This window comes from Antechinus flavipes, chromosome 5, assembly GCF_016432865.1.
Source record: "Antechinus flavipes isolate AdamAnt ecotype Samford, QLD, Australia chromosome 5, AdamAnt_v2, whole genome shotgun sequence".
NCBI lineage: Eukaryota > Metazoa > Chordata > Mammalia > Dasyuromorphia > Dasyuridae > Antechinus > Antechinus flavipes.
In genome coordinates this window covers 130,872,303-131,016,481 of record NC_067402.1, presented here as the reverse complement: position 1 = coordinate 131,016,481, position 144,179 = coordinate 130,872,303, and the positions used below count along the sequence as shown (strand labels likewise).

The 144,179-nt window shown below is 34.0% G+C and overlaps 1 protein-coding gene across 1 annotated transcript; it reads right to left on the bottom strand.

Moving 5' to 3' along the window:
* Window positions 1–39,082: 39,082 nt before the first annotated feature.
* On the bottom strand, window positions 39,083–128,194 carry TFEC (transcription factor EC). The gene is made up of 9 exons (XM_052001402.1): window positions 128,074–128,194; window positions 79,220–79,261; window positions 78,574–78,816; window positions 73,447–73,542; window positions 58,495–58,609; window positions 57,173–57,229; window positions 49,990–50,065; window positions 41,307–41,454; window positions 39,083–40,354 (listed from the first exon to the last, which is right to left on the bottom strand). The coding sequence occupies exons 1-9, from the start codon at window positions 128,128–128,130 to the stop codon at window positions 39,974–39,976; spliced, it is 1,215 nt and encodes a 404-aa protein (XP_051857362.1). The 5' UTR covers window positions 128,131–128,194; the 3' UTR covers window positions 39,083–39,973.
* Between the last annotated feature and the right edge of the window lie 15,985 nt (window positions 128,195–144,179).

The window sequence follows — 144,179 nt, the reverse complement described above, 5'->3', positions numbered from 1 at the left end:
TAATTCTGGAGCAACATAACCTATAAAAAGATGGAATGAGACTATTTTCCAGCTGAAGAAAACAAAGAAGGACTGCAGGAAAGATCTGTCTCACTTGGATAAAAGATGAGCACAGCAGCACAGACAGTGTCCAGGCAAGCCAATGGGAGACTTTTAGCCAGAGCACAGCACAGCAACCAAACTTCTTGGTCCTGGCTCAGCAGGCTAGTAGCACAGCAAACCAGCTAGGAGGCCTCCAGCCCAAGTACAGAAAACAGGCTTGATTAGCATGCGCCACTCCAGTGCAGTGGTCAAGCCACCAATACCTGAGACTCTGGAGCAGAAAAACAGTGTCCAGACTCCTGGCTCCCAGGACAAGAAGTTTGGGACAGTGCCCCCTGTGCCATAAGAGGAAAATTCAACTTTAAAAGTCACAAAATAGACCCCAAAATGGGCAGAAAACACCAGAAACTAGCCCTGATCATAGAGAGCTACAATGGTCACAGAAACATGAAAACATAAACTAGGACAAGAATGTCAAACATGCTTACAGGGGGATATGAATTGGTCTCGGGCCCAAAAATTCTTCTTGAAAGGGCTCAAAAAGGATTTTTAACAATTAAATAAAAGGGGGAATAAAAGAAAATATGAGGAAACAAATGAGTTATGCAAGAGAGAGTCAAAAGCTTAAAAAAGGAAGGGCAAAAATTGACTGAAGAAAACAATTTTTTAAAGAATACAATTGGCCAAAAGGGAGGAAAAGTTCACTAAAGAAAACAGGTCCTTAAAATGTAGCATTGGCCAAATTGAAAAGGAGATACAAAAATTGACTGGAAAAAAATTCCTCAAAAATTAGAATTGGGCACATGGAAGTTAATAACTCTATGAGATATCAAGAGTCAGCCAAACAAAATAAAAATTAAAAAATAGAAGAAAATGTAAAATATCTCATTGGAAAAGTAACTTATTTGGAAAATAGATTGAGGAGAGATAATTTAAAAATTATTGGACTATCTGAAAGCCTTGATCACAAAAACAACTCAGCATCTTTTAAGAAATCATTAAGGAAAACTGTCCTGACATCCTTAAACCTGTGGGGAAAATAAGCCCTTGAAAGAATCTACCAATAACCTTCTAAAAGGGATGCAAAAATAAAAGGAATATTGTAACCAAATTCCAAAATAACAGGTCAAGGAGAGAAAGCAGAAAGAAACATTTCACATATCAAGGGATCGCTGTCAGGATTATATAAAATTTAGCAGTTTCAATATTAAAGGATTGGAGAACTTAGAATATGATGTTCCAGAAGGGAGAGAAGCTTGGATTACAATTAAAAATCAACTACCCAGCAAAATTGATGATAATCTTTAAGAGGAAAATATGGATATTCAATGAAATTGGTGATTGTCCAAACTTTCCTGAGAAAAAGAGCAAAGCTGAACAAAAAATTCAATCTTCCAATACAAGTCTCAAAAGTAGCATTAAAAAAAAAAGTGGGAAAGAGAAAAACTTATTTAATAAGATTAAATTCCTACACAGGAAGATGAAACATATCTCTATTAGGGCAGTTAGAAGGAGTATACATTTTATAATATGAGTATAATTTAACTTTGATGTGATGATATCAAAAAATTAAGGGGTATAAAAGGATTATACTGGAGAAGAGGAAAGGGAAAGGCAGAAAAGGATAAATTACATCCCATGAAGAAACATAAAAGACCTATAACAATACAGGAAAAGAAAGAAAAGGATGACCATTATTTGAACCTTACTCTAATCAAATTTGGCTCAAAGAGGAAATAATATCCACAATCATTTGGTTATAGAAGTGTATCTTATCCTTTAAAAAAAGTAGAAAAGGAAAGAGGAAAGGAAAGGGGGGCTGAGATGAAAAAGCAAATTGAAAGGATAGTAGTCAGAAGCAAAACACTGGTGAGAATGCAAAGGCTAAAAAGAGAGAAAAGTATAAGTGGGGGAAGATTGGTTGGAAGGAAATACACTTTTAGTAATCATAACTGTCAATGTGAATGGGATAAACTCTCTTGTAAAACAGAAAAGAATAGCAAAGTGGATTTTTAAAAAGAATCCAACAATAAGTTGTTTACAAGAAATACATTTGAAGAAGAGAGACACACTAAAGGTAAACGGTTAGAACAAAACATATTATGCTTCCACTAAAGTAATAAAAGCAAGAGTAGCAATCCTGATTTCAGACAACATAAAAACAGATCAAATTAAAAGAGATAAGGAAGGAAAATATAACTTGCTAAAAAGTATCATAGACCATGAAGTAATATTAATACTAAACATATGTTTAGTAGTATGGTTAGTGGTATAGCATCCAAATTCTTAGAGGAAAAGTTAAGTTGACTACTGGAAGAAATAGGACAGCAAAAATATACTTGTGGAGGATCTCAAGCTCCCTCATTCAGAACTATATAAATCTAACCATAAAATAAGCAAAAAATAAAGGAAGTGAGTAGAATTTTAGAAATATCAGATATGATAGATCACTAGACAAAACAGAATGGAGGTAGAAAGGAAAATACCTTTTTCTCAGTGGCACATGGCACCTATACAAAAATTGTCCATGTACAGATGCATAAAAGTCTCATAATCAAATGCAGAGAGGCAAAAATATTAAATGCATCCTTTTCAGATCATAATGCATTAAAAACTACATTCAACAAGAGCCATAAAAGATACATTAAAAATTAACTGGAAAATATTTAGTTTCAAATTCTAAAGAATAAGTATGTCAAACAAAACATAGAAACAATAAATAATTTCATTAAAGAGAACAACAAGACAATACACTAAAATTTATGAAGTTCAACCAAAGAAGTACTTAAGAAAAATTGTGTATCTCTAAATGCTTACAGGAATAAAATAGAGAAAGAGCAAATCAATGAATAAGATATGCAACTAAAAAAAACTAGAAAAAGAACAAATTAAAATTATCTAATTAAAAGCCAAGATAGAAATTCTGAAAATCAAAGGAGAGATTAATAAAACTGAAAGAAAAAACTATTGAATTAATAAATAAAATGAAGAGCTAGTTTATTTTAAAAAACAATAAAAGAGATAAACCTCTTATAATTTAATTTTTTTAAAGAAGAAAACCAAATCACCAGTATTAAAAATGAAGAGTGAATTCACCACCAGTGAAGAGTAAATTAAAGTAATAATGAGGAACAGTTTTATCCAATGGTATGCCAATAAATCAGACAATCTAAGTGAAATGAATGAGTATTTACAAAAATACAAATTTCCCAGATTAATAAAAAAGGAAACAAAATACTTAACCCTATTATAGAAAAAGAAATTGAACAACCCATAAATGAACTCCCTAAGAAAAAATCTTAGGGTCAGATGGACTTATAAAATGAATTCTCCCAAACACTTAAAGAACAATTAATTCCAATACTATATGAACTATTTTGGAAAATAGGCAAAGAACAAATCCTATCAGATTCCTGTTATGACATAGATATGGTGCTGATACCTAAATCAATAAAAAGCCAAAACAGAGAAAGAAATTATAGATCAATATCCCTAATGAAAATTCATGCAAAAATCTTAACTAAAATATTAATAAAGAAAATACAGATAATACACTATGACCAAGTGGGATTTAGACCAGGTAAGACTGGTTCAAAATATCAGGAAAACTATCAGCATAATTGATCATATCAATAACAAAACTAATAGAAACTTTTTCTCAATAGATACTAGGAAAAGATTTTAATAAAATATAACACCTATTGCTATTAAAAACACTAGAGAGCACAGGAATAAATGGTACTTTCCTTAAAATGATAATAGTGTCTACCTAAAACCATCAGCAAGCATTTTATGTAATGGGGAATAAAGTAGAAACTTTCTCAGGAAGATCAGGAATGAAACAAAGATGCCCATTATCACCACTATTATTCAATATTGTATTAAATATATTAACTTTAGCAATAAGAGAAGAAAAAGAACTTGAAATTAGAATAGGCAATGAGAAAACAAAATTACCATTCTTTGGAAATGATATGATGATATATTTAGAAAATCCTAAAGAATCAACAACAACAATAAAAAAAAAAAAACTATTTGAAATAATTAACATCTTTAGCAATGTAGCAGGATGTAAAATAAATCTCCATAAATCATTAGCATTTCTATGTTATTCACAAAGCCCAGGAGCAAGAGATTGAAAGAGAAATTCCATTTAAAATAATTTGGTATCTGCCTGCCAAGAAAAATCCAGAAACTATATGAACACAATTACAAAACACTTCACACAAATAAAATAAGATCTAACAACTGGAAATATATCATTCATGGATAGGCTAAGCCAATATAATAAAAATGACAATTCTATCTAAACTAATGTACTTATTCATTACCATACCAATCAAACTACCAAAAATTATTTTATGGAGCTAGAAAAAATAGTGACAGTAATCATCTGGAAGAACAAAAGATCAAGGATAAGAAGGGAATTAATGGGGGAAAAAGATTCTAATGTAGTGATGTCATTTTGGTCCTCTTTAAGAATAAAAATCAATAAGCAACCAATTATATACATACACATACACATATATACATCCATTTATATACATGTATTTTTTGATCAGGAGTGGTAAAACTCAGGATGATCCAAAGAGCTAAGATCAGAATTTATCTAGAAACAAGAGTTAGCTTGTTTTAGCTACTTATATTAGAGAGGAAATTGAGAAGCAATGAATGCATAGTACTGATTCTTGACATATAGGGGACAATGATAATCTCCAGCATAGTAAGGTCAAAACTGCTTCATTCTTATTTTGCTACCAGCTTTTGTTTGTTAGCTTTCTGTCAAGGAGATGTGACCCTAATATTGTATATAGCAGAACAACTAACCAGGAGTTGATGCCTTGGATAAAGAAGGTAGTAATAAAGTAGCCCCCAGCTGCCCTTGATGAATTCAAGTCATCTGGCTCAAGTAATTACCTCTCTGTTACCAAAATAAGTGGCAGATATGATCACTGAGCTTGTCAGTAATATTTGAAGGATTGAGGATCATGAGAAAGGTAACTTAGAACTGGAAAAGAGCAAATGTGGTTTCATTTTTCAGAAGTGGGAAGAAATATTATATGGAAACTATAAACTAGTGGGATTAATATCAATTCTTGGAAAAATTCTAGAATACTTCATTAAAGAGCTGGCAAATGAATATATAGAAAAGGAAAGAGTATATATAAAAGAGTATCATGGCTTTGGCAGGAATAGGTCATGTCCACCTAACCTTATTTCTGTTATGGACAGAATCTACAATCAAAGCTTACTTGGGTTCTTGGCAAGCAACTTGATAAAATATCTCAAAATAACTTTGTTGGAAATTGCAAAAATATGAACTAGAAGATAATATCCAAATTATTTTAAAAGTAGTTAAAAATGGCTCAATATCAAGAGGGTAAGAAGTCATCAATGTAACCTTCTTCCTTCCCCATAGAGTTGTTTACGACTTAATATTTTTATCAGTAACTTTATTGAAGGTATACATGATCACCAAGTTTACATATGAAACACAAAGTTTGGAGGGATAACTAATATTCTGGATGATACAATATGGAGTTAAATATAATAAGGCAAGATAAAATACAGTAAGGATAAACGTACAATCTTACTTTTGAGATCCAAAGTCAACTTTAGCAGCAAAATATGGGGGAGGCATTATTAGAAAGCAATTTGTATGAAAAAAATGGGGATTTTAATGCAAGTGCAGTTTGAGTCACAATAGTGTGATACAACAGCCAACATTGCTGATGCAGTGTCTGCCTACATTTAAAGAAAATAAAAATGAAGCTTTCTAACTCAAAACATATCTGGAATGTTAAATGGAACTCTGGGTGTCACAGGATTGGAAAACAATCAATAAACTAGAGAATATCCAGAGGAGGGAAATGGACATGATGAAGAGCCTAGGTAGTAGCAAGGATAGGAGTAGAGCTTCTTTTGTTGGATAATGTACTGGAAAGAATCCGAAACTTGCAGTTAGGAACTTGGTCCAGATCCTACTTCAGTCATTTAGTAACTATGTGACACACACAGGCAAGTCCCTTAATGAAATGCTGCTCAGTTTCTCAGTGGTAAAGTTGTACTTGGAGTCAGTAAGGACAGATCTTGTTTTACACACTTCCTTTCTGTATGTCCCTTGTTAAATTATTTCACTTCCTTCTGCAATAGTTTCCTCAGCTGTAAAATGGGAATAACAACTCCTACTTCTCAGTATTGTTTTGAGAATTTGTTAGGCTCTTTACAAACTTTAAAGCACTACATAAAACTAGCTGCCATTATGTTGCCTTGATAAGCCAATCATGTGTGTGTGACACACTTTTAAGTTGAATCAGCATTATTGTCAGAAATGATATTTGTAAAGCTCTTGGCACAATACTTGACACATAGTAGATGTTATGTAAACGTTAGCTATTATTGTTATTCTTCTGGCATTTTCCCCATTGTTTTCATAAGTCTATGCAATCAGCAAAACAATCAAGCCCTGATTTATAGTATTTGCCAATTTTCAAGCTGCAAATGATTACCCTGAAATTTTTACTATCTGCTTTCTTGAATTTGTATAAGCCGACTCCAATACACCATGGTCTGTAAGTCCTACTTCCTCACTTAAAAAAACGAGAGTACTGTATTAAATGACTTGGAAGTTCCATTCCAGATCTAAATCGATCGCGTTCTAATCCTGGTCCTCTATCTTGCTTTTCTAATTTTCTTAAACCTTATTCTTTTCCATGAATTCTAATAATCATCATTTCTTGCACACAGCACTTCATTAACTGTCTCTATATCTTTGCCTTGGCTAGATCCCAAGCCTGGAATATTATATCCTCTCATATCTACTTCTAAATTTCTTTGACTTCCTTTAACACTTTACTCAAATCTTTCATTTTTTGCAGGAAGCCTTTCTTGGTCTCCCCATCAGCTGCTAATGCTTCCCATTTTGTGTTGCTTTATTCTGCATATATCTTGTAATTACCTAGTGATTTACATGTTGTCTCCTCCACTAGATTGTAGGGAGTACAGGGACTGGTTTTTATCTTTTATCTCTTTGTATCACCACTGTTTAGTATGGTGCCTGATTTGGAGGAAGCATTTAATGAATATTTGTTGATTTATTGATTGATTTAGTTAGCACCTACTATGAGACAGATACCAAGTTAGACACTGGAGAATGCAAAGGAAAAAAATTCCTATCCTCAAAGAGTTTGCAATCTACTGAGGATAGAGAGCATATACAAAGGTAAGCAGAGAGTACCAAAAGAATTAGAAACATAGGGCAAAAATGGATGAAGCTGCCATGAAAAAGTAAAAGATGAAGTGGTCCATTAGGTCTCCTAAATGGGAAAAAAAAAAGTGTTGGCTTTCCCAGGCTAAAGCCTGGGATCCCTCCTCAGAATTTCAATTGCTTTCATATGTATGCATTTTGTACTATTAATGATAGAAGCATCTCAGATGATCTCAAAGGATATAGAAGAGACATTCAGCTCATCTAGTCCAGTGCCCGTAGAGACTTGAGGACTTGCTTAGTGACTTCCGTCAGATATTACATAGCAGAGATTGAATTTGAATTTATGTCCTGTGAATTTAAATTCAACTCTCTGTTAACTCTACCACAATACTTCTCTCCTATTTAAATAATAAGTTTCTGACCCTCGTGTACTATTATTTGTTTCCATCAAACCAAGATTTGGAAAAGATTGATAGCTTGAGTAATTAAACAAGTAACAACACTAAAGTTTGACTGCCTTAGTCTCAGAGGTTATAGGCCAGTACTTCCAGAAAAAAAGTATGTTTCTTTTATTAAGGATCCTCTTGATGGAAAGAATATTAATTAAAAATAATAATAATCAAGATGATGATGATGAGTACTTTGTATATTTAGTCCTTGGAGTTCTATGTTAAGATTATAAATGCTCTGAAGATAAAGACCATGTTATTTTCATTTTAATATATCCCACAGTAGAAACTCAATAAATATTTGTTAAATGAATTATCATTGCATTCTCAATTCCCACATTGCCACCTATTCCTCTTTTCTCTATAATCTCCTCTATTTATCTTAAATTAACAGACTTTGTCCCACAATTTTACATATCTTACATTGCCTTAAAAAAAAAAAAAAAAAAAAGGTTGAGCAGGCAAGTAAGTGTGATTCATGATAAATCCATCCCTTGCTTTAGAAGGGACCCCTAACTTAATAATAGGTACTTAATAGTTCCTCAGTGATCATCTGATTATGTGGATCTGAACATAGCATTTTCCTGTTTAAAAAACATTCAATGGTTTTCCCATTGCTTTTCAGATTTCTGGCATGTATAGTCAAAGTCCTCTACATTCTATTTCTATCCTACTTCTCCAGCTTGATCTCACACTACTTGTTCCATGTATTTACTCTACGTTCCAGACAAGTTGGAGTACTACTGGCCTGTCTGCAAATATATCCCACATTCTCTTTCCCATGGCTCTAGCACATGCCATTTCCTAGAATGGATTTCCCCAGGTCTCTCAGTCTAGTAAGATCCTATAGATACCTAAGAACTAGAGAAAAGACTTTCCTGATGAGATTCCTCCTCTCTTTGAAATCTCATAGCAATTTGTTTAATTCTTTACTCTAGTTAATATGTCATGCTTTGTGCAATACTTTTATTGTTTTCATGTTATCTTCCTTACTCAATTGCAACTTCCTTGAAAGAAAAAACTGTGTTTTATTCATATTTGTATTTTCCTCTGTCCCTCAACATAGTCCCATTGTCCTCCTCCCCATCTAATACTTTGTACATACTAGTTTTGGTTTTGGAGGCAATTATTTGGTACAATGGATGGAATGTGGAGTCTGCAGTCAGGAAGACCACAAATTCAGTTTCAGATATTTATAAGCTGCATGGTGCTGGACAATTCATTTAAAATCTCTTCCCCTTAGGTTCCTTTAATTGCAAAATAGGAATAATAATGGTATCTGGATTCCAGCATTGTTGTGAGGATCAAATGAGTTAAAAATTATAAAGCCCTATATAAATATTGGCAATGATTTATTAGTGTTTTTACTGGACTTGTGGCTAGACTGTGCTTTCATCATTATTAGACACTCCAGGTGAGTAATTTTCCTCTCCCTATGAAAATTGGTACCTTCTTTTAAATTTGTAATCTTTGAAAATTACCTAGGGATAATGAGAGTACTACTCATGTCAGCGGTGGAACTTGAACCCAGGACTTTTGATTGAGATCACCCCTCTATCTACTCTATCAGTCTATTGAATGAAAGAACATTTTATTAGACAAGAGCAGTATTTTTGGATATAAAGCCCAGGTTGTTATTGACTGTTTCCAATTGTATCCTAAGGTGATTAGTTCCATTGTGTGACAGGTAAGGATGTATTGATTCTCACAGGGATAACTAACCCTAATGTTGATTATATCCAGGGCACATAGTCTCAATGTTCTGTTTGAGTTTTATGGGATTGGAAATTTTACTCTGGGTTTTACCCTCACATACTGAAAACACCATTTGTTTTAGTGTTCCACAACGACATCACTCTTTCATTCTATAAACATGATTGCGCATTCCATTTGCAATGGAAAAATAAGCATGCAAAGGAAATGTCTTGCTCTCGTGGTTTAGTCAACTGTTTTTTATAGTTAACTCAACTTAGTACACATGCTTTTTCCAGGAATGTTTACAAAGGCATTTTCAATTTAGGAAAGTTGACATAATGAATATGACCATTCACAAGAAAATGTAGAAGCTCCTTGAAAATGTATTTTTCCTGTTTACAAAATGTATTTTATATCCCATTAAAAGTCTTTAACTTAGCTGTATTTCTACATGATGAATACTTTTGTGCTTTCAGTCCATTTAAAAAAATTCACCATCTAATAAAGCACATAGTTCTGAGGGCATAGATTAACCTATTGCAATTTCTACAAAAATTAAGACTTTTTTTTTCCCCATAGCCCAAACATGGCTATGGGAATGAGATCAGTTTCATTTTTTCTTGAGCAATAGCTATCACAATGAGGAGAAATAAGAAGGAAAGGGAAGGAAATGCAATATAAATAGGGGAGATTATAGAGAAAAGAGGAATAGGTGACAAACTAAAGTATGGTAAATAGGAACAATTTTACAACTTCCTCTCCTAAAGCAGGTCATGTTGGTTTCTAGAGCTATTTATGAGACAGGCTAAACCTGAATAGGTACTTGAAGGGCCAGAGGGCAGATCTCTGATAATGTAGGCTACTCATAATTAATCAAAAAGTAAAAGGTAGTATTTAGTCATTTCTTTAGAAGGCTCAAGTTACAACTTTCAAATTATTGACTTAAATGGTTTCCTGACTTTCCTTCCATTTCCTGGAAAATAGGCAGAGAAAGCACTGGTTTATTGTCCGTTAGCTGTTGTCAAAAAATTAAATAAATAAACCTTTCAACTATTTTTTTTGAGCATGGAATCCCCAGAATTGATCAAAAGAAATGAGCAGCAGATTTTTCTTTCTCTAGATTTTAACTTTTGATTCAACATAGACACACTTATAGAAAGAAACATGAGGTGGATTTATAATATGAAGTCCAGGATATATATTATTGTATTAAGTTGAGCCAGGCAAGTTTTCCATAGAGATTTCTAAATCAGGTTTGTATATTTGCTTTAAATAAATGCTAGAAAGGGCAAAGAGCAGGGGTGGGGGGAAGAAGCAAAACAATATGTTATCTGGGGATGTAAAAATACAATCTATTTAAAATCTGTCTTCTAGCTGACCCACAACAGAGGCAGTTCTACTACATGATTCTGATAGAAAAAACTGCTTCTTGTCATATTGCAGATATAAGGGACTTTCCCCCCATTTTTTCCTACAGTTTCTAAGATGTTTAAAATAATGGTGCATTCCCTTAGTGGCTATTTATTGATGCATTTTACACCATTTGTTAGCTATAATCTTCCATCATTTGAGTACATTGAGCCCTAATCTTCAACTCTGTCAGTCCCATTTTGCATTACAAATCATTTGTAGTTTTATAACTGTCATTTCCAAGGACATTTGGAAAAGATAGATTTATGAAAGGTTACCATGCATTCTAAGAAGGCCTAGAATTAGCATGACTTTGTAAAGGTTCTTGTAAATTGAGCAGCAGCCTTCGCTGGCAATAAGGTGTTTTCTGCTCTAGTTAGAGTATATTTATTTAAATATTAAGGCAGGGGATGACCTTTGGCCTCAAAGATCACTATGACACAGCAATAGCACAATCTATTAGCTGTCAATGGAGCATTATAGTCTTGCCTCTCTCAAGACACCTATTTGTGGACAGTGTTATAATAACCCTTCCATTAGGCATCCCCAAGGCAAATAACCTTGGCTTTAACAGAGTCAGTTTGAAATTCCTTAGAGTCACATTAAGAGACTCTGGTTTGTGTCAGTTTAGGATCAACTACTCCATGCATTAGTTTAATTCAATAAATTGTAAGGGACATTTTTATTAGAATTATTTTCTATGTGCCTACAGGTAGCAATTAAATAGCAATATGTAAAAACAATCTTTCACTTTATTTTTGGTCCTTTTTTGAAATACCATCTTTAGGAATCAGTAGATGATTGCTTGATCACTAGAGATTAAAAATGGCATTTTATTCTGTACATATGCTTTTGTTGCTAGAACATGTACTATGTGACATAGTTAAGTGGTAAATTTCACAATATACAGTGAAACAAGTCCCCTGACAATAGGAAATAAACTCTCACAAATGGAAGCAAGATAATATTCCCCAGGAAGGAGTCTCACCTATCTGTTTGAATTCAATCATGATGACAACACCCCGAGAATAATTTATACAACAACATCACTATAAATAGCAAACTTTGAAAACCATGATCAATGAAATAGCTATCTATGATTCCAAAGAATTAATGAATAAATATACAATTAACTTCTGGCAGAGAGATAATAGATTTTAGAGTGAAGGATTTTTTTTACATATGTGTATATGTGTGTTTATATATATATATGTATATATTTGTATAAATTCTATACTGTATATATACATATACATGTATGTATATATGCATGCAAATAGATGTATGTATTCCTATATTTATATATGTATGTATACATATCATATAGCCAGTAAGAGAATTTGTTTGCTTGACAATGAATTATTTGATACAAGGAGTTTTTCTTTTTAAAAAAAAAATGGGATGAAATAAGCATAAGAAGATCAGAAGATAGATTTCTGTTAGTTAAAAAACACTACAAAACAGAGAAATGAGGTCAATTTTGCTTAACTGTTTTACTTAGTTACAAAAGAGCTTTAAGAATAATTTGTAAATGTTTATAAGATAACAATAAAATAAGTCAATAATTGTTTAAAGTGAAGAAAAGCAAAAGGGTTTTTTTATTATTATTACTTTAATTCTTAAACTCCTCTTTCACTTCAACCAGAGAAGTAAATCTGGTTCTGAGCAAATGAAATGCTTAAATATTTCTTAACTCATAAATGATTACTTCTACCTCTAATTATATAGAATCATTATAGAGCTCACAATGTAGAGGGAAATCAAGGTCAAATTCTCTTTAAAATTGCCTTCAAAAATCACCAATGCTAGTCTTGGTCTTAAGAAAAAACTGGGACAGCTAATTGGTATAGTGGATAGAGCACCAGCCCTGAAATCAGGAGGACCTGAGTTCAAATGTAGTCTCAGATATTAACACTTCCTACCTGTGTAACCCTGGGCAAGTCACTTAATCCCAATTGCATCAGCAAAAAACAAAAAACAAAAATAGCCAATAAAGATTTTATTTAAATTGCAGATATTTTGCCCAAAATAATGATTTTAGTGTTACTATTCTTTTTTTGTGTTTAGGTAAATATGACCCTTCTTCTTAAAGAATAAAATAAGCACATCAGTTGTAAGGGAAGACTACAAAGTATTTGATGCTTACAAAAATTATTTTGGAAATTTAAGAGATTTCTCAAAGGTATGTTTTGCTGTTGTTCAGTTGCATCAGTTACGACCCCATTTGGGGTTTTCTTGGCAATGATACGGGAATGGTTTACTATTTTCATCTCCAAATTATTTTATAGATAAAGAAACTAAGACAAAACAGTATTAAGTGACTTTATCTACTGAACTGAACCACCTAGCTACCCTAAGAATAAGTTATATTCATAAAATTATAGTTGGAAAGTTCAATTTAGAAATTAGTTACGCTAACCTTTCTTCTTCTTTTTCTTTCTTCTTTTTTCTTCTTCTTTCTTCTTCCTTATATAGTCTACAGGGGACCAAATGATGTACTTTGAATTATTAAATAATTACTATTATTATCATCTCACATTCTTCTCACCCATAGTAATCAAAATCATAGTGAGGGTCTGTGTATTTAATATCAAAATGACCAATTAATTCAGTGAGAAAGGTTAAGAAGGTAAGGTAAGAAGGTTAAAGTCTATAATGGTTAAAATCACTTGCTTAAGGTCACACAGACAATACCTAATAGAATTGTAATTCAAACTCATTTTAAATTTACAGGTCCCATGATTCCAAGTTCAAGCTTCTTTCCACCACCTTCCACTGCCATCATTATTAACATTACTGTCATTACTATCATTCTTTGGTAAATATTAAATTCTGAGTTTGAAGTGATATTTTGAAAATAGCTGACAAAATCAATCAATAAATATGAATTGTGATAGTTTTAAAATCTGAGGACCTAAGTCTAGATCAAAGTTATATAATTAGAGGTCCTAGGCTTTTCTACTTACGACCCATGTGATTTTAGGCAAATTATTTAGCCATACTATACTGGTTTTTTTAGTCCTAAAATAAGGGGTTTGGGTTAGAAGATCTCCAAGGTCCATTTCAGATTTGAATATGTTGATTTTATTTAATGGGCATTGCTTATGTGAATGACACTGTGGTAGACCCTTAAATCTTAAATTTTCTTTTTTGTTTATACTGCCAATATAAGGGAAAATGTTAGAATACAACATCCTAAAAACCAAATAAATATATGTACTTGACCTCTCTGTGTCCTGAGGCCCTAAGGAAGATATCACAATTATTGATTTATGAGGTTTTGTAACATACCTGGTTAATTGTTAAGCAAAAAGGGTAAAATGATGACATGCATTAAAACTTCAACCCCCATAAACAACACTTAGCTGATGATTTAAAGCCAAATCATAGTTCACCATTTCTACTTGCTGCTGCGTCTTATATTGCATGCTAGACCATAGGGCAGTACATGGCACACTGCATAATATAAGATGTAATTTAAGGGGTTCTATTGATGCCATAAATCACAAATAGTCTTACTGAAGCACTTTATGAACGGCAGTAAAACACTAAGACTGGATTATATCATTAGAATTATGTACCCCATACAGTTATTATTATTTGTAATTGAGGATAAAATATTTTATATACAATACATACATATGTCTGTATATCTGTATGTGTGTATACACATACACACAGACATACACAGACACACACACAAAAAAACATGTATATGGAGAAAAATCCAATTGTTTGAATTATCTGATATTTATAGTATTTTTACAGTATTTTTTAGTCCTAAAGCAAAGATATATTTTAAGAACAAAATTAGAAAACAAGGAGAATAGCATATCTGTCATCCTGGATTAAGAACAATCACTGTGCTCCTATTATGGACCGTAATAGTTATAATATATCCTGACAGGTCATATATAATCTAAGTATTGGACATACAGGGGAATTCCATAAATGGGCAAGATTGGGTGTTTTGTTCAAATAAACTACTAAAAACCTTGGCACAGCAAAGATTGTTCCAACATTGTCCTAACACAAAGAGAAGAAAAAATTCAAAATATCAGTTAATATGTTAATTTTGTCTACATGACTCCAAAATAGATGGTTAGATTTTCTTACTGAATTAATTGATCATTTTGATATTAAGTACACAGAACCTCACTATGATTTTGATTACTATGGGTGAGAAGCATGTGAGATGATAATAATAGTAATTATTTAATAATTCCAAGTACATCATTTGGTCCCCTGTAGACTATATAATTTCATCAGCTTGTTCATTAATTGTTGTTGTTCAGTCAATTTTCAATTGTATCCAACTCTTCGTGATCCCATTTGGCTTTTCTTAGCAAAGATGCTTTAATGGTTTGCCATTTTCTTCTCCAACTCATTTTACAGATAAGAAACCTGGGGCAAACAGAATTAAGTCATTTGTCCAGGGTCACAAAGCTAATTATGTGTCTGAAACCAGATTTAAACTCCAAAGATGAGTCTTCCTGATTATAGGCTTAGTATTCTATCCACTGTGTCACCTAGCTGCCTATGACTTTAGGGAATGGGTTATATGCTATCCGTTTTCCCAATCCCCCAACCAGGTGAGGATCTACACTAATGTAAATCATTAAAGCACTTTCCATCTATCATGTACTTTTTCATTTAATTTTTATTACATTTATTTCTATATATTTCACCCATCCTAGATTATATTAATGAAATTGTGTTGTATTCATCCTCTGTAGTCTTCTTAACAAAGAGTCGGTAAGCAAGAATTCACTTATGTGCCTACCACTGTGCAAAGCAATGGGGATATGAAAAATAATTCAAAAGTAACTCATGTTCTCAAGGAGTTTATATCCAAATAGTGGAGATTACACGTAAATAAATAATTGTTACAAGATACATGCAGAGTAAAGAAAAGGCACTCTAAGATGGAAAGTCATTAGTATTCTGGGAACCTGGAAAGTAGAAGCTGGACTTTGAAGCAAATCTTTCAAAGAAGCCAGGGAAATTAAGAGGAGCGATGAGGGGCAGAGTATTACAAAAAGGAAAGATAGCCAGTGCCATAGAGAAAGGAGAGTAGAAATTAAGGAGCTGCAAGAATTTGGGCAGGGTGGCTGGATTTCTTTTTTTAATTGTTTTGTGATAATTATTCTTTCTGTTTACATGATAATAATCATTGTGAATATTTTCTTGTTCTCTTCACTTTGCATCAGTTCACATAAATCTTTTCATTTTTCTCAAGTTCATCATATTCATCATTTCTCAAAGCACAGTAATATTCTATTACATTCATATAGCATTTATTTTGCTATTTCCATATTAAAGTAGATTCCTCATCTACTTTTTTCTCTAATTATTTGCTATCACAAAAAGTATTACTAGCAATATTTTGAGTGATGTAATTTTTTTTCTTTTTATCAATGAATTCCTTGGAGGTAGTGAAATCTCTGGGTCAAAGAATATGGATGTTTTATTCACTTTATTTTCATAATTCCTAATTGCTTTCTAAAGAAGCAATAGCTCCATAAAGAATACATTAATGTTTTTACTCTCCAAAAACTTTTCCATTATTTCCTATTTCCATCTTTTGTCCTCTTCACCAGTTTGCTGAGTATGAGGTGAAGTTGGATTTGTATTTCTCTTTTAAATCATGATTTAGAGCATTCTTTCAGATGGTTCATTGTTTGCAATTCTTTTGAGACCTATTATTCATAACATTTGACCACTTTTTACATTGGGTATGTCTTTTGGTTATATTTTTCTGTAATAGCATATTTCAATTTGTTATATAATTGTTATTGGATACTTAGCTCCTATCTAAGAAATTTTATTAGATTTGCTGAAAACCTTGACACAACAAAGATTGTTCCAAAATCTATCAAACAGAAGAAAAAATTCAAAATCTTAGTTAACGTGTTAATTTTGTCTATGTGACAAAATTAATTATCAATTTCACTGAACTTATTGGTTATTTCAATACCAAATATATACAGCTTCACTGTGTCTTTGAAAAAAAAATTGATGTTATTGACTACGTATCAGGTGAGGAGAGTGAGAGATGATAATAGGAATAATTGTTTAATCATTCCTTATTATTACTAATTTTGTTGGTAGTATCATAGGTGGAAAGTATCAGAAGGAATATTTGTTCCCAAGTCCTTTGATTCCTACTTCATTGCATTCATAGACAGACAAAACTTGCCTTAGAAAACATATTAAACTTTTAGATGCTTCGTCTGCTGGAAGGATCCATCAGGAAGACATGGAAGCAAACAGAGAAGAAAAGTCACTTTGGAAAATACAATGCACTCGATCGAAGGACCCTTGCCTTTCCTCCCATTCCCATGTCATTATTTACTTTGCAGCTACAAAATGATTGATCCAGATTTAGAAATACTATTAAGTACTTCTCTTTGAAAGAAAGAAAGAAAAGGAAGGAAGGGAGGAAGGGAGAAAAGGAAAGAAGGAGGAAAATCTGCCCTAAAACAAGGCGCTTAGATGAAGTTCTGGAAAAACTGGGTGCATTTCTTACCACCTACTGTAGTGGTACTGGTTAACTGGTTTTCAATGTCACTATGAATGCATTTTGGCTGTTTGACCATTTGCCAAAACACTGACACAACTGTCTCTAAACCAACTTCAGCCCAGACCAAATAAACTTGTGTGAAAAGCAGTCGCTAAATATATACTTTTCAAGGAATAAAGCTTTTGATAAGAATCCTGATCCAGATTATTGTGGTCAATGTCTAGAAATATTTTCATTCTATTCCAGGTTTTATTTGAACTGTCTTGTTATATAGAAACTGTATATTTTTTTTGTTTGTTTTATTTTGTTTTGCTCTCCTGAAGCAGCCTATAGCTCAGGACAAGGAGATTTTTGAAGGAGGGGGGTCATTATTTGGCGAAAGGATGTTCCAGGACCTCAAGAAGGAAGTTTTCAAATACTACAATATCATTTTTTCCTGTCTGTCATTTCTAAATCCACCAAAGCTATAATATGTGGACACCATTAGGCAGGCCTGGTCTTTTTCGCCAATTGTTGCTGCTTTTCCTAGATGTCCCCAGGAGACTTACAGAGAGACTATAGGATAATTCAAGGCTTTAATTCATAGATATTCAATAACAATAAAGATTTGAAGGTATGAAAAAAGTAATTTTAAAATTAATTTAAAATTCTTAAGTTTTATACTTAAAAATGTTTAGTTCTAGAAAGTCTCCATAGAAATGAACTTATGAACTTCTTAAATTGACTTAAACTGAGCTAACTAATGGAGGTGTTGAAAATCAAGCAGAGAGCTGAAGACAAGCAGCAAGAAAGGTTTTTGGTTTTGTTTTGGTTTTGGGAGGCTTTTTGCATATCAAGCTGACATGAAATCCTAAAGCTTAGCTACTAGTTCACTTTGAGGGAAGGTGATGATTGCCTTTATTAGTATGCTGGATGAATTAGAGAAGAAGCATCCTTATTTTTTATTTTTTCTGGTTATCCGTGTAGATTAACTTTTTAATATGCTCTTCTTTATGAATCATATTGAGAAAGAAAATCAGAAAATGGAAAAAAACCACAGGAGAGAAAAAAAAAAAAGTGCGCCTACCATGTGTTGTTTTACATTCAGTTTCCTTAGTTCTTTTTCTGAAGCAGATAGTGTTTTCTATGCAAAGTTTATTGGGATTGCCTTGAATCACTGAACCACTGAGAAGAAACAAGTCTTTCACAGTTGATAATCGCACATTTTTGCTGTTATTGTTTACAATGTATTCCTGGTTGTGCTTGTTTTGCTAGGTATCATTTCATGTAAGTCTTTCCAGGCCTTTCTAAAATCAGCTTGTTCAACATTTTTTATAGAACAATAATATTTCATTACTTTCATATACTACAATTTATTCAGTCATTCCCCAATTGATGGATATCTACTCATTTTCTAATTCTTTGCTACCACAAAAAGAGCTACTACAAACATTTTTGCTCACATGGGTCCTTTTCCATCCTTTTTGATTTCCTCAGGATACAGACCCAGTAATGGCACTGTTAGGTCAAAAGGTATGCAGTTTTATAGCCCTTTGGACATAGTTCCAAATTGCTCTCCAGAATGGTTGGATCATTTCACAACTCATCCAACAATGCATTAGTGTCTTACATTCCCTCCAACATTCATCATTATCTTTTCCTGTCATCTTAGCCAAACTAAGAGACGTGAAATGGTACTTCAGAGTTGTTTTAATTTAATTTAATGGTATCCACATCTTTTAATTTAATTTAATTAAATCAGAATTAATCGATTGTTTTAGAACATTTTTTCATATAACTATAGATGTCTTTAATTTCATCATCTGAAAATTGTCTGCTAATATCCTTTCACCATTTATCAATTGGGGAATCACTTGTATTCTTCTAAATTTGTCGCAGTTCTTTATGTATTTTAGAAATTAGACCTTTATCAGAAATTCTAGCTGTAATGATTTTTTCCAGCTTTGTACTTTCTTTTAAATCTTTTTTGTCTTGGTTTTGTGACAAGAAGCATTCTAATCAAGTTTGTGAGAAACCAGGCTTACTTGAACTTCCTTCTTCACTCTGAAACTTTCTTTCTCTCATGTGGCACCTTAATGTGATTGATCAATAGCTCCAGACACCTGCATTTTATAAAAGGGCCCAGGCCAAATGTCTTCTCTTATTCAATCATTTTATATGTTCCTGATTCTCCAGATTTCTTTCTGACATGATTATCCCTTTCTCCCACTTTTTAAACCTCCTTTTCTGTGTTGTCTTCTCCTATTAGAAAGTAAGCTCCTTTCTTTTTGTTTCTATTTGGATTTTCAGGTTTTAGTACATAAGTAAGTGCTTAATACTTACTGATTTGGCTTGATTTGCTCATGGTTACACAGACAGAGATAGGATTTGAATCTTACACTTCACTTTAAAAACCAATACTGTTTACTACTCCCCAAGAACAAAAAGAATCCCATTTTCATTTGATAACTATATTGTGCCCACTTAAGTCTTCTCCTCACCAAGCTAAAAAAATATTCCAGTTCCTTCAAATGATGCTTGTATGGCATAGTTTCAAGACTTTTCATCATCCTGACCATTATCCTTTGGATGATTTCCAGCTAGTTAGTATCTTTCCTAAAATGTGGCACTGAGAATTAAACACACAGCTCCCAATGGGATTTTGTCTTTGTTTCCCCAGGATCTAAGATGTTTCACAGAGTAGCCACTTAATACAGGCTTATTGGATTGGACAAAAGAAAAGTGCTCTAGTAGCTAGGGATATGTCCCATAGTGAATATGAGGCCAGAATGGTATGCATTAGATGGACTAGAGGCCAGAGACTTATTCCTTTTTGTCCAGTGGGCCAGAGAGTGGATGAAAATTAAATGTTATTTTAATTCCATATGAGATGCATATAGAATTTGCTTAAGAAGTGATTTGTAATGTAGCCTGAGAAATTAGTTAAAATCAGATCAGAGAAAATTTAATATAAAACAACACATTCACTGCTCTAGATCAATCACAAATTTTAGTATGAAGAATTCAAAGGATGAAGTATTTGCATACAATCTTATCCATATCCTAACTCTTAAGCAGCCTTTCTAGTGTGAACAACCTTTGGAGGTGCTACAAAGTGGGTTGTTTTCACCCCTAAACAATCAATTCCATTTAAGTTTATCTGGAATCATTGAAAGGATACAGCCTCCATCAAACGATTTGTTGAAGACCTTATCTTAAAAAAGCCAAGGTCTCCCACTGCATCCAGGACTATCTCCAATTGTCTTGATCTATATTTGGCCACTGGACCCAGATGGCTCTGGAGGGGAAATTGAGGTAGGTGATTTTACACAGTCTCCCTCACTTAAATGTAATTCCTTTGCATGGCACGGCGTCACCTCCCTGATATCAGGGTCCGTCTTCGGGAAGGAAGGACAGACAACAAGAAGTTTATCTGATAAGAACAAAAACAATGTGCTCAAAGTGCCAGCAAAGGAACAAGAATTCTTTGAAACCCTGAAATCCCTGAATGAACAGGTACTTGTAATTAATCACAGGATATCAGATTTGCATGCAAGTTTCATTTTTGTAGGGAAATGGTGGAAGGAGTATCACCATCCTTCCAGTCACACTGGTCCTTAACCTCGGCATTATTCTTCACTTTTCTCTTCCTCATTCCATTTATCATTCAGTTACCAAATCTAGTTGCTTCTACCTCCATTGCTCTCCTTTATCTGTCTCTTTCTCTCTGCTCAACTTACTACCATTCTAGTTCAGAACCTCGTCATCTCTTATCTGGACTATTGCAATAGTCAGTCTCATTTCTTCCAGGCTCTGCTCTAAATAAGACATCCTCTACAGTTGATAAATGATGTTTCCTACTACCAGATTCTCTACTCAATAAGCCTCTATGTTTCCTTTTGTCTCTAAGATTAAATATAAATTGTTCTGGTTTTTAGAGATCTCTGGAACCTGGTCCCAACCAACATTGCTATTCTTATTATATAGTTCTTCCTTTTTTGAACTATATAGTCTTATCAAATTCCTTTTTTTTTAATTCCACGCACGTAGCACTCAATTTCTTGTCTTCAAGTATTTGCACCATTTGTCCTCTTTCTAGGACGTACTCCCTCCTCATGTCCTTAGAATTCCTTGTTTCCTTTAAACCCATCTAAAGCACTACCTAATACAGGAAATCCCTCCTGATTCTCCCAGCTACTGGTGCCCTTCTCTCCCCTGATAAATTACCTTTTATCTACTTTGTAAATCCTTAGGTGATATTTTCCCTGATGGAATTTAAGCACTTTGATGTTGAGGTCTATTTTGCTTGTGTGTTTATATCTCCAGGGCCTAGCTTAGTGTTTGCTTTATATGGGTGCTTAATAAACGCTTGTTAATTCATTGACTTTGACCACAGAAGCCATCTGTGACAACCCATACCTGGCCAAGATTCTGTTTATGACATACTTGGCAAATGCTCATACCACATTCGCTAGAAAATCTCCAGTGAGATCTACAAACTCCATTATACTTTTGGATACTTCTATTTCTAAGTCTTTACATTTCCAATCTAAATAAGCATCCCATTTCTTTGGATTGATCCTTTTATGCCATCCTGATCAGTCATTTGATTGTGTCCCATTGTGTTAATTTTGTCCTAAATTGTGGTTCTTAGAACTGAACATGTTAGTCCAGTTATGGTTAAACTTTGATAGCCTTTGGAACATCTCAATCACAGGACAGTTTCATATAGATTGTAAGAGTTAATAAGACTTTGAAAAATGTCTCTAAAGTTAATAGTCCTGTTATAATTTCAATTATTATGTTGTGGTTTTGTTCATTTTGAAATGTAAGTGTTATGAAATCTATATATGTTTTACTTTATTCTCAACTCAAATTATTCAAGAGTTTCCTTGTTTTCAGAGGTTCATTTGTATAGATATTCAACAAGTATTTGTTACACATCTACTATATGCCCAACCCTCTAGCTGGTGCCATATGGGAATAGAAAAGAAGAGACTACTTGTTTCCTTGAGCAACATGTAATCATGATGAGAAAATAAGATATACATAGAAAAGAAAATGACTAAGTAAAACTCAACAGAAAAATAAATGAAATTATTAACCAAAGAAGCTAAGGTGAGCCACAAGATGCAGATTAGCATACACTTAACACAGCCAAGATAAATTGCTTCTACAGTAGCTAACATTGGCTATTGACTTACTCCATAATCCACTGAAGGAACACGTGTTTAGGACATGATGCTGGTGAATTTTTTTGTAGTGGTTGGTTTCTGTGGAGGTTAAGGGAAGCAGTGTGTATATTATATCCTACAGATAGATAAAGACTAAGACTTAGAAATGAACAAGAAATGATATGGGATTTCATTTGGGTAATTTCAAAAGATTTTCAAAAACTCTATGGACAAAATCCATTTTTAATGCTGAATCTCTGTAGTCTTAGTATATAACTAGGAAGCATGAAGCAGATCCATTCCAGCAATGTTTATTAAGTATTTATAATAACAACAAAATTAACCAGCATTTTTAATAATGTAATAATATATAACAATATATGGTTAATAATACAACATAATATAGTATAGTATAATGTAATTAATATATAATATAATAATTTTAATAAGTGCTTGGCATCTTTTGAGCAGTAGGAACTAAGGGGACAAAAAAAGACAATCAAATGAGAGAGAATAAGCAAGATAAATGGGAAGTGACAGAGAAAAGACATTAGAAATAAATGGAATTGGGAAAGGATTCCCATAGAAGGTAAGATTTTACTTGGGACTTGATGGAAGCCAAGAAAGCCAGAAGCTGCAGATAAGCCAAGGACTAGGGTTTAAGGGGACTTGCTTTGAAGGTTAGAGAACAATACTGTGAGTCAAATTAATGTTTGTGGGTATTGGGTAAGAATAGTAAGCAAAACTTTGTTTCAGTAACGTGTATTAGTTGCCAAGACAATGTCCAAATGTCATTTACTGAGGGAAGACAGAAAACAACCTCAAAAACAAACTGACCAGAGAGTCTGACTTGGGGAAATCTTATAATTAGAAGCCATTAGATTCTGCCCATGGCCATAGTGGCTAAGACAGGGGAGAGAAACAAGGAAGTGATTAATATGCTTAGTAGGCCTCTGTTTCAGGAAAATAGCCTATATTGGCATTGTAGTAAAACTTCTTGAGAAGCAAACTTAAAATTTTAGACTTCTACATTTGCCTGTTTCTCTGATGAAAAGGAAATCACAATGGGAACGTCCTCTAGAATTAACAAAAGGAAGACAAAATTTATATCTTCTACTTGATACCCTTCAAATTCATGAAGATGTATATAAAGTATCTTCTTCTCTCAACTAAATATCTTCATTTTCTTCAACTGAACCTTTAAAAGTTTAGTGGGTTTTTTTCCTTCTCTTCCTTGTTAGTCTTCTACTTTCTAGCTTGCTTATACGTATCAGAATTCCTTCTGATGTCTTCATAGTTTTCATTGCTATTTTTTCTTTTAATAATGTCTCTTTTGTAAAGACCATTTTATTTCATCTGAGATCTCGAATGGATATCCTTTTCTTTGGCCTTCTCTAATGGGGAAAACAACTGGTATTTTGTGTTCAAAAAGGTGTTAGAAGGAACTAGCAGAAATACAGGCAGAATACATTTTCACAGATATACTCAGAAACTTCCCTTGCTTTCCATACTTACTGGAATTGAAATTCTCAATTCTCTTGTCATACTTGCTTCCAGCTCTTAACTGCCATGACAGACTGCCTGAATGCTAAAAACTGTAGCTGAGGGCCCTTCACTAATTGTTTATATGCACATTGGATATTTCTGCTTTTTTTGAAACTCTCCTTGAATTTAAAGACTACTTGCCACGTTGGTCATCTTCTTTTGAGTCTTAACTAGTGTATGTCTGCCACAGTCCTAATGGAAACAGAAAATTCCCTCAGCTTTTATACCAGTCAAAGTTATAGTTATGTGAGTTTTTCCTCAATCAGGTCAGCAAAATCCCAGGGTAAAAGTTCCAGAGCTGAAAGCATTAAGTCCTTCAAGGCATGTTCTGTGGTTTGAGCAGCAAGGTTGCTAATGAGATGGCCAGGGAGCAAAGTGAAGCATTACTGCAGCCCACCTAGATTTATGGCCAAGTGTTATACTTATAGTCAGGACTGCAAGGCCCAGGGCAGGTGATCTTTTCCCTCACTCTGAATTCCTATGATACACATATTCTCTATTTTACTTCATATCAGTACCTGTGTATGGAATGAATAAATGAATGAATATACATTTATTAAGCACTTCCTATATACAAAGCACTATGTACTATATAGTGTAATACAAAGGACTTACTATGTACAAGGCATATGCTATATGCCAAACACAAGGAATAAAAATAGAAAAATAAGATAGTTTCTGCTCTTTCATAGTTATCATTTTATTTTTACATGTTGCTTTGAATTGTTCTCTTTTGGACATTTTTTTTTCTTACCAAGCTATTTCTCAAAGAGGAAGATAATCTCTTCTTTAATATTTCCTTTTTTAATATTTAATTTATATTTTTATTACAATTATGTGCAATATGTTTTATTATATTATAATATAAATAATCTATATTGTATATATTAATGTTATATAATTTAATAAATTATTAATTTAATATTCCATGTAGTACTTTTCATCAGAGGAAACATAATAGATTTATATAATAATTCATACATAAAGAACTTCAGAAAACAAGGCATCTACTGTATACTTTGGGAAAAGAATATGATCAAGAAATATGTTCAGGTTCCTAATACACTCATTTCAAAATGGACCAAAACTCTTTACAACCAGAAAAATTTCACTGATCAGAAGATAGTATGGTAGAAGCCACATTCTGACTCTCCAACTGAAGAAAAGTGATTATCAATTGCCCCATTAAAGGAAACTGTAAAGTAATTGGGAGGAGGGATAGAAGGTATCTACTTGGGGCAAAGTAGGAAGTTACTCCAGACCCAGAAACTCAACTGCGTTAGAGATGAGTATGGCTGGCGTGCACACTTCCTCAAATGGAAGTTCTGAAAAGTAACTCACCAAGTAGAAGAGGCATGAAATATTAATGTAATTAAGTGTGATTTATTAAACAGATTTCAAAAATTCAATCTTGAAATAATTATAAATATTTAAATCCTAAAATGAATCTTTGGTATTATCAATTTGAGTTACTTCCAAAAGAGATTACACATTCTATGATAATAAAAATAAAATTTTTGCTTTAAAAAAAGGAATGGAAGACTTTGAGAAAAACAATATTTGGCTACAAAATCCCAAATGATTATAAAAGGCAGTATGTGGATTTTATTGATAAGCTCAAATTTTAAAGTCCTAAGGTATTTTGTCTTCAACTTACATGCATTTTTCATTGACTGTCTGCCATGCCTAAAATTCTCTCCCTCCTCATCTTTACCTCTGCATTTCTCTTACTTCTTTCAGGTCTCCTAAAATTCCATCTTCTGGAAGAAGCCATTCTCCTTAATGCTAGTGCCTTCTCTCAAAGATTATCTCTAATTTATTTTGCATGTGTCCTTTTTGTACATTGAATATTACTATTAGACTCTGAAATTTTTAATTTTTTTGCTTTTATATCCCCATTGTTTAGCAAGAACCTGGAACATAGTAGATGCTTTCATAAATGTTTGTTGATTTAACTTATTATACTAGATTTACTTGAAGAGATAAACAATCTCAGGTGCATAAATGACGGCTTTTAAAGGTTCAGCCCAAGTGTCACTTCCTTCAAAGAGGTCTTTTTCAATTCTCTCAGTTATTATTTACTCAGCCCTTTGCCCCTATACCGCATGTATTTATTTTGTACAAATTCTGTATAGACTTGTTTTCAAACATTTGTTATCATACTATTAAGATGTAAGATCCTTACAATCAGGGAATAAGTCATTTTTGTATTCATATTCCCAAAACTATCATGGTGTCTGGCACATAGTAGGCTTTTAATAAATGTTTGTTGACTGACTCATAATCACATACTTTGGGTAAACTAAACTATTTCTGAATCTATTCACTTAACTGTAGTTTCATCAGTCATTTTTGTCCAAATGTTAGTTCAGTCCTAACTTCAACTTCACTAGCAAATTCCATTGTCTTTTCTTTTGCTGAAAAGTTGGTCATGCATTCCCCTTCTTTACTCATATGGAACCTTCTGGTTCTCTGTGACCTTTCAAAGATCATAAATAATAGTTCCAGCAAAGTACGTCCAACAATTCCATCAATTTCCTGGAGTATATTTTATATGAGTCTGTGGTTTCAATGCATCAAAGGAGATATGGTCATCTCCTGTTGTCCTCTTATGATCTTGGATTTCAGTTCCTTTTTAAATACTTCTTTGCTGTCCTTTTCAGGTTTAAAATTCATTCTTTCAATCAGTGAAAAAAAAAAAAGCACATTAACAATGGACTAGTTCTCCCTTCTTGCTGTTATCCATTATCATCAATTCATCTCCCACAAGCAGAGGTCCTATTGGTTCTTAGACATCTCAGTCTTTCACACTATAATTTTAATTTTTTTCTATTATTTTACTTCATTCTCGGTTTTCTCACTAATAACCTTTTCATAGTTATCCTGAATAACTTTACTCATTACTTAATATTTCAAAGTTTTTACTATATATTGATATTTACTTTAAAGATATAGCAAGAATGGTATAGATATTTCCAGTCAATATCTCAGGAACATACTCTTCCCTATACCAACTCAATATTTAGGGAGATTAGTTCTTCCTTGTTGACCAGAATCAATCTAGAATAAAAACACTTTTATAGCTTATTCTACCTTTTAAAGGATACAATTATCATATTTAAAATAATATATTTTTTCAATCAGCAACAATCTACCTACTCTATATATTCCCATTCCAGCTTTAATCCCCCACCTATAAATGTATGTGATATAGTGTATGTGTGTGAGTCTATGTGTGTGTATATATATGTATATATAATGTATATACATGTCACTTATATTTTTGTGTATATATATATAAATTTCTTGTTATACAATTAGTCCTTCATTCTCTATCAGGAGTTGGGTAGCAAGTCCTTTGGAATGGTAGTAAATCAGAGGTTGATCAGAATTCTAAATTCTTTCAGCGCTGTTTGTCTTTATCATATTTTTATCATTGTATACATTATTCTTTATTCTGTGTACTTTATTCTTTTTCTTTAAAGCTTTTTATTTTCAACATTCACCCTTGCAAAATCTTATGTTCCAATTGTTTCCTTCCCTTCCCCCAAACTCCTCCCCTGGGTGGCAAGTAATGCAATATATGTTAAACATGTATGTACTTTATTTTGCATTATTTCATACAATCTTCTCAGGTTTCTCTGAAACCATCCCTTTCTTTATTTCTTTCAGCACAATAATATTCCATCACATTTATATACCATAACTTGTACAACCCCATTGATCAGCACTCCCTCAAAGTCCCATTCTTTGTCATCTCAAAAAGAAAATATTTTTGCACATCCTGAGTTAGTTTATTCTGCTTAGAAATAATTATTTCCTCAATTTACACCCATTTCCTCGTCTTTCTTCCACTCTTTCCCTCATGTCAAATGAGATATTTATATAAGCACTTAGCACAGCACCTAACATATAATGGGTGCTATGTAAAAGCACATTATCTTCCCCTTCTTTATTTCCAAATTGAGTGAAATATATTTCTGTATCCAATTTTGTGTTTGTTGTGTGTTTTCTCTTCTACTCTATCTTCTCCTCCTTGATTGTATAAATATTTACTTCAATAACCTGATCCTGTGAGATAATTTTCCCTAACCTTCTTTTTCTTTCTTAACCCTTTCTCCACTCCCAGGATATTTCTTCTCTGCCTCTCTTCCATTCTTATTTAATATCAAGACATGACAGATTTTCTTCTAAACCTTATCTAATTAAACTCCCTCTATGACTCCTGATGAGAAAGGCTTCAGAGGAGATGTATGTCATCTCCCCATATTTGAGAGTAAATAGTTTAGCCTTGTTTAGTCCTTTATTTATGTTTAACTGTTTATATTTCTCTTAACTTCTTTGTTTGAATTTGAACATTGATCTTTTCATCAAGATTGCATGGAAGTATTCATGCAATGGATTAAAGATCCATTCCCCCATAGAATTGTATTCAGGTTTTATTTATTTGTTTTTATTTTTTTTTAAAAAACAGAGTAGAAAAAAGAAAGACAAAAAAGGAAAATAGAACAGAATATTGTTATGTATGTATGTATGAACATCAGGGAGGATTCAAAATATATACCAATAAATTTCCAGTTCAAAAAGGATATACATAATAGTAGAAGAAATTATGTGTCCATCTTTTCCTTGCTTCTTTGTAGGTTTTTTGTTGTTGTTGTTGTTCTCTTTGATGAGCTTTTTTTACTTTATTCTTTTTTTCCCCCATTTCATCCTCCATTCTTACTCTGTATCTCATTTGTATAACATCATTACTATTTTTCTCTTTTCCTAGGTAATTTTGCTTTTTTAGAGTTGAATCATACTCAACTCTGCCCCAATTTTTCTTTTGAGCTAGCCAATTGCTGGTGTCAGTCTAAAATATATGGTATTCATTTCCACATAAAAACCATAAACAATTTGTCCATGTTAAGTTCCTTGAAACTGATCTTTGATATTGGCTCTTATATATTAAATTTTCTATTAAGGTTTGCTTGAAAGTCTCAAAAATATGCAAGTTCATTGAATGTCCATTTTTTAATTCAATATTATGAATAATTTTGCTGGATATAATATTTTTGGTCATAGACCTAGTTCTTTTGATTGCTAGTATATGTGATTCCAGGACCTGCAATCTTTTATTGGGACTATTGATAAGTTTTGTACAATTCTAATTGTAGCTCCAGCATATTTGAAGTTTTCTCATTTCTCACAAAATTTTCTCTTTGATTTGGGGACTTTGGAATTTGGAAAAAATAATCCTATGTGTTTTCCACAAGGGATTTTTTTTGAGATTTTTTTGGTGGTCAGTGAATTTATTTTTTTTCCCTACGTTTTCCTCATGTTCTATTACTTCAGGACAATTTTTTTTAGATTATTTCTTGCATTATTTTGTCAAGGTTCTTTTTTTTATATATATAACTACTTTCAGGTAGTTCAATTCTTATATTTTCTCTTTTTTCGTCTGTTCTCCAGATCTGTTGTTTTTCTTAAGATGTTTCACATTCTGGTCTTTTCCCATTCTTTATATTCTGTTTCATTATTTCTTGGTCTCTTATAGTTTCACTGGCTTCTCCTTACCCAATTCTAATTTTCAAAGAGTTATTTTCAATTTTAAGATTCTGTATCTCCTTTTCCAGCTAACTTTTTTTTTCATAATCTTGTTTTTCTTAGATAATTTTTATTTTTTTAAATTTTTCTTCAATGTCTCTTATTTGATTTTTAAATTCTTCTTTGAATTCTTCCATAAATTTTCTCTGGGTAGGAAGCAATTTAACTTACTCTTTAGGGTAGAAGCTTTTTTTCCCTTTTGTGTCCTCCTCCTCTAATGAATCCTGGTCTTCCCTATTCCCATTGTAAGTTTCTATAGTGTATTCTTTCTTCTTTTCTAGTTCATTTTTTTTTTTTTTGAGAAGTATTAGTATAAGCACCACTAATTGTAGGATAGGGGGATGATGTTTCTAGCTTCACTTTATCTCTCCCCTCTGACCTGGAACCCCAAACGAACAGCCCCCCCTTTGCTAGCAGTCAGCAGCATCCCTGTTCCATGCCTCTACACTCATCTGGTTTGCTGGTTCCTTCTCTCCTAGAGCCGCAAGTATTGCTGGGTCTGGTGTTCAGGAATGCCTAAAAGAATACCTAAAGCTGTAGGAATCAGCCAAAGTTCCCTCAGTTTCTGGGACTCAGACCTCCAACTCCTCAAGCAGTCTGGAGGTGAAAATTTTTATGGTTCTTACTGAAGCTGAGGCTCCAACCAAATCCAGCAAGCCCCTAGAATCCCCACTTGGTATTTCTGAGGAGCTAGCCAGGAGGTGTTTGCACTTCACGTGGATGAAACCCAGTCCTGGGGCTTTTCTTGGATTGTGGCCAGAGGACCCCTGTTCTGTCCCACGTTTTCATGATTTTTCACCAGTCTATATTTGTCTTAAAGCACAAATTTGTCTGCTTGCGGGGGAAATGTGGAGAATTTGAAATTTACCAATCTATTCCATCTTCTTCCCAGAATCCTCCTTATATTCAGTTTTTTCTGAATATTCACTACCATAAGCCTTCTGGAATATAGCATTACAAGTTCTTTGCTCCTCTATCATGGTGACTGCTAAGTCATGTATGATTCTGACCCAAGCTCCTTGAAACTTGAATTCTGTTTTTCTATTTGTATTTTTTTTTTCTCCTTTGACTTGGAAGCTCTAGATTTTAGTCTATCTGGATTTTAATTTCTTAGACTATTGAATGCTGTATTATTTTAAGATTGCAGAAACAGGTTGGAGAACTGTAAGCTCTCAGTGCTCCATAGGCGTTCTGGCAAAAAGTCTGACTGATATCCCTGTAGTCTGAATTCCCAACCTGGATTTGGATTTGAGCAACAGTAGAATGCTGCTGGACTCAGTCCCTCTCAGCCATCTGGGATGATCTGCTGATTCAGAGTGACAGAAGTGCAGATTCTCTTTTGGCTCAAATTCCCTAACCTGATAACATTTTTGCAGAAGTCAGATTAAGCTAGGTTCTGGTACTTAGTCTCTCCTGTGCCCTTGAAGTCTGAGCCACATAGCTGCTGCTTGGTTTTGAACTTGATCTTTTCTAGGTACACAGCTCAGGACTTTACCTACCCAGGATTGTAGTATAGGATCCTCTCTCAGACTGCCCTAGATTAGTAATCTGCAACTGGATAGGGGGTATTAAAGCTACCAGCAGCCACCAGTTCCTGCAGGTAATGGAACTGGTATTTCTTTTCACCTGAGTTTGTAGACTCTCCTTGGGTCCTCCAAAGAGTGCTTTTGGACAGATTCCTATTGCCCACAATCTATCTCCCTGTGCTTACCCAGCCTGGAAAATGACTCACTGTAACTTTTTCTAAATTTCTCCATTATGACTCAGTCCTGTGCATTTTCTAGAACTTCTCTAGAGAAATTTGGAAGGAACTATACTGTTTCTTGCTACTCTATCAATTTGATTTTACCTCAAGATGCAATTACTATTAAAAAAAAAAAAAAATTAAGAATTTTCTAGCTGATTTGCTTTTGGCAGAAAGGCAGGATAGTTTATGTTTCTCCTCATTTATTTTCTTCATTTTGTCCAGTTATTCTATAATACTTACCCAATGACAGTATTGCTTCCATTTCTCTATAATGATTACTACCAAAATGTTCCCATGTCTGGTTCTGTATTTTTCATGATTCTATTTTCTTAAGACATGATTCTACTATGCTCCACCCTTTTTATTTATTCTACTCCTTTTTAATAACATGTATCATTTCAGAACTTCTATCTTAGTCATGAATCCCATTCTACCAGTTTTAATTATATCTGTGAGATCATGTTTTCCCTTTTGTCTTTGAATTTCTAGTTCATTTTGCATGTTCTTGGACCATATTTTCTGTCAATTATTGGGTTCTCTTCTTTGTACATTATAGCTAGTCTCTATGAGACTTGCGGTAGTGAAGTTGCCAACCTATGCCTAAAGTAACCATTTTACTAGAGATATAATATTTGCTAGTTGTTATGTCCAAAAAAAAAAAATCACCTGCCCTTTCCATGATTTTTCAACTCAATAGTAAAATGGGAATAATAATATTTAGTTATTTTTCAACTCAATAGTAAAATGGGAATAATATTTAGTTATCTAACGTCAAAGGGTCAGTGTGAGGAAAATATCTTATAAAGCTTAAATCAGAAATTTTTGAATTCATTCTCTTACTGGCCCTTCATTTCTGTTAAGAATCCATAAATTCCATAAATCTAAATCCTATTTATGGATGCCATTTTCTTAACTGTATGGTCACCTCCCGTGCCTGCCGTTCTCTTCTAAAGGCCTTACCTTTGGCTCCAGAGGCAAAAAAAAAAAAAAAAACGCTACCCCTTCCAATGTCTCTAGTACAATATTATTATTTCTCTAGGATTAAACATCTCTTAAGTCATACTCAAAAAGAAAAGCAATATTTTTTATATTCATGATATTGTATATTTGCTGCTTTCTCTATAATATAGAAGAACCTAGGGATGTATCTTTTCATAAAATTATATGGAATATTTTCCAAGATATTTTTCCATAAATTTTTCTTTTAAAATGTATTGTCATCAATTCACATTTATAAACAAATGAACCCATCCTATAGTCTATGGCATTGTGTTTAGCCATCTTAACATAACTTCTTATTCCATTATAAGACTTGAATGATTCACATGCCATGTTTTCAATCTACTTTTCTAACTTTTTAATGAAACGTTAGCATTTGCTGGCACCAGATGTTTTGACATAAGGAGAAGCAATATGTAAATTTTACTCCATGCTAGGAACAATAGCCTGCAGGCACCTTTTTCTTATTACATGAATCATATACATAACCACAATGTGGTAGATCATATCAAAATCATCACCAACTGGAATACAATACTCTTGTCTTGTGGTTGCCAATTAATAAAACTGATATGTATTTAACTTGATAGGTATCAGCGATTTAGCCAATAAGCCTTATCATACTATACTACTCCAACTACTGAATAATTAGGTTATGTCCTAAAGGTGATTGATATCTTTTTTTTAAATTGCTGGTGTTCTCTAATCTCCCATTAGCTGTCAACAGGAATGATGTAAACATCATATATGCTTGTTTTTCATTTGTCAATATCACCAACTTTAATTTAAACAAAATTTTTATTGTATTGTATTGTGTATATTTTCTGACGTCTTCAATATCTTCTAACCTGAATCCAGATGTAGAATTGTTTTTTTTCTTTCTAAATAATAAGTGACTTGGAGTTAGCCTTAGCTGTTCCCAAGAATTCAGTATTAAAAAGTCACTCCTTTGTTAGGATCAAAATTCCTTGAAATAAAAATTGATTGGAAGACAGTTTTATGTTGTTTACCCAAAACCAAGACAACTAAAGTAAATATAAGAGTAAAATTCTAGATTGTGATGTTATATGATTGAATAACTATGTAAAATAAAAATGTAAAAATAGTTATTCAACCATATATATCATCACAATCTAGAAAAGACTAAAATTTCAAATTATTTTTTCTTTCAAAAGATTGTCTAATTCTGTCCCCAAAAAGTGACAAAAAAATTTTTTTCTCACAGTGACATGATTGAAGAGGGTAAGTAGTTTGACACTGGTAAGATATGACCTTGAAATAAAATAGTTATCTGCCAAAGAAATAAGAGAAAGCTTACTGAAAGAGAATACTATACTTTACAAGACACCTAGGACCAAAACATTCTGTTAGTTACTTCTGACATGGCTATACATGGAAGATAAGCATTTGGTGCAAATCCATGTACAGTCAAATCCCAACGTGTTAACCGCCTCTATCAATACAGATAGGCAACTCTCCTATATTTTATTGTCCTAGTGAATTGTCTCACACATCAAGAGGTTGAATGATTAAATGATTCACCCATAATATGACTAGTATGTGTAGGGGCAAGATGAACTCAAGTCATCTTGATAGACTGGCAAACCATCTACTCTGTCATTCTCATTCTTAAAAGGTATATATAAAATTGCCTCAAACATATCTTCTGATATTAAGAATGCCCTACAGAAAATTTTTATCTATTTCATTTTGAAATGCAGTCATTTAAGTGGCATTATTTTTGTGTATATTTTAGAATTTGCTTTTAGAAAGCATAAAATGATTTTCCATTTTCAAATCTTGTGGTACTGATTCAATACCTTGATGTTGTTCAAATGCCAAATTTTAAAATATTTTCCAAGTTAAAATTAAGTGTTCTGTTTATCCTAGATTTTGAGGGGTGGGAGAGAGTGATGTCTAAACTTGAAAAGGTTTTCTAGAATTTTGCAATATTTTAACAGCTCCAACGCCATACTTGCTAGCTTTTTGGCAACATTCTAAAAACATTTGTCATAAATTAAAGCCTTAACAGCAGGAATAAGCAGATGGCAAGCGACCCTATTAAAGAAAATATCAATTATTTTCATCAGGAAGTATTAGGTCATAATGTGTTATCATGGACTAAGTATTTATCTATTTTCAAGTGTTTTATCAGTTTAGTATTCTTTCCAAAGCCTTAGCCCATGTTTTTCTATTATCTAGTACTATGAATATAGGAAGACAAAATCAGACAAGTAATAAAAACTGTTTTTTTTTTAAAATCTATTATTTAATTGAATATATATATAACAAAACATCAGCACATTATAAAAAAGATATTTTATAAAGACTGCATTATGTAGTAAGGCAATCTATTCTTGTACATTTACTTAGAAAACAACATACTGTGATTTAAAATGAAAAATTGCAATAATTACAAAATTCTACGGTTTTTATAATAACATAAATGCTTTCCCTGATCTAACCAACTTAAGTAAATTAAAATTACAGTCACTTTATATCAGCCATTCATATGTATAGCCCTATTAAAGTCAAAGATTTTATAATGGCATTCTTATTAAGATTAAATGACTGAATTATTTTTAGTCTTTTATGCCATGAGCAACTACATTGCTGTTGATTTAGATGTTTGAATTGGCTGTAGTTTTTCAAACAATAACCACATGGAAAGCAGCAAAACAATTTGTTTCTTTTTATTGGCATACATATGCACTTCACGAATTAAATGAGAGGATATTTTGTTTATTTTTCCTTTTGTTATCATCCTTTTGGTTTTTGGTATATGACCCTTGCTTTCAAATATCTGTTTTACAACATAAAATATTTTTCTTTTAATATATAAACAAAGTCATTAAAATTCAGAATTGTTTCTTCCTGGGAACACAACCTTAGAAACACAAAAGCTTTGTACTTTTTCTTAAGGCCTGAGTCATAAATGAAGAAACTGCAGTTTTTACAAAGGATTCATCAGTAGAAAAGATACTGAAAATAATTTGGGTATATGCTATTACACATGTAAATCCCTTGCAAGAAAAAGGTGAGAGAGAAAAAAATTCCATTTATATATGTAAAGCAGTAGACAGCAGTATCTCGTTGCTAAATTGGATGGGTGCTAGAAGGAATTAGCCCACCCCACCTTGGAATGACTTTATCTGAGTTTCTGAAGTTCAATGCCTCCCTCCCTCCACCCTCACCCCACCACTTTCCTTCTGAATCTCTCAGGGAAAATGTAGTACAGCACCATTTTAAGTACAGAATTCTTTTTCTTACTTCCTGACCAGACTATTCCAGTTTCACCTTAAAATAAATCACGCAAGTATTTAAAGTATGAGGATGCACAATGACTAATGAACCATGAAGTAGTTTCTACTATTAATCATAAAGGGTACATAATTTAAAGCATAATAAATCATTCATCAGGTCATATACACTCCAAAAAAAGCTCATTATATAATGTTCTTTCTATAAACCATTGAAATCAGTATAATTTTAGGTCACCCAAATTCAAATTTTAATGTACTAGTCTTAGAAAATTAGTATATTACAGTTTTTTAAAGTACAAAATTAGTCATTATGAAGGCTTTTTTTTTTTTAACTTTTTTTTGAAGGAGGGAGGATTTCACATTGTGTCAGTCTCTGATTCTGGCTAGGTAATCCTGAAAATTGTCAAAGTTACATGTGTTTGCAATATCTATATGCTTTGTCCTGTTTAGATTACATGGGAAAAGAAATAGATTTTTCAGATGCATTTTTATCTACTTGTTTGGTATCACTACATCATCAAGTTGTTAATCCAAGAAATAATAATGCCTTTATATATGTGTGAATGGTAATCTAGTAAATTGGAACCAAAGTTTTATGGTCATTCAGTCTTGTTTGATTCTGCATGACCTCCATTTGGGGTTTTCTTGGCAAAGATACTGGAGTGGTTTGCCATTTCTTTTTCCAGCTCGTTTTATAGATGAGAAAACTGAGACAAGCAGGATTAAAGTGACTTGCCCCATCACATAGCCAGTTAGTGTCTGAACCCCAGATTTAAACTCAGATCTTCCTGACTGCACTGAACCATCTAGCTGCCCTTGCTGAATCAAAAGCACCTAAGTTCAAGTACTGTCTCTAATAAATACTAGCTGTATGTTCATGCATAAGTCCTTGAATATTTTCGCATTCTAGACATCCTTCAAAGATTACAAATTATAGAAAAAGTGGCAAGCTCTGGTAAAGGGCTTTCCCACACTAGAAATTCCCTACACAATAAAATCAAAATGGCATATATATGTCTGGGTGTGGAGTATGTATATAATTAAGAATATTATCTATTAAAAGTCTCAATTGAGCAAGAAAAAAAGGTTTTCTTATTCCCTGAAATCAATGCCTCTTAAATATATGAAATGCCTACTTTGTAGGCATTTCAACTTCAACTGTAAAAAACACAATTAATAGATATTACTGCGAATCCTAAGTATCCTGCTGACTAAAATCAGGCAAAATATGCAAAGCAAATCAAGGTGCTGATAGTCGACAGTTTAAGAGATTTCAATATTATTCTCCCATAAGTTTAAAACCCAGTGTAGGGAAAGGCAGCTTGAAAATTTGAGGTAGAAAATAGGAAGAGAAAAGCATATTTGACCTAACTCTACCCACTTCACCATTTCTTTTTGTTATTTATTCTTTGGTGTTCCTTTATCTACACAGTAGAGTTCTCCCTCCCCCACTTCAACATTCCTGCTCTCCAATCTTTCTTTCTCCTTTCTCCATTTGACTTGCCTTGACACACCCCCATTCTTCCTTGCTCCATCTTTAAAAACCCATTACCCATTTTACAATCCTTCCACAGCAATTATAATCGTGCAGCAGCCACCACTGCCCTGTAGTTATTAGTGCCATCTCCAGCTCTCTTTTGGGCATGCTCTGCTTTCAATTCTTTGTATGCAGTCCTTATTAGTAGTAGTGATTATGGGGAGAATCAGTTACTAGTACAAGTCCAACAGACTGGAGATGCCTTGAACCAGCAAAGGCAGGAGGGATGACAATGTTTTAATGTTTTAAGACCATGGAGCATGAGAGAATAAGAGATGAGAAGAGAGCAGAAAGCAGTTCCTACCTAGCAATTCATGTTACTTATTATTCTAAATTATGGATTTCCTCCTTTTCACTTGGGAATATCAAATTAATTATTGGCGGTAGGTTTTCATAGTCAAGGTAAATCAACAATAATTAAGTGCCCACTACGTAACAACATTGTATTAAATGCTTTTCATAAACTGGAAGACTGATTTTTTGTAAATAAAAATAGGATCCTGGAAATTATGTTAAAAGGATAGCTACTTACTCATTTTAATCCTTGTTATCTCATTCTAAATTGAAGATGTAGATAGGATAAATTATTCTGTCTTTGAGATTCTCAATGAAAATTAAGACCACTGAGTCTAAAACCAAGACATAAATTAAAATCAAAGTAAAAATTTTTTGCTAGGAGAACAGATTATAGAAACTAAGCTTTAAATTGCCTATGATCTCAATTACAGAAATATTCCCTTCTTAAAACCTAGACTGAATGGTATTTTATGACTGTATTTTCTAAATCAAGAATATACATTCATTCACTCACTCAATACAACAAATATGTATAAAGTACCTGTGATGAGTGATGGAATAAAATCTCTTTAGTCATTTCATAAATGTTTTAAGCTATAGTTCCTGACAATATATAGTCTAGCAATTTTTGTAATTTTCTGCTTTATCATATCTAAACTCTTCTACCTGGTTTTCAAAGCCTTCTATAATTTTTTCCATTCAACTACACAGCCTTACTTCCTAGCATATTCTTAAATGCACTCTTAATTTTAATCAGATCAGAAAAGTAATTTTCTTTCCATCTTTACCTTGCTCATATTATTCTATCTACTCTCTAAGATGTATCACACCACCATCTTCCCTAAAGCCTACATGTCATCTTCAAGGTACAAATCAAGTTCCAGCTCTTCCATGAAGTCTTGCTTAGTAGCTTTTTCCTCACTGAGCTTTCTCTCCTCTGACTTTCTGCAGCAGTTGGAATATATACTATATATTTCAGATTTAAATTATGTTTTTTCCTATGTTGGCTCATGATATGTTGATCTTATTGCCCAATCTTCCTGATGGAAGAGGCCAGGTCTCATACTTTCCTCTGTTTCTTTGTGATGAATAAGTACTAAGCATTGAGATCTTGCTAAATATTGATTAAAAAGTTGCTAATTAGTTGCTGGTTTAAATCAACTAGGTATATCCTATTAGCCTTTTTTTGGTAACTCAAGCCTTAAAATTTAAGAAATACTGAGAAGATATAAATTTGCATGAATTAATACACTAACCCAAACTCAGAAAAATTCTACAAGTTCTTTTAAAGGCAATACTATCCTCTGGGAATAGATAGAAATAAGTTGAAGTTTTAAAATCTGTTGGTTCACCCAATAATTTCATCATCATCGCCATCGATGACTACCTAGTTTATACTTAATCTTAATCAAAATCATTGATTTTAAAAGATGGATAGTGAAAAAAATGCTTGAAATCATAACTTATTGCTAGTCAAAATAAATACCTAATCATAATTTAACAGTATTTCCTAAAATCAACCACTTTTCTTTCCTGATAAAGAAAAGAAAAATGTATTTTCTTATCCTGACTATAAAGTTAGAAAAGTTAAAAAAAAAAAAAAAAAGAAAAAAGAAAATGAATGGCATCAGTTTTAGATGAGGATTTTTTGAGGCAGTCCTTTTAGAGATGATGCAATATAAGCTTACTTTGATATGAGTAGTAGAATGGGAAAATGATGTATCAAGTTCTTTGTTCTAGCCTAATACATTTATCATTAACTAAACTGTAAGGTTTTAAGAGCAAATGAAGAGAAAAATGGCTAGAAAAATTAAGGACAACTTGTTAAAGTGCTTGGAAATTTTCAGCACTGTGCTTTGGAAAATATCCAGTGTTTATTGTAGATTTAATTCTAATTATCCAGGGGCAGATGTTCCATTTTGTAATATGCCTCCATTTGGCTGTGGGTTCTCATTAGCATGTCCACCAGAGGGCAAGGGGGAGCCAATGAACCATAAATCTGTCAATCTTGTTGCTCATAAACTGATTTTTTTTTTTTTAATGTTGGAGAATGGACAAAACTGAAATCAATGACTAAGTAGAGGTTTGTAGTTTTCATTGACTGTAATTGATTCTGTCCATAAGCACTTAGTTCAGTTTCTACTTTCAAATTTCAGTGCAGGGCTAACTCCAAAGTAGAAGTCTATATTCTGTGTTTATTTTTTACATATGATTTTCACACTTCCTGGGAACCATTTCAATATTGGTTGAAAACTGCACACAGAAAGAAGTATCCATGCAAATCAGGTAACTTTAGCCAAAAATATTTCTCCAACTTAATTTTGCATCTTCAAGCAGTCTCTTCCTTAGCTGCAACACTCCTCAAAACTCAGTTTGCCATGAACAATTTACTCTCTTACAAAAATTAAGCCTCAGCAATATACCAGGCTCAGAGCAAAATTGCATAGCACCAGCAGAGAATTTCTTCCCAATGTGAAGATTGGGTTTGTTCAGTTTTTTTGGTCTGTTTGTTTCTTATAGCTCATCTTCATCATCTGTACTAAAACTACTTCTCCTACTGCTCTCTTTGGATACTGTAGGTGAAGTTGCAGATAGCAGAGGATCTGTTCCAAATGGAGATATTGAATCATCCAGTAATATATGATCCAATCTTTGTTCTTCTTTCAAGGCAGCACTAAATGATAAATCAGTAAAGTGTGACAAGGGATAAGAAAAAGCCATAGATCCATCGCAGAGGTCAGATCTTGATCCCTGAGCCAGAGTCAGTTCTTGGGAATAATCTCCTGATTTATCCTCTGTATACGTATGATGATTGGTGGTATGGGCAGCCAAATCAATTGCACTGTGTGAAGATATGATTGGCAGGCCATGTGCCTGAGCCTGTATTTCCAGTTCCTGTAGTTTGAAATGAGAATTCAATAAGTACTTTGAAAGTAAGTGTCACAATATAATGCTCCCCACAATGAGACCCTTATGATGAATAGGTTTTCATAATATGAACCATTATGTTATTAAACATTATCACTATTAAAAATTGTAATTCTGTCCCTCCCCCACCATGATAGAAACCAGTCTATTTCTAAATAAAAAAAAAAAAAAGAACCACATTCATCTCCCTTCTTCTCACCATTCCTGTTGTTCCCTAGAATTCCCTAGGAATACGAGACAGTCCATATTACCACAGAGCCTCTCAAAGGGTTATAGAAAAATCGATAACAGTCCTGGACAGTTTCACATAAAATTAGCAAGTCCTTTACCTGGCACTATGCATGCCATCTTAAAGGGAAGAAAAAAAAAACCTTGAGGGTAAGAATTATGAAAATCAATTGTACCTTGTGCCACATGTACAAGTGATGAGTGACTTAATATTGCTTGGCACAACATACCCTCAGACAAAACAAACTATAGGAATATTACAAAAAGAAAAGGATAGGGGAAAGAATTTAGTGTCTGATATCATTTTGAGAAATTAATGTGCTAATACATACACATGCACTTTGTATGTATGTATGTCTTGTGGCTGGAAATATATTGTGAATGGGATAGGTCACATATTCCTGAAATTTTGTAATTAGTTCTCCAGATGCATACATACACACATATGCACACACACACATGGATGTATATATGTATATTCTCTCTTTAAGGTCATATGATTTTGATTTTATAACCAAAAACCAATTGAAATAATCTGCTCTATGAATTTGCAAAGACATTTCAAATTGTCCTTCAGAGAGAAGGGGAAAAAAGTGAATAAGAAAAAATATAAATGAGGCCAATGAATAAAACTGATGACGGGAAAATGGTGCATAAGCTTCGCGGTTCATGGCAACATTCTTATAAAAACCTGAATTCGAAGTAGAAGCTGTCGGTTAACCAGCTCTAATTTCTTCTGCCTGTGTTCTAATTCTCGGGCTCTCTGTTGTTCTTTTTGTAGCCACTTGATGTACTCCACTGATGCTTTTAAAATAGTTCCTTTGTTCCAGCGCATATCACTGCGGAATGTAGAGATAACCTTTTCACAATTGTGCATGTCAGCAGAATTCATAAGAACTTACAAAATCTTTTACATTAATATGAAATAATGATTTACATGACTATTATTCACTCTTAGATATTATTGCTTCTGAATAGAAATTTTAATAGAATAGTTAAGAAGCCCTTATATAGTAAAATTAATCCCTGAATGAAAATAAGTGTCAAAAGAAAGTAATAAAGTGACTTTTTGTGGGAGAGCTAAATGCAATATCATGATTCTACCATTACAGTTTTTATATTTTTAGTGAAAATTGCTTTTATTATTAACTCCAAGATTAAAATCTATGTGCAGTATTTCTGCATTAATGAACTGGGAAATGTACATTACTGAGGACTTAAGCCTAAATTTTTTAAGATCATTTCAAATATACTACTCTTTTTACCTGACTTTCTAATAAGGTTGCTTTTATGCTGGTTAGGAAAAAAAAATAATAAAAAAAGGTCCGTACAAGTGCTGATCCTCATTGATTGTGGAACAGACAAACCACAGTTTAGTGATTTAGTATTATATCACTAATAAAGCAAAACTTTCTTAAATGATTTAGCAAAACTTTCCTCATGAAATGCAGCAAAATGGTTGAAAATGCTAGGTGCTTATTTGAGAGCAGATATTTTGAAAGGCTAAATGATATAAACACAATGGACATAAAACCATGGAATTCTAGAGCAACCAGGGGCCGTAGATTAGCTTAGCTTGTCCATGCCTCATCTACAGATGAGAAACCTGGGACCCAGCAAGGTTATGACTTCTCCAAGGTCAAGTACATTAATTAGTGACAGAAGTAGCATTAAAACCATGGCTTCCTGATTCCTAGACCAATTTGCTTTCCACTAAAATGCCCTGCTTCTCACTTCCTGTTAATCTTTCAGGTTTGCATGAAAGAAATGTGCATTTTATTAAAACACATATATTTTTATTACAGAAGAAATTCCAAATCTGAAAACATAGAACAGACCATAGATTTTAATTCCTGAGAACATCTATCAGTAGAGTCAATTTGCATTACTAGAAAGTAGGCATTCCTTAAGTGTCAATGTAAGCAGATCTAGAGAAAATATTTACCGGATTTCTAGCTGATTGGCAGTAGGGATTTTTTTCAATGCAGCATAAATAAATAAGACAATAAAAGAATAAAACCTGATTTCTTTCATGCCTGTTTGCTAGATTTCACTCCCAGAGACTATATATGAATCACACTGACACATCATGTATAGTCATTGGAGGTGAGAGGTCATATGTAGAATGAATGCAAATGAATGATTTGTGTATTCTGTAAAGATAATCTGTAACCAGTGGTTTTTGCACAAAGGAAAATACTTTTTAAAAAATACCAAAAGTGATGTGAAAGTCAAATGACTCCTAGGGCTCCCTTCTACACAGATGCACTGGGAATGTGTCCTCTGTCAGTCACATTATAAAGGCGTGAGGGGAAGCCACAATTTCGATTACTTCTTTTTTAGAAGCACGATTATCTCACCACATTGACACTTTTCTTCACACATTCTCAGTTGGTAGTAGAGGTGAACATCATAGTACAAAACAAAAAGAGCTCATGTCCCAGAGACCTGAGTTGGTATTTCATTCCTGCTACTTGATGCCATCTGTGTGATCATGGACAAATCATTTAACCTCCTCTGGTTTCCTTTTACTCATTAATAAAATGAACACATGGGACCAGATGGTTGTAAGGTCCTTTCCCTCTTGGAAGCTATTATCCTAATAAGGGAATAATGGCCACTTTTACCTTACATAGGTAGGACCTGTGGTTGAAAGATATAGTAGACTCCAAACCTAAAGATGTAACTATGAGCTGAGAAGCCACAAAATGATAACTATGGAACCATCTTCCTTTTCCTACATTAAAAAAAAAAAAATCTCCTTTGCTGATGCTGATGTTCCATGATTTAGATCTAAATCTTTCTTTCTAAAGATCTAAATCTAGATCTTTCAAAATGGTGGTAGGAACTTTATAACTGTGGATAAGAATTTTAGATAGTTCTTATCTTCACCTTATTAAAAGGTTAGCCCTTAGAAAATAATTTCAAAAATGCTAAGTTTTGGAATTGGGTTAATCCATGACATACCTTTTAAAAAAAAAAAAAATAGAAAAACCTATGGGATTTTTCAATTTGTTTAAGCAATCTTCACCTGTAACTTAAGAGAATTTTTAAACTATCAGTTAGTTGAAGATTGCCCTTCATTCTGGAAGAGGACATTACCATGTTGTTCAAAGTACAATGTGACCTTCTGTAGTTAATCAGACCAATATGCCCTCAGAAGACTCTCCCCCACAGGTTGAGCACAAACAGTCCATATGAACATCTAGAGTGGAGATGATTCTAAATTTGCCTATCTCGTGTTTCTTTTGAGCTACTGCAATGCTGCTAGTAGCTAGTAACCAGTGAGTGCACCTTCTATAAAACCATATCTTTTCTAAAATGATGGTTCAGGATGATCATCAGAACTAGGCATAAATAACTATCCAGGAACATTTTGAAAAATAAATATCTTCTTCCCGACCCTCTACAGAAGTTAAAATATTTTTCAAGATTTAAAAGTATGGTCTCATTCCTGCCACAGCAACTCCCATTTTTCATAAAAAGCTGAGACTAAAATCATTTATAAAGATAATCCAGGGGAAAATAAATCAATTTTATAGATCTGAACTAACCAATTTAGTAATGTACACATTATGTTGATTGTTTAGTGTCAAGAGGAAAAACCAACAAGTATACTAATGAGGATTCTTTTTTTTTTAACTTTGCCATTATTTAAATGAATTGAGAAAACAACAATTGGGGGCGGGGGGAATCCCTAATGATTGATTTTGGGTAGGATGGCTCTCATGTGATAAGTTTAGGTGGCAGAGAGATTGTCAAGCAGCTTTCTCATTAGTAAAAGTACTGCTTTGTGATATATTTTTCACTCATCTCCTATTTCTCACCTACATGCTTTTTGGCTTGTAATTCCATGTTTTCTTTCCAATGAAATATCAAAGAGATAGTCACATCATTATATGATGCCGTGCAATCACACAGTTTTGAGTCAAAAATTTCAGTTCAGATGTTGGCTCATTGGCAAGTCATAATTTTTCTGACCTTTGGTTCCCCTACCTATAAAAGTAAGATAATATGTACCCCCAAATGGCAGTACAACTTAGTGCATAGAAAACTGGTCTTACAGTTCAGAAAACCTAGATTTAATCCTCCCTCTGACACATACTGCCCTGATGACCTTCCAGAAAATCATTTTACCCATCAGTGCTCCAGGCAACTCACTCCCCTGTGGTGGTTTATTTTGTCATCTCTGACTCTTCATGACCCTATTTCAAGTTTTCTTGGCAGAGATACTGGAATGGTTTGCCAATTCCTTCTTCAGCTCACTTTACAGAGAAGAAAACTGAGGCAAACGGGATGAAGTGATTTGTCCACGGACTGAGGCCAGATTTGAACTGGTTTTTCTTGCTCAAGGCCCAGTGTTCTATCCATTGTGTTACCTGGCTGTCCACTCCACTTGAGATTGCAAACAAGGTTAGAAATTCTCCACTGAGCACTCTCTACAACAACACAATCACAGGAGGGAGTGTGTGTGTGTGTGTGTGTGTGTGTATGTGTGTGTGTGTGTAGGTAGGTATATGTGTATATTATATATTATTACATATATGTTTATATATGTATATATATTTATGCATGTGTATATGTGTGTATATTCACATACACATACACATCAATATATGTGAAGGGTGCTGGAAAAGTAGTTTGGGAAGCATGAAAGGTTTTAGATGACAGAATAGAGTTTAGACTGCTGAGTGAAATGAGCGGGACCAGAAGATCATTATATACTTCAACAACAATATTATATGATGATCAATTCTGATGGATGTGGCCATCCTCAGCAACAAGATGAACCAAATCAGTCCCAATAGAGCAGGAATGAATTGAACCCATTACACCCAGCAAAAGAACTCTGGGAGATGACTATGAACCACTACATAGAATTCCCAATCCCTCTATTTTTGTCTGCCTGCATTTTTTATTTCCTTCACAGGCTAATTGTACACTATTTCAGAGTCCGATTCTTTTTGTGCAGTAAAATAACTGTTAGGACATTTTTGCTTATAATGTATTTAATTTATATTTTAACATACTTAACATGTATTGGTCAACCTGCCATCTAGGGGAAGGGGAGGGGGGCGGGGAAGAAGGAGGGGAAAAATTGGAACAAAAGGTTTGGCAATTGTCAATGCTGTAAAATTACCCATGCATATAACTCGTAAATAAAAAGCTATAATTTAAAGAGAGAGAGAGAGAGAGAGAGAGAGAGTGAGTTTAGATTGGATTCGGTAGAGAGCAGAACACCACTGAAAGTTTTTGATCAGGGGATGAATATATTTAGAATAGTGACTAGCACATACATTGTAAGCATTTAATAAATAGTTGGATGGCAATGACCTTTTTCTCTAAGATAAAATGATTAATATGTTCAATGGTATTGCTTGCCCGACCCTATGCTTGACTGTCATAATACTTAAACTAGATATAGTGGATTGTTTGCTATGTTGAAGAAGGAAGGAGGGAGAAAATTTTGGAATATAAGGTTTCTCAGAAGGAGAATATTGGAAACTATCTTTATTTAAAAAAAAAAAAGACAAAACTAAATATAGGCAGAGGCTTGAACAAGCTAAGCAAAATTATAAAATTAGTAGGCAGTCGAATCACATACCACCATCCTAATCCCAGTTCCACTGGGGCCTAGGTTTCCTGGCCATGTACATCATGAGCTTCCTCTTTAGGATGCTGTTTCTTCCCTACCTCATTCTCTATTCCTTCTGCCTTTTCACAGTAATAAAAATAGTAGCTTGAAAATAATAAATGAATTCATACTTATTAAAAGCTAGAGGAGAAGCATTATTCCCCTCCTTTACAGTTAGATCTATCTTATTTCCCCTCCCTAATAACATGGGGAAATTTTACCACTGCCTCCAATACAACTTCAAATGAGGCTGTGAGGATCTTGTAAGATTATTATAACTGGAAGATTTTTTTTTGACCTGATAAAAGTATTACAATCTACGTCACAGGGGTATTACAGATTGCATTCTCTATAAAGTGTGCATTCAGATCTGCTATGGTGATGAGAGATATTAGGGTCTCAAGGTTATTTCTGGGCAGATTGTGATGAAGTGGAGAGGGAAGAGAACAGATATTCACCACAACCCTCACTTGGCAGCTTTCTTTTAAAATTTTTTTGATAATTTTTTAGTGATGTCTTCTGTCTCTTACCATGTTATCCTAAGTATCTTTTTACTCCCTTCCCTCTAGAAGTAACTTCCCTCTAGAGTCAAGATAGCATTTTTTAGAAAAAACTTTTTCTTCTTTAAAAAAAAAAAAAAAAAATTAGAACAAGTGATCGATATACAGAAAAAGTCTGAAAAAAATATACAATGTCAACTCCCATGGATTGGGGGTGCCATCTGACATTTCTTCATTTGATTTCTACTTGATTTTTGATCATTATGTTACTTGCATTTTGAAATTTTTTGTTGTACAGTTCTTCCCATTTACATTGTTGCAGTGCAGGGACAGTTATAGGAGGGTAGAGTGGATAAAACATGAGTTCTAGAGTCAGGAAAACCTGAGTTCACATTTAGCCTCTGACATGTTCTAGCTCTGTGACCAGAGACAGTCAGTTAATCTCTCTGTTTGCCTTAGTTTCCTCATCTGTAAAATGAAGATAATAATAGCAGCTGCATCCTGGATTTTTGTGAGGAATAAATGAAATAATACTTGTAAAGTGCTGTATAACTTTTAGCTGTATTATCATCATTATTATTGTTTTCTTGGTTTTTCATTCTGCATCAATTTATATACATCTTTCCAATCTTCTATATAATCATTACAAAGGTCATTTCTTTCCATATAGTAATATTCTATTCTATTCACACACCACAACTTGATTGGCTATTCCCCAATTGGTGGCCATCTACCTTCCAATTTTGGGTTATCACAAAAAGTGCTGTATTGCATCCTATTTTAACTAATTATTCTTTCTAGGTGCTAAGCTTTGTTGTTTTTGTGTTGCTAAAAGCCTTCAAGTGTGTTTAGCACCCTTTAAATTCAGCAGTCAGTTACTATTCGATCACTAATAAGTAGCTTACCCAAGCTCTTGGGTAACTGCTCTTCCCAGTTAGGCTTTTTATTTGCTATTTCATTATCTTTCTAAAGTAAAAGAAATATTTGAAGCTAAAATAGGTGGACACTTAAAAGTCTGAGCCTCGGTTTATATATTGTGTCTATAAGGATTTAATCAATACATTTGTATTAAACTAAAAAATAATACCTGCATATAACATGCAATAGAACTAATAAATTATTTTTCTTCAAAAATTAAGATACACACACCCAGCCATGTGATATTAACATTCTATTAAAGCATATTTCTATATATTCATATTACACAAAATGAGTTTGAACCAATATTGATAGGACCCCTCACTTTATCATATGTTAATCTACTTTCCTTTCTGTCCATCAGTTAATCTATTTTAAATTGAACCTAGTCTTCCCATCATGTAGTTTTGTATTTCTCCTACAGTTTCTGGTTTGTTTGAAAACTCAGAAGAAACAAACAAAAACAATGATAAAGTAAGAGTCAGGGACATTTAGCAACTATAAGGAATGTGACAGTGGAAAAGGGACTTGAATTAAAAGCCAATATAATTTTACAGAAATCACTTATCTTCTCTGAGACTCACTAAGACTAGATGACCCACGGTAGCTTTTCCAAATCAAAATGCTATAACCCTATTTCATATTCTATTAGTTAGCTAATATTAATTTTTATTAAAGTTTTCAATTAGTTCTAGTGGTAATGGGTTATATGCATTCTCTTTGAGTACAATTAGATTCAATAAACATTTATTAAGGACAAATCATTAGATTAGGTGTAAGGAAAAAAAATATGAAAAATTTTAACAATTCCTACACTAAAAAACTTTCATTCAAATGGATAAGGAAGGGATATAGCACATAAAGACAGATAATTACAATTTAACATGTAATTTGAAGGAAGGAAGAAGAGATCCATACAAAGTTTTTTTAATAAAAGAAGATTGAAGGAGGCAGAAGTTACTTTCAGCTATTATGATTGGGGAAGACTTAATGGAAGAGGGGACATCTAAGCAAGACCTCAAAGGAACAGTATTTCAATAGGTGAATTGATAGACCTTAAATCTGTATATGCTTTACATATTGGTAATTGTAAAATTAATCCCCTTTCTTAGTCTTATAATCTAATAGTAGTAGCATGCAGTAAACTCATTTATGTAACATCTTCAAAAGATTTGCATTGATAACTTTCCAATACTAGATATGTAAATACAATACAATCATTTGAACAGTAAAGACTTAATTCAATAAAGGCTTCTTAGATTGCTGAGAACCAAACATTCAGCTTCACTGAGGGTCTGCCTCTATAATTTCACAAGCTTTAAAACTTTCTCTCATTGTTTGACCTGTAGGAGTTAAACCTAGATAAATAATAACTTCTCATGTTTTTAGCAGCAATTTTTGTGGTAGCAAAGAATTAGAAAATGAATAGATGCCTGTCAGCTGTGGAATGGTTGAACAAGTTGTGGCATATGAAAGTAAGAGAATATTATTGTTCTATAAAACATGATGAACAAATTGATTTTTAGAAAGGCCTGGAAAGATTTACATGAACTGAGACTGAGCAAAACAAGCAGAACCAAGAATAAATTGTAAACAATAACATCAAGAATGTGTAATGCTCAACTATGAAAGACTCAGTTCTTCTCAGTGGTTCAGTGATCCAAAGCAATTCTCATAGACTTTGGACAGAGAATGCCATCTGTATCCAGAAAAAGAACTAAGGAAAATGAATGTAAATCAAGACATGCTATGTTTACTTCTTTTTTCTGTTTTTTTTTTTTTAATCTCTCCTGTGGTTTTCCCATTTGCTCTGACTTTTCCCTCCAAACATGATTCATAAAGTAATGTGTATTAAAAATAAATAATTTACTAGGAAAAATAAAATTAAAATAAATTTTAAAAAATAACTTTTCTCCCTGTTATCTCCAGATCCTTGAGACAACTAGACAATTCAGGTTATACCAAATGGCCCAACAATATTATGTGTTGATATCCAGAATCACTATCAAACAGGCTAAATCAGTCCTTATTCTGAATGGCATTTGATTTTTCCCCTCGGACCAACATGATGATTCCAGATATAGAAACTAGTTAAGACCTAGAAGGAAACAACCTACTCATTTCCTATAGACTCATAAAATAAGTCTCAATGATGACTTTGACCATTAGCAGCTGTCAACCTGGAATGGATTTTTAAAAATGTGTTTCAGTAATATCCTTATCTTTTCCTTGAACCACCTAGTTTCCTAGTCATTGGTTCTTCCATTTTTTCCCAGTATTGAAACCATAGACATTATTACAGAAATGATTGTTGAACTCACGGATCATTAGACTTTGGAATAAGAGTGCCAAGCTCCTTGATTCGGTAATTAATATTGTACCTTCTTCTTCTTTCAACTATTAGAAAAGAAACATTATTGATTATTCTCATTAAAGCACAGTGGAATCGTGACTAGATGTAAACTTTTTTGAATATCTCTGAAAACAGTAGGGAAAGATTACAATTTAGTCATAAAAAGTTATAGACATAAAGAAAAAAAATGGATGTCATTGTTCTAGAACCAGAAAGATCCTGATACTGCATTATTTTAAGATCCCCAAAGTGAATTTTTCCATTCTTTTTTGTGTACCTTGTGCAGCCTACCATCCACATTAGTTTTTTCTTTGTGTGTATATGTGAATGCGTATATATACATACAAACATATGAGAAATGTATGGTGGAGTTGAAAAGGCAGCAACACCATAAGGAATAACAACTGAGAAACAGAACTGTTTTCCAAAAAAAGTGAACAAAAAAAATGAGTCGTGATGAGAATGAGAACTAATCATTACCACTGATGTATTAACAATATTAAAAGAAAGTAAGGAAGAACCCTAAAACATGAGGCTGATTGCCCATCATGAACTTAGATGGAGAAGCAGACAGAGTTTAACAGAATGGACTATCACTTAATACGGTAGACCACCCTTCTAGATGAGCTCATAGATCTACTTGAGCATTGATTGTGTAATTTGACACACATATTGATACCAACTAGACTATAAAGTTCAAGAGAAGCAGTGGCCACTTCCAACACTTTTTTGTGGTCTTTAAAATAACTAGAAAAATGTTAGTTGCATAGTAGGGGCATGCTAAATAAATACTTGTTATTTCAAAAGTGTCACATTTTTCTAGTATTATAATGACTTTTATATAAGGTTCAACTTTAATTTATAACTTTCCAAAATATGAAAAAGCATAATATGAGCTATAATTTACTGCAAGCATTTTAAATGGACTCTAAGTTCTTCAACTAAAAATTTCTTTAGATTTTATAATCTTCTGGCTTCATAGTCTCTCATACTGACTAGTACAACACATAATAGATGCTTGATAATCACCATGTGAATAGTTAGGATTTTTCCCATATTAATTAATCCTGGCCCTGATCCTGAGAACCAAACATTCAGCTTCACTGAATCACAGATGGGCTTCTTAGAAAAGGATAATGCAAAGGATAGTGTATTGTGAAAAATATGCTAGATTTGATGACAGAGGATTTGGATTCAAATCCTGTCTCTGCTGCCTTACAAATTGGGACTCTGGGAAAGAATAACACTTTCACCATATTGGCTGTTTTTTTTTAAATTAAAAAAAAATAGGAGATTCGTACTAAATGATACTTTTCTTCTTTAAATCTATGATACTAAAAAGTAAAGAACTTAAACAGAAAAAAGAAAGATGGATCAAATTCTCCCAAGTAGATCAATAAGACATTTCAAAATAATTTTGATCTGTTTCTTGAAGACATTAGGATAACATAAATCTGTAAGAACATCAATTATCTTAGTGAGAACACTCTGCAAAGCAAATCATAGCTAAAGGATTTCACTTTTAGAAGTATCCCACCAAAATTTCTCCAAAAGCAAAACACAATGGTTTTTCTTTTTGTATTGTTTTTCTGGTGGATGCAATTAGAAGGAAGGTTAAGTATAAGTACTTAATTTTGAGAGAAGAAAAACTAGACAAACCTGAATAACAAAAGAAAATTATTTCAGTGTATCTGAACTAATAACTATTATCATATCCAAACATTCTCATACCTATATGAATAGGATATATTCATATACCCTACATATGAAATAAAGAATAATATTTAGTTCTGGATTAAAAGGGCTTTTTCTTGCATCAAAATTAGGATGGGTTTTTCTTTTCAGGTCCTTTCACATTTTATTATTTTAAATCACTATACGCAAAATGTATATTTTTGTGCTCTGTAAAATTTCAGTGTTGTTCATCAATTAGAACAAGAACTCTAGATCCCAGTGTTATTTATCCATGTGTATCTTTCAAAGTTGAATGAAAAATGTTAGAAAATATATTATAATATCAGTAATATGTGAAATGTGTATATTTTCAGCATTCAAAATCATTTATTAAATTCACTGTGTTGTAAAAATATGTCTTCTTCCAATGGATGAATAAGTACTTCACTTTAAAAAGCAAGTAAGATACTCAGAAGCACCATGACTAAAACTCTTAAGAATCAGATACCAATATGTTTTAAGTTAAATGACTCTATTTATTTTATTTACTTATATACATATAATGTATGCATATTTATGTTATATTTATATAATATTTAAACTGACAAGATAAAAGAAAGCTAGTTTTTAGCAGCCTGCCTGATTTTGTTTTAAGAGGCAAAGATAAGGGAGCCACATATCTCCCAAATTAAGGCCCCTTCTAGTGGATGAAAAGTAATCATATGGGGATGATTCAGTAACATGATCTGAGCTTTGATTTCAATTAGCTTTTAAATCAAGTTGACAACAGATGAAGACATGAGTTTTCTTTTGTTAGAGCTAAATGTAAGAAGAGCCATTTCTTAAATAGGTAAGCATAATACTTTTTGTTCATGGTTCAAGTAATACCCAGCAGTACATTCAAGAGAACAATCCAGCATTAGAGTCGCAATGTGCCTGTGGCTAATGTCTACTGGGATTTTTGCCTAGAAATAAACCGTTCTAAAAAAGGCTCCAAATATGGCAGGTGGGGCCACAATTTTCAATGTGATTTTTGAGTGAGTTGAATTTAGATAGACTGAGTCTATAAAGGAATTGAGGAGCTTCCTCTATTCTCAGTTTCTGTGAATCTGCAAATGGCTATGACAATATATAAACTTCAGAGAAGGGAGAGGGAAGATAAGACCAGAGTCAAGAGAGTTCAAATTTTAATTAAATATACTGAACTGAACCTTAAGTTGCCATTTTTTATTCTGTTTTTCAAGCTCATGACCTTCAAAGAAATAGAAAAAATTACTCTAACTTAGAAATAGCCCTAAAATTATTATACTCTTACCCATTAAATGGTTTGGGTCATTTACTAAAACAGATATTATTTTTTTAAAAATGTTTGAATAAGTCAGTGAATATTGAACACATAGTCAGCTGGCTTAATAGCAGTTTCTACTTCCTTTTTGTTTCTTCCTATTTAATGACACTGAATACTATGCTCCAGTTCAGAATGAAATAATATAGGATATCTTTCATCATAGCCTTAGTACAACAATGAAGTCAATGAAATGTATAGAGCAATCCTTAGATCCTTATGCAATTCATCTTTTCCTTTGCAATTCATCTTCTCCTCCCTTCTAACTACCAATTAGCATCATTTAGTAACTCACAATTTGTAGGGTCAACTTTTTTTTCCTCTTCTTGAGTTTCTCTCTTTTATATACTACTTACAAGTCAGACAGCTAGCATTTGACATTTGCAAATCACTTAACATTTATTCTCATTTGATAAGCTGTATGAGAGCCTATCAAATTCATCTGAGAAAAGTTATAATGTTAATAATCAGCCTACATTTCCCATATTTAGGACTTTCTAAACTTTTCATCTGTCCTACATCAGAATTTAATTTTATTTTTTTAAAGATTTTTTTGTTAATGTCTCTTGTTTTTTATACCACCATAATTTCCCCATATTCTGCTCTCTATTTAGAGAACACTCTTATGTAAAAAGTAATATGTTTTTGTATTGGTCTACCTGCCATCTAGGGGAGGAGGTGGGGGGGGGGGGGGGGGGAAGGGGAAAAGGTAGAAAAGAAGGTTTTGCAAGGGTCAGTGCTGAAAAATTACCCATGCATATGTCTTGTAAATAAAAAAAACTATAATAAAAGATAAAATAAAGAATAATATGTTTTAAAGCCTAAGAAAGTAAAAGAGGTAAACCTAGTATGACTGAGCAATATATTTTAAAAGTCTGAGACAATATGCAGTACTAATGGACCTGCAAAAAAGTAAGGTAAGGGCATTTTCTCATATGTCTTGGTTAGAGCCATGCTTATTCTATATAATTTTGCCACGTTTTTGTGTTTTGTTGTGATTGCGTATGTGATTCTTTTCGATTACATTGTTCTAGTTACTGTGTATATTGCTTTTCTGTAGGTCTTTCCATGCTTTTCTCTATGATATTAATCATTTCTTACTGAACCATAATAATATTGCATTACATTCATATATTATAATGTGTTCAGTCATTCCCCAATTGAGGGGTATCTATTTTGTTTCCAATTCTTTGGTATCATAAAAAGTGCTACTATAAATATTTTGGTATATAAAAAGACTTTCTTCTTATTAATGACTTTTTTGGAGTATAAACTCAGGAAGGGGGATGGACATTTCAGTCACTTTATTGCATAATTATACAAATTGTTTTCCAAAATGGCCGTGTTAATTCATCACTACCAGCAATATACTGGTATTCTTATTTCCCTACAACACTTCCAAATTGACTATTGCCATTTTTTATTTATCTTTTCCAATTTTCAAGATATGAGGTAAAACTCAGGATTGCTTTGATTTGCATTCCTTCTATTATTAATATTTTGCAACATTCTTTGATACAGATGTGAATAGTTTTTAATTCTCTTTAGAACAATTTGTTCATTTCATTTGACCACAGTTACAGGGAAATGACTTTTGATTATCTTTATATTTATTTACATATTCATCTAGCCCATTTCTTTTTCTTGGATTTGTTAATGTGGATCTCTATGCATTTTGGGGAACGTCTGGCTTGAACTTCCTTTTATATCTATTTTTTTATATCTTGTGATCCAGGAGGAGGTCTGCTCATAGCCCTTCTGGTCTGAGATCTGCAAGTTCCTGACCCAGGTTTCTGTCTGTGAGCAAGTCCCCAGATGGGAGATTAACTGAAGTGCAGACTCTACTTTGGTGTGAGCCTCTGTCCTACTTATTCCACTGAATAACTCAGTGCTGGGGTAAAAGCAAATGAAGTCTCTGTTTTTCTCTTGGAAACAGAACCACATAGCAGCCTTTCCTTCTGAGGCTATTCTTACGCCCATGGGCATAGCTGGGGCCCATGCATGCCATTACTCCTGTTACCCACAACTGGAGAGTTGGTGACAGCTGCCATATGGCAACCATACCCTAAGCTAGTTCCTGCCCCAGTGCTTCCCGCTCTGGTGCTCAATCATTATCCTCTTCCAGTCTCTGAAAATGGTACTGCTACTTGTTGGGAATATTCTCAGATAAACCCCCTCCTGGGTATCCTAAGATCTGTTTTTCTGACTCCCTAAGTTGTCCTGGTTTAGAAAAATAACTTATAATGATTAATTCTGTCTGGAATGGAAACAATATAGTAAGAAGCTATATTCTTTTTCCACTATGTAGAGCTATTAATTATTTATATGTTTTATATTATCTTTTATCAAAGAAATCTAACACAAAGTTCCCCCCCCCATCCCCAATATGAATAGTTTTCTTTTTATCTTAGGTGAGTTAAATTTGTGTAGTAGCTTTTCAGTTTCATATAATTAAAATTATCCATTTGTATCTTTTGTAATTGTTTCTATCCCTTACTTGATTAAGAATACATCTGTTACCCATAGCTATGAATGATCTGCTGCTCTTATAATTTTTTAAAAAATATTATGATCTTTAATGTTTTGGTCACTTATTGATTTAAGTTATATTGTTGGTTAAGCCTAATTCTGTAAGATAATTTTTATAGTTTCCCTAGCAATGTTTATGAAATGTTTCCTAAGTCTTTCCACTTTACTCAAAACTGATTCTTTTATTCAATATCATTGTTTCTGATTCTCCCTTGTCTAGTTTGTTCCATTGAACTACCTTTCTTCCTATTTTTTTAACCAATACCCAAGCTGTTTTGGATACCAACTGCTGCTTTCTTTATAATTTATAGTTTGAAGTCTAAAAGTACTGTTCCTCCTTTGTCATTAACTCTTTTCATTATTACCTTTAATGTTCTTGAACTTTTTGTTTTTCTAAACTAATTGTCATCATTTTTTCAAGTTCTATAAAATATCCTTTTGCTAATTTGATTGGTGTAGCATTAAAAGTGTAAATTTATTTTGGTAATCTTTTTTTATTGTATTGGCACTGCCCAACCATGTGCAACAAATATTGCTCCAGCTCTATGACAATTGTCCTTTATTTCTTTATGGAATGTGTTGCTGACCCCTTAGACATGTGTTCATGGGAAATGAGGTCAACATTTCCTCTGTTGAGGAAGGTTCCCAATCTACAAGCATTGCAGGGATATGTAGTCTGTGCACAGATATCACCCTCTACACAGCTCACCCCTTACTTTTTCCTCTTTTTGTTGAATTCGGTTGCTTAGACAATAAGACCTCATATCCATTTAGTCAGGCTCACTTAAGCACTTATGTACTCTGTGCACCTGTTATATGTTATGAAAGGCACAACTTCCAACACCAAATTGTCTTGTTTTCTCCATTTAAGCATTTATTACATGATACAATTGACCAATATGCATTCATCTGAACTACATTTGCAAGGATTACACTAGGCAAAGTTTTGATATCCTTACTGTTGTCAGAGGAAGGAGGAACAGAAGGAAGAGGCTCTGTACTTATTTCTTTTACAGTAAAAAACTGGGAATTTTCTTGAGATAATTTTGTTGATATATAAACCACTGAATTAGTAAACTACAACATAGTACATACACTCTTTGACCAAAGAGTGATAAAGGAAAGCAAGATTTTTCAGTTTAAAAAAAGGACTTGATATTCATTCTGAATATCACATTTAATAAAATTCAGGCATATTCTGTATAAAATTGCTACATTATTTCACAATAATTTCATTAATGTTTTAGAATATTTTGTCTACTCTTCTATTTATGATGGGTCCTTTCCTTTCTAACCCTCTTCTCATAGAAAAATAGTTGCCTTTAATATAATTTTTACTAACACTGTCTTTTTTGACACAATTATTGATATTATACAGCAGATACTTTTTTTTAAAAATTACTTTGTCCTCAATTGCATGTAAAAATAATTAACATTTTAAAAAATGAGTTTCCAAATTTCTTTCTTCTTCTCTATCCAACCTATACAGTTAACTGATATTCACTTGATATGATATGAAGTGTGTTAGAAAGGCAGCATGATATTTTAGTTACAACATATTCTTTTTTTATCAACTATTTGTTAAGAAAAAAAGTATACTCACTGAGATTGTGATTGTCCTTTTTTTGCCTCTCTTTTGCTAGAGCCCGAGTATCTGTTTCTGACAAAAAGCAATAGTATTAATATAAACCACTGAATTGGTTTGAATAACCTTACTTAATATACCTAGTAACATCAAAAGACTTTAAAATTAAGTAAAAGGATATTTATTCAGATAATACTACTAATTGTGCATTTTTCATCTAACTATTTGTAAATTTGAAACTTTTCTAGTAAGTCATAATTGTAATTCATAGAATCTCATATGGGAAGCGTAGGCCATCAGAAGATCAGTCACCAACAGGGATACTCTTTCCCCCTTGCTTTTATAGATATTATTTTATTACCTAATTTTACATAGAAATTTAGATTTCTGGATCTCTTGAGTTGAATTTTATTTGATTTTCAAGATCCTTCTCTTGAAACATTCATTATATCTTCTCTAATAAATAACACTCTCCTAGCAATTCTTTAGATAAGTATAATTTCTTTAAATTAAATAAAAAATCCTCAATACAATATTTTCACATTTTCTTTGAATGGTTTTATTGAAAGGTTTTATATAGATATATGTATATATCTATATTTATAGATAAATAGATATAATTTATTATATTAGGCAGGATTTACCTTTTTATGGCATTGAGATCCAAAGTGAGAAAAATTGGTATGCCCTAAAAAATTAATCATTTTAAATCATCAAAATAAGAAGTCAGTGTAAACATTTAATTCTAACTATTTTTTGCTCTTGGAGAGCTAGGTGAATATCAGGAAATCTGGGGAAATTTTCTTCTATGTAATATAACATAACAATAGAAGAGATGAACACTAAGTTCTATTCTAGTTCTAGAAGTTAAAAGTGATTATAACTTCAGTCTTATTCTTTCTGTTTTTGGTGTAATGGCAAAATGCAAATGAAAGCAGCTCCACTTGGAAAGTGGAACAAAATCAACTCATTTGTTCATGATATTAAATAATCATTTGGTCTAATTCACCAATTTATTGTTTTTAATCTGATATTATTCTGATATAGCATTGATGCAGTTGAAAATGAAAAAAATTTGTCAGATTATTTTATGTGACATAGTCTTGTTATGAGATTAACCAGTGTCCAAATAATCAATAATTCAGCCTGATACTAAACTGATTTTTCAGTGGAAAAACTTTGTTGTGAGAGAAAGGAAAGAACACATTGAGTTTCCCTATTTTAAATGGCTGTGTCAGTAGTGTGAACAAACACACATCACATATGGTTTCATCAAATATATTATCAACATTTGACAGTGCGATTTTTAAGAGGATATAAAAATAGCACTGCCATATTACCTGGGGTTTCCCTTTTCACAGGTAGACTTCCTGGACAGGAGGCATTAGTAAGCCCCGTATTAACTGGTGCAATCCCCTGGTCACCGTTGTACACATCCAAGATGCTTCCAGATAACTTTGTGAAGAAGAGGAGGAAGAAAAATGTTTTTAAAAATCAAAATAGATTAATGAAATCATCAACCCTACTGCTAGTTGTAAAATAGTTTTAACAAATTTTCCATTTATTAAATTTTGGTAAATCTTCATCCGATAGCAATAAAATAGAAATATTTGGAAGGATTAAAACATACCGGGGAATGGGTGCTTACTATCTAGGCTAAAAGTGAGCTCTAGTGTTTATGTAAACAGAATTCCTGAAATATTTGTAAGTATTATGAGAGTTTAGGTCTATTCCATAGCCTAGCTAAATAAAAGTAAAAACATTTAGGAATCACGGCTTAGAAGAAATTAATAGGTGCATGAAGAGAGATTGAAACTTCATTGAAAATCGAGTTAAAACTAAGGAAGACTTAAGGAGAATTTCTTTAAATACTATTATATTTAAAATATAAAAATATTTTATTTAAGTCTTTTAAATATCAAATACTTTAAATGCTAATTTAAATACTAAATAAATATTATGAAGCATCTCATAATCAAAAGGAGTATCACATATTAAAGTTAAATGAAACATCTTCGTTTATGAAAGGATTACTTTTCTTGCTTATAGTTTAGCTGCATATAAAGTCTAGGCTAACATATAATAATGTATGGGTCAAATAGAGTAAGACTGTGTTACTTAAGTTACTTCCAAAAGAATGACTCTGTGGAATGCCATTACTTATGCTCAATTTGAAATAGATACCAGGGCAATTTTAGAAAATCTGTTCATGTATTTGAACTCCTAAGAAAATTAATTTCAAAGCATGCTTAGAATCTGCTCTGATTATCACTGAAAAAAAAAGAAAAGGCTGTATTTTATATAAAGGATCTGAAAGTTAACAAGATTTCCATCTTAAATAGCTAGATTTCATTTTAGTTAGAGGACCGAGAACTGGACAAATAGTAAGCTTTCCACATTCCACTAGATATGGCCTCTTTCTTTGATTCATCTATCCCCTCCAGCTATCAGTCCATATCCCTTCTACCTTTCATTCCTAAAATTCAAGAAAGAGCCATCTCTTTCCAATTCCTAATTTGTAGCAGTACCACCATTATTGATTTGTGTTGAATCTGAACTCTGTTTTCATCTCTCTGTTCTCTCAAAGGTTAGCAGTGGTCTTTTAATTGCTAGATCCCATAGCTTTTTCCAAAATTCATCTTTCAGTTTTCTGTGTTGTTAAACAAGCCCTGCCTCCTAAATCTGCAAGAGAAGTGGAAGATTGCAGATTTAGATTTAGATTTAGATTGCAAATTCAAATTCTACTCCCTTCAGCTTGTCTCATAAATCTCTAACTTCCAAGATGATGCTCAAGTATCACTTTTAGCTTAAGTTTCCCCACCAGAACTAGTATCCTTCCTGCCTAACCGACAATCTTGCCAGTATTAAGGAGCCTACCTCACACCATTTCCATAGCATATTTTCTCCCCTCTGGCCATCACATTTACCATGTTCCTGCCAGAACCTCAGATTTTGTCCCGGGAACCATTTCCGGGACTTTTTTTTCCTTATTCTGGCCCAATATAGCCCTGCCCATCATATTGAGTCCATTAGTTTTTATTCATATCTTCTCCCCTGTTTTTGAGATCTTCTTCCTATATTAGTTCCTTCCTCTACTGCCATTAGAACACAAGGGCAGAAACTATCTTTATTGCTTGAATTTTGATCCCTAGTTCTTAGATGTTTTGTATGTGCTAGGAATAAGAAAGCTTGCTTCCTTAGCCTGTCTCTTCTGTATTTTTGGGTATATAGGTGTTTGATATACTTAGCCACAAATATAATTACACATATATAAGTTCTTGCAAGTAAGAATTGTTTCATTTTTGTATAACTTGTACTTATCACAATGCCTGGCACAGAGTAACATTTCCTAGATGTTTGATGTTTATTGATTAGAGTTAAATGGAATTTGAGTGAATTGACACATTAGTATCATGTAGATTGTAAGATTTGATCCCAGATGCTCATATTACAAATCTAGTGAGTTTTCCTATGATCTGTTACTTAGTTTCTGTGAAAAAAGTTCTTCTAATAGTTCTATTTCTTCTACTTTACTATCTAAAATCTCCTTTTTTGCTTTGTCATGCAGCTCCTGCTCTTCTCTCCCTCCAAGAGTATAAGCCTGAGGCTCTGATCTGAGTCCTTCGCCCTAGTCTACATTCTCTCTTTTGGTGATCTTATCCAGTTTCATAGTTTCAATTATTACCTTTGCATAGCTGACTCCCAAATCTTCATAGTTAGACCCTCTCTCTCGGTGACAATTCTCTCCTATAGCATATATTTTCTCTCTCTGTCTCTCTCTATCTCTCTCTCTCTCCATTTGCTTTCCCTTTAATGAAATGCATGTGTTAGAAAAGTATTTTCTTCTCATTTCTATATTTTAAAAGCCCTTTATCCCTTCTTGGATCAAATGCCTATATCCATTTATCTTTTCCAGATCCCCCAATGTGATCTTTTAGATCACATATTCCTAAAGCAACTTGTCTGGAGTTCTCTTACAGTCTTAATCACTCCCTACTCTGTCCATATCATAACCTCACACAGTTACCAATTTAGTAGAATTTACTCTCCCTTTATGAAGAGACCGTGATATTTTGCTCTTTCTATTCCCAGCACTTACAGTATTGCCCTCTAATTTTGGTTCATTTGAATTGCATGATTCTTCATTTTCAAAGTTGTATGGTTATAGATGGTTATAGAAATAGCAAATGATAGTCAACAGAGAGCTCACCTTGGAACATGGAGCATCTGGGTTCCCATTTCTATCATCAAGATAGTCAGGTGGTGCTGTGGATAGAGCATCACACTTGGACTCGAGAGCACCTGAGCTCCAATCCAACCTCAGCCACTTATTAGCTATGGGACCTTGAGCCAAGTGACTGAGCACTTACTTGCCTCACTTTCCTGTAATGGGCTGAAGCTCAAGTTGATGCACTGAGGTCCCAAGCACATGAGGCTAAATAGTAATTGGACCATACTCTATTAATATATGCTTGGAGAAAGAATGGCCCCTGCCCACTCTTTGTGCAAGTTCTGATGTATTGTATAGGAAATCGTCCTAGGGACGATTTGGGTGGGTGGAGAGAGAGGTAGAGGGAGACTGCTGGCTGGGTTCATGTCGCAGCTGCTCACATCCCTATCGTGATCCCCCTTCACCTCCGCAAAGAATGAAGATCAAAGATTTTCCCTTAACCTGAATTCCTGACTCCGGCTAATTTTAAAATACGCGGTTCATCACAGTTTCCCTAAACTGTACAATGAGGATAGAATAACTTCTATCTTGCCAAGTTTTTGTAAAGATAAAATGAAATAACATTTGTAAAATGCTCAGCCCAATGTCTGCCCCATAGTGGGTGCTTTAGAAATGCTTACTCCCTTCTCTTCCCTCCTTTCCCTTGTTTTGACATGCAATGACATAAATTTATGGCCCTTGATCCTAGAACTAACTCTCCAACTTGCCAAGAAGATACTGATCCATACTGGTAAATGGAGTTTACTCACCTGGAAACTGTGTTATATACAAGGTCCAATCCTTGTAATAAGACAAATACAAAAATAGAGAAACCATGGCCTAATGCAAAACTTCTTAAACTATAGGTCATGAGCCCATATGGGGTCTCATAACTGAATGTAGGGGTCACAAAATTATGATTTATTATCAGCAAATGTTTGATTTGTGTACCTATTTTATATACCTGAGGTCATTAAAAATTTCTCAGGCAAAAAGGGGTTGCAAATGGGAAAAAGTTTAAGAAAGTCTGCCCTAATATTGAGGGAGGGACTAGTCAGTATCAAAATACTCTTGAGGAAGGCCAGAGTAAAAAGAGAAAGAATAAATGGGGGGGAATACAATTAGTAATGGTAATTGTAAAAGAAAAAAATTGGAGCAAGTTTCTCTAATGGAATATTATTGTTCTCTGGAAAATGATGAGCAGGATGCTCTCAGGAAAAAAAAAAAAAAAACCTGCAAAGTCCTCCATAAACAAAGTAAAATATACTGTAAACAAAGTAATAGCAATGTTCTGAGATGACCAGCTGTAAATGACTTTGTTATTCTCAATCCATAATTACGCTGAAGCTGAAGGATTTACAATGAAAAATCCTATCCATATCCAGAGAAGGAACTGATCAAGTCTGAATATAGATCGAAATATTCTCTATCTCTCTCTTTATTTTTAACTTAATTTTTCTTGAGGGTTTTAAATTTTCATTAGAATGGGAGATCTTTTTTCACATTTTTATGAAAATGTTTTGAATAACTTCACATGTGGTTTCTTAATTATTATTCTTAATTAAAACTCAAAAAAGGTTTGAATGTATCTGGGGAAAAAATAGTAAATAAATAAATTAAAAATAATTGCAGACAGTATTAAATAAGGTATACCTGCTTAAACAAACCCAGAAACTATATTTGAAAAATTATAAAAAAAATTTTATACAAATAAAATCTGATTTAAAATAAAAAATAAAAAACCGAACCTAGTGGATAGATAGCTGAGCCAAGGAGAATTGAGTTCATGTCCTGCTCTGATACCTGCTGGATGTTTATAGAAGTCACCTCATATTGCAGGGTCCTGTGACTATAAGTAATATAAAAGATGCCAATTTAAGTTAGAAGAGAAAGTTTCCGTACTAATCAAAAATCTGGTTTCTATCCCAATAAATTAGTAAAATATTTTACATGTGATTTCATTTCATCTTTCCAATAACCTCGTGAAGTAGGCGCTTATTATTATCCTCATCTTACAGATAAGAAAACTGAGGTGAAATGAAGTTAAATGATTTAAGGAGGAATTTGAATTCATTTCCTTGACTCCAAGTACAGTGCTCTGATTATTTGGGCACTTCTACATTTTTTTATTTCAAGCTCTACCAAGTTTTGCAGACTTGGAAAGGCTTCAATTATAGATCTAGCAAAAGATATTATGCCTGTCATCTGAGGCTTACTTATCAATGCCTGAAGAGACTTCTTAGACAACAACATTCCCTGTGTAATAACTTTTTTACTATAGCAACTCATGAAAATCACCATTTTATAATCAAGGGATTGATCAATGCACAGTATACAGATATAAATCTGAAATATTAAAGCTCAAGCCAAGAGTATCTATTTTCAATCTGTTGCAAAATTCCCATAATCAAGTTTTAAATTTCTTGATGTGACCTCATCTCTTTTTCCCCCCAAAATCATATATTATTTCTGTTTCATTTGGGTAAAGATATAGAATTTAAAGACATCATCACCATCAAAATACATGATTGTATGGATTTTTTCAAACACATTTGACTTAATATTGAATATTTTACATTCAGGGTATGACCTACCCTATCTTGGGATAACATAACATCTGATCATTAGACTATTTTGCATTTCCTTTCATTGCTGGGAGCAATTCCATGGACTTTTAGAGCTCCTCAGTTTCTTTCCTCTCCTCAGCAGAAAGTGCCTTGTCTACCTTATCTTTTTATAGAGCAGAACCAGTCTTTTCCATCTGATGTCTGTAGACTTTAAGTATTACTACTAACAATTACCACAGATCAGGTACTTAATAAATCCTTGTTGAATCTGAAACTAAAAATTTTGTCTCAGACAGTAAGTCCTGAGTTCAAGTGTGGCTTGACAGATATGATTGTTTAGCTCAAACTCTACAGATTCAGAGACCAAATATACAAATTTAATAACACATCTAACCTACGGTTTGACATGTTCTTTCTATTCACAACTTTCTCCTTACTCCAAGCCTCAATGATAAAATATTGTTCTAAAATCACCAATTCCATTAAGTTACTTTCTTGCTTAAGACTTTAACATGATTCCCTATGCAATCACATCAAATCTAAATTCCTCCTAGCTTTCAAGGTCCTCTATCTCATCTATCCATCCACATCTCCTGCTCCTTCCCAACATGTACTTTTAATTCTAGTCAGTCCAGCCTTTGTTTAATACATTAACCTTACTTCAAATGTCCTCCATTTTTCCTCTCCACAATTCAAAATTCCTCTCATCCTTTAAGTGACAGTCAGTGGGAAGTACACCTCCATTAAAAAGTCTCCCCTAATTACCTTAGGCAATTGATGCTCCCCTGCCTCTTTTAAACTTCTATTCCACATACTATATGTTCCACAAAGGCTAGTGATTATTTTGCCTTAGTATTTCCTATGTTAGTTTTGTCTTTCTAAGAAGATGTCATTAATAAGACTGTTTCACCTGCTACTTTTGTTTCCCCCAGAGCACTTAAAGCATAGATGGGTAGAGAATAGATACTCAGTAAACACTCATTGAATGAATAATTAATTAAAAGGACACAGGAACTTATGGAGGCCTTCAAACGTAATGCCATCCTTTGTCTCCCTGGAACACTGAGCAGAAGGCTGTTTGAGTTTTTAAGACTGTTTCTTGGCTCCTCTGCTTTGCTTTTCCACTGGAGATGCAGCCATACTATTACAGAGAAGGGTTGATGGGAAAAGTTAGCATGAGGCTATTAGGTAGAACAACTGGGGACATAAAAGGAAGATAAACTACAGGCATAAATGCAGAACTCAGTAGGGGAGCATGTACATGTACAATGTATGCATACATGAAAAGCTTAGCTTTTCAAAGATTAACACATTTTCCTTTGGGGCTCCTATTCATTTAAATGCAGTAGACAGTACTTTTACAGTTTTAGGATACACTGTTGAGTTCAATCCTGACTCATTTCTGTTTATCATTTGAACCTAAGAATCTAGCTTTGGCAAACATTGAACATAGAAAGAAGGCCCACTCATTTTTTTGAGTACAAATAATGCATTACAAAGTTATATGAAAAGCAGATTTTAAAAACCTAGCTCTCTCCTCCTTCTAGCTTGAGTTGAACAGAGAAAATCCAATGTAGGAAGAGAATGAAAATTTTTTCGTGTTCTTTTCACATTTATAGGAATATATATACACATGTACTTTATGTTTATCCAATATATTGATTAAACAATTCCAATAAAATATAATTAGTTTAATATAGAAACACTTATACAAATGAGCATATAGTTCCTTCCCAGGATGAATCTGACTTTAATGTTTCCCCTTTAAATAAAAAAGCCAGAGCAGTACAATACTTTGGTTCTAATAATCCTGTAGAAAATAAAACACATAGAATTTTAAAGTTTTCATAAAGTACATAGCATGAAAATCTATCAACTCAGCCACCAAAGCTTGTTAACCTGTTTCCATGTGCTCCGATAGCCTGTTTTCAAGATACCTTCTTTTATTTTTTCTAAAATTATTAGTTTCAGCATAGCATTTACTGCACTTCACACTCAAGACACTGAAAGATAGCCCAAATTTACTTGCTCACCAGTCTGAACTTTGGAGAGTCTATAACCTTCACAATAGCAATGGTTTTCTCTTTTTCCTTCATCATTCTCTTTGCCTTAAACTTGCAAACAATAAGCACAAAATCTAGGCTGAAACTTCTGCACAAAAGTGAACTTTGACTCTTTCTTGGACTTTAAGACTAATTCGGTCCAGGATGTGACTGACAAAAGCTTCCTCACTGATGTTATGCACATTTTGAAGTTACTCAGCTAAGCAAAGTGGGCTGTTAATATTTACTCAATCCCATCCCTGGAATGGTTTTGAACTCTAACAGTTTACTTAGATTGCCAAATGCCACCAGCATTTACATTTACCTGGTTGAAGAAATGCCGAGAAAATAAGATGAAGACATGAGTTATTTGGGTCAGCAGAATTATATGTACCAACTTATTATCTTTCCTAATATGTGGCAGCTGCATTTTCATCATCATAACAAAATCATTCTCACAGAGTAATATAAAAGGGAAATATTTTATCTATTTGATATTTGTTTCTAAGAACTACATATCATTCCCCAAAATCAGGAAATTGGCAAAAGCATTTTAATCTCCCTTTTTCATGGATTCTAACTACTCTAGCATTTATGGTATTTACTATCCATGCATTTATTGACTATACACTTAACTAATCCAGGGGATTGAATTTCTGATTCATCACAGCAGTAAAAATGGTCAAACTATTGATTCTTTATGGTCATCTTAATGATTAATCAGTTGGTCAGCAATGATTATTTGGTATCTACCATGTAGAAAGAGCTACACCAACAGCATCTAGTAACTGGTGAAAAACCATATAGAAAGAGGTTTTATCTCCTCTTCCCCAAATAAAATCATCCATCAGTGTGGAGAGGGAGTGTGTGAAAATCTGAACTTAGGCTTAATGAACAAAGCAAAAAACTATTCCTTGAGGTCTCATTTTCTTATATGAATTTTGACAAACTAACTCTAATGAAAATAATTTATTCTTTCTGAAACAGAGTTGAGGATTAATAGTTTCATGGTTATCATCAGTAAGTGGTCATTAAAATCTCTTGGCACACATTCAATTTATTACCACCTCTTCCTTTTTTCTTTAGTGTTCTGACACAAACATTGATTCAAATATCAATATTTCTATTAACAAATAGAGACATGGGCAATTTACTCTGGAAAAAACATCCAAAAAGCTAAAGAATGCTGTCCTCCAAGGAATGAACTAAACCACCTAATCCTACAGTCCCACTGTCACTGCCTCTATTATTTTTTATGTTAAAAGACAAAATTTACCAGTCATATGGTCTCATTCCAAATCTCACCCTACTCCCACAAAAGATATTATATTCACAATTATATTATGTAGTTCTGACTACAATATGCTAAAAATCCTACTTTATGGACACTTAAAATTAGAAGGATATTTTTATTTCTTAAAAACAGGACACTAAAATTAGAAGATAAGAGATCATCTTGTTCCAATCTCCACCCAAATCATAAATGCCAACATTTCCTTAAAGTAGTAATGTAATTTTGCTTGAAGAAATTGTGATCAACCTAATGCTCATGTATTTACCATAAGAATTCAAAACTTTAGGAGGTCCACAGTTTCATAACATAGATCCCAACCCCCTCTTCAACTCAGAAAACAGTTTAATGAAATAGTAAATAGTTTATGGAGTACCTAAGGTAAAAAAAAAAATTCTTCAATACATAAATGTCTTTAAGTAAATCTCTCTACATATAATTAGGCCAGTTCTTGGACATACAAGTTTACTGCCAACCTCACAAAGATTTCCCATTTTGGTAAGTCCAGAAATCACATCCCAGTGTTTTATGAACAGATCACTTGGGAGACATCAATTAATTACTAAAGTCCTATTCCTATGTCTCTTCAACAACAGATAATAATAATAGAAAAAGAATCCAAGCCTTGTTAAAACCACGAAATGTTATGACATCAACACCAAAAAAGCATGAGATCAACTTAAACTATATAGAAGGCAGTCTTTAAATAGACAAAATAGTTTGGCTGAATATTTCCCTCAAGAAGCTCTTGATATACATCTGTATGTCTTAGACAAACTTCTTACTCCACAATCAAGGATCTCATAATTGTGAAACTTAACCCTTTCTTAATCTTCTTCCTTCACCAATAAACATTTATTACATGCAGACTATGTAGTAGGAATTTTGCTAAGTGCTGAGCATATAAAAAGAAACAAAAGATAGTCTCAAGTCCTCAAGGAATTTACATTTTCTTACAATCTTCTGTAGCATTTCTCACTGTTGACCAGTTTCCTACTAGACAGTCTCTTCTCTGATTTTTCATGACGGTGTTTTCTCCTGATTCTCCTTTTATCTATATTCTAATCTGGAATTCCTTTGCTTTATTATTTTGTCTTTATAATCACTAATTCTGGATGTACCTCCAAGGTTCTAACTTGGATCCTCTTCTCTTTTTAATTTCATGTGGTGAACTGTTCAGCACCCATGGGTTCTCTTTGTATAGATGACTTCCAGATTGATATATGTAGCCATAAGTTTACTACTGAATTCTAATCCTGCATCCCCACTGCCTATCAGATATTTCAAACCAGGTGTTCATAATAGAACTCATTATCTTCCCTACCCAGCCATAGGTACCACATCCTAGTTTAAAATCTGGTATATCCAATCAATTATCCGATGTATCTTTTTCTAAAACACATCATTCTCTCTCCATTCATATAGTCACAACTCTAGTTCAAGCACTTGACATTTCTTGCCTGGATTATTAAAATATCCTCCTATATAATATCCCTGTCTCAATTCTCTCTTTCCTTCACATTATCCTTCAGACAAGCACCAAATTGAGTGTCCTTAAGCTTAGATCTCTCCACATCACTTCCATACTCAAAACTCCAATAACTAAGTAGGATCAAATATAAACTTCTTTACCTGCCACTGAAAGATCTTTCAATGCAGCCTCAAACATACATGAATGAAACCCTGTATGATGGATTTATTAGACTGGAAAGAATAAGAAGGCATGGATGAATTGTACAGGATTGGACACATTGGTGAGATCACTGGTCAATAAAAATATTAAAGCAAGAATAAGCTGACTAGTCTCAAAAGACTGACTGGGTCTAATACTTATAATCATAAGCCAACAATTCAGTTCCACTTCCATTAGTAAGGAATGAGATATATACCTCAACAACGATACTGTTTGAGGATGTATTCTGATGGAAGTGGATCTCTTCGATAAAGAGAGCTAACTCAGTTTCAATTGATCAAGGATGGACAGAAGCAGCTACACCCAAAGAAAGAACACTGGGAAAAGAATATAAACTGCTTGCATTTTTGTTTTTCTTCCCAGGTTATTTATACCTTCTGAATCCAATTCTCCCTGTGCAACAAGAGAACTGTTCAGTTCTGCACACATATATTGTATCTAGGATATACTGTAACCTATTTAACATGTAAAGGACTGCTTGCCATCTGGGGGAGGGGTGGAGGGAGGGAGGGGAAAAATCGGAACAGAAGTGAATGCAAGGGATAATGTTGTAAAAAATTACCCAGGCATGGGTTCTGTCAATAAAAAGTTACTTAATAAATAAAAAATAAAAATAAAAAAAAAGGAATGAGAAACTCTTTTAAATAATATTGAAGAGAATTTGATAATTTCTGTATTCAGGTTGAAAGTTGAAAAACTAAATATTTAAATATACTGTCCAATGAGTGCTTCAACAAGTACATTAAAAGTTTGCTAAGTGCCAGTTAGAACCTCTGGGTGAGTTTTCATATTCTATCCCACTTCCTGCTTTTCTAGGTTCTAGCTTTGAGGTTAATTAGAAGTTAAATCTTGACATTTTGGGCTTATGCCAATGGCCTATTTTATCCAAATGTGTTCTTTTTTTTCCCCTCCAAAAAATGTGTTCAAGCTATGAACTCTAAAAAAATTTAAATTACTATCAAAAACATCTAATTAAATACATATATGAATTTACAATGGTCAATAATCACAGCTAAGAAAAATTGTTCATACTCTCTGAGATGGGGCATATGCATTTAATGTCATTTTAATATTGCATTCCACATGTGGGAAATGGATATGTTATAATCAAATCATACTTAGAAATCAGTTCCAATTTAACATATATTTTAACATATTTAACATATATTGAATTACTTGCCATCTAGGAGAAGGAGTGGGGAAAAGGGGAAAAATTGGAACACAAGGTTTTTTAAGGGTCAATGTTGGAAAATTATCCATACATATGTTTTGAAAATAAAAAAAATTAAGAACTGCATTTCTAATGTCCCCCCAAAAAAGAATAAATCAGTTCTAAAGAAAAGCATGATGAAAGCAGTGTGTGTGTGTGTGTGTGTGTGTGTGTGTGTGTGTGTGTGTGTTTGTATTGAAGAACAGGATTATTTCAAGTAATTAAATTCATACATAAAAGGAATAAGTTTACAGGAAATTAAGCCACCTTTTTTTTTTTTTTTAAATCTAGGGGGTGAAGAAATAATAAGAAAATAATATTTCCATTCCAGGAAGTTAGATATACAGAATTTATCATGATCAGAAAACTTTAATTATACTTAAAGCATGAGATAAGACTCGAGGTAGAATTTTTTGAAATAGCAATCCTCAATAAAGTTGGTCATGGAATACTAGCCCAAGATAACAAAGTTTGGGCACAAAATTTCCCAAAGCAACCCAAATAAAAATCCCAAGTTTAAAACCTCATCAATAGTAATTAAATGTTTTAGCCATCATTAAATTGCCAGATTAAGAGCAGGGGCAGAAAAGTATTGGTAGACAGGAGATAGGGAATGCATTCTTGTGGAAATGAAAAGGATTCTTTATGAAACTTCTTGAGAATTCAAAATATGAATTATACAACCCTCAAAAGTGAGCCAACAACCTTTGTACTCAAGGAACATGCTCTTGTTTTGCGCAATTGCACAGAATTAGACCTAGAAGGGATCTATTCAACATTCCCTCCCCACACCAATATCATTTTATAAATGAAGAACCATAAATAACAGTTGTATAGATAGTACATGACAGTTGGGATTCAAACCTAGGCTTCTTTGATTGCAAATTCTTTGCTTTTTCTCCTGCCCTATACTGCATGCCAAAGAACACAGAATACCTATCATTAAGTTGTTAAAAAGAAAAAAAACTTAACTAAATTCAGAATTTGAAGTGCTCACTTTTTTCTCTTATTTTCTGGAAGGATGTAAATGTCTAGAAATTCCCCAAGGAGTCCTGAAGGAGGATCTATATACACTACATCTTGTATCCTTGCTCATTTTTAAATTAGTAATGAGAAGGTTAAGTGAGCAATTGCAGATGAGATGCAATCCTTGGCTTGCACTGCATATTGCTCCAAGTAAGAGAAGGGGATCAACCAATCTCGAAGGAATTTGTTCTGATTTCAACATCAGTCATACCCTCCATGCTTCTGTACTAGGTGCAGAAGGTTTTACTTGTACTAGCCATAAATACTATTTAAGAGCCTTATGATAAGTTTCTCTTTTCACCATGGTAATGCTTACTCTTCTAAATCTATATCTTGAAATCCTTCCCTTCCTTCGAGGCTCAGCTCTAAGTATTACCTTCTACAAGGGTCCTTCACTGACCTGAGCGGTTTTACATATTTTTACATATTATACTCACATACACAGGCTGCTCATCTTTACCCCTGACAAAGTAATAATGCTGATCATACTACTAGCATTTGTATAGTACTTTAAGGTGGGCAAAGTGCTTTCTTTACAAAATATTTCAAGAAAACCCTGAGAGACAGGTGCTATTATTTTTTTTTTTTCAGGTGAGGAAATTGAGACAAGCTGAGATTAAGTGGTTTTTTAAGGCCTGTTTATAAGCTACTTCTCTTACTAATATGTTTGGGGGCCATTTAAAACAACAAAATGCCCTAACAAACAGCACAAAAATGCAACAACAAAGAAAGTGTCAATAAATAGATCAAGAGCAGTTTGTAGATTAAGCCCTGGGCTAGGAATGAGGAAGACTCATCTTCATGAGTTCAAATCCAGCTTTAGCCACTCACTAGTTGTATGACCCTGAACAAGTCACTTTATCCTGTTTACCTCAGTTTCGCATCTGTAAAATGGCCTAGAAAAGGAAATGGCAAACCACTCGAGTATTTTTGCCAAGAAAACCCAAAGTTGAGGTCATGGAGAGTCAAATATGACAAACAAATGAACAACAACTAGACTAGGAAAAGGACACTTGGTTTTGCAGTGTTAAAGCTGAAACAAGAAGGCAGGATGTTACCTTGTTCAGCTGGGACTTATGTCTATGAAAAATTGTGAAGTTAACTTTCAGTATTAATTATACAAATACAAAATCTTTGAATAAAGGGGATCAATTGTACATGTAGCCATAATATGTGTTTATGAATAAACACATACATATATATAATTCTACTCTAAAACTCTTTCCTTTGGTGATCTCAGCTTCTATGTGTTCAATGATTATATTTATGCAGATGACCCTAAATCCATATGTAAACCAAGGCTATCAGGCCAATTCTGGCAAAGGCTTATTAACTACCATTTACCCTGTTTAAAGAAGGAAATGACAAACCACTTCAGTATCTTTGCCAAGAAAACTCGAAATAGGGTCCAAAAGAGTCAGACAAAATGACAAACAACATTTTTGCATGGCTATACAAGAAATCTTCTTAAGAAACAGATCTGACAATATCCTTCCCTTGCTCAAAAGCCAGTTTCTGATGCTTCAGACAAAATACAAATACTTCAGGATGCTATTTAAGGTCTTCAACCCACCTTTTCAGCCTTATTTCTTGCTCTTCTGCTTCAAATAGTCTATATTCCTGAGCTTTTCCCCAAGGTTGACATTCCAGTTTCTGCCTCCATTTTGGGGGGTTGGATATAGGGAGAAAAGGTGAGGTTATTTTTGTTTTTTTTGTTTGTTTTAAAACAGGGCCCTCTCCCATAGCTGAAATGGATGACTTCCTCATTGCAATCTCTCAAAATCCTCTTGTTCTTTCAAGACTAAGCTCAGATAACGTCTTCCCTGATTCTTCTAGTTATCAGTGTGCTTTTCTGTTTCTAAATTGTATTTTATTATATGTGTGTTTATGATGTATCCTTCCAGTAAACTGTAAGTTTTTTTAGGGCCTATAAAGTAGGCACTTAATAAATGTTAATTGAATTGAATTAAATTAGAGAGGTTTAATGAGTTGGCCAAAAGCATACAATTAAATATGTCAAAACTAGGATTCAAACCTAATTCTATTGTTGAGTTCTTTTTCCACTATACCTTAGTATAGTTAAAAAAAAAAAAATCATTTTTAACAGAAGATACATTTTTGTCAGTCACTTAAGAGCAGGAAAAAAATGTCATTTGAGATATCTTTATATAATTATTAAAAGTTTTGAGTTTTGTTTATTTCTATTCTATATCATTTTGTGACACAGATCAATCAAAATTTAAAAACACTTACCGTCCTTTGCATTAGGAGTGGAGCTTCTGGACAATCTGTTCCTTTATCATTAAAACTTGATTCCATGCTGATTATGTTCTCAAAAACATCATCCATCTAGCAAAATATAATATTACTTAGAATAAATATATAGAATCATAACAACTGTTTTATCTCTGTAATCACTCGATTGACAAACATTTTTCAGACTTTGACCATGAGCTAGAAACTTGCTAAATGCTTTCATTTAAAAAATTAAATTATTGTGTCATCTACAAAATGACCCCCAATCTTTATATACTGAAAATAATGGTCAGTCCATGGGCTTTATATGGCTAAAATATTCTCACTGAAAATGAAGATTAATAGGAAGCAATAAAGTGAACCAGAAGCAACCACAAAAGAGTGTGAAAAGCCCCAACCCAGGAACCAGGAGATGTGACCCTGATATTTCATCATAGCATTTTCTGATACTAACAATCTCTTTATTGTTGGATTGTTTTCATCATTTTCAATTCTTTGTAATTCCATTTGAGATTTTCATGGCAAAGATGCTGGGGCAATTTGCCATTTCCTTCTCCAGCTTATTTTACAGATGAAAAAACTGAGAAAACAGGGTGAAGTGATTTGCCCAGAGACACACAGCTAGGTTTGAGGCCAAATTTGAACCGACGAATGTGAATTTTCTTGACTAAAACTAGCATTCTAGCCATTGTAGTACCTAGCTCTTTTTAACACTCTCTAGTATGATAATAGAGAGATTGTAATACGTAATCACTAGGACTCTTCTAGATCCAAAATTTTATAAATCAACTTTCTCTCCTTTGGTTGATTTTCTCCATACTTGCTCCATGATCAACTACAGCAAAGTACCTCTTATAAAAGGGAACTGGTGGCTGTTACCCTGATATATTTCAATCATTCTTCCAGATACAGAATTCAGGCAAATAAGACCACTGATTAATAAACCTGTCAATTCACTCATAAAACCTTTTTTTTTTTCTCTCGCCTTGAAAATGTTTATGTTGCTGTACAAGAGCAACAAATAAAACAAAGTTTCTGTATGATTGGGCCTAAATTATAATTCTAGTACAGCACTCATGCAAATAAATACATGTCTATATACCAGGAAGAAGACCTAAAAACTTAATACAATTCACCTCTCTTCCCAATCTACTTCATTAATCTTTTCTTTTCATTGTCATCCCCTTTCCACTCCTTCCTGTAGGGGAAAATGCTAGTTTGGATATATAGGAATAGAGTGTGTGCCAAGTTCTCTTTGCTCAGGATGTGAAAACCAATAAAGAAAGTGAGTGAAAAAACCGTGTAGAGATAAATGACACTCCTACAGATGGCTCAAAATATTTCATTTTTTTCATTACTTTTAAATCCTAATCAAGATGTCCATGGATCTAGAAGAATCAAGAATAATGTGACTGAGAATGATGTAGACTCTAGCCTCATCCAGTTATCTTCACTAGGATTTTCTTTTGATTCACATAAAAGTAATTGGGACTACCAGTTAAAATTAAGAAAGTGAAACATGATTTGCTTATAATTATCATGATAATCTAATCTCTGAAAAGTTTGCTACATAGAATGTTTATTATTACTGTCAGCAGGTTTTCAGTTTTTAGTGTTTCCTTTTACTTAAGTAATAAAATTAATTCTACATCCAAAGAATACCAGGAAAAGAAAAAAAAATTTTAAATGGTGAGGAATATCAAAAGTCATGGTGAACAAGATTGTTTTCTTCTTATCTTTCCTCCAAAATAAAATAGATGACTGCTCCACCTAAATGTTATCTATTTTTCCTATACTTTCCTATCTCCTCTGGTACTATGATCTATCAATTATCTTCTTCTTATATATTCAGTCTTTCCCTCTTCACTGAGTTCTTCCCCTTTATCTGCAGATAAGCTCAGACATCCCTTGTGCTAATCAAACAAATAGAAACTGTCCTTGACACCATTTCCTCAAATGTATAGTTCATTCATCCATTCATCGATTCATTATATAAAGAATATCAGTTATGTGGAAGGCAGTTTGATATTAAAAGGGCTCTTAGACGACTTCTGAATGCCACTGTTTTTCAGGTCTCATCCTCCTTGACTTCTAGATAATATTGACACTTTCACTTATCTATTCATTAAAATTTTCTCCCCCTTTGGCTCCAGTGACACTGAATTATTTGGCTTTCCTCTTGTTTCTCTGATTTTTCTTCTTGCTGCTCCCCTTATTTAATCTCCTGTAATAGCTCATCCACATTTGATTTTCATTAGCTAAGTCTCTACTTTCAGTCCATACCTCTCTTTCTGAATACAGTCCTATATTTCCAGCTGCCTAACTGGATATCTTTCTTTGCCTATTCCATCAACATGTCAAACTTAATGTCATGGAATGAACTCCTCTTCTTTCCCCAGAAATTTGCTTCTCCTAATAGCATTAATACATCATCATCTTCCAAATTCAATATTAACTTGTAATCTCTGTTACATCTGTTCCCTCATTTCTAGCACAGCTACCACTTTCTCAGGACCTTATCACTTCACACTTATATTATTGATGCATTCTGATAATCAGCTTATTTGCCTGTATTTCCTCCATTATAAAGTGAGGAGAATTCTATCTTTTACCATCTTGATTCATTTCTTTTTATTATTACTATTAAAGCTTTTTTATTTTCAAAACATATACATAGATAATTTTCAACATTCACTGTTGCAAAACCTTGTGCTCCAAATTTTTTTTCTCCCTTCCTTCCCACTACCCTAGACAGCAGGTATTGAGTCAATTCTTCAAAAAGTTGCAGTGGTGCTCAATAGCCTTCATAGTAAATTTTGAGCTATTTGAAAATGAAATGGGCTACCTTATAAGGTAGTGGATTTCCTCTGACTCACAGTTTTGAACAAAAACTAAAGAAGCACCTATCAGAGGGATAGTGCAATGCTTTTTCCTGTTGAATTGGAGGACCAATATGGAAGACTTCTAATATTTTAAAAGTCTGTGTCATTTTCTCGCATATACACATTACAGTGTCCCTGTACCTCACTGAATAAAAGCCATAAACTCCAATGTCCTTCATATTCTGGCACCATTATGTCTTTCCAGCCTCACAATCTTTCTTATATGCAGCCTATTGTCTAGCTAAAACAGATTATAATCTTTAAGCATACTTTTGTCATCTGCTCATTCACTCAAGCAGTCCCTCTGCCTGGAATACTCTTCCCCAAATTTCCTTGTAATTCTATTTATTTTTTCAAAGCTGAGCTTAAACATGATCTCATTTATGACAATTCCTCTTATACTCCTAGGGCAAATAAGCAATCCTTCCTTCTGATTTACTAATAAACTTTAATGATAGTTCCTTTGCATTTCTTACCACATTCTTTTTCATAGTTATTTACAGTTTTCTCTTCTATCTTCTAAACTGTAATCATTGGAAGGTCTTATTTAATCATTTAGTTAGTCCCTCTATAATCCCCACTACAAAATCTGACCTAAAGTGAATGCTTAATAAATGTGTTAAATATTTTGAGAAGCCTTCTGACTTTTCCCACTGCTTTCCTTAAATGCCCTCATATTTATTTATCTGTGTACATGTACCTTTCCAGCATAATACAAGTTCCTTGAGATCAAAAATCAATTCATTTTTGCCTTTGAAATCTCAATATCAGTAGTGTCTATACTGAACATTATAGATGTTCAACAAGTGTTTAACTGAACTAACCAATGCATAACTAAATAATGGCGAGGGGAAAAACATCTGCAGCACTGATGGATATATATTTCCCTTTTTCATAGACAACAACTTCTAATCAAACTCAAAATCCTGAATTTCAGATAATTTCCTCTGGCTCAATCCTCTACAGATAAGAATTGTGAAAATGACTTTGAATTGTTGATGGCCCTCAGGGCTACCATTAGTGGGGCAAACTATGTCCTGCTCAAATCATTTGTGATTTAATTTTTAGTTTAAAAAAGGAAAAAAAAAGAAAACATACTTCACATTTTGTTTTATCTATCTGATCTGGACTGTGTTTTCATTTGTGCGGGAAACTTCCAACATGGAAACTCCTGTCAATGTCAATAATTAACTTATCCAAACTTTATTCTATTAGAGATCTGTCTATGGTACTGACAAGTTAAGTGCCTCATCTGCAGACACACAGATTTGGTATGTTTAAGAATTAGAACTTAAACCCAAGTCTTCCAAGTTCTAAGGCTGTCCCTGTACAATGCTGACTCATATATTGCTTATTAGATTAAAAAGCCATATTCTCAAGCTCTACTGAGAAAGAGATCATGTCAATAAATTTTTGCTTTCTACCCCACTTACCAAAGAGTCATCTCATACCAAAATGCTTCTCGAAAATGGTTATCTATTGGAAATGTTTTGTAGAACAGTACATGTATAATTTATAACAAATTGTTTGCCTTTTCAATAAGAGGGCAAGGAAAGACAGAATGTGAAATTAAAAAAAAATTTTAAAAGAATGTTAAAAATAAAACAATCACTAAGAAAAAATAAAATATTAAGTATTTTTTAAAAGAAAATAGATATCTATAAGATCCCGTCCTTTATAAGTTGTTAATAGCTAATAATCAATTTGTTCTCCTCTTATGTTTGCAATTTTAATGGAATTATGAAAATTCTGAATCCAAATTCATGTTTCAAAAAAAATTACAACCAATTAGTATGTCAGGATAGTCTCCATTTTTTTTTTAATGAAAGAGTACACTACCCAAATGACCTTCAGAGTTAAGATGAACTTGCTGGGCAGTTCTAGAACTGTGGTCATTTAAAACTTCTTGTGTGTATACACACACACACACACACACACACACACACACACACACACACACATATAAATACACACACATACAAACACATATATACACATCACTTTTGTAAAAAATTAATGAATTATGATCATGAAATGGAAGGGATCTTAGAAAACTTTCTAGTTCACTTCTCACTTAAAGAAACTGAGGTCAAGTGACCAACTAAAAGTCACAAAGGTAGAAAATTGTATTTGAATCCACCCATCTTTTCCAGTATACTGCTTCTAATGCCTCTCTATCTTTTCCTTCTGGTCTTAAGCAACTAATGATCATTTTCAAAATCATTAGTCATATATTCCATACCACATTTTTATGATCCTTCCCAAGAGCTAGCAACCTGGTGATTGGATTTTCTGTGATCTCAATCTCATTGTCAGGAGGCACATGTCCATTCTGTACCATATGTGTGACACCTGTGGCTTGTGGATGAGTCAATGTTAGGGTTTGATTGGGCAACTTGGTGTCAAGAGTCAGATACTCCTTAATTTGGTGTCTCTGTGCTTGCTGTATATGGTACCTAGTTGGGTTTTCCACTTGTGTTTGAACCTAGAAATCAAAAAGATAAATGTTAATGGGTCACATCATTTGTTAAATCATAATGACTAACACAGTTCTATTTTTAACTGCCAATCGTGACATTAAACACATAACATTCTAAAATACCCCAAGCCTTTTGTAGCTTTTCATGGTTGTCAGAAGTTACATAAGGCTGTAATGACTTGACTATTTAGAAAAATCAATATGTGTCAGTGAGACTGCTGGATTTCTTAACCTTTACTACACATCATTTGATGCCAAAAGCATTGGTAAAAATTAATTTCTCTCAAAATATTGTGCAAAAGAAAATGGCATGCAATGACACAAAATTAATTGCAAAAGTGATTGCATAATGCAGTAACAGTGATAAAGAAAATGCCCAAGATCTTGCTGCTGTGAGTTCTTTGCTTACCTTGTAATAAGGTCGATCAGTTAAATGAGGCATTGCTGAGTTCTGAAAAAAAAAAAAAAAATTTTCAGTCCTAAGGAAAGCCTACCCACATATCAAATGTCAATCAAACAACCAGTGTTTGAGCTTTCTGAGGCTACAAGTCAAAAAGGAAATTTTTTAAGCTCAGTGGGTCATTATACAGTCAGTGATCTTGCTCATAGACCTCAGTGGTAAAAAGCACCCCATCTTTTTGAAAGCTCAAGGCAATCTCTCCACATTTCAGACTCCTTTTCACCAGTACTGCATTCGAGCTCTGGTGCTCATGAACACAGAAGGCTGCTGGCAACTTGGCCTTCTGACTCTTTCTCCCCCACCCCTATGATGTGACTAGTCACCAATTTCTAGTAATAAATTTTCCTCAAGTGGCCCATATGTAAGTGTGTTTAATATGCCCGGCATGTTAAACAATAGTAAAGGCTGCAGTACAGTGCTTATTTTTTTTTCTTTTTTATTTCAGCTATACAAACTACTGTTTAATTCCCTTAACATACATTAGCCCAGACAAATAGCCCATACAAAGTATTTTGCATTTAAATGAGCTAGTTTGGGGTACAATATTGTAGTACTTACTTTAGTTTAATTCTGTTATGCTGACATTTTTAGCATTATTTTAATTGTGTGACCATAAAATAATTTTTCAGTCATATAAAAAAAGATTAAGATTGGTAATAAAGATTACACATATTACTAATTATATTGCTACGAGCTTTGAAGTTGTAAAATAACATTTCATTAAAACACTAGTGGGAATTTTTTAGGGTGGCTGTTTAGATTATTCTTCAGTTTTAAGTTAACACTCCTCATTCTCTTCACACATTTATAAAATATATTTCATAAATAGCATTTTCAGACTCACAAATTAGAGTCCTTTTTAGTTATGTATTTTACATTAATATTTAAGGGCATTTTGTATTAGGTTGTTTTTTTTTTTGTTCTGTTTTTTTGGTTTGTTGTTTTTTTTAAAGTACAGAGCCTCTGATTCAAATGAAAGGATGTTGATTCATCAGTTCCCCAGATTCGTTTGTCTCTTCTGCAGCATTTGTTAAAACCTTCTATAGGAAGTACTGTGAAGGAAACCAAAGTTTTAGAAGACTCAGTTCAAACCTTCAAGGAGTTTATAATTTGGCTAGGACAACATGATTCACGCAAATCAGATAACTGACGAACAAAACAACAATTCATAAAGTAGGGCCAACTAAAGTGAAAAGTGAAAATTGATAGAGTTGAAGCTTTTCAAGAAAATGAACTTTGACTGACGTCTTTGAAAGAAGGTTGATTCAGGGCCATATGGCAGTATGCATGTGGTACCCCTGTAAAGGGATGACTTCTAGGGACGAGTGACAGCTCTTTGATATTTATTTATCTGTATTTCCCTAGTAGAACATAAGCTCAAAAACTGCTTCCTAGCTAGTTTTTAATCTTTGTATCCATAACACAAGGCAGCTAACTGATGCAATGGATAGAGGGCTGGGTCTGGAGTCAGGAAGACCAGTTGTCTTCATTTCCTCATCTATGAAGTGAGCTGGAGAAGGAAATGGCAAACCAATCCAAAGTCACAAAGAATCAGACTGCACCAAAACAACTGAACAACAATAAACCCATAGCATCTGGTCCTTGAAATTTTATTTTCTTTGTTTTGGTGGAATTTTTTTTTTTTCTGGGGGGGGGGGGGGGGAGGGATGGGATTGGGAGGGTCAATTGGAGCTAAGATTTCATAGGTATAAGAGAACTTTTAATGAAAATGTTACCCATTTTAATAGGGAACTACTGTTCAATTTAGAAAATTGCTTTCAAAATTCTGAGATCAAGTATCTTACTCAGGATTATATAGCCAGTATGTCAAAGAGGTAAGTAAGTGGTACGGTAGATAGACTTCAGTACAAAGGTAGCCCCAGTTTCCTTATCTGTAAAATGAGAATAATAATAATAATAGCACCTTAGTCCCAGGGTTGTTAAACTAACAAATAAATAAATCTATAAAGTACTTTTCAAAACTATATATAAATGCAGCCTATTATTCCTTACTCTAAAAGGCTAGTTCTTTCTGCTTCAGCATGTCTCTCACCTCGCCTGTAGCAGGCACCTAATAAATGGACATCAAACTTCGTTCAATTAAATGTAGTTAAGTGGAAAGCATTACAAGTAGGGGAAAATAACCAAAAAACAGTAATTGGGATTAGGGAAGGAAGAGAAACAATCTAGAGTACTTTTCCAAAAAGAAAGCTGCATCCTCCCCCCAATCACAACAGAATATGAGACATGGTCAAAGATGAACATCCTCAAAGGAAACTAACTGTATTTCTCTATGAAGCTTTTGTTTATTTCTAATTACAAAGGATGAAACTTTACGAGTTAGAAGGCTTATATGTGCGTCTGTCTAACACAATGGTCCATGTGGAAAAAGTTTTAGATAGATGAATGTAGGTCTTTAAAGAGTCCTATTAGAAGAGGGCTTCTTAGCCATTTATGATCTAGGGATGTAAAATACATAGCTCTTTTTGAAGCATCCCAGAATTGGAATTTGAGGAGGGTGTCCATCAATTAAGGAACAGCTGAACAAATGACAGTATATAATTGAATTGAAATATATTGTCCTGTAAGAATGATAAAGAGGATGGTATCCGAAAACCCTGAGGGGACATGTACGAGCTGAGGTAAACTAAAGTAAGCAGACCTAGGATAATAATTTATTCAATGACAATAATATACTAAAGACAAAAATTAATATATATTGGGTTATTTGCCATCTAGGGATGGGGGTGGAAGGAAGAAAGGAAAAAATCGGAACACAGGGTTTTGCAAGGGTGGATGTTGAACAATATCTATGTACATGTTTTGAAAATAAAAAGCTTTAATAATAAAAATCAATAAAGACAAAAACTTTGAAAGTCTTAGGAACTAACCAACCATAATTCCAGAAGACTAATGATTCACACTACCTATCTTACCATAGAAAGGTTAAAAGACTCAAGCATGAAGAATGAATGAAACGTGTATTTCTTTTAGTCATGGCTGATAAGGAAAGTGTTTTACTTGAATATTAATATTTGTATCAGTGGTTTTTCTTTATATTCTTTCATTTTCAATTGAGGATATATGGGAAGGAAAAGGAAAAGCCTTTTTGCTGAGTGAAATAGTTTGTTTTTTTTTTAAATTAAGTGAATGTTGACCAAAAATACAAACAATAAGCATGGCTCCAAAAAATAATGATAATAATAGCACTTTAGATTCTTTTGCTAGTTTTGGAGTTCCATGAATGTGCAGTCTTGCATATGTTCTTAGCTTTTTTCAATGTATTGATTGGTTTTATTAATTTTCTTTTTAATCCTTAAAATCTTCTTTGTTACATTAGATGTCTCTCTGAGAGGGAGAGATACTTGGAGAAATTTAGGCAATGTAAAAAAAATTGATAAAATTTATTTTTAAAAAAATTAAAGTCCATTTTTATCCTAATTCTCTGCCTATTCTGCCTTAAGGCCACTTAGTAGTCATCATTTTTACTTCTGCATCATTTAGATAAAAGTAAGCAGCATTCCAGTTCAAGGTCTGAATAACAGAAAATATTCATTAAGTAAGAATGAGTCCTTTCATCCACTCTGCACTTCAACCACCTTCCCTTTACAGATCTAAGACAGATGCTGACAGTTATGGAGCTCTGAGCTTTTCACAAATAAGAACAATAAGCTATTTCCTTGCAGAAAATAGAATTATAAGAGAAGGGGATATACATAAAACTTACAAGGTAAAGACAAGACATGAAAATGGAGTGGGGAAAATGGGAAGTTGAGGAAGGCAAACCCATTGTAAGTCCAAATGACTGGAGGCATAGTGCTGTTTTGGACATGTTGAATTTAAGATTCCTATGGAATATTCATTTAAAGATTTCCTCAAGGCTTTTTGTGATGTGTAACTACCTGAGGAGAAAGAGATTAGGGCTATATAGATCTGAGAATCATCTCATAGAAACTTTCAACCCACAAGAGCTCATGAGATTAGCAAATGATATAAACACATATGTATTTCTCAATTAGATGTAAGAGCAATTTTTAACATTTGGGTGTTTTTAAAATTTTCATTTCCAAGTTCTCTTCCACCCCCATCTCCCCAATCTCTGAGATGATAAGCAATTTGATACAGGCTATACATGTGCAATCATGCAAAACATTTTATATAATTATTCTTATGAAAGAGAAAACACAGACCAAAAAAAACACAAAAAAACTATGAAATAAAGTGTAAAATATTAATGCTTTGATCTGCACTCTGGAAAGATAGCATTTTCATGAGTCCTTTGGAATTGTCTTGGATCATATTGCTGAGAGGAGCTAAGTCACAGTTAATTGGTAAATAGCTTTCTCATGCAGATTATCCATGAAGAGGGAAATAGCAGATGGTAACCAGCAGGAAAAAGTAGGATCAAATGAGGATTTTTAGGATGATGGAGAGATATGTGTGTGTGTGTGTTTATAGTTAGTTGAAAAGGAACCATTTGGTCAACAGTGAAGTTGGGGGCAGGGGGAGGAGAAGATGTGGTGGAGATAAAGACAGGCAATTTGCTGGAGAAAAGAGAAGTTTATGAGATCAAATCACTTCTTCCTGACTCGGGCACCATGGCTTTCTATAATAGGTTCAGTAAAAAAAAAAAAGTGTAGCCCAGACTCTGAGGCCATGTCCTATCATGAAGACTTAATCATTCTTAATGGGACAACAAAATGGGACTTTCTCAAGCATGGATATTTCTCAAAAAATGTCAGCCCAAATTTTTAGGAAGTTCCATTTAGCTTAATAAACAGTATACAACATGCAAGGTAGCTTATATAATAGTAATAATTTGTATGTATGAATGAATTAGTAACTTTCTAAATTTACAAAATATTTTTCTTCATTATAACCTTATGATAACAGGTAACAGATATCATCATCCTTATTTTCCATGGGTGGGTACTCTAAATTTGGGCTTCTTAAACTTTTTTTTCCACTTATGACCCCTTTATGATCAAGAAATTTTTACATGACTACGGGTATATAACCATAATAAACTAGGTTTACAAATCAAACATTTACTGATAATAAATCATAATTTTTCAACCCTCACATTCAGTTATTCAACTCCATATGGGGTCATGAACCACAGTTTAAGAAGCTAAGCTCTAAACATGTCAGCTTATGATGAAAAACTAAAACTGTTCTCTCCAGAGTCATCAATGATCTCTTACTGACAAATTTAATGACCTCAATACTCATCATTTGCAGCCTTTGACATTCTTTTAACTCTCTTCTCTGTATCTGTGACATTATTCTTATTTGATTCTTCTCTTGCCTGTAGGATCACTCCTTTTCAAACTCTTACTAAAAAAATCATTCACTACAGTTCCTAACAAAAGGAACACCTTGAGACTCTTCCCTAGACACTCTTCTCTTTCACCATGACATTTAATCAACTCACTTAAGGTTCCATGATAGCTCCCAGATCTACATTTTTAGTCTGAGTCTCTACCCTTAACTCTAGTTCTGCATTACCAGCTGAATAATGGACATTTCAAATGGGACTCCTAGAAACATCTAAAATTGACAGACTGGATCAACACAACTTGCCCTTAATATATGAAACTCATTTGCTTTATTTTCCTATCTTGCCCTGGCTGTTTTTAACACCTGGAATGAATGCTTGTTCTCAGACTCTCTGGATTCCTTCAAGTCTAAACTCAAATATCACTTTCTACATCAGTGGCTCTCAAAGTATGGTCTGTAGGCTCCTGGAGGTCCTTTCAGGTGGTCCACAAGGCTGAAATCATAATATTTAAATAATAATATTGAAAAGTTATTGCCTTGGTAATAATATCAACTAATTATCAAAGATTTTCTTTTATGGGAATGTTTAACAGCAAAGACAAGTAATACTAAAATATTCAAAATGCTGAGTAACTTTCTTTGAATCTGATTTTTTTTTTTTTAGAAAAGTTGTGCTGATATTTGCATCCATAGTAAAAACAATGGTGGGTTAAACTGCTGGCACATTAGCGAGAATTGAGGCTGTGACACCAAAACAAACTATCAGTTATAATCTTCACCTCTAGACATTCACAGTTTAAAAAAAAAAAAAGTCATTAAATAAATAAAGGAGTCGGTGAGGGATGCTAAATAAATAGTAAAATTTTAAATTAATTAAAATGCCAAATGTTTATTAAAATAAATTTAAAATAAATGTCATTTTCCCTTTAGAAAGTCCTTGATTAATCTACAAATAGTAATTTTATTATGTCTCAAGCTTATAATGTAAAACTTTTTAATTTTCTAAGTACCAAAAGGAAAGTGTGTATAAAAAACCTTTTTTTCACTGCTTACCATAGTACAAGAGATGTCTTGAATAAAAACATCTGTGTAATTATTTGAGTTGTAAGCTTTATCTAGTTCCTTTTTGTTCATGAAACATATTTACTTAAAAGAGTGGCTGACAAAAACTATGGTTATTTAAACTTGGATATTTGGCAAACATTTTCTCAAAAATGAAACAAGCCTGTCACTTCAAGGAAAACAACTGACAATATTTGTTGCAAAGGATAAAATCTGATTTTTTAAAAAATAATTATAACTTTTTATTGACAGTACATATGCATGGGTAATTTTTTACAACATTATTCCTTGCACTCACTTCTGTTCCGACTTTTCCCTTCCCTCCCTCCAGCCCCTCCCCCAGATGGCAGGCAGTCTTATACATGTTAAATATGTTATAATATATCCTAGATACAATATATGTTTGCAGAACCAAACAGTTCTCTTGTTGCACAGGAAGAATTGGATTCAGAAGGTAAAAATAACCTGGGAAGAAAAATAAAAATGCAAACAGTTTGCACTCATTTCCCAGTGTTCCTTCTCTGGGTGTAGCTGCTTCTGTCCATCATTGTAAAATCTGAATTTTCAACTAAAAATTTGAATTTTGGAAAACATCTATGTCACTGTAAGCTTGATAGCTTCCCAACACATAAGGAATTATTTGAAAAGCCTACTTCTACCTCTTTTAAATACTTGTATGTCTGAAGCTGGACTTTCTTCATATTGTGCTGTTATTATTCAGTCTTTTTAGTTATGACCAACTCTTCATGATACCATTTGGGTTTTCTTAGCAAAGATACTAGTGTGATTTGCCATCTTCTTCTCCAGCTCACTTTACAGAAGAGGAAACTGAGACAGACAGCATTAAGTGACTTGCCTAGGATTACAAAGACCTAGCACTCTATCCACTGTACCATCTGGTTTCTTAGACTTCAACCAAAACAATATGTCACAACAGATTCAGTGAAGAAACAACAGAGTCCAGCTATATTCTAATAAGCCAGAAATTTATGAAAATATATAACAATGTCACTCTTCTCACTAATTTTTGTTTTGAAAAATAGTTATATATATGAGGATTTATTGTTACTTTAAAATAAATTCATAAATTTAATAAATTAAAAATAATTCATAGTAAAATTATATATTTCTAAAGTATATAATTCACAATTTCTAGAAATATGACTTACATAACAAAAGTTCTTTGGGGTTCCTCAATAATTTCTAAGCATGTAGAAGGGTCCTAAAAAAAAAAAGTTTGAGGACAACTATTCTCTATGAAGCCTATCTTCATCACACATACACACACACACACACAAACATACCCCCATTACTTTGGGTCAATTTTGAATATATTTGTATAACCCTATATAGGTATTGTGTCCCTCCCCCCAAAGTTTCACCCCTTTCAATCTAAGACAACAGAACATGTTAACATTACCGTCTTTGTAAACACTTAATACTGTATGTAGAATACAACAGCCGTGTAATAAACACTTGGTTGTTGATTAATGGCTTAAGAAAGCTCTTACCCTTTTTACTAAAAATTTCTCTGTTAGACATCAATTATTTATTAAGCATCTACTCTGTACCAGGCACTGTGTTCAGCACTAGCAATACAAAAAGCAAAAAACTTGTCCACAAGAACTCACTATCTGATGGGGGAGGAACAAACAAATGTGTCCAAATAAACTATGTGCGGATTTAATATAAAATAATTTAACAGAGGGAGAGCACTAGAATTCAGAAAGGTGGGGAATGGTTTCCTATAGAAGGTGGGATTTTAGTTGGGATTTACACCAAAGAAGCCAAAAGGCAAAGACAGATAAGGAGAGAGTTAAATTTATGGGGGACAAACAAAGAAATGTCTAGACCCCAAGGATGTAGGGTCTTGTTTATGGAAAAGCCGGGTCAGAATCACTGGATCAAAGAAGATGTGTTAGAGAGTAAAGCTAGTATGAAGGGCTTTGAATGTCAGGATTTTGCAGTTGATCCAGGAAGCAATAAGAAGCCACTGGACTTTTTTTTTTTTTTTTTTTTTAATAAAGAGGTGCTTTCAAGTCTAGTCTCAGACACTTAACATTTCCTAACTGTGTTACCCTAGCAAGTAACTTAATCCCAATTTCCTTAACAAAAAAATAAAAAATTTTAAAAGGGGTACTTTAGTAAAGTTATTTTAATAAGTGATGGCTGTGCCATTATTCCACTCATCAAATACAATACAATGTACTCAATACAAATGTAACTCAAGTTTTCTGACATCAAAAAAAATTATTTAATGATTTTCTTTTCTGTTTTTGTTCCTCTCTTTTCCTACTATCACTTCATTCACTGATTCTGGCTTAAATAGAAAGCACCTCATAGTGTTTTAAGGAAGTTTGTTTCTTGTATATTTCCTTCCTATTTTAGAGACTGAACACTGAGAAAGCTTTCCTAATCTCTGAATAGGCAGAATCAGATGGTTTATGTTGCTAATCTCATTTCTGAATCTTCTGAGCTTTGCCTATTACTAGTTTATATTTATACTAAAATGTGACTTTAAAAATAGGATATTAAAAAATAAATAGTACCTTCAACAACAACAAAAAAAGGTTCTGGGATTCTTTTGTAGAATCTTTGAAACCTTTGAAGGATTCAAGTGAAAAAGCTATTCACACTTCTAATACTCAGTAGGGAAAATGTTCAGTGAAATATTAGGAATCTAGAATACCCAAGTCCCACAACTGCCACTCACTAATTCTATATTTGTAGCCAGCAAGTAATTTGATTTTCTAGGCCCTCCATTTCCTTATCCACAAATTCAGAGGTTGATTTACATGTCCAAAAGTCCTTCCAGTTCTTCCTTGAATCTTTGAATCAAAAACATAGGCTACTAAGTAGATTAATTTAAATTTTAGCAAATCTTTCTTTATCATTACCATAGCTAATATATGTGCAGCAATAATAATAGCTAGCATTTGTTTGGTAAGTGCTATTATTATTATCTCCATACAAATGAGGAAACTGAGTCAGAACGAGAACAAGTGACTTGCCCATGATCACACAGCTAGTAAGTGAGACCAAATTTTAATTCAGTTCTTCCTGATGCCCAAGTTCTTCACTCATTCCACTGTCCACCTAGCTATTTCTATCAATTATACAATTATAGAATTAGGGGAGGTCAATGGAGCAACTGGTAAGAGAGATAAATTGATTTGCACAGGATCAATTGGTATTAAGGGTCCAAAGCAGAATTCAAACTCAAGTCTTTCTGACTTTAAATCTGGCAAATTTGGAAAGAAGAAGTACTTTGCTTTTTATCTGAATTTCAGCAATTTTTCTTCTCTGTTCCTCCCCTCCCCCAATTAGGAACTGATTTCATCACTTTAGGGAACTCCCAGTATAGACACTGCCCTTGCAAAAGAAGATCTACAATTCATATGTATCACTGTTTTAGAAAATAGCCAGTAACACTTGAAAGTGGTCTTTACCATAGTCATACAATTAATATATATGTACCAGAGCCAGAGACAGAACCTGAAACCAGTCGTTCCTGAACTCCATGTCATCTTGACCTTAGTCATGATGCTAAACTATCTTTCCAACTTACACATATCAAAAAGCCAAATTCCTATGGAACTTAAGAATTTGCAAATTTGCTTTGATAAAGCTAAAATCTATCCCCACAATTTTAGCATCATATTATCACATTGACATTCAATCACAAAATGAAAAGATTGATTTAGCACATAAATTTTGCCTAGATCTATGAATGAATTTTTATTTTAATTAACCTAAATAGTAGTTAAGCCAAAAATTCATTTTTTAAAAAAGTATTTGGAAAAATTACTCCATTTCTATTTCAAAATAATGCTAATTTAATTTAGAATTTTGTGTCCTCAATGTGTCATAATTTCTTCAACAAAATTTAGAAGCTTCTAAATTTCTGTTTTATAAGGTTGCTACAATTGTGAGATGCAAAACTAGCCAAGAATTATTTAATAAGTAAACCTAAGTACCAGATGAAAATTTGAATCACAAAAGTTCTAGCCTCAAAGGGCAAAGACTAAGCAACCCAGTGAAGTGGAGGAAAATCCTTTTCCTAATTGGGGAAAGGACACTCCTAGGCCAGTTACCATGGTTAACTGAAAAAGTGTTAACAACCTTAGTGTTTTGTTTTGTTTTTTACTACTTCTGACCCAAAGACAGGAAGATACACTAGAGCACAAAGAATTCAGATATATACAGGAAAAGGCAACTTATGGTATTTGCTTTGGTGAGCAGATAATAGACAGATAAAGTTCTCTCAATACAGCAGTTTTTGAAATCAGCTGAATCACTCAAAGTCTCACAAATACTGCCAGACCCTGTAAGAATCCAACTCCAAGAAAGTGTTGAAATTAGAGAGAAAACTGCTCTATCTAAACCTATCATAAAAATGAGGTTAGATAAGCAAAGACTGGAGTCCATGGAATTTGGTTTCAAGCATTTATTAACTGTGAGGTCCTAGGCAAGTCACAGTGCTAAAAATTTCATTATCTTACTTACTACGTGCTAAATGGAGATAATCCTAGAACTAGGTGAGGAAAGCACTTTTTGAACCATAAAAGCATTCTTTCAAGTAAGATACTATTATTATTTATAATTATCTTATTCCACTCTAAAAAATAATTATTTCATCTATAACAATTCACAATCTGGAGGCTCTTCCTATTTAAACTATATTGAAAAAAAAAAAAGAATGAAATGAAAAATGATAATGATGGTAAATGTTAGTAGCCAACATCTTCCATCAAATTTTTCCTCTGATATCTCATGGCTTTATGGAAGAAAGTCTAAGTTTTTAAATTGACAATCAATCAACAAACATGTATTAAGTGCTTGTTTTTAAAGTTCAATTGTTTCAGTTCTGTCTGACTCTGCATGACCCCATTTGAAGTTTTCTTGGCAAGGGTACTGAAGAGGTTTGCCATATCCTTCTCTGGTTCATTTTACAGATATGATAACTGAGACAAACAAAGTTAACTGACTTGTCCGAGGTCTTCCCGACTCCAGGCTCCACACACCATCTCACTGCTATGTACTTATCATAGCCAAATCAGGTATTACTGACTGGAAATTTTATTTTAAAAACTGCTTTGTCTATTACTTCATCTGATAATAATAATAATAATAACATGAAATTAGTCAGCTAATTAGCAGGGATAAGAACGGGATCTGTGATGTCACTGGTATTGATAAGTCCTAGGTGAGAATACCCCTGTCAACGCAGGTGGACACCTGCTCTGTAAGTTTGTGGAAAATTAGTTACAGAGATATGATCCATGAGCTTCTCTCAAATAGTCTAGAATCCTCTGACCAGACTTTGATTTATTCTAATAACATTACCAGATCATTTTAAATATCAGAAGGGGAAAAAAAAAACCATATCCAAATCAAGACAGACAGTATGAAGCCTGAGGTTTTAATGACCACTCACGGCAATCTCATTCACTGTAATATGACTGTCATTATTTCATGTTGTTAATGTTATATTCAGTTTGAATTTAATGAATGAAGTAAAAGTTTGGACTTCACAATTGAATAATAGGTTACTATTAATTATGTCACTAGTGTGAGAGGTATGTATAAGAGGGAATCTATTTTGGATCTTAATATCCCTACCTCCTACATATCTACTCGTAAGAAGGATATGACATTTGTTAATGCCTTGTAGTAAAGTATAATAAGTCATTTTTTCAAATCTCACCTTTGGAACAGTAGTCTTTGACAGTGGTATTCTAATAAATCCTGAGGTGACGAGCCCAAAAATCATCTAGTACTGAATGTCTGATTGAGATAAAACTACAAAACTCAAGACAGGCTTCATCAAAAGTTTGGCGTGGGTTTCTGAATATCTTTCAGCCCATTTTAGCTGAGTGAGCATCCCTCAATTCATTAAAAAAAGAAACACATTTAAAGTTGGAGGGACTTAGAAATCACTCAGTCCAAACCCTATGTTTTGCTTAAGAGGAAACTGAGGCTTAAAGAAAGTGGATGATTCTAAATGACTTGCTTCCACAGCCTCACAACACTAAATATAAGAAAAGAATTTGGACCCATACCCGGAGACTCCAAATTAAGTGCTGTTTTCACTGCAAGATGCTACTTATGGCATTCAAACTAAAGGGTTCCAATCAGATCAGAGAGGCAAAAAAAAAACAAAACAAAACAAAAAAATATTTTTAAGGAACTCCAAAAATTTTTAAATGGGCCCTTTTTGCCAAAATGCACTAATTGGTTATTCTTTGATTGTGTGATATTTTAGGAATACAAATACAAATCTGTACTGACAACCTTGCTAAACTTCCTAAATACAGGTTAGGGAAAGTTTGCTGTCTTTTACACATTATCCTTTCAGCTGTAAAATCAACTTCCCAGAATTGCTGCTGAACTTATAAACACCAACTTTCAGAAAGAGAAAGCTACAAAAATAGTTAGTTGAGAAACTTGAAAATAAATTTTCCTATCAGCCGATCAATAATCATTTATTAAGCTCCTTCTATATGTCAGTTAGTGTAGGGATGCTGGAGATAACAAACCCAAAGAAAATGGTTCCTTCCCTCTGAGATGTTGCAGAGATGTAGATAAGACAATTGATCATATGCACTTATATAAAAAAGCAAGTTTCCCTAATATAGGTACAGCACAGCTTATTCTCTGAGGGGATTTAAAATGCATACATATTAATATGTGGTACAGTTAATTTCTGTCATTTCTTTCCTATTTGTCATATATATATGTAAAACATATATCAATCTATTATGCATATATTTATTTACATGTTTTCTCCTGTTATATCATAAGCTCTTTGAGAGAAGATTGTCTTTTGCCTCTTTTTGTGTCCCTAGCACTTAATGCAGTGTTTGATACACAGTAGGCACTAAATAAATGTTTATTTATAACACATTATAAATAACGTGTGTGTGTGTGTGTGTGTGTGTGTGTGTGTGTGTGTGTTATGTATTTTTAGATTGTGTCTCCCTAACTTACCCAAGCTGGAAGTACAATGGTCACATACGGTTCAGTCCCATTGATGACTTGCATGGAAGCTTTTTCCTGCTCCACTTCTGATCATTGCCTGAGAAGTGACCAAAAGGCATTCTAATAGCCCTTTGCTTCCCAGGCTCACCATGGTGATGTATGGCCATGTAGACGCACTATCAGCTTTTATCTATTGCACCTCAGAACTTTTTGGGCTCCACCAGCCTCAGCCTACCCAGTAGTAAAAAATACAAATGAATCATTTTTTTTCCTTAGGTCATTTATTTTTAGGAGTATATCAAGGATTTAAGACTTGAAAAGGATACAAAAATGTATTAGTATTATATCAAAGAACTTAATATGATTGCAATCATAAAATAAGAAGTCAGTTTTTTCTTCATAATTATTTAATTGGAGTGATTGGGAATCCAATTTATTAATTCCATTTAAAGGTAATACCCCAAAGTGAAAAATTGAAAAGCCTATGTTGCTATTACTTGGAACCAAAAAGCTCATTTCTAAATGCTCAATTTCAGTAACTAACTTCAAGCAAGATTAATCCTTCCTCTAATTAAAATGAATTTTCTAAAGTCTAACAACATTTTATAACTGTACTAAATTAATGGATTTTTTTTTTAGCAGTAGACGTATTTGAATGATTTTAATATCAAAATTGTCTTTAAAGTAAACAATGAATATCTTTTTACCAAATTTAAAACAATTTATCAAAGACTGGTTCAACTCACTCATTTTGTATCCAAACCTACAGCAGCTGCTGAAGCTGAAATATGCAAATTAATTATTTAAGCCAAACTCTGTAAAACATCTCAAATGAAACTTCCCTCGGAAAACTTTCATCTGGTAGCATTAGAGCTTCATCATAAATATGCATAAAGACAGAAACAAAGCAGAAGACATCCTGCTTCAAAAATCAACAATTGTGTTTCAATGATGCTTTACACTATGCTATGTCTTTTAAGTTAAAACAAAGCTTGTGTGTGACTCTTAAATGGATGATTTTTTTCATCCAGGCTACAGTGACCTTTTGATATCATATTCATAAAGAAGTTGAGGATGTTCTTTCAAGGATGTAGACAGTGAAGAAGCAACATTGCTGAGTTCTTTACAAAGGTCACATTTTAAATACCTTGGAAAGTCATCAATGTCTGTTCTATTTTGGAATTTAGATGTCCTAAAATAACTTTGAAGGTTATAAATGGGCAGCATTTGGGGGAGAAAGACACCCTGAAAAGCTCTATCACGCTCATCATTTATTATTAAAATTATGATGTAAATGTACCATATTTATAATTTTTTATTATAGCTCAATAGTAGAATTTGGAATAATATCTATATATTAACATCCATTATTAACAGCTTTGAAAAATAGACTTGTCATTTAATTTAGTTGAATATTTAACAATGATAAAAATAAAGCTATGTAACTTTGAAAATAACAAGATTAAAAATGTTTTCTGTCAGAGAAATTTTTTTCCTAAAGCAGGCAAATGGTTTCTATAATATTTTTAACCATGAAAACTTTTTTATATCCTTTTCCTACTCATTTTATGGGTTGATATATTGTAATCAATTAATAGAGTCATTTTTATCATAATAAAATGTCATCATTAGAACTGTAGTAGTCCATTCTAACCATTTCATAAAGTATATGATTGGGACATTTTAAATGGTTAAATATTAAAATAATTTAATTGAAAATGAGACTTTGAGATTACTCATTTTGATTGACAAACTGCTGAAAATAGCTTGGCTTCATAAGTGCTTTTGTCCCTTGTCTCTTTTACAGACTTCAGCAGTCATTTTGAGGTTGAAATTTGTCTTTCTTTCACCTTGATTGACTGGTAAATATAACTATCTTTGGCTCTCTGCATTAATTGAATTCATCCAATGAAAGCATAATTATTCAACTCCAGATGGTCTAGGGCCAGTCTGGATCAATTGAGAAAGAACTATGGCAAGAAAGTGAACATAACTATACTCCTCAAATTTTAACAGATAATAGACCAATTTTAACTTTGCTTGTGATTCTAGTGCTTTTCAGTTCATGCTTTTCTCTTCAACAATAATGTACTGATTACTTTAGTTTTTATTTTTGGAAGCAATACAAATCACATTCATCTTGACATATCAAATAAAGGAACAAAAATGAGATATTTGAAACAAATTCCAGGGAATACATGGATCAAAAACTAATGACATGATTCAGAATTAAGACATTTGGGATGTCCAAGAGTCAATCCAACAGGAGTTCTCCCTGGGAGATTGATTTCCTTGCTGTGAAGTAAGGTTATTGTTGAAACTTCCAGTCAGTCATTTAATAAAAAAAAAAAAAAAATTAATGGTTTACTATGTGCCAGACACTGTACTAAAAACTGAAAACACAAAGAATGGTAAAAGATAATCCCTGCCTTGCAGGAGCTTCCAATCTATAACAGACATATACAAGGCATTGTAATAAGACTGGCAACAGACAAAAACAACAGAATCCGTTCTCAAAAAGCTAATAATCTCCTATATAAACATCTGGTTAATAAAAGTTTAAAATATTATAATTTCCCAATTTTCTCCATAAACATGTCTTTTTTCTGTACAAGGATAATATTGACCCACTATTCAGGATATTTTTAACAATTTGTTCCATTGATAACGATTGGTTTGATGGATACAGTCAGATTTTTTTACTTGGTTTCTTTTTGTGTCCAACACCACACTGTCAGATAACTGATTGAAATGGAGGCAAGGAATATAATTTGTGACCATAAACAGGGCAAAACTAGGTATTATGTATGGGTACTGACCCAATAATTGTCATTTCCTAGAATATGATACCCAGGATTAATGAACTCTGATCTAACAATCCCTTCCTTCAGGATACCCTTTTTCCAGATAAAGTTTGATAGTGTTAAACATTAAGCTGTAATCATTATATTTCCACATATTTTCACTTAAGAAAACAAGTTTTAACAACCAGTTACCCAATGTTTCATGAACTGAAATCATCTAATGAGTTTCCTGACAACAGACAGTTTTAAAGCCAGCATGTCTGATTCTAAAACAAAAATAAATCTCATGATTTCACTAGCTTTTAGTAAATAATAAGTTTTCTCTCTTGGGAGGATAGTCCCATAGGTGAAGTCAAAAGATGATAAGGAAGTAAACAAAAATTCCTCTTATGAAACAGAGATTAGGGAAATATGCTATTGCATGTTATATTGCTTGCCCTATCCTACCTCTATTGAACAAGACTAGACTTTTTTCCCTTCTTTTTTTAAAAATAAAGAGTACTGGATTCGAGTTCCAGTTCTTTTCATTTGTCTCTTCATCCAGGACAAGTTGTAATCCAATATAAAGTCACTGAGTGACTATTATATATTAAGTGACTTATTATATATAAGACAAGATGTCTTAGGACCAGACTGACTATATTTTGTCCTTTTTTATGAGGGCGAGGGAGACTTAGGGAATGAGGCAAGAAAGAGCAGAGGAGGCTATATTATGAAGTGGCAGTTTGGATCTTTCCCCTCTTGCAAAGCTGGTTTTTCACAAACAGTAGAGGCAAAATCTCTTCCATGAAAAATTCCTTGGTAGAAGTCATTATTTCTTAGCTAAATTTCCTCCCTGATGAGGAAAAACATGTATATACCCCTATAAAGTTTTTCCTGATTTTGACTATTAGTGAACCATATTTTTTAAACACACATTTTCTATTTATTTATAGGTATTATGTTTTCCCCTAGCAGAATGCAATCTTCCTGAAGTCCAGAACTGCTTCATTTTGTCTTTGTCTTCTTGACCCTTAGACTGGTTTCTGACATAAAAGAAGAATTTAATAAATGCTTGTTAATTAAATGCACTAAGACGGCTCTTCTTATAAGAACTGTTGGCTAATTACATTAGCTTCTTAAAATAATCAAATAACATAAGACTGAGTGAATCTCAAGTATTTCTGGGGATATATGAAAAAAGGCTAGACAGACTGAACTAAAAATGTTGATATATTACTCCCATAATTCACTTTTTAAACTTTTATATCATTTTAAAACTCCTAACACCAGGCCTACAGACTGCCTGAGCCTTTTCTATCACAGAAACAGAATTTTTAATCTTTCAAACTACATGACAAGAAAGATGAACAAAGGTGAAAGCAAAAGCATCAAGGAATAGAACAAGACACCTTCCATCTTGATCATTCCTTATAGTCTTGCTTATGACCATATAACCCTGAAATTCATCCTCTAAAAAAGCCATCCATAAAACCTGCTATCATGCAACACAAATGACACATATGATAGAAAAGAAAGAAGAGATGAGGAAAAGAAAAAAAATCACAAGTATTTTATCCTCTTTTTATATAACACTGAACTTTTGCAGTGTGAGAAAGATCCAGAAAAGACCAAGGAATAAAAGCAAGTCTTTATGCAGGAACTTTTATTAATGGAAACCCAGAAGTAGCATTTAAAAAAATAAAAATCTAATTAATTAGGAGTTAGGACTGACAGCAGTTTTTTAGCAAACAGTCAGCCTCAAATATCCCAAAGCAATCTTGGTTAAAACAAAATCATTTTTAGACCTAGAACACCCCATTTTTGGTTTATTAATATAAACAAAACTTTTACTAAGAGGGATACTTGACAGAACTATGTCTCAGTCCCATATGGAATTTAATTACTAAAGAAGTAAAATAATAATAATAATAATAATAATAATAATAATAATAATAATAATTTTGACAGTATGAACCCCCAAACAAAATCAGGATATTTATTACATTACATATAAAAATAAAAAAGAAGAGCTGGGCACTTGAAGATCTACAAAGAACTTAAATGCATTATTCCACAGGACTTTCATAAAAGTCCTGTGATAATAGGCACTATTATCTTCATTTTACAAATTTGCAAACTAAGGCACAGAGACTTTCCCAGAAATCTAAGTATCTGAGACAGGAATCTGTCTCATTTCTTAACTTCCAGACACTAATACATTGTTGATGGAATTGTGAACTGATCTAACCATTCTGGAGAGCAATATGGAGCTATTCCCAAAGGGATACAAAACTACATACCCTTTGACCCAACAGTGTTACTACTGAACTTATATCCCAAAGAGATCTTAAAGGAGGGAAAAGGATCCACATGTGCAAAAATGTTTGTGGCCGCCCTATATGTAGTGGCAAGAAACTGGAAACTGAGTGGCTATCCATCAGGTGGAGAATGGCTGAATAAGTTATAATACATAAATGTTATGGAATATTATTGTTCTATGAAAAATGACCAATAGGATGATTTCAGAGAGGCCTGGAGAGACTTACATGATGCTGAGTGAAATGGGCAGAACCAGGAGATCATTATACACAGCAACAAGATTATGCAATGATTAATTCTGATGGTCGTGGCTCTTTTCAGTAGTGAGGTGATTCAGACCACTTTCAATGGTCTTGTGATAGAGTCATTTGCACTCAGAGGGAGGACTGGGGACAAGTGTGGACCACAACATAGCATTTTCACTTTTTTGTTGTTGTTGTTTGCTTGCTTTTTGTTTTTTCTCTTTTTTCCTCCTTTGTAATCCAATTTTTTGGGGGTGGCAAGATAAATGTGGAAATACTGTATAGAAGAATTGCATATGTTTAACATATATTGGATTACTTGCCATCTGGGGAAGGGGTGGATGGAAGGAAGAGAGAAAAAAATTTGGAGCACAAGGTTTTGCAAGGGTGAATGTTGAAAACTATGCACATATTTTGAAAATAAAAAGCTTTAAAAAAAAAAAAGTTGAGACCACATAGCTGAAAAATAAGGAATTTTTCATTATTTTCCAATTTATTTGTTATATCCATTCTTCCTTTATCAAAAAATGATTTTGACTTGTCCTATAAATATATCCTGGAAAGGATTAAAACTTGATCTGGGAAACAAATACAGTAATCTATCCTAGACCATTATCATTGAAACTTTTGTTAATGGTCCTAGCACAACAGATAGTAGCTTTCAAGTGAAACTTCATGGAAGAGATTCAGACATTCACATATTCACATACACAAAGGTTCGGTTTCCACTTAAACTATCTTTCCAAATGAACCAATTCACTGCAGACTGTCAAGGAAGTCAAATAAACAGTCAAACTAGGGAGGTTTCAGGGAGAAACATAGTGAAGTCAGGCCAAAAAGAAAAATCCTTTCAAATAGCTTCCAACTTAATGTTCATTTCTTGCCTAATGAACTACAGTCAATCAAAATGGTTTTGGGGGGAGTTTTTGTTTTCTTTTAAGTCAAACCACTTTGAACTCATGCTCAGCTTTGGTGGATCACACATTTTAGCAATTGTATATTGCATCCAGATTGAAAAAATTTAATTAGACTATATTAGTGGTGTCAAACTCAAATAGAAACAGGAGCCACTAAACTAAACATAAGGATCCCATGTGTCCCATGGACCATGTTTCATACCTTTCATACATACTATATTATCTTTAAGGGTCAATCTCCTGATAGAAAGCTGTGCTTTCAAAGTACAAATTGAAACTTTTTTTTTTTTTTGACATGGAGAAATGGGAATTTATTTTGTTTGATGATATATTTATAATATTTTCCTTTTTTCAGTGGAATTTATTTTAACTAAATTTTTTTAAATAAAATTTAATTTAAAAATAGAGAAATCATTTTTAAAATGTGGTTTTTCCACAGCTATATTAACTGATATTTAAGGAACTTTAGCAGCAGCAGCAAGAATTTGGGAATAGCTTTCCCATCAACTGGTAAAAGAGACATTAGAATAAAATGAGGTAATATTTTTAAAGTGCTTTGCAAACTTTAAAGAGCTCTTGCAAATGCTAGCTATCTTATTAATTATTAATTATGATTAATATTAGCTGAGAGCCTCTCCAAGAAGGGAAAGGGCATAAGAATAATAGTTGAGAGCTTATATAGAGCTTTAAAGTGCCAAAGTACTTTATTATAGGTGTCCCAAAAAGTCTGAGTGCATCAAACTGCACTAAGACTTGGGAACAACTTGTTATTTCATGTAAACCAATTGAACTATGCTGTGAGATAAAAGGTTTCTTCCTTTTTCAGGTGAAAGAGAAAAGACACCTCAGAGAAGTTAGTTGACTTGCCCTGCTTTCTAAGTACTGGCCTAGCTAAAGTGATTCATTACCAGCAAAGCTGTGGCCATTTCAAGCCAATGAAACAGACCATGTAAATCAGTTCTCAGTCCTATTCAATTCCCTTCCCCATCAGTAATGAGCTTTGTAGAATGGTGAAAACAGAAAAAAAGTTTAAGAATCACAGTTTTTAGACTATCCATTCCATTAGTCATCAATTGAAGCTCTAAATGTCAGATCTCTTTCTTGAGACCAAGTGAATATAGAGCAAATAGATCATCTATATTTTGATTTTCTTATAATTAATGCAAACAAATAACAAAAAGAAACTGCAACCAAATGGAAGGATAATGGCTCACACATTCTCCTTGAAGAGACAATAAAGGAATTGATGGAGGTGGTTTTATCCATGCCCAAAGATACATTTCCTGGGGCATTTGGTCATTTCATGTTATAGTATTTGAAAGAATATATGCAAAATAACAATTATAGCTCATTGCAGAGTATAAACATATAAAAAAACTCCATAAGGGACTTGGTAATAAAAGCAGACACATGCTTTGCTACTAATAGACATCAGTGAAAAGGTAACTATTACAGGAAAAATGAGCTGAAAAATATGATTCATAAGTAAAAAATGAGAGACCCTAGGCCAGTAAACTACAGAAGATTCACATGAATGGATCAAGACTATTTTCTTCAAGAAAATAATTGGGATATATTCAACATAAGTACCATATCTTACACACACACACACACACACACACACACACACTCTGAAACTGATTCTGCAATCTTAAATTACATTATGAAGTGATAATTCTACTATATTCTGCCATGGTCAGATTTCAGTTAGATTAAGCATGCAGTTGAGGAGCAAGGGACTGTGTTTAATTCTGAGAACCACAGAGTAAAACAGATAAGAATAAGCTACAAAGTGTCCAGAAAAGACAACTTTGGGTCCATTACAGAATTTGGAGATATTTATTCTGAAAAAAAAAAAATATTCCAAGAAACACGATAGCTGTCTTCACTTATCTGATAACTTTTTAAGAGAGGGATTAGACTGGCAGAAGACCAGGAGCTATGGGTGGACATTGAGAAAGTTCTGTGATTCTATAAGTATTTTTCCAAAAAAAGAAATGGCAGCTAAGGGCAACAATGATTTAAAATAGAAATTTATAATTTTTTCCTGATATGCTAGAATATTATAAACAATACCATGTTATAAAACAATGAGAAGTATCAGAATTGGCTCAAATAGGAAATAACATACATGTTCAATAGGGATATAGAAATCTTTGTTACCAGGCAGGAAAAAAGGAGTAGAATGGGATTTGGGAAGAGGGTGATGAGTGATAGAGAGAGGGCATATTGGGAAAGGGAATAATCAGTAGCAAAACATTTTTGAGGAGGGACAGGGTAAAAGGAGAGAGAGAATAAATGGGGGAAATACAATTAATTAGCAATAGTAATTATAAAAAAATTTTCAAATCAAGTTTCTATGATGGAATATTGTTCTCTGGAAAAGGATGAGCGGGATGCTCTCAGGAAAAAAAAAAGCCTGGAATGGAAAACTCCTCCATGAACAAAGTGAAATATACTGTATACAAAATAATAGCAATGTTCTGGGATGACCAGCAGTAAAAAACTTTGTTATTTTCAATAGTACAATCATTCACAACTATTCTGAAGAACTAATGATGAAAAATCGTGTCTGTCTTCAGAAGGAACTGATCGAGTCTGAATATAAATCAAAGCATTTTCTTTCTTTCTTTCTCTCTCTGTCTGTCTCTGTCTGTCTCTGTCTCTCTCATTTTTAACTTAATTTTTCTTGAGGGTTTAATTTTCATTAGGGTGAGAGATGTTTTTCTTTTTCACAACTTGACTTTTATAGAAATGTTTCACATAACTTCACATATGTTTTCTTAATTGTGGGTGGAGATAAGGGAGAGAATCTAGAACTCAAAAATCTTAAAAACAAATGTTAAAAAAATTGTTTTGAATGTAAAGGAGGGATAGGGGAAGAATATTAAATAAATAAATAAATTTAGAATAAAAAATAAACAAATAAAGCAATGATAAGCAGCAAAGAGGGAAAACCAAACTTAAAGAAATCTTGATGAGAGAGGCAACTAATCAAAGGAATTCCAAAGACATTTAAGTATGAAACCAAAAGGACAAAAAGCAAATAACATGAAAAAATAAATTTTTTTAATAACAAACTCTTTACATATTCAAAGATAGCAGAACATTCTCATCTGGAGTCTAAAAATCACAGTACCAAATGTGTGGCAAAGGGGATTGGAAATAATCATGACAAAAATAAAAATGGACAAAACAGCTGGTCTAGACTGAGTATAAAACAAAGGACATCTTTGCTGAAGGTAATGATTTTGAAAGCAACAAGGAATCAGTTCAGAAGAAATCTAAAAAAATAAAGGATGCTAAAAAAAAAAAAAAAAAAAAAAGGACATTATTACCAAGAAAAGGCAACCAAAATACTCTCAGTTATTACTGAACCATACACTTATTTTTTCATCTTAACACAAATAGTTTGAGACTAAGCTACATGGAAAATGAAAAAGTTCATGGGGGGAAGTACATGGAAGAAAATATATGAAATTCATTACTGGAAATCAAGATGGGTCAGTCCTATAATGAGGAATAATAAATCAAGAATCTTTGTGTTCAATTGGTAGGTGCTTAATAAATATTTATCAATGGATTGATCTAGATTTTGAGTCCTTAACTTCTAATGTATCATAATCAGGGGAAACCTACGGACTTTCTAAAATAACATTTTTAGATGCATGAATAAGAAGTCAGTTATAGTGAAATATAATTATCAATTTTTTTTTTAAGATTAAGTTTACAGGGGCAGCTAAGTAGTACAGTGGATAGAGCACCAGCCCTGAAGTCAGAAGGACCCGAGTTCAAATCTAACCTCAGACACTTAACACTTCCTGTCTGTGTGACCCTGGGTAAGTCATTTAACCCCAATTGTCTCAGGAAAAAAAAAATTAAGTTTACAGATTCTAAGTTTAGAACCTCTATTCCAAAGGAAGAATCCTAGAATATTGAGTAAAAATCCTGCATCAGATTTATAGGACAAAAGTAATTAAAAATGGGTAGGCTTGGATGGGTTACAATCTGCATCATTGAAAGAAATGTCCACATGGATAAGATTCATCATAGATTCATCAATATATCAGAATAAGTGATATAATGGGCTGAGGCTTGAGTTGATGCACTGAGGTCCCAAGCACATGAGGCTAAATAGTAATTGGACCATACTCTATTAATATATATGCTTGGAGAAAGAATGGCCCCCGCCTACTCTTTGTGCAAGTCCTCATGTGTTGTATAGGAAATGATGTTTTTGGTGGGTAGAGGCAAGGGAGTGAAAAGGGAAATGGAAGGAGAGACTGCTGGCTGGCGTCTTGACACAGCTGCTCGCATTGCCATTGCGACGGCCCTTCAGCTCAGATCTCCCTCTGCTAGCTGGCTTCCTGTCGCAGCTGCCCATATTGCTATCGCAATCCTTCTTCACCTCTTCACTTCAATAAAGATTGAAGATTTTTCCCTTAACCTGAATTCCTGACTCCGGCTGATTTTAAATACACAGTCATCACATTTGGCACCCAAAGTGGGGCTGTTTTTCATTCCCTGTGGAAAAACTGTCCATTCATATCTTTTATAAGGCTCAGCTAAGTTAACGCTGGGCACTGAAAAGGCAAATCTTTTCATATCCTCCTTATCCAGAGGGATAGAATAGAAACAATCCTTAATATCTATGACCCAAAGAGTCCACTCTCTAGGCAACTGAGTAGGAGATGGAAATCCAGGCTGAAGAGTTCCCGTTTCCATCTGTTCATTCACTTTTCTTAAATCAATGAGCATCCTCCATTTTCCAGATTCCTTTTTTACAACGAACACTGGGGAATTCCAAGGACTTAGAGAAGGTTGTAAGTGCCCTTGTTCAAGCTGCTCCTGTACTATATCTAATAAGGCCTGAATTTTATCGCTACCTAAGGGCCACTGTTCTATCCACACTGGTGTATCAGTTTTCCATTGGATAGGAACAGGTGAAAGTGTTGGCAGGCCTTCAACAGCAGCCCTGCTTAAAAAACCGAAGCACTCATTTTTAACCCTAATTGCTGTAAAACATCTCTTCCCCACAGATTGATGGGGGATTTTTTTCAACTATAAAAGGAGTAAAAACTCCTGTTTTGCCTTCAAAAGTCCATCTCATAGGGGCAGCACTAACTTTAGCTGCTATTGATCCTCCTACTCCAGACATGTAGGTGTCTGCTTTAATCTTTGGCCAGTGACTGGGCCAATTGACACCTCTAATGACTGTACAATCTGTACAACTATAAAGAGAGCAGTCAGAACTCCTTTTCAGTCCACTCAGCAGAACGAATTATATGCGATCATGCTAGCTCTCACTTATTACCCAGGAGACATAAATATAATATCTGATTCAGCCTATTCAGTAGGTGTGGTACAAAGAATTGCCACAGCCCAAATAAAATTTGCATCCTCTAATATATATCAGCTCATTAAGGAACTTCAGGAGCAAGTGAGAAAGAATCCAGGAAAGATTTATATCTTGCATGTCCATTCACATAGTGGACTTCCAGGTCCTATTTTTGATGGGAATTCAAAGGCAGATAGCCTTTTAACTATGTTAGCCAATATACCTGTATTTCAGGAGGCCCAGGAATCCCATTCTAAATACCATCAGGCAGCTCGAGCTTTGTGTTTATAATTTGGGACAACAAAAGAGAAAGCTAAAAGCATAGTAAAAAGCTGTACAGCTTGCCTTCCTTTCCACGCTCCTACACTGCCTCCAGGGAAGAACCCTCGTGGTTTGAGACCCACTGAAATCTGGCAAATGGATGTGACCTATTATAAATCTTTTGGTCATCTGTCTTTTATCCATGTTGTGGTAGACACCTTTTCAGGATTCGCTTTTGCAATACCAGCAGCAAAAGAGACAGCCCAAGTGGTCACTGAATTCCTCACACAAGCATTTGCCATTATGGGTGTGCCACAAGCAATAAAAACAGACAATGGTCCTGCATATACCTCCAAACATTTTGCACATTTTTATGCACAGTATAAGATTTTACACACCACTGGCATACCCTTTAATCCTCAAGGACAGGCAATAGTAGAGAGGAGAAACAGAGACATTAAGACGCTGCTCCAAAAAACAAAAGAAAGGGGGAGCCACAGGTAACCCTGGAGAACTACTAAATCTAACCCTTTATACTATTAACTTCTTGATTTTTGACAAAGATGCACTGGCTCTGGCAAAGATAATCCACCGGAAGGGCAGTGTCCAGTGCGAGCAGCTCCACTATCTTTAGATAATCGTCAGGTGATGTGGAGAGACCCAGAAAGTGGTGAATGGAAGGGACCAGATAGGCTAACTGCTTGGGGAGAGGGTTTGCTTGTATCTCTACAGATGGAGAAGGAATCAGATGGGTGCCAATGAGCCGTATTCACCTTGTCCATCGCAGAGAGATGGAGCAGACCCTTGAAACGAAGGAGAAGACCCAAGAAACATCGGGTGGTTCTGTTGCTGATTGTGCTCACCATTGAAAGAGCGTGGCAGTTATGGCGTTTGACTCATGGACATAGAGAATTGTTGGACTTCAAAACCCTCAGGGATTCCTGGATTCTCTGAGACATGATAAGATTGTTGTAGGACTTGAAAACCCTCAGGAATCATTGGATTCTCTGAGACATGATAAGATTGTTGTAGGACTTGAAAACCCTCAGGAATCATTGGATTTCCTGAGACATAAGATTTTTGTAAGGCTTGAAAATCCTCAGGAATCATTGGATTCTCTGAGACATAAAATTGTTGTAAGACTTGAAAACCCTCAGGAATCATTGGATTTTCTGAGAAATGATAAGACTCTTACAGGACTTCAAAATCTGCTGGAATCATTGGATTCCCTAAGACATAAAAAGATTTTTGCAGGACTTCAAAAACTTGGGGGCGATCATTGGATTCCCTGATATGTGAAACAATGGACAATAGATTGGTTTTGGATTATCTCTTGCCTGCTGAAGAAGGCGTATGTGTGACTGCTGTTTACATACTCTCCTTCTAGGACTTCTGGCAATCTTTTACAACACAATGTTGATTTATATTGTTTGTTATACCATTACTTGTGTGTACAATTCATGTTTATTACACCACATTAAGCCTGCACTGACTGTGGGGAGAGTCATCACTAATAGCCTCTGCATTATTGCTATGTGCTTATGTAATTCCTCCCATGCTGATGGGTTTGTGCAGACCTGTTTCTAATAAGACCCTTCAGCCCAGAGACCCACTAGCAATCCCCACTTCCCTTTGGTGTTTTTCATCTCCCTTCCTGAGATGTCAGGAAGGGCGTGATCATCTCCTTTTTAGTGCTTTCACCTCCCTTCCTGAGAAGTCAGGGAGGGTGTGATCACCTCCCCTTGGGGGCTCTGACCTCCCTGAGGAGTCAGGGATGGCATGACCACTGGTGCTCTAAAACAAAAGAAAGAGGGAGATGTAATGGGCTGAGGCTTGAGTTGATGCACTGAGGTCCTGAGCACATTAGGCTAAATAGTAATTGGACCATACTCTATTATGTATATGCTTGGAGAAAGAATGGCCCCCGCCCACTCTTTGTGCAAGTCCTGATGTGTTGTATAGAAAATGACGTTTTTGTTGGGTGGAGGCAAGGGAATGGAAAGGGAAGCGGAAGGAGAGACTGCTGGCTGGCATTTGTCACAGCTGCTCGTATTGCTATTGCGACGGCCCTTCACCTCCGATCCCCCTCTGCTAACTGGCTTCCTGTCGCAGCTGCCCATATTGCTATCGCAATCCTTTTTCACCTCTTCACTTCAATAAAGATTGAAGATTTTTCCCTTAACCTGAATTCCTGACTCCAGCTGATTTTAAATATGTGATCATCACAAGTTCTAATATATCTTATGCATATTTTGAACCTTGTGAATCAAATGCACTGTCACAGACTAAAGTTGTTAAGATTATTTCTTAAATGAAGACGACAATCCAGAGAATTAAATTTCCCCCAAAATGTATGGAAGTATTTTAGGTCAGGAGGAAACTGTTAAAAACAAATGAAAGGGGAATTGAACAGTGTCCACCTCTTGAATTAGAGGGAATCTTTTGGCCCTTTGGATGTTTAAATTCCATTCTTAAGAATAGTCATTATTTAAACAATATTTAAAAACAGAAGCTTTCAATAAAAAAATTATTAATTAAAAGGAAGGCTGTCATTTCATAGCCTTATTCTGAAGTATACCATATGTAGAGATGGGCAAAGTAGAGTGCTGGAGTGACTTCTCAATTAAAAAAAAAGGTTTTTCTGTGCCTACAGACCCAGCCATCTAATTAGTGGGTCTGTATCCAAAAAAGATTATAAAAGAGGGAGAAGGACCCACATTTGCAAAAATATTTTTAGCAGCCCTTTTTGATAGTGGCAAAGAAATGGAAATTGAGTGAGTGGATGCCCATCAGTTGGGGAATGGCTGAATAAGTTATAGTATATGAATATAATGGAAAATTATTTTTCTATACGAAATGAAGAACTGACTGATTTCAGAAAAGCTTGGAAAGATTTACATGAACTGATGCTGAGTGAAGTGAGAAGAACCAGGAGAACATTGTACTCAGGAACAAGAAGATTATATGATGATCAACTGTGATAGACATGGCTCTTCTAAGCAATGAGGTGATTTAAGACATTTCCAATAGACTAAGGATAGAAAATGCCATCTGCATTCAGAGAGAGAATTATGGAGATTAAATGTAGTTTAAAGCATAGTATTTTTACCTTTTTTGTTTGTTTTTTTCTTTCTTGTGTTTTTTTTTCCCTTTTTGATCATTTTTTTCTTGTGTAACATGACAAATATGAAAATATGTTTAAAAGAAATATACATTTAAGCTATATTGGATTGACTGCTGTCTTGGGGAGGAGGGAGGTTAAGTGGGGAAAGATGAAAAATCTGGAACACAGTCTTACAAAAATGAATGGTTGAAAACTACCTTTACATATATTTGGAAACTGAAATACTATTGAAAAGGGAAAAAAAAGAAAATTAGTTTTCAATACAGATTATATCATAAAGATGAAAGATAAGCAAATTCTTCAGATAGCATCTGGATTGTTAACCACTTCCCATTCTCTAATAAATTCTTACACTGGTTTTTATCTTTAATAGATATTTCTAAACATATACATTATGAATTATTAATAAAGCTACATAATTATATTTTACTCATAAGAAGTTTATCTTCATGAAAAAGTAGTTACTATTTCTAGGTAAAGATTGGAATAAAGATTTTATTCTTTATACCTAAAGAGAATTGATGGTTGGATCAATGAAGGAAAGTAGAGAACATCATCTGACAGAACTATCTTCAGCCTAAAGACACATGGCTTCTGGAGCCCACAAAGAATCTTACAAGTTATATCTGGCATGAGAAGTAGTATGGCTAGAAATAGTTTCTGATTCTAACATATATTAAGCCTAAGTGAGTGACTTAATTCCTCTGGGCAACACTCTAAGACTACAAATTACAGAGATAATGCCATTCTACATTGATAGTGGGTGTTTCCTCACTTGGGAACTCTAGATCCTAATGAAATCACAGGTCCAATTTCTAGCTTTAGATTTGACATTTTTAATGCATATACATCTTATGGATTATATAGGAAAGCAATTAGAAAATCACCAAAGATCACAGGAATTCATTCATTTCCTTTCATATTGTCCATTACTAGACTTTTTCCAAACAATATGGAGAAAAAAACAGGTTTTCTGTCCCTCCAACTAATATAACAAAAGGTAAATGCCCTAATATTCACTTGGCACTGGATTACCACTTCCAGGTTCCTATCGCTGGAGGAGGAGACAGCTAAGTGGCACTAAGTAGAGTTAGAAATAAAGACCTGAGTTCAAATATGGTTTCAGACACTTACTACTGGTGTGACCCTGGGCAAGTCACTTAATCTTGTTTGCCTTGGTATCCTCATCTGTAAAATGAGCTGAAAAACAGGGCAGACTATTCAGACCTGACTGTACAACAATAAAGCTTCCTGGGGAAGGGTAGAGAAGGGAACAGATCAGAACATTTACTTCCCAATGCAAAAGCCCATATAGCTGGATATCCTCTGCACTGCACTCCCTCTGCAACTGTAGATTGCCATCTAAGACATATAGTAAATATAGGTAAAATACTTTGAAACAATCAAGCATCATTCAAACATTAACTAATACTTTAAAAACTTAACAACTGTTTGATTTTGAGTTATCACTGTAACTTCTAATGTTTTCTGGAATAGGTTTAACTCTGGTATTAAAGGAGATATTCATGTGTAGGAAACCAGAAGGCTTTTGCAGAATAGAATGAATAGAACTCTTGGGAATAATACAGGCTACTGGCTACAAATTAGGTGAATGGAGGCAATAACCAGTACAGATTTCTCACGTGACTTGTCCAAGGTCAGTTCACCTCTCTGTGATGTCTCATCCTCCAAATGGAAATAAAAACAGTGAACCTTCTCATAAGCGTGCCCTATAGTCTGATTAAAGATTGAAAAGATCTTTGAAAATCTACAATGTTCCTAGGGAAAAATGCTAAATATCATTATCATTATTACACCTAATGCTATAATTTGGTCTCCCCAGATTCCTTTTTTATGCAGATTCTCTCAAATTCTGACTTTTGACTTTTCTCCTCTCTGGACTAATCTCCAATGGTAAAGAAAAGGGAAATGCTGAAGCAATTAGAGAAAAATTGAAACAATTAATTCTCCTTTTTTTTTTAAAGAGCTAGTCTCTGTGAACAGTTCAGTTACACAAAAAAAGTCAATGACCTTTTTCTAACCAAATTTAAAAAAGAAAAATTGACTTTATTTTATTTATATTTTAATTATATTTATATTTCACTAATTGTAACAAGTAAACAATCCATTATTTCAATATTAAACATTCTTCTTTACTTTTATTTGGAGGGGGGGCAAGGCAATTGGGTTAAGTGACTTGCCCACGGTCACAAAGCTATAAAGCTAAGAGGTTGGATTTGAACTCAGGTCCTTCTAACTTCAGGACCAGTGCTCTATCCCCTATGCCACCTAGCTGCCCCCATTCTTCTTTACTTTTACTTTCATTTGTGATATCTACCTGTATTTTCATGTTATCTCTTCAGCTGGGATTTCTGCTCCTTTTAGAGTCAGAGATTATACCATATATATTGAGCATTAGGTACCATTTTTGAAGAACAAAAAGCTTCCAATATTGCATCTTTCCTCACCTTGGAATGTTTGGGAAGTTTCTCTTTCTCAAATAGCATTTTTCTGATATGGTATTGTATACAATAGTGGATGACAAAAAAAGGGAAAAAAAGAAAAATTGAAGGAAATATCTTAAAATTATATTGTTTTCACCCAAATTCTTAAAGGGTAATAAGATCATAGATTTGGAACTGTACGAAAACTTAAAAGTCATGAAGTACAACCCCTTCATTTTATAGAAAGGTTAACTGACTCACCCAGAGTCTCACAGCTAATAAAGTCATTCAAATTCAAGTCTTTCCATCTCCAAGTTAAGTGTTCTATCCACCATACCACATTACACTCTTGAAAAAAAAAATCTATTTAATATTGGTCATTGGTAATGAATATTCTACTGTTTGTCTCTAACTATTAGGGAAGGTTGTTTGACAGATTTTGAAGATAGCTGATATCACTTAGACTTTAGTTAAAAATCTCCCTAATTGATAACAAGGAAGCTTTTCCCTATAACTCTGTGATGTATATACCTCTTTAGAAGCACCTAATTCTTGTCTAAGCCTAAAGGTCTGCTCTCTGGGGGTTCATAGATCATATAAGATCTTAAGAGTTCAAAGGGAATGTAGAAGGGAACATCTGCTCCAGGTCCCACTCCTAACTTTGAACTTTCCTTATCATGTCACAAAAAACTTTTCTTATTCCCCTGTATTTGTTACACTGAAAGTACTCCCCCCATGTTAACCCTTCTTCTGTTTGACTTGTCCTTCCCAAAGCCTCCATTTTAAGGAAAATGCTCAGGTCAGCTATGACTTAATTTCTCTTCATATTGTATTTGTGACTCTCTAGGTCCTTCTCTAACACCATCCTTCTCCCCTCATCTAATATTAGACTTAACCTATTTAAATCTATGTAATAATCATCCTGAGTTCTTTCTGATGTATTGGGGAGGTATCAGGATAAACCCAGAGTGGTTAAATAAAATCTAAGACCAGAATTTATTCTGCGACAAGGAGTAAAATGGTAGCTTGGTAAATAAGTACTGAGAACCTTCAATGCTTATGATTAGCCTGTATTCTACTTTAAATAGACTCTACTGCTTTACTAATGATTCCATGTTTTATTCAGGTTTCATCAGGGGAGATTCTGTGGAATGAGAATTTATAAGCAATGAATTACCTCCTTGAATACCCTTAAATGGGACACATTAGGAATCCTAGGTGCCATAACTAATGTTGGGATAATTCTCATAAACCATTTTTAATCAGATGGCTACTGTTTTTAAATCACTTCGTTTTTACAAATTATAAGCTTCCTTTGACAATAAAGATCTATCTAAAATAACAGAACTTCTTAACTCCATAATACTTAAATATGAGGTAGAATTTCTTAAGTTCTTTTATGTAAGTTCCCAAAGTTGTCAAGAATAGGCTTTGTATGCTTCAGAGGAATCTGATCAATATGCTGGCCCTTGCTCTTAATTCTAAGTAGGTGTTTAATAAATGGTAATTAATTAAATACCTTATTCTTCTCACTGGCAGAACATTTTCAGCAACAAAAGTTACCATTCACTCAGTTCTTTTATCTCTTAAGTATTTCTATGATTTTGAAACTTATCCATCTATGGCTTCTGACTAAACACTATGCCAGCTAAGACTATTGCTAACAATATCAACCACCCTGTCCAACACTAGCCACTATCTTTCATTATAATCTCCTTTCAAATTTTCACTTACTCTCACCTGCAAGAACATCCAATTATACTCTGTATTCAGTGAACTCCATGTCAAACCTCTTTCTTCCTCAGATGGAATAGACAAATTTTTTTCTACTACAAGGAACTAAAATGATATCCTGCAATCCTGCCCAGATGTGTCTGGCCTGCCCAATTCAAATTCTCTGAACCCAACAATTATCAAATACTATAATCTCAAACTCCCCAAAACAAGCAGCTGTATTTTCCCCCTGACTATGAGTATTACAGGAACATTCTTCCTAATGGCAAAAATCTTTCCAAGGACAGTGGCAGGATGAGTAAGCAAATCAAAAAACTGATTTTCATCTCAAGCTTTAACATCTTAAAAAAAAAAAATAAAGGTATTTAGAAAATAAGACCATTTTATTAAAAATTGTAGACCTTATTTTTAGCAAACTTTCCAACAGCCCAATTTTTATAGAAGAAAGGATCATGTTGCATAGTATCAGATTTGGGGGAAAGGAAGGAAAGGCAAGGACAAGATTTCAGCCTGATTGCAAAAGGGCAATTGCAGTTCTTAATAAAGAATTAGATAAAGGGGAAAAGCAGGGATTGAAGAGAGATGACAAGAGATAAGACCTCAGATCAGACATGGAGAAATCATCAAGAGAGAACAGTACAAGGGGTAGAAAGTGAAAGAGGGAACTGTCAAAGTTGGTAAACAGAATGTGTCTATATTCAGAGTTCTAAGTCAGAAGTTCTAGCTCAGAGACTTGATATATATAATAATACCTTATTTTCTCCAAATCTATTTTCAGTTCCCTGACCAGACCAACCTGCTTTGTATTAGTAGACATTGATTCCACCAAAAGATATCTCTCAGAATTCAGTGCTTAACTTAGTGCCTGATTCATAGGAGATACTTAATAAATGTTTATTGATTGACTAGAAACTAGATATTCCCTTTTGTATGCATTAACTACCATGATCATTTTAGAAGAATAGTATTCTAAGACTAGCAATCATCCTGCCAAAGTCTCATCTATAGGAAATCTCAGCTTGTAAAATTACTTCCATATTGAGTATTTCTCTGGGGTTAGAGAAGCATGAACCACAAGGAAAAATGCTTGGTCAAACTCATTTAGCATTAAAACCTAATATTGCTCAATAGCAGTTCACAGAATTAGTTGAGGGGCATTTCCCATGCATCTCTAACCAAGATATCAACATTTATTATTATTATTTAGTAATCAGTCCTCCTTTCCTTATCTCTCCCCTTGAGATAGTTTAAATTGGGTTGAAAGTTATCAACTTCCTCCTTAAACTCACTCTGACCTTCAATATTGCTGTCCATGTGCCTCCACCATACTCATAACTGCAATGTTGAGATTATCTGGATAAAAAAAGCTGAAAGGGAGCAAAGGTCTCACCTTTGGAGGATGAAAGAATTTACTACACTGTGCTGTGCATGTCTTCAGGGGGGAAAAAATCCCTTCTAATTACACAACAGTTAGAAAAGCAGAAACCAACCTTTCCTAACCCATGCCTGAGGAATCAGAGGATTCAACATCCTATTTCTTGCTTCAATAAAGATTATTGGGGAGAGAAAAAAAATCCTCTTGGCTTTTAAAAGTTTGCAAATAGAGCTCAAATGAAGACATCCATAAAGTTACCTGAATATTTTTAACAAACAATTTATATCCCCTAGTAGAATGTAAGCTCTTTGAGGACAGAAAATCTTTTGGGGTTTTAGCTTTGTACCCTTATTTCCTACTACAGAACAAAAGTTTTAAAATGCTCCAATACAATAAGTCAATTGAACTGAAAAGAAAACTTGAAATTCAGATATAATTTTATACAAATTATCGGAATACATTTGATACCCAAAGTGTGGTTTCTACAAGATGAATCAAAGAAACCAAAATTTCTAATTCATGTACCAAATTATCTGGACTTTATATATCTTAGGCATTTTGTAAATTCAGGATTCTCCCTAGATGATATCTAATTACTAGATTTATTTGAAGCTCTAAATATGCCCAGGTAAAAGGTTTTCTTCAAATTTCACATTTTTGTTCATATTTTTCCTTAGCTCTTACCATTCTATTATATAGAATACTTATTTTTGTGTATAACTTAATAATAATAATTAATATTTATGGATCACAAGACATAAGGTTTGAAAAATTCTTAAAATGTTTATCTAATTTGGTCTTCCCACTAATTCCGTGAAGTAAGCATTCATTCTCATCATTTAACAGATGAGGAAAGTGAGGCTGAGGAAGATTTAAGTGACCTACCTAAGATCACACAGCTAGTAAGTATGCAAGGCAGGATATGAACCTAGATATTTCAGAGTTCATATGCATTGAACCCAACTAGCTTCCTCTTATACCCTCTCTCACCTCAATTATAACTTTTTGACAGTGGGAACCACATCATTTTTCCTATTATTACCCCTAGTATCCTATTACCCCTAATATCTAGCATAATGGCAGATGCATAATTAAGACTTAATAAATGTTTTATTGAATTGATCATAAATTTAAAAATGCCTTCAAAGAATGATCCCTTGCTGCTAGAATCATTATATTTCTGACTTGAGCAGTGGACTCTAATCTATGACAAGCTATGTTAAGGATAAAGGATATAAGGATATAAGGATAAAGATATCAAATTCTCCATTCTTCATCTTATAAAAAGTAAAAACTACTAGAAATATCCTCAAAAGCCTATTTATTCATTATTAAGATCAACAACAAAATAATTTTCCCTCCTCGGTATAGGTATAGTGTATGTGTACCATTGTACACATACTTTCATATGGTCTTCATTTTGCTCATTTTTGTTTATGAGATAGTCCAATATTCACATTAACATCCAACTTACATTTTAGTAACTGCCTACTATGTGCTGGCACTTGATTCTTTCCATTCTTCTATGCTGTGTTTCATCCATAGACTAGATTTATCAATGGACGAGACAATATAACCTGGTCATGGATTCCATGCTACTTTGTATACTACAACACCCAGAATTAGACTGTATCGGGGTCTTTAAAAGATGAAATTCCAGTTCTAAGGAGTGTCCAAAAAAAAAAAAAAGCCATGTCCTGCTTCTGTCTTTTTTTTTAATTGTTGATGTATTTGGATGTTATATCTATGTGTTTATAGGAAACAGGTAGACAAGCATGCTCATCTAAGCTTTAGAATTATAGATTTTTCAGGCTGGAAGGAACCAGAGATGCTAAACTTAAAGTCCCTGAAATTATTTTTTTAAAGCATTTTGATAACTATATTTCAATTTAATTGGTTTCTTTTGTAATCCTATGTATTTTATGTTATTCATTTAAAAATATTATATTGGGAGTCCATATATTTCAATCTACCAAAGGGGTCCGTGATTTAAAAAAGTTAAAAATCCCTAAGATATATAATAGTGATGAAGATGTAGTGATTGATCCTAAAAGTAGAAAACCCCTTAAGAAAGAGCTGAGCACAGATATTGAGCACAATAGCTAATTAGGATGAGAACTAACAACTTTGCATTCAACTCTATGCACTTAAAGTTATTCTATTTTTAGGCTTTCTCCTTTATTTCAAGGAATAAAAAGCTACTCTTATTTACAAGTCAATTCATTTAATTACTTAAGTTGTTTTCAATCAAGATAATTCTGATGAATATTTCAGAATGCAGTTCAACTCAACATCAAAATTCTATAAGCTCATATATGAGACAAGATGACCCACATGAGGGTTCATTCGGGGTCAAAGTTATTAAAATATTGTTAGGAGTTGTTCATTGTTCAGTCATAACTACTCTTTGTGACCCCATTTGGGATTTTCTTGGCAAAGATAATGATGAGTTTTGTTATTTCCTTCTCCAGCTCACTTTACAGTTGAGGAAACTGAGTTAAAAGGATTAAATAACTTGCTCAGAGTTACAAGGTCAATTTGAAATTTTCTTAACTACACACCAGACACTCTTTTTATCTACTGTATCACTTAGCAGCCTCAGAAGTGATTAGTACCTCTCCTAGAAAACATTCAAGCCTGAACCATCTTATTTATTCTTCATGGCATAAAAATCTAAGTTCTCAATCAAAAATGGCAACAGCCAATGAAGTCCACTTGAAGCAATGGGTTATCTCCAAGCAGAAGTGAGATGTTCTCTGACTGAGTGAGAAAACAAGTCACACTCCTAAATTTTTCAAATTTTTACTTTATCATGCCTTTTAGTTTAAAAAAACTCTTTATCAATGTACAATATTGACTTCAGACAGAAATTTAATTGACAGAAATTGATTGCAATTTGCTTTGCCTAAAACTTGAGATGTGTTTTCTGAGATAACCTAAAGATCATGTTACTTATCCTGTCTTGTAACTTCTTTAAACTCCTTCCCTATATTGAGTTAAACCAGAAAGTAATATCTAAGAGATTAAGAACCACAAAAGAACAGTCATAATATTTAATGCTATAGCCTCAGTACTTATATCCCAGTGATATAAGAAATGTATCTTAATTTGTCTCCATCTTTTACAAAACACATTGTGATCACATTGCACAGGATAAATTCCTTCTCGAATCTGATGTCAGAAGAAAAAAAAAAGATTCTTTTACAGACAAATAATTTCATTTGATCAGAGAAGGAATATAATATACTTAGCCATAAAATTCTATAAACATATACATATACAGATCTTAGCTATCCTTGAAGTCTTTCACTTCTCTCAGCTTCTTCCTCAGTCATCCCATATTTATCCCAGTCAAATTCATAGAATAAACTATCTACACTGTGGGACTCAATTCCCTCAGCTTAACCCTATCTTCTAACATTACTACTCTTAAACCACCTTTCCAGGACTCTCCAGGATTATCAATGATAAGTGCAATGGCCTCTTTTCTTTTTTCTTCCTATTGTGGAAGCATATTAACAATTTCCCTTTGACTTCAACAGAAAATTTTGAGAAATAAATCTCTCCAGCCTAAAGTTCTTTGCAGACTTACCAGAAGGAAGGAAACTTGATCAGTACTAAATCAAACTTCTTAGGAAACAATGTTCCCCATTAAAATCCTTCTCAATCCTAATACCTTTTTTTTTTTTAAAGAAAAAGGTTTTGGAATAAAAATGAAAGTTGAAGCTGGATAAAATTAATTGAGTGGTAACCAAATTTAGAAGTTAAAACACTCCTAAGTGAGGGCTTTATCATTAAAGCTAAAGGCAGCCCCCTTTCCCCATTTCCTGACTGGATTAGGGTACAGATCAGAATAAACAGATCTCATTGGTGGCTTTAGTTAGCCGAGACCAGATAGGTAGGGGAGAGCCTTTGAAAAGAGTGATTAAAATAAAAGAATTGAGTGGCTTTTAGGAGAATGATTCTCCAGGGGATTTCAGGAAAGATTAAGGGACTATAGTTGTATCGGCAAGAGTAGAAAGTTAACCCAAAACTTTATCATATTGTGACGTTTTCCTTCTACAAGATTCCTATAAATGTCACACTTAAAACCATTTAAAATATGTGCTAGGTGCCAAATCCTGTGTTAAGTGCCTAGAATACAAAGAAGAACAAAAGATAACCCTATCTTTTGAGGAACTCAAAATCTAATGGGTGAGAGGGCAAGAAAAAAATATGTACAAACTATATCAGGTTAAATAGGAAATAAACAACTGAGAGAATGCATTAGAATCAAGAGGAATAGGGAAAGGCTTCCTCTGAAATGTGGGATCTTAACTGGGACATGAAAGAAGGTAGGAGGTAGAAATGAAAAGGGAAAGCATTCCAATTTGAGGGTGGTGGGAGGGTAGCCAGTGACAAGTCCAAAGCATGGAGATGGTGAAGTGTCTTGTGTCCCAGAAGAGCAAGGGAAGCTAGGGTTACTGAATTGAAGAGTACATGAGGGAAGGGAAGTAAAGTGTAAGAAAACTGGAAAAGTAGGGGTGTGGCCCACAGTATACTGAGGAGACTGATAAGGAATGATCTGACTCGCAGAAGAAGGGATGAATAGTATGAGAAAAATCTAGAGAGGTCAGGAAGGTTAAGAAATTTGGAGAAAAATCATTAGATTTTACAATTAATTCATTTGACAAATATTACTTCAAAATATCTTGTATTATAGAAAGATGTCTGAGGCCAGGAGATAATGCAAACAGTTTCTCTCCAAACAGAAAAACTGAAGTAAGGTTAAATTAATAAATGATATCTGGTATCACTTAGTATCTCTCATACAAAATGATATTCTACTTGAATTTTCAGTCATATCTAACACTATCACCTTCTATATACTGTGTCTTCCCCGGGCTTGTGATACTGTTCTCTAGATTCACCTCTTCCTCATTTGCTAGATTATCTAGATTAGCAACCATGGTTTTTTTTTTTTTCCTCCACTAAATGTATTTGTCACCCCAGGCTCTATCCTAAACCTTTTTCTCCATTTTGATCTTCCAGCAATATCGCAAAAGATTCAATTACCATCACAAAGCAAATGTCTACAAAATCTAGATATCTAGCCCAAAGGATTCTTCACTCATATTCAAATCAGATACACAGAAATTTAAAATTGGGAAAAACCACTCAATCTGTTTGCAAGTTTAAATTCCTTCTCCAGGATACCCTCCAGGAAGGCAATACAACCTTTATCAGAAAAGCCCTCAGCTGGGTATCTCAACTTAGATGACCCCAAAGATATTTCATATTCAGTGAATTGAAAATGCAGTTTCCCACAAATGTCAGCTTTCCCCATTTATTCACTTAGATTCTTAACTGTAGAGGAGGCTTTGAATTTACTCTCTCCCTTAACCCACATATCCAACTTGTTATCATTTTGTGGACTTTGTCTCCCCAACATCTCTTGCATGGATTTCTCCATGTCCTAGTTCACATACTCACCATCTCTTGAGTATTGTGAAAACCTCTTAACTGATCTCTGCATTTCTACTTGATCCCCTACTCATCTGCTAAATTCATATTCCCAAAACAGAGCTCTGACCATTGATTCTCATAATCAAAAATCTTTAGAGAATTCCTTTTATTGCTATGATGCAAAATAAGCAAAAACTCCTCACCCAGTTTAAAACTCTTTGCAACCAAGATCACACCTCTGAGCTCTACATTATCAATAAATATTTAGTAAGTGCCTACCATGTGCCAGACACTAGACTAAGCACCTAGCATACAATAAGAGGCAAAAGACAATCCAAGGAGCTAGAGAGGTAACAAGCAAACAAATTTGTACAAACAAGCTATATATGGGATAAAAAGAAGAGAATTAAAAGGAGGAATGCACTAGAATTGAGGAGTTTAGAAAGGCTTCCAATGGTGACTCTTAAACTAGTATTCAGATATCAGGCATCCCAATAGCCTCCAGGATCAAATACAAAATCCTGTTTCATATTTAAAGACCTTCCCAATTAGATCTTCTCTTATCTTTCCAGTCTTTTTACACCTTACTGCCCAGTACCCAGGTTTCAGTGGCAATGGCCTCCCAGCTGCTCCACAAACAAAACACTTCCTCCTTCAGTTCTAAGCATTTTCTTTGACTGTTCCCCATACTTGGAATGCTCTCCCCTTTCCAGTCCACCTACTGACCTCCCTATCCCAGTTAAGTCCTAGCTAAAATTCATTCTTTTTTACTGGGAGATTTCCCAATCCCTTTAATTCTAGTGCCTTCCTTCTGTTAATTTTTTTCTCATATCAATTCTCAATATACCTAGCTTTATTTATATTTGTTTGCGCATCATTTTCCCCTTTCTATTCTAAGCTCTTAGAGGATATGATGTGGGAAAGATTCCCCACCCCCCACCCCACCCAGTTACCATTTAATTACCCTTTAACTCACAAATCCTGTTCCTTTTGAATTCCAATAAAAGATCCCAGCCCCACCCGGATCTGAGTCAACTTTGGGGCTACACCCAAAAGCCCCTGGAGCTAAATCTCCCATTATAAAAGGGAGATGCTGGTACCCCCTCTTTGTAGATTCCAAACATGCTAGCCATGTGAGGACCCTCTGTCCACTGGACTCTCTGTCCGGTGCCTTTCTTATCTCTACCTTCACCTATCTCCTTACTTCCAAGCCCAATAATAAACCTCTTTTATTAATCTAGCTCTCTTTATTGGGGACTCGTGCCGCTACTAGAGCTCATTTACCGCTGTATTCTTGTGCCGAATCCAAGGGGATTGCAGGGGGGACTCTATTTGACTCCCTGTACCCCAAACCTGCCACTAGACCTCAACTAAACCCTAATTTGATGTAGGTACCCCAAATCTAGCCCTCAACAGATATAAGGATTGTCTTTTTTACCCCAATGCTTTAGCAATGGCTCTGGCACAGAGTAGATGTTAATAAATATTTATTGAGTGTTTGAAATACACAATGAAATAGGGAATCATAGATCAGAGAGTTAAATCTAGAAGGGGCCTTGTAGATCACCTAGTCTAAATCCTCCTTTTTAAAATTAGTCTGGGCTCAAAAAGATTGTGACTTCCCCAAGATCAATATAATAAGTAGAATATCTACAGAATTAAAAATTATTTGTCACTGTGATAGTCATTTTTCAATTCTATCCAACTCTTCATGACTAGTTTTGGAGTTTTCGTGGCAAAGATACTGGCATTGTTTGCCATTTCCTTCTCCAGCTTATTTTACAGATGAGGAAATTGAGGGAAACAGGATTAAGTGACTTATCCAGGGTTCTATTAAGTTTTCCAGGTCACATTTGAACTCAGGAGGCTACGTGTCCCTGGCTTCAGGCCTGGCTTTCTATTCACTACACCTGCTGCCCCAAACCCACCTTACCTATCTAGAGACGAGGTTATTGGAGGTAAGGCAGGGGTGCTTAATGGTGGTAGAGTCCATTTTAAATAATGAAGTACTTGGGGTAGATAATACACTAGGAGTATATTGATGTTATTGTTGCTGTTAAATAAACTTGAAAAAATGTAAAATTAGAATTTCTTAATTTAGGATCATAGCATTTAGTGCTACTAGAAACTGTTATAGCACATTTCATAAAATCACCTCTATTTTAGAGGACTTGCTGAGGACCTATGGCCCTCTGAAGCATTTAGTATACTTTTTATCAGAGTTTCTTCAATTTTTTTCCTTGCCCATGACTTTTTTTGGCAGTATGATCCCTTTAAGTTTTAAAAGAAAGCTAATTATATTGGAATGCAGTTATTAAAATGTTTTTTTCATCCAGATACATGAATCCCAAGTTAAGAACCTCTTTATATAGAGAGAGGTCACCAGTAAAATCCAAGCAGAAATCCCTAGCCTGATAGAAAAGATCTTTCAATCAGTCTTTTTTTCTTTTTCTATTTTGTTCCCAAAAATCTAGTGATCTATTTTGTTTTTTTTTCCTTTTTGATTTTCTTCCTTTCACTTAAATTTTAAATCATCCCTCCAATATAACAACTTAAGCATTATTCTACTAAATTATCTAGTACAAATTAAGTTAACAATTGATTGGTTTACTTGCTTTTCTCCATTGTTGTAATGTTGTTCAGTGGGATCTGACTCAGTCTCAGGGACCCCATTTGGGGTTTACTTGGCAAAAATGCTGAACTGGATTGCCATTACTTTTTCCAGTTCATTTAACAGATGAGAAAACTGAGGCAAACAGGATTAAGTGAGTTGCCCAGGATCACACAGCTAGTAAGTGTCTGAGGCTGAATTTGAATTCAGATTCTCCTGACTCCAGCAGTTTATCTACTGTGCCACACAATTCTCTCTCTCCCCCCATGCTTAAAACATATTCTCCCTTCCACCTCAGCCCTTTAATGCATCCCTCTCTTCAAGACTCAGCTCAAGTTGTTCCTCCTAAAGAAACAATTTCTGATCTCACCAATTTTTAGTAATATTACAAAAAATACTTTGTACATAACTTGCATTGACTTGTCTGTGCACACATTGATAACTCTGAGTAAACTATTTTGATAATAGGGTATGGTTGTTTTTTTAAAAATAACGTATATCCCAAGTGCCTTGAGTAGTAGCTTGAATATAGTATTTAATATTTTCCTGTTGAATAAAATAATTTGAAGTTTTAGAGCATATGATACGAGATGTAGCCATAAATACGGTGCATTTCTGTCTGTGAATTATCCGGATTTAGACTTATCTATGCGCCAAGTTGACCTAAAGCACCAAAGTTTAAAATAAGGATGGAATTCTGAAAGCAGAAAAGGTGCAGGTCACCTATAGTCAAATGATAAATCAAAAAACAATATAAATTCTTACTATTAAATCCATTTCACTTTCATGTCATGGTATCACCTCCCTGATGCCATAGTCCTCTTCAAGAATGAAGAACAATAACTTCAGTGGGAAGGAGGAGGAGGAAAAGGAAGAAAAGTAGAAAAGGGGGGAGGAGAAGAGAAGGAAGAGGAGGAGGAAGAAGAAGAGGAGGAAGAGGAACAAAGAAGGAGGAACAAGAGGAGGAGCAGGAGCAGGAGATGCTGCCCCACAGGAGAACCAAATGACACTGGCCAATTGAGCAACAAAGAATAAGCTCTGGAAATACAAAGAAAAAGAAAAACCAGTTCCTGCCTCAGAGAGCGCCCTTTCCAACTGAGGAGAAAATATGTAAATATATACAAATACATACAAATAAAATACAATCAGAGTAGCTTAGAGATCCTCTCTGAGGAGATGTTCAATAGCAGCTGGAAAAGCCTCTTGCAGAAGAGCCATTTGAAATGAGACCCGAAGGAAGCCGCAGAAACTGAGAAACAAAGGTGGGGAAAGAATGTTGAGAGAAAGTTCTGCAATGTTATGTTTAAAGAACCTCAGGTAAGCTTGTCTACCTGGATCCTGGATTCAATGAGGGAAGTAAAGTGTAAGAAGACTGGAAAGTAGAAACTATGCACTGTATAAATATAAATAACTATATTTCAAATTTCAGAAGCTAGTAGATGGAAGCAAGAAGATCTGAGTTCAAAACTGTTCTGAGACATGCTGAGTGATCCTGAGCAAGTCACTTAACCTGTGTACATTCCTCATCTTGTGAAACAAGCATTAACTCTGTCTCACAGAGTCATTGTAAAGATCACGTACTTGGATAGGTAAGCATTTACTAGCTTCATTTCAATATAATTAATTTTCTTTTTAAACTTATGGATGAATGAGATAATATTCTAAAGTGACATCTAGCACTCTATAAATGCTTACTCCCTTCCCTTCCTTATATGCCAGACAGATTCTGTTTTAAAAGGAAGCTACTTTGGTTTATCTAACAAGAAGAGACATATGTAGATCTACCAAAATCATTTAGGCAGCCAAACAGAAACTGTATTAATATTGGGTAGAGACAAGACATGGAGAAGACCAATGGTAATAAGCCAGGTTAAGGGATAGGAGGAGCTGCAACTGGAGTGGTGGCTGTGTGAATAAAGAGATGTATGTAAGATATTTTATGAAATTATAAATGACAAGATTTAGGAAGGCAGTGGTTAATGTGGGATGAGTGGAGAGGAGAATGACTCAGAGATTAAAGACTGGGAAAGATGAGTGATTGGGAGAATAGTGGGTGCCCTTCATAGTAAAAGGGAAGTTGAAAAGAGGGGAAGGTTTAAAGAAGAAATTAATATAACTTATTTAAAATATATTAACCTTCAAATGCCAATAGGAACCTAGTTGGACATGCCCTAAAGATGATGTAAAATTGCAGCTGCAGAAGGAGGCTGGATATGTAGATGCAGGAGTCATCTGCTGAGAGGCAATAAGTGGACTCATTGGAAGCTGATGTGATCCCCAAATAACATTGTCAAGAAGGAAAAGAAGAGGCCAAAGATTGAGCCTTGGGGTACACAGACAGTATGGATAAGGAGAACATGTGAAAATACAAAAGGACAATAAAGGAAAACAAAAGATATTTCTTCTCAAGTTATCCAAATGCTGGTCTCCATTCACCACTCTATTTTTGGAGATCTGTCCTAATGAAGATAGTCCTTTCTCAAAGATGATACTGAAAAAAGTCAGTTCTACTAATCCCATAGCTACAGTCAGCCCTTGGTAGAACTGTTCCAGAAATGGTAGTTTAAGGTAGCAATATTTGAAATAGCCTGGGTCACCTTGAGCATCCCAAAGGATACTAGGAAGAGGGGTAAGCTCAGTATTTTGAGGATTTGAGCAACAAATGTAGACAGGGAAAAACAATGTTTTCAGACATCTCAGAGAGCCAGACTTTGTCACTTCTCCCTGACTGCTCCCTTCCTCCACTGGAAGTTATTTCAACTCTCAATACCATCAGAGAAATTCAGACTTATTCATAGTCACATGGCAAGGTTGTGGCTCCACTGGGACTCAAAATGCTGAATTTCTGACTTCCCATTTCATATTTTGGTCATAAAGATTCAAAGAAATTCACCACACACAGGAAAAAAAAAAAAAAAAACCTTACAATTTAGCCTCTGCTCAACCCACAAAATCTTAATTACTCCATGCCCAGTGTCCTGACCAATACCATTTGTTCTTAACAGAGGGGGACATTCATTTTCCTGCCAGTGCTTATGACCACTACTGCCACTGACACCACAGCCTTGTTCACTTCCAATCATTTAGGCCAGAGGTCATCAACAAAAGGCATTCAGGCCCTTAAGTTCCTGGTAGATAGCTGGATAACCCAGTGGATAGAGTGATGCACAGAAAATTAGGAAGACCTGAATTAAGATCGACTTCAATGATCCTGGACAAGTCACTTAAACTTTCTTGAGCAGTATTTTTCTCATCTATAAAACAGAAATGATAAAGAGAATTTACTCTCAGGGGTTGTTGTGAAAATGTAATGAGATAGTGCTCTATTCATAAAAGATTTGCAATCCTCAGAACATTAGTTAAATGCTAGCTATTGTTATTATTGTGCTGGGGTCTATATAAAGAGAATTATATGGATTTAGTCTAAGCAGGGTACATAATAAAGTCTCTAAAATAGGTGTTTGTTATTGATTGTTTGCCTAAGACAAAATTCAGGGACAGGAAGGAAGAAGGTAAAGACTTATATGAGAATATCAGAGAAAGAAGTACATAAACTTGGTCACCGTCTCTCACTACCCTCCTAAACCCCACTCAGGTGGGGGAATTAGCAGTAAACTAAAAGAAAGGAAAGGAAAAACCCAGAAAAATCTACTCCATTATCTCAATGGCAATCTAGATTTCAACCAACTAGGGAAAATTCCTTATCAGTAGCAACATTTACTTGGGCTTGAAGATTTGCAAACTATTCTACAAAGGATCTCATTTTATTTTCATAATCCTGGGAGGCAGGTTAATCCCACTTTATAGATGAGAAAACTGAAACAAGTTAGTGACTTGACTAGGGTCACCTATTTAATAAATGTCATAAACTAAGTTTGAACTTAGGTGTTCAGGATTCCGGTTGCAGCTCTCTCCCTTCTTTAATTATACTAATGACTATCATCACCTCATATTGCTTTATAATATTAACTGCTGTCATTGATTTAATTTAATTTTTCTTCCTTTTATTTCAAAGTAAGAAAACATGAGAAAGATAGCAATTAATGAAATTTTTAGATCATTAAATTAAATTCCCTGCTGTTTTCTTATAGCAATTAATTTTTTTTTAAGCATTCCCTTAAGTTATCTAATCCATTCTTAAAATTTTACAACTAAGGAAATTCCACAACTTACCTTAAGTTATTTCAATATTTCAACAACTCAGTCATCTGAAAACTCCCCTCATGATTAACAAAAACTCTTTCACACATTTAAGTCACATAACTTTCTTCTACCAGTTATGACAAAAAGGACCCAACAGTTTCTTCTCTTACCATATAATGACCCTTACCCACAGCCTCTTAAGAAGAGAGGAAACCAAAGAATAGCTTCCAGAAACAACCCCAGCTTTCTAGTTTCACTGATCATAAACTCTCAGAGATAGTATTGATGCTATTTGGATATCTTCAGAGAGATTAAATTCCTTGACTTCTCATTGGTTCATGCTCTCTAGAGTCAGGATTTTTTTTTTTTTTACCTCTCTAGAGATTACAATAATGTCTTTTCTTTTCCTTCCCTTTTCCTAAAATGAACCAGAGCACTACTGTCCCAAACTCTCCTTCATAGGCCATATTTTCTCTACTGTGGATTATTCCTGTTACTCTGCTGAGCACCATTCATTATTCTGCAGCTAAAAGGACACTATTCTACAATTAAAGAAACAACTAAATATAATTGCTTTGTATGTTAGATAGTTCCCTTAAAAAGAGTCTCTTTCTTCTGTTTTTTGTTTTTGTTTTTGATTTTTTTGCAAAAATCTTACACGACTGGCTTTATAGACCATTATTGTACTACTGGTCAAATCAGTTTTCGCTGGGGAATTTTTTTTCCCTTTTGAAATTTGTCATTGGATAATCCCATCTAATTTAGACTAGCTTTATATCAGGCCCAGAAACTATGAAGTTTCATTTTTTGGTATTGATTGATATATTTTCATTTCTCACTTTGCATCCGTTTCCCAAAAGAATTCATGACAAATTTTACTATCAATCCAATCCAAAGTATTTTATAATGTAGGACAATAAAGAGAGAATTGCTTGAAGTCAAAGAATCAAGTTCAAATCTCATTTCTCAGATTTGCCAACTGTGTGATTTTGGGTAAATTAGCCTTGGCCTCAATTTCCTCATCTGTAAAAATCAAAGGGTTGGATTACCTGGTCTCTGAAGATCCCTCCAGCTCCAAATGTGTGATCATTCTTTGAGATTATTTTATGAGATTGCTTTCTTCCCTATCTCCCCTCTCCTAAGCACCTTTATTTGTATCTAATGTTTTCTCTTTCATACCAAAAAACAATAATCTTTTCTTTTAAACCTTTTCCTTGGGCTAATTATATTTACCATATTCAAGTATTTTTATAACCTCCTCAGCTATTGAGAAAGAGACATAGTAAACTGTTGTGCCACAGAAAAAAATAGTCAGGACTACTTTTAAGAATATTATTCAGCTTGTTTCATTTCTTTTAACTACTAACTTTAAGTTTCAGTTCAACAAAAATTACCGGTTTCTAGAATTATGTGATTTATCCATGAAATCAAGAATTTGACAAACACAAACTATAAGACAATCAAGTATTGATCTGGAATTAAGAAAAAACTGGCTTTAAAAACTACCTGAGACAGTGGGTGCTGGTGAAATCACTTAACCAGTTTCCTCATCAGTAAATTGGGAATAACATCTGTAACATTTGGTCAGTGTGAGGTTGAAATGACAAAGTTTATAATTCACTTTGCAAGGTTTAACTTTACAAACCACTTATTACCAGGAAATACTAATTTTAAGTACATGAAGGTCTTTGACTGCAAAAACAGAATTGACAAATTGGAGATCTTTTAAAAGTAACTCCCTAATAAACAATAAAAAAGTTCCAACTCCTTAAAACGCATTTTGAAGGAGTCATTTTTAATATGTTAATTTAGACTCATAATCCAAGTTCAAAGGGATTCTAAAAGAACCTCAGTCTTCTGTTTCCATTTGTTTCTGTTGACTAGGGAGAGAAACCTCCTGAAATTTCTTATAAAGTTAGATATTCAGTGAAGTCTATAGTAAATAAATAACTAAGTCACCCTGGAGAAATTAACCATTACCTAAGATTTGGATTTGGGTCTCTTGTTTAAATCCTAAAATTGACATTTCTAATCAGAAATTTTGGGAAAATAATATTTGAAATAGAGATGACAATACTAGGTTTCATAGAACTAAGAAACTTCAAAACATACTATATATTGCCATTATTACTTTTTTTAAAAAGTTCTTTGTATTTCTACCAAAAGTTGTTTCCTAACCATAACATTTTAATTAAAAATTTCAATTATAATAAAAATCTTACTCTCTGGATCAAAACCATATTACTACTATACAACAGTCTGTTACTATAAGTCCCAATTTTTAAAATATTTATCCAAGTGTTAAATACTTTAGAAATTCATTAAAATAAATTTCAGAAATACAGTTAGGAATGAACATGTAATCATAAATTACCATCTATAAATGTACTGCCACAAATGAAATGCCAAAGAATTTTCCCCTTTCAGAAACCAAAAACCTGTGAACATTAAAATGGAGAAAAAAAAAATTGCTTCAGTAACCAAAATTCTTAAAATAGATAGAGATCACCACATTCTTGATTATGCCAAGAAATCCAAAGCTACTTACAAGATCAATTTAAACAGAATTATAGGAAATCACAGTTTGACAACTCTAATATCCAGTTGCCTACTTGACATTCAAGATGATCCCTGAATTACAAGCAAGCCACATATCGCAATAGAAAACAAGTATTGATCAGAATGGTCTTCATCAGTTTATTTAAAGTACAGAAAATTAACCGGTCCGTTCAGATACCTACCGGCACTGATTGGATTTCTATCACTGTTATCACTTCAACTAAGCAGCATCGACTCATAATCCCTGCCACCAGCACATAAGCAGCAGCATGCAAAAAGGGACAGAAGAAACAAACCACAGCTCAAAACTGGACCATGAATAATGTATAGCATGGCCTGGTTTGAATCCACTTAGTTCACAAGAGAGAAAAGAGAAGTAGCTCATTAGGGCATTTCCTGAACCCTGGTTGGAATTTCAGTTAAGGGAGAAGAAATGACAAAGCACTTTTAAGGAGGAGGGGGACTTCCTATCTTTGTCCCAAGTGTGTTGGGGAGTGGAGAAACAGTGGCCAAATGAACCCACCTAGATAGTGGTGGTGAGGCCCCAGAAAGAGCTCACTCTGATCCCAGGATTGCCCCATCCTTATTGCTTTTGCACAGAAAACACATTCTTGTTATCAAATTGGACTACGGTCCTGTACTTTGTGACAACTCCAAGTCTGCCCCTCTTTCATTGCTCTCACCTGCTTGTGCTTTTCAGCTCCAGAAGGTTGTATTTCTCCTGAAATACTTGTCAAGCTTTTGCTTCCTTTTTGGCATAAAGTTTAGTTTTTTTATTTCCTTAGATCTCATTTTGCTTAAAATGTTCCTTAAGGATCATTTATATCATACATTATATCACCTTGCTCAATTACATTTTCATCTTACCAATGGGATTGAGAGATATGATTCCTTGTAGCAGGAATTCTCAATTTAAAAAAAAATTTTTTTCCCTTGGCAAATTTGGTTTAGTATATGGATCCCTTCTCAGAATAACATTTTAAATGCACCATATAAAATACATAGGATCATAAAGAAAATCAATTATATTATAACATAATTATCAAAAAGAAAAATCAAACTTGCAGACCTCAGGTTAAGAATCTGTAGGTGCTATGAGGGCAATTTCATTTGTCTTTCTGTCCCTGAATTCTTGGCATAAGTTAGAGATGCTTAAAAAATGCTTGGTGGTTGATTGACAAATATATATCTCAACATCAAATATTTCAAGCTAAAGGGAACCATAGAGGTCAACTGATCTAACCCTTTCATTTATGGATGTAAAAACGAGGATCCAGAATAGCTAAGTGATTTTCAGTGTCACATAGCTAATAAATTACTCAAGCAAGTTTAGTCCAATCTTCCCAATTCCAAGTCCAGGGGCTTAAATCCATTATTCCAAGATGAAGGCAAATATAATGAAAATCTCTTTAGGGTAGGGGACTGTTCAGCTCTTGGTTTATTTGTTTTGGATCTACAATGCTTGATTCACAGTTGGCACTTAAATGTTTTTCGAACATAATGCAATGAAATTAGGAAGTCTCTGGATTTCATTATTCCTTTCATATCCTGGTTTAATCCTTGTTTTTCCTGGAGGTGCACTGATGGGATTTGCCCTATCTTTACAGATCCACCTTCCCAAGAGGGAGTACTTAATAGTCAGAGTATATCCCTCAGGAGTTCAAAATCCAGAGCTCTCACTTTTGCTCACCAATCACAATTTGTGCTATAAGAATTAGCAGGGCACTAGAGAATAGTGGCTTCATCTGCTTTTCTCTATTTAACCTACATTTCTGATTCCTGGAGCAAGACTTTCATGTTAATGACTGAAGTTTCATTTTCATTTCCAAAAGGTTCCGTTCATATTACTGTAGTTTTTGTGTTTTAAAAAGAGGAGTGCAGTCAAGTTGACATTTATGTTTGACAAGGAGGGTGATTAGAATAACTGGAAGTATCTCACCAAAATACTTGACTTCCTAGTCTCTGGAAAATATCTCCCTAACAGTCAAATGGGAAGAAAAGTCTACAAGAATAGCTAAATTACCCAATCATCTTTCATTTCAGATGACAGTATCAACCTCGCTGAAAGCCCTAAAGGAATGATGAGATTTTAATAAAGGTAAAAATTGTTGATTAGAGTGAATATTTAGAGGAGAAAAACTGTTGACTACATTAAGGTTGGCACTTGAAAAAAGGAAAAATAAAATAATTAGGAATACTATTTATTCTAGTTTAGCCTTAAAACAAACCAAAATTTAAAAAAACTGAGAAATGAAGTTCAAAATCAAGACTAATACTGTTCAGTCATTTCAATCCTGTCCAACTGAGAAAAACAGTAAAGTGACTTGCCCACAGTCACACAACTAGTAAGGGTCAGAGGTCACATTTGAATTCAGGTCTTCCTGATTCCAGGCTCAGCACAATTATCTACTATGCTACTTCACTGCCCTAAGGATAATAAAATCACTTGAAAGCAGAGCTCCCTGGTTGCTTCAAAACATAAATTTTGCTAGTCTATTAATAGGAGATGAGATTCATAATTATTCAACTCTGGATTGGCTCTTTCTTGAAACTCTTTAACCCAAACACAGTATTCTGTATTACTTTTTTGGGGCTATTTCTTGAAACACCTACTCTTCCCCCATGTTTGTAGTCTTTCCCTTATCTTACCACTTATCACCTCCAGGATGGAAACCCAATAAAATTTAATACAAAATAACAAACCCAAACCCCTCATTTTACAGTAAGATCAAGGTCTTCTAGGAAATAAACAAACTGGTTCCCACAGTAGTTTGATATCAGCTGCTCAGTTCCACTACTGGAGTTAGTAAATTCATTCTGCAGGCAGGCAAAAAACCTGCCAGATTTTCTGTCCTAAGAAAAAAGAATTTTTAGATTGACACTCTCAGGAACACTCCACAGCTTGGAACCAAGCAGGCCTTGGCAGTACTTTACCTGGTTGAACAAGCTTCTTACTGCCTACCTCAAGGGGAATAGGTACCTATTAGACAAAGAGGATTGTCTCTTCCAGGAACTCAAGAAAAAATTTGAAACCACTCTTTATAAAATATGTCTGCTTGTTTCAGCACACCGAGTCAAGATTTATCTTGGAATATACCTAGTTGATCAAATTTTTTCTTTAAGGTTCAGTCAAGTCTATTTGTGATGAATTAACCCAGAGAAGAGTTGCTAGCAAACTAAGCCGATCCATTTTTAGAAACTTAAGTAAAATAGGTTGAACGGGGCTTTGCTCCAGAGCACCAACATTCTATGAGAAATAAGAGGTATGGGGTAGACTTCCCCTTTTCAGGGCATTAACATTTGTGAAGACTGTTTCCTTCCTCCAGTCCATTTCTTTGCTCCCAAGGATCTGTTATTACATCCCTCTCCTGTGGCCTGTTTTCCCCCCATAGATCTTGCCCTGGGGACCCATATCCCACAAGTCAAGCAAGATCAGTGGCTACAATGATATATTTTGGGAGTGCCTACAAATCTCTTTCTCCTTAGCCCTAAATTAATTCAATTAGAATTTCTAGTTAGGGTCTTTGTAGTCAACCCCCAGCATCGTGGTTTCCACAGCTTTCAGGGACCTCAAGACTTCTTTGAGTTTTATGGAACTTAATCATCTTTTAGTGAGACTGAGTGACTGTAGAATCTACTGTTCCTTATTATTTTTCTATAAGAAACAATCAGCAGGATGATTTTAGAGAGCCCTGGAGAGACATGAACTGATGCTAAGTGAAATGAACAGAACTAGATCATTGTACACGGCAACAACAAGATTATACAATGATCAATTCTGATGGATGTGGCTCTTTCTAATAATGAGATGATTGAGGTCAATTCCAATGATCTTATGACAAAGAGAGCCATCTACACCCAAAGAGAGGACTGGAGGAACTGAATATGGATCACAATATAACATTCTCACTCTTTTTGTTGTTGTTTGCTTGCATTTTGTTTTCTTACGCATTTTCTTTCCTTCTGATTTTTCTCGTGAAATAAGATAATTGTATAAATATGTTTACATATATTGGATTTAATGTATATTTTAACATGTATAACATATTGGATTGCATATCTAGAGTGAGCAGGTGGGGGAAAAGAGGAGAAAATTTGGAACACAAGACTGCAAGGTCAATGTTGAAAAATTATCTGACCATGTGCCTTGAAAATAAAAAGCTTTAATTAAAAAAAAAAAAAAAGAATCTACTATTCTATTCCTTCCATAGTACACAGAATAATCAGTGAACTTTGGTTCAGACTTGCATAATTCAGGAAAATAACCATGAGTCTATCTGGAGAAGCATTATGTTTCTTCCTACCAATTCTTTGGATTTATTAGATGATTTTATTTAACAATTTTATATATTCTAGTCCTACTACTTCCATGGAAACTTTCCCTGAAAACTCAGCCACGGTGTCTTTCCTTTCTCTGAATTCATAAAGCTTTTATTGTTTCCACTCTTCCCTTAATGTCCATGATATACATTCTGTTTTGTGCTTGATTTTACAGAAATGCTGATGCAGCTGAATGAGGAAGATTCATAGTCAGGTCAATGGCACCATGAAAAAAAAAAAATGCTATCGTGGATAGAAAAGTCATGAAACAAATGACAGCACCAAGTAGCCTACTCCTACTGTAATAATATTTCACCTGATGTATCACATGAATTTCCCAGCTTTGGAATCACTTCTCTGAGTTCTTAGTAATCTCACTCCAGTTATAGGTCTGACATAATAGTTTTCTCATGAAGACAGGTTTCTGACCAATATAAGTTTAGTCCTGTACCTCTATTTTCAGGGAAATACCACAATCTAATCTAAAGATACTTTTACAGTAATCCTCCTAAGAAATGCCCTGCCTACTAATCACCTTTGTCTAATAGGAAATAGCATCCTCTTGGAAAATATATACAAGTTCTTAGAAGATTTCAAGGAGTCTGTTGACTCCCCTTATTCTCAGAATGGCCAAATTCTGAATTTTCTTGAACAAGGATAAGAAGAATATTTTCGCTCCTTTCCAGAATCTAAGTTAAGACTTCTAATGGAAAACCACCTGGTAGATCAATTTTTGGAGGGTTTGCTTGTCTTTATCCACAATGAATTAGCTCAAATGAAGCCAGTAGAGCTGAAGATCTTGCTTATTGATGGAACTACGATTTATCTTTTTTTTTTTTTTAATTTCTCTACTTTTTATTAATTTTTGACAAATGATTTTGACATTTTTCCTTCATTCATGACAAGGTTGCATCATAACTTTACCACTTAGGAAATATCCAATGCTATTTTTTTTGCTTTTTCCTCCCCCCCTTTTTAATAATACCTTCTTATTTTCAAAATATATGTAAAGATAGTTTTCAACCTTCATCCTTACAAAACATTGTATTCCAAATTTTTCTCCCTTTTTTCCCCTACCGTCTCCCTTAGACAGTAAGTAATCCAATATATGTTAAATATGTGCAGTTCTTCTATACATATTTCAACAATTATCATGTTGCACAAGAAAAATCAAATCAAAAAGTAAAAAATGAGAAAGAAAACAAAATGCAAGCAAACAACAAAAAAGTGAAAATAATATACTGTGATCTATATTAAGTCCTCACAGTCTTCTTTGTGAAGACTCTCTCCATCACAAATCTTCTGGAATTGTCATCAATCACCTCAATGTAGATAATCAATGATCAATGATCAATGAACTGATAACTACATAATCTTCTTGTTTCTGTATACAATGTTCTGTTGGCTTTCCTTGTTTCACTTAGCATTAATTCATGTAACTCTTTCCAGGCCTCTCTGAAATCATCCTGCTGATCATTTCTTATAGGACAATAATTTTCTATAATATTCATATCCCAAAACTTATTCAGCCATTCTCCAATTGATGGGCATCCATTCAGTTTTCAGTTCCTTAATACTACAAAAAGGAGTGCTACAAACATTTTTCCACATGTGGAACCTTCTCCCTTTTTTATGATCTATTTGAGATCTATTTGAGATCTATTTGATAGCCTTTTGGGCAAAGTTATGATTTATCTTGAAACTATCTTCATCTAGTTCAGGGACTCTAGCCAGCATACCAAATTGGTTCAGGGTATCTTGAAGGACTATGCTATTCCAGGCACTTGCCAAGTTGGAGAAATGTCAGTATGTAGAGGAGTTGAATATTGAGAGATATGTTATAAACTAGGGAAATGATATGGATCTGTGTAAGATGGAGGAGATATCAGAGTGGGGATCCCTACAATGTTGAAAGTCCCATAGCAGTTCCTCACTTTTCTGAGGTCCTATTGTTATTACATCAGGAGGTCTTTTTTTTTTTTTCCTGAAAGCATCCCCCCCAATACTTTCTGCTGAATACTTCCAAACTTCCCATGGGATATCTGGTGATGAAACTACTACTAAGAACTTGGTCTTAAGCCCTATCTTTAACTATCCACAACCTCAAACAATTCCTTATGGGTACTGATGTCAACAGTGACATAGAGGGATCTGTACTCCATAGCTTTCTGAATCCTTCAACATGTTGAACCTTGTAGAAAAGAACTATCTTATATGAAAGGAACTGCTCACAGTCAGCCCTAATTTGAGGAATGAAGAGATCATATTGAAAAAACATATATCACATCATAATCCACACAAACCAGAAGAACCTGGAAGTACCTACAGAGTGTTTGTCAGCTCACAGAATCACAGCATTGGAAGTAACCTCAAAAATCATCCAAACCACCATGGTTTTGAACCGAAATGCCCCTCAGTTTATCCAACAACTGATAATCTCATTTTTCTTTAAAAACTCCAGGAAAAAGGAACTCACTATCTCCTGACACATCTCTATTTTAATTTAGAATATCTCCAAGTATTAGTAAATTTTTCCTTATACCAAGCCTCTTCTTATCCGTTTGCAAACTTTATTCCTTGCTCCTTATTCTGCCTTTAGGAATCAAACCAAAGACAGGACAGCTCTTCAAATATTTGAAAAGAGATGCCACTTTATGTTCCTAAATTTTCTCTTCTCTAGGTTAGACATCCATAATTCTTCATATGGGATAATCTCAAGGCATTCTTCCAGCCTCTTTGCCCTTCTCTGGATACTCCAATGTATCAGCTTCCTAAAATGTGGCACCCAGAACTGAATTCAGTATTCCAAATGGGATTTGATCAGGACACTATGTAGATAGCACCTCCCTACACTCAGAAGCTATGGCTTTTAATATATTCTAATGTCACAACTTTTTTTGATCACCATATCATACTTTTACTTCATACTATGCTTCTAATCCACGATAAACTCTAGGGTTGTTGTTATTGTTTAGCAAAAATTAACATCTAACCATGTCTTCTCTATCTTGTATTTGTGAAACTCACTTTTTGAACCCAAGCAACTTACTGGCAAGACAGACATATCTAATCCTGTGTATTTGCAAAGCCCCCTGTGAAATAAGCTCCCGCTGCATCACCTGTTGACTCCTACCCATGGACATTGGTAACAGCAGAATTGCCCCAATATTGTGGGTAGACAATCTGAGCACAGCCTTTTCAAGTTTAGTGCATTTCTTTCCCTCTGCTGGATTACCCCAAACCACTGATCTACCTTTACAATATATATTCTGACTCCCCAGTCTCCATTCTTATAACACTCATAGGATTCCTGGATTCTCTCTTATTTCTATATTGCACTAGTCACCATATTCTAAATACAGATTTCTCTTTCTAAGACATAGTATTCTCAACAAGAGAATTAAAAAATATGTCCTTGAACATAACTATTAGACCTCTTGCAACCAAGATGACTTGGTCACTCTATCACCTAGCACAGAATTGTTAAAATAATTCAATTCACACATCCTTCCAAAAACATTCCATATTACATGATTTTTTTGTTTCTAGTCAGATCTTGGTTTCTTGGTAGCACAGGCTCAACTTTCAAATCATGCTATGAATAGCAGAAATGGCATTTCAATAGGCAATTTACTATCACATTGCATCTCTAAAAACCATTAAGTATAAAGGATTCAAGTCTGTTGCTCTACTCAAAATATTTATTCTAATTGATAGATATGGGAGATTAGCTGATAGGCTCCTTCCCAATGGCACAGCTGTTGAGATTTGTTTTCTATTAGCTAATGCTATTCTCCTTCCTAGATATTCATACCAAATTTCATGAGTCTTGTTGTAATGGACCTACTTGAATCTTGAACTATAGCTACTAAATCCCTACTAATCCATATCAAACATTTCCATTAGAGAGGAGCTTAGAATGATTATTAGCCTAAGGAAAGATCATGGAAACTGTCATGTAAAATATATGCCACAGAATCAAGGGAGACCTTCCAGTAATGATATCCCATTAATCTGTAGCTTTAAGATGGGTAAAAGCATGGCATCAAGAGTAATCGAAATAGGAGATTTCTAGGAGCTGCAGTAGATAGGAGTGCTGGACCTGGAGTCAGGAAGACCTGAGTTGAAATCCTGCCTCAGACACTTACTGGCCATATACTGGCTTATGTGGCTGGACAAGTCCCTTAACTGCTGTATGCCTCAGTTCCCCATCTGTAAAAGGGATGTCTGGGTTCAACATCCCAGAGTTGGCTTAAGGATACATGAGATATTTGTAAAGTACTTTGAGAATAGTAAAGTGCTACATGTTATTTTAATATATAGCTTACATTTTATGTTAAATAATATATTTAAAGGATGTGGTTACCAAGCTACTATCACAAAAAGATGTTGCCTTTGGCAAAGATTTTGACAAAATAGGTAGCTACTAGTAGAAAAAGCACAAACAGATGGAATCAATATAGCATAGGGCCTGGAGTAAGGTAAATCTGACTTCAAATCCTGCATCACTCACTTAGTAGCTGTGTGACCTGTCTGCCTCAATTAAATGAGGATGATAATAATATGGTCTTCACTGGGATAGGAAGATCAAATGAGATAACTTATAAAGCCCTTTGAAAACCTTAAAGTGTTAAGTAAATGCTAGCTATTTCTAGATGTTTTCCTGTTGAGTCCAGCTTATTTCACAACTCTAAGTTTATCTCAGTATTGGTTATTTTTCTGAACTCTTTAAATTTTCTAACTTTGGTCTTGGCAAGTCATGGAATTAACCATTTTTCTACTTCACTCACCAATCCCTTTATGAAAGTTAATAATCTGCTAGGTGGCTCAGTGTTTAGAGCACTGTATCTGGAATCAGGAAGAATTGAGTTCAAATCCAGCACTAGACATTTACTAAATGTCTGGGCAAAAGTTAGCCTCTGTCTTCTTCAGTTCTCCCATTTATAAAATGGGGGTAATAACATTTGCAGCCAAGCAGTGTTTTGAGGATCAAATGAGATAAATGTAAAGCATTTAGCAAAATTCCTGTTCCATTCTAGGAACTTAATAAATACTTGTTTCCTTCCCCATTCTGTACAGATATTGTACCTAGTACTTTTCGAAATTCTGGAATACAAATAGAGAGAACAGTGGATATAGCATTGCGGGCTTCAGATATTTAACTAGTTTATGATCCTAGGCAAGTGACTTAACCTCTGTTTACCTCAGTTTCCTCAAATATAAAAATGGAGTAATAACAGTACTTATCTCACAGAGTTTTGTGAAAACCAAATGAGATAATAATTGCAATGTTAGCACAATGCCTGGCACAAAATAGGTACTATATAAACGTTGGCTATTGTTTATTATCTACTCCCTAATCTCAATGAGGGATAATTGGTGTCTTCTTAGGAAAAGAATCTGTGGTTTATAAACCCATCTTTTTCTTTTTAACTATATTTCATGGGAAGCGTGAAAACCAAACATATAAACATTTATTTTTTTCTTTCTGAAAAAGTTTTGCCCAGTAAGAGAGAAGTATTGATGAACATTGTGTGGTTGCCAAATTCAAGGCTCATTTTGGTGCATTAGGATCAATGATCAATAATAGATAATGTTGAAGTTAGAACTATTGATGAGTTGGGAAGTGGGGGAGAATTGTGCTTGCCAAATGCAAGCTAATGTACTTTTAGAAATAGAATCAGAAAGCAGTTCTTAGAGAAAGAACAAAAAAAAAAAAAAAACAAGAAGAGAAATGATGCTATAAGTGATGGACAAACGAGAAAAAGAGGAGGGAAGAGAAAGAGAGGGAAGAGAAAAACAGATAAAGAGAAAAGGCAGAGATTAGAGACAAGTTTTAAATGTGAAACAGTGACAAAATTTCCTTGGTTTTGAAGATGCAAGTCTCTAAAGGTTATTAATAAAATCTCTTTTATGTTTTTTCTTATGTGAATGGATGTCTAAAATGTTTAGAATTTTTTCTTTTCCACGTACACAAAAATCATAAAAAGAAATATATTGGCCAAAGACAATTCATTAATATATCCATTGCTATCATCATGTAGACATCCACATAATTCCCTGTCCTGAATATCTCTTGTTCATATTTGCCCTTATATTAGCTGTGGGGAAGGGGATATGAAACCAACTATGTGGAAATTACAGTCCTTTACTTCCACCTTTGCCTCCTTTGTACTTACTCACACATTCCTGAATGATAACTACAAGGTGATTGCTATGTCCACCATAAATTTTTCTAATTTCAACTGTGCATTAAATAGAGCAAACCCAATATTTTCACTTGTTCCTAACTGATTTTCTATTCTATTCACAATTGTAATTCTAAATCATCTCTTCTCTCTATAAAAGGATCCATAGCATCCCTTTCCCTCTCTATCTTTGCTAAGATATTCCTGTTTGGCCAAGAAAATTGAGGTTATGTGGTGAGCTCCCTCTATTTTCTTCTTTTTCAACTCATAACCCTTTGTCATTTTCCAGGCTCTGTCCTGAGTTGCCCTCCTCTCTTTACACTGTCTTAATTGGAGAAACACTTAGCCCCTATATGTTCAATTATGATTTTTATTCAGATGTCTTCGAGAACTATAAGTACAGCCCTAATATTTCTTCTGAGTTCTAGTTCCATATCAAATTCCTGTTAGACATTTTGAAATGGATGTTCCCTATGCATGTAAAATGCAATATTTCAAACCAGATCATCATTATCCCCCCTCAGCCTTTTCCCTTAGGACCTTTAATACTATCAATGTCACCAGCATCCTTCAGTCACTTAATTTTGCCACTTTAGCATCATCATTTGACTCCTTTCCCAGACGCATCCTCATTTGACTCCTTTCCCAGACGCATCCTCCACATCCAATCAGTTGTCAAATCTTTTGTTTCCATCTTTATAACATCTCCTTTTCCCAACTCACCCAGCCACCACTCTAGTTCAGGTCATCATTACATCTTCCCGACCTCAGTATTTCCTTATTCTATCTAGGATCTAAACTCTTTTGCTGGGCAAGTAAAGCTCCTCACCATTTGGCTTCTTTCTCTCTTTCCAATCTTTTCTCCTAATACTTCACTCCTCTCATGCTATATTTTAGCTATACTGGCCCACCACTGTTCTCATGATTACCTCCCTTTCCCTATTTCTGGTCTTTGAATTAACTACCCTAGAATTAGAATGTTTTTCTTCATAACCTCTGTCTTTTCAAGTTGCTAATTTTCTTCAGAAACACAGCTCATAAGAAACTGGAAACTGAGTGGATGCCCTTTAGTTGGAGAATGGCTAAATAAGTTATGGTATGTGAATGCTATGGAATATTATTGTTCTATAAGAAACGACCAGCAGGATGATTTCAGAGAGTCTTGGAGAGATCTATATTCACTGATGCTAAGTGACATGAGCAGAACTAAGAGATCATTATACATGGCAACAAGACTGTACGATGATCGGTTCTTATGGACACGGCTCTCTCCAATAAAGAGATGATTTAGGGTGACATTAATGGTCTTGTGATGAAGAGAACCATCTACATCCAGAGAGAGAACTGTGGGGACTGAGTGTGGATCATAGCATTTTCATTCTTTTTGTTGTTGTTTGCTTACATTTGATTTTCTTTCTCATTTTTTTTTTCTGGTTTGGTTTGATTTTTCTTGTGCAGAAAGATGGAGACGATGTTGAAGAAAGAAAACATGACCACATGGCATGCAGATCTGTATATCTTGTACATCTTGAGGTTAGTTATAGGCAACTTTTATCATCTAGTGAGCACAGCCTCAGAATGAGAAACTGAGGTGAGAGGAATGTATGTATGCATACATTGGATTTAACATATATTTCTACCATGTTTAACATATATTGGACTTGCCAACCAAGAGGAAGGGATAGGGGAAGGAGGGGAAGATTAGAACACAAGATTTTGCAAGGGTTAATATTGAAGACATTTTAAAAAGAAAGAAATAAAGGGGAAAAAAAGAAACAGCTTATGAATCACCTTCTACATGAAAGTCTTTCTTTATCCGCAAGGTTTCCTCAAATCACCATGTTTTCATTTCGTATATAATCTGGTCAAACTTATACAAATGCATGTTGGGTCATCCATTAGATAGGTACCTTTGTTTTTATATCTCCATACAAGGTACTTAATGAATGTGTGTTAATTGCCTTCTCTTTCATTGTTAATTAATATGTACACATTCACAATTAGTGCATAATACATACATAATATACATTTATCATTTTTAATTCACTAAAATGCAGCTAATCAGACAGTTTATCATCTTGAAGTTAAATGTAAGCGGGGAAAAGTATAATTACAAATGTTTTATTTTCTAAGAAATTCAAAGTAGGATTAGAGAAGACATTAATATGTTACCACAAAAAATAAAAAAAAGAGGATTATCTACTCTAGGCATCTCTGATGTATACATGAACATGATAAAATTGGACTATTAGAATTGTTAGCCTGTAAGAATAGTATTATTACTCACTAATCAGATAAACAGATATTTTACTAAAAAACTATATTAAAGCAATAAATAGTTTAAAAGAACACAGATGAAAGTTATAAAGCTAAATTTTACTTCTCTTTCTAGACTTCTACTTAGAAAAATCATTGGATGAATAAATAAAAAATATCTAAGACTTTGCTATGTTCTCACAAAAGTTGTTTTAACTTTTGTCCTTGAAAAGGACATCAGAGAGGTGATGCTGTTAAAGTCTAGATTTGGGGTAACTAATTGAAATTAGGGTTTAGTTGAGGTCTAGTGGCAGGTTTGGGCTAGAGGGAGTCAAACAGAGCTCCCCTGCAACCCTCTTGGATTCGATGCAAGGATATGGCAGTAAATGAGGTCTAGTAGTGGTGCAATAAAGGCATTTATTGGCCCGAGAGCTAGATTAATAAAAGAGGTTTATTATTGGGTTTGGAAGTAAGGAGATAGGTGAAGGTAGAGATAAGGAAGGCACCGGACAGAGGGTCCTCACATGGCTAGCATGTTTGGAATCTCTGACAAAGGGGGGGTTGTGGCCCTTTTATAATGGGAGATTTAGCTCGAGGGGCTTTTGGGTGTAGCTCCAAAGTTGGCTCAGATCCGGGTGGGGCTGGGACAGATCCCGATCTTCTATTGGAATTCAAAGGGACCAGGATTTGTGAGTTAAAGGGTAATTACATTAACTAGGGGGAGGGGGGGTTAGAAATCAAAGATAGGAATATCATGAAATGCAAGTGAATTGGATTTAAGTGAGGGAGGGCCGTGCAAAGGCTGCTGCTCCAGGGGCATCTGGGTCCAGTATCCTGGTATAGATCAAGAGGACTGGACTGGAGATGGCCTGGATGAAATGGCTATGCTCTAGACCTTGTCACCTCGGGATCCAAGCACAAAATGAATACAAAAAGTCCTTGCCCTCAAGAAGCTTACATTCAAATAAAGGAAGACAACATATGCAAAGGAGTGATGACTAGGGAGGGATGTTTTTGACTGAGAAGTCAAAAGGATGGTGAGCTAAACCACAGAGTAATTAACGGACATGACCTTTTCAAAAATGCCAGTATTGATTTGATAACTATTCATAAAACTAAATCTGGAACACAGAGGGCTGGGGACGGTGCTGAAGAAAGGTACATGCCCACATGGCATGCGGATCTGTGTATCTTGGACATCTTGAGGTTACAGGTAACTTTTGCCATCTAGTAAGCACGGCCTCAGAATGAGAAACTGAGGTCAGAGGAATGGCATGGAGATAGTGAGAAAGCAGATATTATAATATAATGCTAACTATAGTATAAAATGATGTAATATAACATACAATTATATAATAAATATAATACCAGATATAAACTTAGACTGAGGCAGCTAGATGGTGCAGAATTCCAGGCCTGGAGTCAGGAAGACTCATCTTGCTCAATTCAAATCAGACACATAGTAGCTGGGTGACCTTGGACAAGTCACTTAGCCTTAGATAAGTCAGTTTCCTCATCTGTAAAATGAGCTGAAGAAAGAAATGGCCAAGAAAATCCCCAACATTTTATTTGGTTTAATTGGTATAGAAGATTCCTAATGAAAAAACTCCCTCTGATTCTGATAGACAACAATTCTATATCAATCTGAGAAGATTGCTTGGGGACATTGAGATGTGCCTTGCTTCCTACTAAAAAGCTGTATCATCTGAGTTGGGACTTGAAGTAAGGTCAGTACTTAATCAACTACACTATAGTCCCTATCTAACCGTAGAGATCAATAAGCTGGACATCACCAATCTTGAAATTTAGCCAGATCTACCTTCAGAAAACATCATTTCAGCAGCTAGCCCTATTAAAATTCTGTTTAACTTTTATTAAACTGGAGTTATAATATTCATAACAATGTCCTCAATGGTATTCTGAGACTTCAGTAATTAGGAAGGAAGCATGACATAAAGGATGTGGAACAAATTTAAGATGTGCATATCATTATATCATTCCGATAATAATTTCTTTTTTTACCTCAGGAAGTTTTTTTCATCTACCTCAGCGTGCTTTAGAAACATCAACTCATTAATCTTCACAAGTCCTATCAAAACTACAGAGAATTATCATTGCTGCCATGACACATGGGCAAACTGAAACACCTACAGATGTGGTGACTTTTCCAAGCTTCCTTATTCACCTTTTTTTTTTTAACAAAACAAGGAAAAGATTTCCTTAGACTTCAAAAAAAAAAAAAAACTAACAAAATATATAAGGTTTCTACAGAACTACAGAGTTTATACTTTATCTTCTACTTAATACTTCCCTGTCCAAGGTACGTTAATAGCCCTACTAAAACAAACAAACAGCAACAAAACAAAACAAAAAAGGATCAACAAGAGTTGTATTTAACTTTCTCAACTCCTTTGATTGCTCTTTTCTGTATTTGTTCACTACTTGTGGTAGACATTCTCCTAATTCATTGGAGGATTTGAGAGACTTCACTTACCCTCAACCTGGTTTAGCCCAAACCAGAGCGTAGTCATGTGCATGCTATAGGTTCTTGAAGCCACTGGAGAAAGGTGGGATCAGACGGACACCAAAGATGGAAAGCCGCTTTAGAAAGAGCTCAGCTTTACTCTCAGGAGAGATCTTAATCTTTCCTGAACATATCCTCCACACCCTTTCTTGCTCCTAAAGCTGTGCCCTCCCCTCATTGTATTTACCTCCTCCCAATTCTGTAAATTTACTTTTTTGTCCCTAAATCTACTCTTAAAACAAGATTTGGGAAATCCATTTGAAAATCCACAAATATCTGTTACTGCTTCACTTCCTTTGGGGCATTTGCATTTCAACTAGGGCAGGATCCTTATATTAAAGGAAAGAAGCCGATTCAAGTTTTTGTAAGTGCCTTAAGGGAGAATTTGGGTGGGTGGGGTGGGGTGGGGTGAGGTGGGGTGGTCAATGGCAATTTCCCAGCAAGCCATACGCTCTCCTTACTCTGCAAACTCATAATCATAAATTATCATGTACCGGACATAATGATTTCTGTTTTATAAACTCCCAAGTGAAAATTTCCCTTTCTTCTCGTCAAAGAAAAGAATGACTCCACAAAATAAAGCATCTAGATTAATACTTTATCTAGATTTAACTAGATTTACAGCGAGCTCTTCAAGTAAACATCAGTTTTCTCCTTTACCTTCCCCCACAGAACCAGCTAGCTAATTTTTGACCTCTTCAGCAAAAACTACAAAAAAGCAGGGAAGAGGCAAGAAGCAAGTTGGAATCCACATCTTCCTTCAAATCCTGGACACCAACGAGAAGAGCAGGTGCTTAAGGTGATTGGTACCTATAAGGAGCATCTGTTGGAGGCTAGAATATTGGGAGAAGGGAGAAGTCTTAAAAGGGAAGTACCAGTAACACTGGAGAGTTAGAGGAAGAGACAGGGAGAAATGTGGTTTCCTTTTTGTTTTCTTAATGTATCCTACATACAATTCGTTTTCTCATTTCCCTCTGAGTAATACAAAGCTAGGAACATC

What these genes read in the sequence shown, in the direction of transcription:
- TFEC (XM_052001402.1), bottom strand. Translation starts at nt 128,130, where the DNA reads ATGAGTCGATGCTGCTTAGTTGAAGTGATAACAGTGATAGAAATCCAA. An exon ending in CTGATCGACCTTATTACAAG is followed by an intron (nt 78,817 to 79,219) that starts GTAAGCAAAGAA and finishes TTTGATTTCTAG; the next exon opens with GTTCAAACACAAGTGGAAAA. An exon ending in GGAAGGATCATAAAAATGTG is followed by an intron (nt 73,543 to 78,573) that starts GTATGGAATATA and finishes ATATTTTGCTAG; the next exon opens with ATGGATGATGTTTTTGAGAA.